Source organism: Anolis carolinensis, chromosome 2, assembly GCF_035594765.1.
Source record: "Anolis carolinensis isolate JA03-04 chromosome 2, rAnoCar3.1.pri, whole genome shotgun sequence".
Lineage (NCBI taxonomy): Eukaryota > Metazoa > Chordata > Lepidosauria > Squamata > Dactyloidae > Anolis > Anolis carolinensis.
In genome coordinates, this window is record NC_085842.1 from 207,865,178 (window position 1) to 208,009,356 (window position 144,179).

Consider the following 144,179-nt stretch of genomic DNA (forward strand, 5'->3'; position numbering starts at 1 on the left):
GGATCACATCCTGGGATAAAGGGCAGTGTGGAAGGGCCCCAAGTCCAGAAGTTGAATGCCAGGAGTCTTTGTATATCAAACTGAGAGACAGCTGAGCCAGGTTCCAAGACAAGAATAACAACATCTGCCACCCAAAGTACTAACACTTATTATCTTATGATCTCAGCTGGTGCTTGTTCAATCATCCTTTCTCAGCTAATTTCAGAGACCTATGACACTGTGCTTGTTCTTTCCAACACTCCAAAGGAGGAGATTTGGTTAACTCTTTGCTAGTTTGCTCAGATGGGCTTGTCTCAGCTTCCTCTAGAGCAGTAGTTCTCAAAGTGTGCTCACGAAGCCCTTGGGGCTCCATGAAGCATACTGAGGGCCTCCATGATTTTCTCCTCCTCCAAGCTTTCCCTCCTCTTTCCTGCTCCTCCCCCTCACCATGCCCTCCCTTGTCAAAGAAAGTATTTTTCCTCACTTTCCTCACCACCCAGATCCTTTCCCCCTCACCTTGCTTGCTTCCAAAACCTTATTTGCCTCCCACTGCTCAGGGGGTGATATGATTGTGTTTTTCCTGCATGGCAAAAGTGAGTTGGACCAGATGGCCCCTGAGATCTTCCACTGAAATACTGTTAAGTTTATGTTGATCAAAAGGTTTGCCTATGCTTGCTCCACAAGAAACACTTGCTTCAAAAAGGGTGGTGGAAGCATATTATAGAATTGCTTTTTTATTGGATGTGGGCAGGTGAAATCATAAGTTCCAATCCTCCAGGTATGGGGTTGTACTGTATCTCATAACTGATAATTAATTGTCCATGTGCTTTACCTAGGCCTTGGCAATTCCATGCGCTTTATTACCTTTAGTCGTTCCCATCCCTAGTCACTGAAGAATATGCACTTTCAGATTTCCATTCCCCTTAAAATGGCCCATGGCCTATGGTGCTTGACTACGGATTGGGATTAACTGTCTATGTTTTAAGTTATTATACTGTGATTTTATTGTGTTACTGTTTTTATTGATGTAATATTGTTTTGGGCTTGTCCTAATCAGAGCCGGCTCTAAGTATTTTTCAAGTGCAAAATTTTGCCCCCCCCCCCCCAAACCAATCACTGAAAAATAAAAGCGTTGGATAAGCGAAAATGTTTGATAATAAGGAGGGATTAAGGAAAAGCCTATTAAACATCAAATTACATTAAGATTTTACAAATTAAGCACTAAAACATCATGTTTTACAACAAATCAACAGAAAAAGCAGTTCAATACCTTGCAGAGGCAGGCCGCAGGAGACAGGAGTTGCCTCGATGGTGCCCCCAACAAGACGGCGCCACAGGCAACTGCCTAGTTAGCCTGGTGGTTGAACCGCCTCTGGTCCCAGTGTAATCTGCCCTGAGTCCTTTGGGAGATGGAGCAGGGTATAAATAAAGATGATAATGACGATGATGATGATTATTATACAAGCGAGGCCCATCTTCTATTCCAGAGCTATGTAAACTATGCAAGCATGTTAGTAACTAAGTGAAGCTGTTCACTCTGTTTCCAGCCTTGAACTACCAAGCTAAAGGAAAGTATCTGGTGAGGCTGCTATATACAAATTAACCCTTTTTATGCGACTGGATAGCTTGGGCATAATGTTGGCAAGTACTCAAAAATCCATTGGCTTGTGCACTGCAGAGACTGGATTCTCCCTCCAATTGACACTTCTTGGACTGTGGTGATAATACTAGTTATGCTATAATCCCGCCACCCCCTAAAATATCTTATGTGTTTTTCTGGGGCAGATTTTTGTTTGTTTAAAATGGAGTAATACTGTATTGAGTATCCAGTGGAGCAATATTGCATTACTCCTTCAAAGCATTCTCAGCTGCTATGTGCCTTTCTCCCCCATCCTTTCTGCATAAGGATGCGGCGGGCCACCGTGTCCTTATGCTGAGAGGACAGGGAAAATGAGCAGGGGCCGCATCCCACGGACCTTAGTTTGCGCATGCCTGATATAGACACTATACAGTTGGCTCTTCAGATTTGTGGGTTTAAAGAACTGGGCATGTTTAGCCTGCAGAAGAGAAGGGAAGAGAAGGAGACATGATAGTCATGTACAAATACGTGAAGGGAAGTCATAGGGAGGAGGGAGCAAGCTTGTTTTCTGCTGCCCTGGAGACTAGGATGCGGAACAATGGCTTCAAACTACAGGAAAGGAGATTCCACCTGAACATCAGGAAGAACTTCCTCACAGTGAGAGCTGTTAGGCAGTGGAACTCTCTCCCCTGGGCCGTGGTGGAGGCTCCTTCTTTGGAGACTTTTAAGCAGAGGCTGGATGGTCATATGTCGTGGGTGCTTTGAATGCGATTTCCTGCTTCTTGGCAGGAGGTTGGACTGGACGGCCCATGAGGTCTCTTCTAACTCTACTATTCTATGATTCTATAGGTTTCATTTTCCCGGATTTATTTATTCATGGATTTGATTAATATGGTCTCTCCAGTAAAAAAAAGGATGGTTTCTAATTTGTGGTTTCCCCATTTTCTCCTGGGATCGTGTTATCATAACCACAGAGAATGTGGATGGCCAATAGTACTCTTGTAGATGTAGAAGTGAACCTTGGGATCACTGGGGGAAAGATAGGCTATAAATGCAAATAATTAAGAAAAGCTAGTAAAAAACAGTGTTGATTAAACCACAGCCAAATGAAGAGCTGAATGACTTATTTTGCAATAGGGATTCTTGAGCTTCAGCAATCCTCATTATGTGACTAAACTATTTATTTATTTATTTGCTTCATTTATACCCTGCCGTCTCACCCCGTGGTGGCTTACAGCTCTGGCAAGATTCAATGCCATTAAAACATAACAATAAAACTTATCCCATCAATTAAAACAGATAAACAAATCAGACATATAGAACAATAAAAGGTTAAAAATATAAAGTGTATAATCCCATTCATCCATAATCCTTATTCAGACTGTAACAGATTTACTCTTGTGTAAAGTGGTATCAAGTACTTTCTTGTGCAATTGTTTCTTTCTAGCTGCACAGAGTTAGTTATTGGATGCAGTCACAGCTTGAGCCAACAATTAGTTTCAGGAGGACTGAGAAGGTTTCCTTTGTGCCTGTCCTGCCAGCCAGACATCCACCATCTTCCCATATAGACTTCCAATGTATATATGCTCATGGAGCTTTAGTCTGCTGGCATTCAGGAAGGGCCATAGACATATTGCCACACAGCCCTAATTCAGTTAAGTTCTGCTTTTCTCATGTCAGGAGCAACCTGAGTTGCTTCTGGTGTGAGAGAATTGGCCGTCTGCAAGGACGTTGCCCAGGGGACGCCCAGATGTTTTTGATGTTTTTTTTACCATCCTTGTGGGAGGCTTCTCTCATGTCCCCGCATGGAGCTGGAGCTGATAGAGGGAGCTCATCCGCACTCTCCCCGGGTGGGATTCGAACCTGGCAGCCTTCAGGTCAGTAACCCAACCTTCAAGTCACAAGGCTTTAAGTCTGCTTGCACTGTGTTAGATTAGAAATAGAAGCTGTATAGTGAAACACCCACAGTCACAACTCTAGGAGCAACAACAGGATAATGTTTTCAAGTTGCTGGTATTGGTTTGACTATATTTGCTATTACTGGTGCATGTTATTGTCTGTTGATGTATTGTATATTGTAATTGTTTTTGTATCTGATATTTATGTGAGCTGCCGCAAGTCCCCTTTGGGGTGATGGAGGCGGGATACAAATACACTTATTATTATTATTATTATTATTATTATTATTATTATTATTATTATTATTATTATTATTATTATTATTATTATATTGGTTTCAAAGGCGACTTCTTCTGGCACTTAGGTTGGGCAGTGCCTTCTACATGATGATTTTCCCCCAGTTTGCTACCATATAAAGCTGTATCCTTGGATACAAGAGAGAAATGAAATAGTCCTGTCTTTGTAAGGAGGGAAATACCTTTTTGTCCATACCATCTCTATTAGAAGGAAAGCTGCTGTGGAAACTTGCACTGTGGAAGGTAGGTCATCTCTTGTCATGGACCACGTAGGGATGTCATGCTGACTTGTGTTTTCAAACATCCTGTTCTCTGCAGTCAGTGGGGAGTGGCAGAGCAGGAAAGATGGGAAACTGTCCTGCAAGGAGTGTAGGACAGTATGCCGTTTCCCTCAAAATAAGACCTACCCCAAAAATAAGACCTATCATGATTTTTCAGCATTTCTGAGGATACTCGAAATATAAGCCCTGTTTAAAAAATAAACCCTAGATATAGTTCATTTAAAAAGTCAATTTGGAAAAATAAGACTGCCCCTGAAAACAAGCCCTAAACAAGCAAAAATTAATATAAGACCCTGTCTTATTTGTGAGGAGAGCCCCCGGTGGCGGAGAGGGTTAAAGCCTTGTGACTTGAAGGTTGGGTTGCTGACCTGAAGGCTGCCTGGTTCGAATACAACCCGGGGAGAGCACGGATGAGCTCCCTCTATCAGCTCCAGCTCCATGCAGGGGCATGAGAGAAGCCTCCCACAAGGATGGTAAAAACATCAAACATCTGGGCATCCCCTGGGCAACATCTTTGCAGACAGCCAATTCTCAGGTTGCTCCTGACACAAAAAAAAAAAAAATTGTGAGGAAACAGGGTATCTAGTATTTATTTGCTTTTCAGAGCACGGTTGCTTGTGCTCTGGCAGAATTGAATAAAATGGATGTTGATGAACAAGACAAGCCATGCAAAGCTTTGACTTTGCTCATGGGCAGATCTGAAAGAATAAATCAAACTGAGATGCCCCTCATTTTTTGCATCCACTTCTTCCTTACCCATTTGTTCCCACTCTCCACTGCGGAGCAGCAATAAGCCAATGCCACCAACCCTCTTCAAAGCCTCCTTCACAGCTCAACACCTGGCTTCTTTTTAAGCAGACAGTTTCCTTCCATTCCTCCCCCCCCCCCTCCAGTTCTGCCGTGTTTCCATCTTATTCATCCTGGATAATTGCAGCAGCCGTGAGTCAGGTTGTATTAATGATCTATAGATCCCAGGTCACCCATCACGCTTAAGACTTGGATTGCAACACTCCATTACTATTGGCTATACAAGGGCAAAGCCTCCATCCGTACAGCAGTAAATCCGGCCTCGTTGGGCCATCACTCAGTACCACTCCGCCTGTCCATCTTCACCTGCCTGCGGGTCTTTTGTATTTTACATTTCTAATTAAATAAAATTACACACACAGACACCCGAGACATACACACACTGGGAGAGAAAGGGAGAAGGGGGGGTATAATGAATTCCTCAATGATTTGCTGTTATATTTTAAAGGGTCCATAAAAGCCAAGGGTGATAAAAATTGATTTTGTCGTTATCTGCTCTAGTGCTGGAACAGGGAGAGCAGATTCCTTCTTCCCAAGCCTGGACTGCTTTTTTCTTGCTTGGGTTTAGGGTTGGTGAGAATGTTGATGGTGTGACCAAGGCCAGCTTTGAAGAGCTTTACTTGGCAGGGCAGTAAATTCAGATGCCCAAGTTGTTTGGACCTCATCACACCAGAGCATGGATCCACTTTAAATCCTGCTTCTGCCTCCTGCAGAATTTTGTGGCATGTAGATTAGGGGAGGGGCCTTTAAACTGCTCAGTCAGGCAGGTCCTGGGCCTCATTAAACTACAAACCCCAGAATTCTGCAGGAGGCAGAAACCAGATTTAAATTATGCCAGAGACCACCTCCTTTGGCCCATTGAAACCCCCAGGGCTTTTCTGCTCAGCCTGGAGGGGATCCCCGGCCACGTCATTGCTGCCTCCTCCAATCAGCGGACACACCGGTTAAGGCCCGCCTTTCAACCAATCAGAGGCCTGGGGAATGCTGACCGACTTCTTAGCACTGGCCAATCAGGGAGGGGGGAAGGAATTTTGAAACATAGTAAGTAAAAGTAAGTAAAGGTTTACTTGTATACCGCCCTCTCTCCCGAAAGGGACTCAGGGCGGTTTCCAAAATAAAATCAGCATAAAACATTGTACAATAAAACACTGGAAACACTATAAAACACTATAAGAATTAAAAACAAAAACAAAACATAACAATTGACTAAAACAATCACATAAGCAGAAGGAATATAATCACTCAAATAACATAGGAATCTGCAAAGAAAAAAGAAAAAAGACCACTGGGATGGAGGAGAGGATGGCCTGGAGGGACCACTAGAACTAAAATACAGTGTTATATTCTAAGATGCTTTTGGGCAGAGGAATATAGTGCAATGTTTCAAGTCAAAGAGATGGCCTGTGCAACTACTATAGCTATGGGCTTGGTTATCCAAAGGCGCAGCCGAAGAGCCAGGTTTTAAGCAGCTTTTTGAAGGAAGCCAGGGTGGGTGCTTGCCGGATCTCCTCCGGAAGGGAATTCCAGATCCGGGGAGCAACAATAGAAAAGGCCTGCTCCCTCGTCCCCGCCAACCGAGCCTGGGATGGTGGCGGGAGCGAAAGGAATGCCCTACCGGATGAACAAAGAGGACGAGTGGGCTCATAGTGGGAGATGCGGTCAAAAAGGTAGGCGGGTCCCAAACCGTTTAGGGTTTTATAGGTAAGAACCTGCACCTTGAATTGGGACTGGAAAATAATCGGTAGCCAGTGGAGCTCCTTAAACAGGGGAGTAGATCTCTCCCTGTAGCAATGTTAGTAGCATGACAACTCCTATGTATAAAGATGCCTGCTTTTTTGCTTATGCTTTGTTCTTGTACCCTTTGAGCACCCGTTGCTGTACAAGTGTTCTTTCTGCACAAACTGAATAAACACTTCTGTCATTTGCCTTCAACCTGATGAGATTCCAGATTCCTGACTTGAAACATTTGCGGTTAGCGAAGCCTACCACGCATCCCTTGGTATGTGTGGGTCCTTGAAAAACTTCAAGTTTCCGGTATCAGTAGCTTCCCCCTAATTATAGTCAGCCCTCCACATTTGCAGATTTGACTTTTGTGACTTTATTCACAGTTAATTAAAATGTTTTCTCTGGCAATATCGAGGTCCTCCAGAGTGACTGTATGGTCGATTTTTGCTGGAGGACCTAGAGATTCTAGACAAAACATCTCTCTAGGAATCTCTGGATCCGCCTATGCAAGTAGTGTTGGAGAACCTAGAGATTCCCAGAGAGGATTTTCAGATAAAATAAAATAGCATTTGGTAATTTTGCCATTTTTCACTTCCATGGGGGTCCTGTGCTCCTAATATAAGTGACTAGCTGTGCCCGGCCACGCGTTGCTGTGGCGAAGTCTGGTGGTATGGGAAATAAAAGTATTGAGGAATTGGTGGTAGTTAAGGTAAAGGGTCAAGGTTTTCCCCTGACATTAAGTCCAGTCGTGTCCAACTCTTGGGGTTGCTGCTCATCTCCATTTCTAAGCCAAAGAGCCGGCGTTGTCCGTAGACTCCTCCAAGGTCATGTGGGATGACTGCATGGAGCGGCGTTACCTTCCCGCCGGAGCAGTACCTATTGATGCACTCACATTTGCATGTTTTCGAACTTCTGGGTTGGCAGAAGCTGGGGCTAACAGTGGGGGCTCTCTCCGCTCCCTCCAATTCAAACCTGTGGCCTTTCGGTCCAGAAGTTCAGCAGCTCAGCGCTTTAACACGCTGCGCCATCAGGGGATATTATTTCCTAAAGGTTGTGAATATACAATATTTCTGATTGGTTTTTTTTGTTTGTTGGAGGCAAGTATGAATGCTGCAATTAGGAAAAATGATTAGGATGTAATGGCCTTGCAGCTTTAAAGCCTGGCTGTTTCCTCCCTGAGTGAATTTTTTGTTGGGAGGTGTTAGCTGGCCCTGATTCTTTCCTGTCTGGAATTCCCTTGTTTTCAGAGTGGTGTTGTTTGCGATATTTTATGTGCTTCTACTGTCTGTGGCCCTGAGAAAACAGAGGATTTTCCAGACTTTGATGATGGGAATACTTTGTTGGGAGGTGTTAGCTGGCCCCGATTGTTTCCTGTGTGGAATTCCCCTGTTTATTTACTGTCCTGGTTTTAGAGATTATATTGTTCTGCATTATTCTATCCCAGTAATTATTTCATATTAAAGAAGAATCTCACTTATCCAACATTCGCTTATACAATGTTCTGGATTATCCAATGCAGTCTGGCTTTTCATAATCAATGTTTTTGTAGTCAGTGTTTTAAATTCATTGTGATATTTTAGTGGTAAATTTGTAAATACAGTACAGTAGAGTCTCACTTATCCAACATAAACGGGCCGGCAGAACGTTGGATAAGCGAATATGTTGGATAATAAGGAATTAAGGATAACCCTATTAAACATCAAATTAAGTTATGATTTTACAAATTAAGCACCAAAACATCATGTTATACAACACATTTGACAGAAAAAGTAGTTCAGTACACAGTAATGCTATATAGTAATTACTGTATTTATGAATTTAGCACCAAAATATCACGATATATTGAAAGCATTGACTACAAAAATGCGTTGGATAATCCAGAACGTTGGATAAGCGAGGCTTGGATAAGTGAGACTCTACTGTAAATACTACATAGCATTACTGCGCATGGAACTACTTTTTCTGTCAAATTTGTTGTATAATATGATGTTTTGGTGCTTAATTTGTATAACGATTACCTAATTTGATGTTTAATTGGCTTTTCCTGAATCCCTTCTTATTATCCAACATATTCACTTATCCTGCCGGCCTGTTTACGTTGGATAAGTGAGACTCTATATTGATAATCTTATATTATCTGCTCAGAACTGGATTATATGAGGCCCCTTCTTCACAGCTGTATAAGATGCACACTGAAGTGGATTATATGGTAGTGTGGAGTCAAGATAATCCAGTGCAAAGCAGATAATATAAGATTATAAATGGGTTATATAGCTGTGTTGAAGGGCCTTGAGTCTACACTGCCATATAATCCAGTGCAAATTATATGATCTGTGGAAGAAGCCTAAGTGAGGCCTAAATTTGCCTGTCCCCTAACTGAAACCTGGCTGTCCCTTGGTTGCTAGGCAACCAAGTGGGAAGAGATTAGCCCTCTAAACTGGTAGCAATTGGATAAAAGCAATTATTCCTCTCTCTCTAATTAGGACTTTTTTTCCTTTGTTCTATCAACCTTGGGGCGTGGATGATGGGTTGTGTTGTCAAATTTTGAGGTTGGGGGGCCTATACTTTTGTTGTTTTGTGAATTGCCGTGATGCCATCACTCTTTTATATATATAGATTATAGAAGGCTGACTGTAGAATGGTCTTCCAGTGCAGAAATGTTTGCTTCCAGTTGTCTGTTGCTAATGACCTTTTATCCCCAATGTGGACTTTTTGAAACTGACTGATGAGAGACATGGGAGTTGCATTTTCTACACTCCCCCCCCCCCCCCCCCGCCTTTTCTTTGATGGACCTTGATTTGCTTTAAAACTATTTTGATTTTGCTGTTTTTTAAATATGATAATGCATTTCATTGTGCTTTGTAACTGTAGAATTTTTAGTTGTATCTGAGCTTTCTTTTTTTATTGGAGCCCATGTATTGTGAACAGGATGGGGTACAACTAGGACAAAGAGAGCTTTATAAACAACTCTGAACCTCCTATCAGAAAGGCAGTAATTACTAAAATGTGATTTAAGCATTTTAAACTATAAAATGTTTGCCATTATAAAAAATATTATAAAGTCATTTAAGTAGGTTTCTGGGACTCAGGACATGAGGCTAATCCTGTTTTCCTCTGTGAAATGTTGGAGGGTGTGAAAGAGTAGAGGTCCTTAAATTTAAATACCGTGCCAGATTTAAATCTGGTTAGACCCTAAACTATGTCAAGTCTATGAAGGAGGTCAAAATGTGCATTATTGACCTAGAACTCTAATAATATTTTTTGTTTAAAGACTCCTCATAGTTTAAGGCTCTAAACTGTAGTTGTACTTACCTTCTGCAAGAACCCATCACTGTAGAAGATCAGTAACAATTACTGCCATTTAACATTCCCCAAGGAGTCGGTTGTCCCTTATTACTTCAGTTGCTACACCTGTTATTGCATAGTGGCTGTGCTGTTGTTATTGGGAAAAGAAAACTAGTTCAATAATGTTACAGTAGGCTCTCCACTTTACTGGGAATTCAGGAGCATGGAAATAAACGGAAAATGAAAAAGTCTGGAAAAAAAAACAGTTATAGGAATCTGTAAGTCCTCCAGTAGAGCCAATAGTATGTGTTAGCAGATACTCTGTATTGAAATCACATTTGACTGTCCATACAGCCAGCTTCTGTAGATAAAATGGGTAATGAGGACACTCTTTTGTCATTTTCTCCAGTCATTAAAATGTCTTAGGCTGGCCCTGGTGCATGAAAGCAGCTCCTAACTTTGGTGAAGGACCGTCTAGAGTTCTGGTGAAACAAATGGCTTCTTCTCCTCACTGTGGGGCAACAAGGCTCCTACTCTGTAGACATTATCCTAGACATTACGCCTGACTGAGATCTGGAGTGTAACCCCATTTGTCTTTGCTGTGGCATGTTTGCTTTACCCACTCAGCAAAACCTGTGACCTGCTGGCATGTCATCTCCATGTGATGTCAGGGCAACCACAGAATGTGGAACAAAGGGGAGCTTTATGCCTTCACACATACACCTAGATAGCAACCACAGTATTCAACAGATACACAGGCAGACTGTAGCAGAAAGACTGCGTTTTATTAGAATTGCTGCAACATGTCATATAAATATAAATATAAATATACATATATGTACACCCTATACATAGACTTGGGGGCATGTCAGAATTGAGTGAGAGAGAAGTTTATTGCTTTGAGCTTTTGAGCCACGGACTATTATATTAAAGTAAAAAAAAAAAAAGCTGGAGAAGGAAAGGTGGTCTAAAAACAGAGGAGAACTCACATCCACAAATGCGGCACAGGATGAAAAGGTTTTCCCTACGCAAGTGAGCAGAGGCATGACAGCCTCTCCAAAAAGGCACAGTCTCTAGGGAGCCGCCTCACTCTTTCTCATTCTCTCTCTCTCTCATTCTCTCAGCTCTTCCCCTTCTCTCTGGTTAAAGCAGAACATAGGCCTTGCATTCGTCTCTCAGGGCCTGTCAGAGATGCCAAGGGGCAGAATAAAGCAGAAAAACTGCAACCAAAAGAATTAGTAGAAAGCAAGCAGGAGGCTCAGTAAACAGGAGGAAGTCAAAGGGTGGGATGGGGAACAAATTGGGGGCAAGATAATAAACCAAACACAATGGGAGCCCAGTGTGAGGTGTAATGCTGCGGCAGAGCGATGCATGCATGCAGCAGTCATCAGACAGCAAGCAAAAGAGATGTCAGGACAGCACTGAGAAAGGACTATTAAAAACTAACTAACAAACCAAAAGAAGATCGGGAGAAAAACCAAGTCTACTTAAGGAATTATTTCCTGCTCAAGGAGGAATCCCTCCCCTTCTGTCTTTGTTGCTGTCACTAAACCATTTCAGTGTCTACATTTTATCATCATCAATTGCCGTCTGAGAAATCATCCCATGGGTCTTTCATCCTATTCAACTGTTCAGTCTGGATAGTGTAATCTCATAGGGATGGAGGTGGTGTTAATATACTAGCCCCATATGCTCCTTGCACCCCACGCAGCAGCAGGTGATTGTAAGGAGAGATGAGTTTATTCATTGAGGACATCCATGCAAATCAGGGGACATTCATACATGACTTTCCACCCAAGTACAATGAATATACTCAGATGGGTTGTCTCTATGCTTGCATATTTAGGGGAGAGCCTCAAGAACATCTGAATGAGTACACATACAATGTGGTACATGCGAACACCTCTTCCATGCCCTAGCTTATGTGGAAAGCCTTTATAGCAGTGGTTCTCAACCTATGGGCCCCAGATGTTTTGGCCTTCAACTCCCAGAAATCCTAACAGCTGGTAAACTGGCTGGGATTTCTGGGAGTAGTATGACAAAATACCTGGGGACACACAGGTTGAGAATTGCTGTTCTATAGGCACAGGAGTTACTCTCTTAAAAGAAAAAATGTTCCTATAGCATGAGTCGGGAAATTGGTCTGTTTCCCCACATCTCAGGTTTAGAGTATCCAGAACAAGAACAGGTGAATATGGTTTTGCTTCTTGCAAATCTCACTATTGATCTACCCAGGCAGCAAAATCATGTCATACAGGAATATACCACTTCAAACAGAACATGGAATGTAACAGGCAGGCTCAAATACTTCCAGCACAGAAAGTACATTAGAGGGGAGGCTAGCACAAAATGCTTTCTCCTGCCATGTCACTTCCTGTTTGTCTGTACAGGGAGTTGTGGACACAGGGAAGCAGTCCAACATAGATCACTCCCCTCATACTGAAATGGTAAAGGCCAGCTACACAAAGGTGAGGTCAATTTGCCCATGTAAGTTGACTGCTGGACAACTACACAACAGTGGGAGCCAGGCTGGGAAATGACAGGGTCATCAGGGGCAGGTTGCCCTCTCTTATCAAGTGTTGTCTGTCAGTGCCATGTGCAAACACACCCCAAGGTTTGCGTCAAGTGATCAAGTAGCTGTTAAGCTCCATTTCACCAGTCCAGTGAAATAATGGAAAAACCCCACAGATTTAACTTGAAATGCACCAAAAGCACATGTGACCTTGATAGCTGTCAAGGTATATGCAAACTGATTTTGTAGCACCTCTGAGACTAAGTGGGAGAAAGTAGCTTGTAGCATCAATTTTTAGAGACTTGGTCTATTTCATCAGATGCCAATCTAGTGCTGCAGGACACACATACTCTCTTGTAGCATTATTCTAAGCTGGCTTTTCTCCAGATATGGATACACGTTGCTATCCATTGCTGGAAACAGAAAGGATATCTCTCATGCCCTGAATTAACCGATTTATGCAGATTAGCTAGCAAACAAATATGTGTGCCATTTGTGTTGGTGTAGAGACCCAGAGATGTTAACTGAGTAAACTAACTTTCCCATGTATTACAACTGAAACTGTTCTGTGCAAATCAAAACAGCAGAGTATCCTTGGGTGCTCTGCATATCAAAAACAAAGCAATTCCCACCTCAGAATTATGTATTCTTAGGACTTGAGAATCGTTTCACAATAGTAACAGAATACCAAGTTCATCATGTCTAGTATGTCTGTCTACTCTCCACTCTTTTCCACTTCAGACATTGGACACTTCTCATCCTTTTCAAAGAATACTATGATGCAAGAGTTTGAAACCTGTGGTTCTCCAGATGTTATTACTTCACAGATCCCATCCTTCTGCACCAAAAACCATACGTGCTGGAATTTATTGGTTTGCAAGTCCAACCAAATGGTGTAATCTGGAGAATGAAGGAGCAGCACACATAACCCCTTGAGTAAGGGCACTACAGGGGGACTGGGAATCTCAGATTTTAAAAAGAGAAATATCTGTGGATATTTTACTCATGCATGGTTCCCTGCTCAAAATTCCACACCTACAAATGGAAGCTTTCTTCTTAACATAATAATAAAGTGTATTTCAGAAGAAAGGAACTAGGAAAACTGCCTCTTGAGTACTCCTTGCCTAAGAAAATCCTATGAAATCATGGGATTGCCACGATCAACAGATGACCTGAAGGTCTTCATCATGACTATTGGACTCCTTTCTCTGCAGTTAACCCAATCTGGTTATTTCTTATTATTGCTCTACATTTTGTGATTCTCTTATCTCAGAAGCAGGATTTTTTTCATTTGTTATGCTAATTTATGGAACTTATCTAATTTGTTCCCAAATGGAAAGGGATATAATATCATTTTGTTTAACACCACATGGATTCTAAACATTTTTATGAATGGCTTTTTGTTCCTTGCTACAAAAAGAATAACTGTTTTGTACAGCAGTGCTCTGAATCTCTTGGTTTTTCCCAATTTTAAAATATCATCACTAAACATTTGGGGTTGTGAATTATTACAAAATAACTTTGGCTTTTTGCTATTTATATAAAAGTAGCAGCTACATTTAGGAAAGATATTGATCCTATTCAAAGGGGATGAGTGCAAAGAAGCCTGCCTGCAAATGTGTACAATTTTGTTCCCTGATGGAAGTTGAGACAGGCAGAAAGAGGTTTTATTGGAATCTTTTCTCTGCCTTATTTTAATTTATGCGTCTGATAGCCTGGTTGTTTCAGTTGTTATTAAAAAGAACAACAACACAGTGCTATATAATGTATAAATGTGTGCCATAAAATCTTTGGGGTTTGGCTGGCATAAGGGCCTATAGCTAAAAACAATAAATACCCAAATCCATTCATTTGAATCCATCTGTTTGCTTTCTGAGCACATACTCAGAGTTAAAAGGGAGATGAAGAGAAACCCCACTAGAAGCAGCCATAGTTGAGCTGCACTATTTCAATCAGTATGTTATGTATGGGGAGAGGTGGGAAATACTCCATACACTTGAAAAAATAAAGGTTACCCCAAATTTCTGCCCTCCTCTCCAAACACACTGAGGCTAAACTCTAAAATCATTCACCTCCTTTCTTACCCCACTGATTCTAGCTGCCCGACCTTAGCAATGGTTATGTCATTACAGAGCTTAGAAAACTTAGGTTTTTAGACTATATCTCCCAAGATCCCCCAGCCAGCATGATGGGGACATATATAAAGACAACTTTCCTCAAGGTCTCAGTTGCAGCTTTGCCATCTCACATTGCTAAGATGTATGTGATCTTAGTCTCGATATTGACATCCAGGTGTGGCAAACCCAAGGACACTTTTGTATACATGGTGCGTATCTGCATGCCAAGGGTTGTGTATCTGACCAGGCCTTGCTGATCACATTTTGTATCTTTTGGTTAACCATTCACAACAGCTCACTGCCCGTTTTGTTTCCAATATTGATGGCGTGAGATATAAGGATGGTAATATTCAAAAAGCCATTTGTGCTAAGTCTTACCAACAAAATGACAAAGAGTCTAGGACAGTGGTTCTCAACCTGTGGTTCCCAGGTGTTTTGGCCTACAACTCCCGGAAATCCCAGCCAGTTTACCAGCTACTAGGATTTCTGGGAATTGAAGGCCAAAACATCTGGGGACCCACAGGTTGAAAACCACTGGACACTACTAACACTAACATACTTACTTAAGCTTGAGCTTTTGTGGATTAGTCACCTTCAAATGTACAGAGTATCACTGCAACCGTCAACATTGGTACTGTGTATATACAGTAGAGTCTCACTTATCCAACATAAATGGGCTGGCAGAACGTTAGATAAGCGAATATGTTGGATAATAAGGAGAGATTAAGAAAAAGCCTATTAAACATCAAAATAGGTTATGATTTTACAAATTAAGCACCAAAACATGTTATACAACAAATTTGACAGAAAAAGTAGTTCAATATGCAGTAATGTTTTGTTGAAATTACTGTATTTACAAAATTACCACCAAAATATCACGTTATATTGAAAACATTGACTACAAAAATGCGTTGGATAATCCAGAACGTTGGATAAGCGAGTGTTGGATAAGTGAGACTCTACTGTATATATACCTAAAGAGAGTAGTTTTGGACTAAGACTGCAGGAGACCAAATCCTGTAAGAGACCAAATCCACCCTTGGCCATAGAAATCAATTGATTTGCTTCATAGGATAGCAATGGCAAACCACCCTTGAACAAATCTTGTTGAGAAAACTCCATGATAGATTTGCCCTAGGCTCCCCATAAGTAAAAAGTCACTTGGAGCCACACAACAACAGCAGTATATACCTGAAACTTAAAGAATGTGTGCACCTGAGGAAGTAAATTGGAAAGCCCAAAGGCTCATGTTTAAATAAGTCTGTCTTTCAAGTGGTACAAGAAACAAGGACAGATGTGCTGTCCAGAAAGGTGAGGGCACATTTTTAAAAGAAGCTACTATCCTGTGATAAACTAATCAAAACCAAAACACACCTAAACAAACAAAGACTTACAGGATATTTCACCGAGGTACCTCTATTAAGGCCCTGTCATTTCTCCTTTCACCTTCAAGAAATACCTGTCAAAAATAAGCACTGTTTTCATGCCTGCTAGGTCCATATGATTGCTTACCTTTGATAAGCAAGAAGAGAGTGACATGCAGTCAAAATCAGCCAGGCACTACTGACACTCTTCCTCCTCACCTGACTTCATAAAGTAGCCAGTCATGTGCAAATAGGTCCTCTCCCCACAAGAGCTTAAAATTAATCCTTGCCTAATTCAGATCTCTCACCTAAGCTTGAGTGATGAACTTGGGGCTCTCTCAAGTGTTGATGGTCTCAAGCCCCTATTAACAGAAGCCAATAGAGTCAAAAATTAAGAATAATGGGAGCTGTAGTCCAACAACACCTGGAGGGCCACAGCTGTCCAACTCTGCTTAATGTGTATGCATATATGGAGATATATTTATATCCAGGGTATATGTAAATATGTGTGAGAATGAGTGAGTGTGTATACAGTAGCTCTCCGCTTTCATAGGGGTGAGGGCACAGAACCTTCCACAAAAATGGAAAAACTGATTTTACCTGAGAGAACACCTCTCTAAGAACCTCTGGGGCTTTTAGGGTAAATCCATGGTCAGCTTCCCCTGGATGACCACAAAATCACCCAGGAAGGAATAGAGATTCCTAGAGAGATGTTCCATTTGAGGAATCTCTAGGTCCTCTAGCTTGACTCTAGCCAACTTTCAACAGCTGAGCTTAGAATTGACCTGGAGGACATATTAATCAAATTCGTGATCAATCACATCTGCAAAAGTTAAACATGCAAATGTGGAGGGCTGACATGTATGCAAAATGTCCATTTTTCCTCCCAGTTCAAGTTAGTTCTGACTGTTCTGCCCTACTTTGGAAAGTGATTTTGGGAAGACAGTGACCCCCTTGTTGCCACCTACTGGTTAAGCCACTCTGGAAGGGCAGTGAATTCATCTTAGCAAACTCTCTATGGGAAAAGGGAAAGAAGGTAACCAGCCTGGATCCTACTGAAGGAGGAGAGGGGGCACTGAGAGGGTATGGTTGAAGGAAGTGGGGAGAGGGATTGGGATCAAAGGAAGAGGGTCACTCAAAAGTGAAAGGATCATGGGTGCTGAAAAAGAAGTGTGCATCCACATGTGTATCCATCGTTTCTTTATCGCTCTCCGGAGGGAAGCGCTCATGGCAGATGGGGCATTCCTTCCAAAAAGCTGGTGAAGGCAGGTCCAAGGGAGATGCGCCCATCCCACAGGTCCCTGGTTCTGACAACTGTCGTCCGGTCAGCCCACTGCTGAGAGAGAAAGTGGGAAGGAAGCAAAAGAAAAAGAGTAAGACAGGCTGCTCAGACCTCAAGTCCTGGGATTGATTGGAAATGGATGTTAATCATCTTTTGGCCAAGGGTTCATGATGCAAAGAGGAGAGGAGTCAAGAGACTTGTGTTTTGACTCAAAAGGAAACAGGGCACAACATTCCTAGGGATGGCTCAAAAGCAAGGAAAGCTTGTACTATGTAAGACAGGGATGTCAAACTTGTTTTCACTGAGGGCCACATCAGATTTATGGTTGCCATAATAATAATAATCATCATCATCTTTATTTATAGACCGCTCTATTTCCCCAAAGGGACTCAGGGCGGTTTCCAACATATGGAAACCATTCAATGCCTAAAGAAAAACCATACAAACAGAATACATTAAGACAAGGGACATTAGACAATATAAACAACTTAAATGTAACTTAATAAACAAAATGATGACAAATAAAATGACTAAAATGGAAAATAAATAATAAAAATAAAATGAAGGCATCATAAAATATAAACACTCTGATAAAACACATTAAAAATAAATAGTATATATAAAACCGAGTACATCAAAACTCCAACAGGCGAGGTTCAAGAGTCCAGTGGTCAGGAGTTCTAAAAAAGAAATAATCAACTATAAAAGGACTGGGCAAGGGGTAATACAAATAGCATATCACAGGGCCAGAGAAGTGGGTCAGGTGCAGAACAGATTACTATCTGGCGACTAGGGACTGGGCCTTGCAGTTAATCCTTCTTGAAGGCTTGTTGGAACATTCAGGTTTTCAATACCTTCAAAAGGCCATTGAATTCATGGATAAAGAGGGTCAAGTATATATCTTTTTACATAGTGGTTGGTGCTCTTTAATTTTTACCCAATGATGTTATTGAAAACTGCCATCACTTTTAATTATCTGCCATGTGGACTGGGGATAATGAGAACTGCAACCCAATAGCACTTATGGGTCTGAGATTGGGGAAAGGTTAAAGAACATTTTAAAACCAGACAAGCCATGTCTCAAAATTCAAACCCCACTCCTGACTGAACAGAACAAACTGCAGATTTCCAGATGTTACTGTATCACAACTCCCATCAGCTCTAGTCATGATATCTAATGATGAGGAATACAGGAGTTCTAGTCCAGCATCTGGAGGCCCACATAAAATGATGTGCAATTGGCTCGTGGGCCCCTGAGTTTGACACATGTGACATAAAGTCACATACTGTTTCACAAACAGTAGGGGTTGGACCAGAGTGTGGCAATGTGGCTATGAAGGATTTGTCGGAAGTGCAGCCTCACAACAGAACCAGTTTGCTAAAAACGGGTCTGGGGAGATTTTCCTTTACAAAACAATGCAGAATATGCTCAGAATAATTATTTGCTCAACTGAGGCTGTAGAGACACTAGAGAAGAACTGCTTGAAAACCCACTTGCAGGAATTTTAAAGAAGCTTATCTCAAAATTATTGTGTATTCAACTATTCAAGAACCCCTCAAGTAGGCCACAGTATCTGGGATGGCATGCACTTGCCATATACTTTTCATGCCTTCCAGGGGAAACATAATGAATAATGGGACCTGACATATCTCATCCCATTTTCATCTCACCTGGCCACCTCATAGAAGCCACTGCCCAGTTCTGGAAGGAGCAGATTGGTTTCTTCACCACCACTCTGTGCAGCAGCCATCAGCACGGCCTTCTCATCCTCTGCCTCCTAAATACAAAAAAGGGGAAAAAAATTCTATACAGGCTTGACCTTTGCCACCCTACCTGTGACTCACCTTCACAAACCAGGCTTATCCTCCCCACCTTTATATGTTTTTAAGTATACGGTATGGCCAACGTATTTGCGGGATTGGTGCCCGTAGTTTCATTTACCCCCACCCAAAAAAAATTTTTCTTGGCATTTTCTAGGTCCTCCAATTTGGTTTGTTTGTTTCTGCAGGACATTGTCCATTGAGTCATGCTGGGAAAAGCTAGGGAGTTTAATTGTTTTTTATATTTGCTTTGTTTTAAATTGATCAACCTATGTGATTGTTAGCTGCTTTGAGTCCCTTCAGGGAGAAAGGCTGGGTCTAAATATAATGCTCTCCCTGGAACCAAGTGGAGCAACCTTAAGATGCACAAATACTTTGATTTGGTGAAAGGTTACTCCCTGTGTTTTCAAGAACATGAGTTACAAAGGGTAGCAGGAGCACAGCCTCAGACGTACAAGAAAGGTGGAATGATCTAGGACAGGCTTACACAACCTGCAATCCTCCTGGTGTTTTGGACTTCTGCTCCCAGAATTCCCAGCCTTTAGATAAGCTGGCTAGGGCTTTTGGGAGTTAGGGGCCCAAACACCTGAAGGGCCACAGGCTGTGCAGGCCTAGCCTAGGATGATCGAAACCCAATTCTTCCTCAAGCAACTTGTAATCAGCTGTAGGGGTACGGAACCCCTACTCCTCCAAGTGTTATAGGTATCCAACTCCTTTCACTGCCCATGTGGAATGGGGTTGATACGAGTTGCAGTCTAACAACTCTCAGGAGCCCCTGGTGGCGCAATGGATTAAACCCTTGTGTCGGTTGAACTGCTGACTGAAAGGTTGGTTGTTTGAATCCAGGAAGAACGGGGTAAGCTCCCATCTGTCAGCTCGTAACTTCCCATGTGGGGATATGAGAGAAGCCTCCCACAGGATGGTTAAAACATCAAAACATCCAGGTGTCCCATGGGCAACGTCCTTGAAGATGGCCAATTCTCTCACACCAAAAGCGACTTGCAGTTTCTCAAGTCACCCTGATACGAAAAAAAAAAAAAATCTCTCAGGAGGCTACAAATTCCCCCTCCCTGAACTAAGAGATGTTATTACAGCAACATGTGGTTGTGTGGACTTAATATTTTTAAAGCTGCCTGATGATAGATAGAAAATATATCTACAAATGGAGCTTCTGAATTTTCTGAGAGAGATATCTGGGCACTTTGTTAACCGAAGTTGGACAAAAAAGGCCAGCACAGACAGCTTTGATGAGCATGGTTCCATGGTTCATAGTGCTGAGCCAGACTTACTATTCTACCCATCAGGTGGAGCAGCACAGTTCCCTGCCTCCTGGATCTTACCGAGTCAGAGCTGGAGTCCTCAGGAGGCTGTTTGATCTGGCTGGCAATGGGTGCGGGCTGACTGATCACCACAGTGCGAGCAGGTCCACGGGCACAAGGTGGTGTGGTGGTAGCAGCCCGGTTGTCACACAGACTGTAGGAACCGATCTGAGCAGGGAGGCGCATGTCCTCGGGGCATTCATCCTCGGAGTCTGACAGTGGGGAATCCAGAGCATCTCGAATAAACATTTCTGAGGCTTTGTGAGGAGAACATATGTTCAGGAAACCAAGCAGTTCCACAGAGGTGTGTGTGGGAGGAAGGAAGGGAAAAAGGAGGGAAGGAGAAGGTGTGAATCTTCCCAGACAATGATGATGCAAATAATTTTAGGTTTTGACCTCAGATGTGAATTTAGGCATCTTGAAAAACACATCTCAGGAAATAAATTCATATCTCATCCTTTCATTAACAGAGCCGCGGTGATGCTAAACTTGTGCCAGCTGAACTGCTGACTTGAAGGTTGGCAGTTCTAATCTGCAAGATGGGGCGAGCTCCTGTCTGTCAGCTGTAGCTTCCCATACGGGGACATGAGAGAAGCTTCCTGCAGGACGATAACACATCCGGGTGTCCCATGGGCAACATCTTTGAAGATGGCCAATTCTCTCACACCAGAAGCGACTTGCCTCAATTTGCTTCTGACATGAAAAAAAATTCATAATACAATCCCAGGCATCCAGCTTCTTCCCAGGTTCCATAAAAATAAATCAGGGCTGAGCCATGAGAGGATATCCTTTAGACATTGTTTGGCAAGCCCTAACAGCCTCATCTACATAGCCTGGCTAATCATGAGCGATGTTAATATGTGGAAAGCTACTGTGGTTTTCCCTCCATATCCATGGATTCTAAAGCCCTTGATTCAACAATCAGTGGCTTGATTTAAAAAATCCAAAAAGGCCAACCATGATTTTGCCATTTTATCTGAGGGACATCTTTTACTATGCCATTGTATATGAGGGATTTGAGCATCCACAGAATTTGGTACCCATAGGATATCCTGGAACCAAATCTCAGCTCTAGCTCCTTAATATCTGAGCTAGATTTTCCCTGATATTGTGAGAATCAGTCTGACATCTGTCTGCTTTGCTTTCCTTTCCCCCTTCTTTCTCTCTCTCAAATGAGTTGAATAGGAAAATGTATGGCAGGGTTGCTGTAATCCCCCCTCTATTCTCACTCATCAGAAAAACTGGAGATAAGAAGGAGGGAAATCCATGAGACTGAGACGAAGGCTGTTTGCCGTCAGTCTCCAGAGGACAAAATGTTCAGCCTCACATAATACAAACATTGCAAAGTTCAACTTTGGCAATATGATCAAGGATCCCAAAGAGTTGGTAGAGATGGAAATGTTTATACATTACATTAGTTGTTTAAAAAGGGGATGTAAAAGGTCAGGTGCTCCAAATGCTGTTGGATTGTAATTTCCATCATCTCCGTTAGCTAGGGCCAATGGGAGATGCAGTTAAACAATATCTGGAAGATCACACTCTTCCCACACCAGCTTATTACAGAAGTTTGTGCATAACTTACTCCCTACCCGCACTTAATGCAGATGCTTATTTTGGAAGACAAATTGGAGATAGGAATTAAGAGCTTAGTTGCCTCAAAACTCTGGGGAACTTTCTCCCTTCCCTCCCAAGCTGTATTTAATTTAAGAAACACTGAATTTTTAAGTTTCCTAGGCTGATTTCAGAGATCTGCCAAGTGTTAGCACTCTAAAGTAAACAGACACATATTTTGGTTGTTGCCACTGTAACCAAGGGAAGGAGGGGGATGAGGACTGAAGTATACTTGGATGTAAAGCCAAGGTGGGTGGGACTCACCAGGAGCCTCCAATGCTGTCTCTTCTTTATCCACCAGAACTGATTCACTCCATTTATCATCAGCGACCTTCTCCAGTCGCTCTTCAAGGCGTCGTATGTATATCAGCAGCTCCTGGGGATACAGGATAGGTTAAATGGTCAGAAGAAATGGCCAGCTAGGAGGCTCCTGTGGCCATTTTAATTTAATCCAAACTTTGAATGAGCTATCCAAAATACAAAAATTCAGCATCCTGGATAATTCCTTAGAAGTTCAGTCAAAAGTTGGAGTGGATTCAGCATCACACTGATGTTGGAGCCGCTAGTCAACATGGGCTGGCCTGTGCCAGACTTTGCAGAGCGTGTGATACAGTTGGCAGTTCCACCCTTATTCCATTAAAAACCCCACCATCTGTCACCCATACACGTCTCCACCTTTCTGTCTTTGGGTTCTGCTCATAAAGTGAGGAATATGTGGCTGCCAGGATGCTGCGGTGTTACTATTCCCATCATCTCCTATTGCCAGCCAGTCTGGGTGGTGCCTACTGGAACTGGACTTCAATAAAATTTAGACAGCAACAGGTTTCCTGGCCCTGCTAGGAAGTGTTTTGTCCCCTTCTGAAATGTATACTATTTGGACATCTGTACCCTCTCTCTTTCCCAGAAACAACCCACCCTCTCAACCCTATACCAACCTGTTTTTCAGCCTGCAGCTGCTCCTTTTCCTTTTGGGCAACCTGCAGTGCAGCCCTTAGCTCACGCAACTCCCGGCGGCTCTCAGAGACCTGCACCTGTTGAGCCAAAAGATGTACAGAGTGGAAACTTAACAGAATGTGTACAGAGATGGAGGAGAGGGGTTTAAAGACTCTGCAAGGAGTCCAATATTCAAGACTCTTAAGAAGCAAAGTGAATTAATCCAGTTTTACCCACGGGGGAAATAATTCACATCCCTAAGGGATTGGTGAACATCTGCCTTCTAGGTGATTTGGTCTACAATGCCCATCAGCCACACTCAGCAAGTTCAAGGGTAGGGAATGCTTGTAGTCCAAAAACATCTGGAGCATTGGAAGGTTTTCTGAAATGATTTATGGGGTAAAAAAAATCCTCACCACCTTCTTTTACTGTCCCTTAGGTTCCTTCTTTTGTAGGGACTGCTACTCATTGTCACCTCAACTGGGTCAGAAGAAATAGGCAAAACTGGAGGTGGATAGAAGGTCAGTATCAGAGTGTGAGAATTGTCATGCAGAGAACTACAACAAAGATGAGCAACTTGTAGATACAGTAGAGTTCCAGTTATCCGACTTCTGGTTATCTGACCTACCATATTATCCAACGTGCTTACCAGAGGGACAAGACTCTTCCATTCGGCAAGTACCTGAGGCCCACACTTTGGGGAAGCCGGGTGCACGTTGCCTAGCAACACGCATCCCTAGCAACACGCACCGGGCTTCCTTAAACCAGGCAGGTGCTGACCAGAGGGGCGAAACTCGTCCCTCAGGCCAGCGCCCGCACTTTGGGGAAGCCGGGTGCACATTGCCTAGCAACATGCACCCGGCTTCCCTAATCCGGCGGGCGCTGGCTGGAGTGACAAGGCTAGTCCCTCCAACAACTGCCCACACTTACCGGGAGGGGATAATAGGGCCTCCCTATTATCCGAAAATTCTGGTTACCTGACATTCCGCCCACCGTTGGATAACCGGAACTCTACTTTACTGTTAACAGTAACTCCCATTGTCCCGCACCATGAGCTATGTTAGGCCTAGACTGCTAGGATTTGTAGGAGGATCTACAAGGTACATAGCTTGACCTTGAAGGAGCTGGGGATGGTGACGGCTGACAGGGAGCTCTGGCGTGGACTGGTCCATGAGGTCACAAAGAGTCGGAAACGACAGTGATAGAAGAAGAAGAAGGAGCCTACAAGGTACATGTGAACTACAGCTCAAGTCAATCTTGTGTCCAGTTTAACAGAGGCAAAACAATTTCCCCTAATTAGCTTAACAGTAGGATGCTAATGACTCTTCAGGCTGTGAGTGCTGTTCTGTATGTAATGAAGATGGCCCCACATAAGTAGAAGGGAACCTGGTAGGTTTGGGTGGACCATGATGTTTGTAGACATTTACATTTTTTTAAATGGGATAGGAAATCTTCAGAACAGGGGTGGGAGTTATGTAGATTATACTAAACTGCATGTTCCAGCAATCTAGCAAGTGTAGCTAATAGTGATAAATGCTAAAAGATGCAACCCAAAACTTCCCACACTTACTCCAACTTATCCCCTCTATGAGGACTACTTTGACTGTTTCCTGATTGGGATTGGTGGAATGGAATGGAGTGACTGGAATACTGAACTGGGAGCACTTCACCCTGCAACATTTATCTTTAGTTACTATTGTGAATAGATACTGGCAGACTCTCTGCCTTGTATGAATCCTTTCCAAAACCCGGTGCACATTGCAATAGAAGAAAATAAGAATAAAGTGTAACATGAAACATAAAAAACACCACAAGAGTAGCTTGGTGAGAGAGATAAACATGGAAGTCATTGTGGGTTCAATAAGAAAGCCACGGCCCAATGGGGTTATTTTTCTTCTGCCCAAAGCAGTGGGATCTCCTTCCCATTCACAGACTCATGCTTACCAGACTGGAATCACGCTCTTGTGCCAGCTCAACACGTAACACTTGGCGCTGGGACCTCTCTTCTTGAAGGCTCTTTTCTAGGCGCAACACTTCAGCACTCAGCTTCAGGATCTTGTCCTTCTCTGCCTATTAACACCATAGGATTGAATCTGTATTATCCAGGCAAGGCTTGATGTTACTCCTCTCCCTCTATCCATACTCCATAGCGTAACATGGCACAAAGTAGACATGGAAGGAGGTGGCAGCTAGTAACCTTCATGTCAGAAGGATTCAGTGTGGAATCAATTCCAGGTTTTATTTGACTATTAAAAGAGCTCTTCAAGCTCTATTTCTTTAACAGCTCATTAGATATTATTTAAAATTTGGGCTAAACCATTGAACGGATTCACTATTTCAGTGATATGAAAGTCATTAGCACAGTGGGAAACGCTGCATTAGCAGCTACAGTGGCAGAAACTCTAGGAAGGTCAGTTAAAACTGAAAAATATGAAAACATGCTTAAGTTGAAAGCATCCAGCTGAATTCAAATCTGAAGCAAAATTCATACAGGCAGACTTTGGACTAACAAAATTTCCCTTCCTTCCATTTGTAAATATTTGTAAAACTGAACTTTAGTCTGTGTCGGGTGAGTGGAGGACATGAGAAAATCTGTTTATGTCTGTGTACTTGTCACAAGGGGCTCAAAAATATGACCCAGAATCTATATCTGGGAGAATATTTGGTGCTTGAAAACACAGATTGATGAGTTTCAAAAATTAAATCAATGAGGCCTTTTAAAAAAAAGAAAAGAAACAACCACCCTCAAACATTCAGTCTTGTCATCAAAATCCAAATATTCTTGTGCAGACAAGAAGAGCTGACATCCATCATATAAATGGGAAAAGGACTCTTTCTGCATGCAAAATCGATTTAACACCTTGCTCTTGCTTTAATTTCTCTCTGCAGAAAGAATCAATGATTGCTCCAATATATGCACGGCATTTTGCTAGACCACCACTTTTCTGACAGAGGCCTGAGGACCAAAACACATCACAGAGACTGTGCGTGTGAACAGGCAGGAGGCCTGTGTATCTGGGCATTGCTGATGTGTCACAAACCTCCATGTTCTGGAGCAGGGTGGTCTTCTCCTTCCACCACTGGCCTTTGCCCTCCTTCCATTTGAGAGTCATGTCAGCCAGTTTGATGTTGGTCTCAGCTGCCTCCAGGCGGCTCTTGTGCAGATCAGAGATGGTGCGATCCCGGATGGAGGCCACGCTGGCCAGCTCTTCCCCCAAGAGGGCCACCTTTTGCTGGCTGGCAGCCAGGACATCCTGTGTGGAGCGCAGCTGTTCACACAAGGCCTCCATCTGAGCCTGAAGGGGAAGGAGGGTAAGAAGGAGGAACAGCAGAGGGGTGAATGGGCACAAGAGATACATTTTCCATTCTTGCTTTCTGGTTTTCCATTTCTTATTTTATTTATTTATTTATTTACTGTATTTATACCCTACCCTTCTCACCCCAGAGGGGACTCAGAGTGGCCTTACAATAGGCAACAATTCAATGCCACCTAAAGCAGACATATAATAAAATATATGTGTTCCATTGACTGTGGAATGGTGGCCTAACACTGGTCAAAATTCCATAGTCAATGCCTATGCCACAGAAAATTTTCCTCATTAAGTTGTCCCTTACATTTTTTTGTTATTTTATTTATGGTATGAAAATGATAAGGCTAACAAAGACTTTAACAGGCATCCCATAAGACATAGCTTTCTAGCAATGTGGAAAAGATATAAGGAAGGGATGGAGCAAAAAACCCTTTATGGCTGCATCCTCTGGAAGAATTGCTAAAACTAACATATAATGAGGAATTGAGAACATACCTAATGGAAGAAAAAGGGCAATGGAAATTAAAAGAGAGAAGAGTTAAGGATAAATGATGGGTTTTGGTATTACAGTAGAGTCTCACTTATCCAACATTCATTTATCCAACTTTCTGGATTATCCAACACATTTCTGTAGTCAATGTTTTCAATACATCGTGATATTTTGGTGCTAAATTTGTAAATACAGTAATTACTACATAGCATTACTGCGTATTGAACTAATTTCTGTCAAATTTGTTGCATAACATGTTTTGGTGCTTAATTTGTAAAATCATAAACTAATTTGATGTTTAATAGACTTTTCCTTGATTCCTCATTATCCAACATATTTGCTTATCCAACGTTCTGCCGGCCCGTTTATGTTGGATAAGTGAGACTCCATTGTATCAATTACATGATAGGGAAGACATTAAAACTGGGTTCAACAAAAGGAAATTGGGAGCTGGAGAATATTTTGGAGAAAGAAAATAAAGGATTGAACTCCAGGTTATACAAATATATTCTAGATCAGTGGTTCTCAACCTGTGGGACCCCAAGTATTTTGGCTAACAACTCCCAGAAATCCCAGCCAGTTTACCCACTGTTAGAATTTCTGAGAGTTGAAGGCCAAAACATCTGGGGACCCACAGGTTGAGAACCACTGATCTAGAGTATAACCAAATAAAAACAGAAATGATTTCCTGGGCCAGAGACTTAGGGAAAAATATAGATTTTGATAACTGGAAATACTTATGGAAAAAAGCATTTAAACTTCCAATAGCCAGGTCCATTAGGGTAAATATGTATGAAATGTTCTATAGAAGTTATATACCTCCGGAATTAATAATTAAAACTGATAAAACCCAGTTTTTTTTGGAGGGGGGGATGTTGGAGAACCTATAACAAGCTCTCTCACTTTAAGGCTATGTTGGGGCCATAGCCTTAAAGTGAGAGAGCTTGTTATAGGTTCTGATCTGCTGTGCATGCGCTGTAATTACTACCATATGTGCGATTTCACAGACACCACGAAGGAGATAATAAAGAAACAAATAAAATGATTTCTAAAAAGGTTAAGAAAAACCCAGAAATATGCCTAGTGGGCTTGTTTCAAGAGAGAATCAGTAAAGAAGATGTAGAAATTTGCGAATATAGATTTGTGGTGTGAGAATTACAATAGCAAAGTCTTGGAAGGGGCAAAAAGAACAACTCATTAAGAATTGGAGAAGAAAATTAGTTGAGTATATTCAAATGGCCAACCTCTCCAATGGCTTAAGGGGAGGAAACAATTAAGGGTTTGTTAGAAAAGGGAAACTTGCCTTTGGGTATTTAAAAAAGAAGACAAAAATAGATTTTGAAATAGCCGAACAGGGGACTTATTAGTGTAATGACAAGGATAAGAGTTTTGTTAAAGACTAGTTCCATATGGTATGGTGTTGAAAGTCTTGGGTTTACAAGTGTGAATGGAGGGTGGTGAGATTGGAGGAAATAATATTTGTATTTTGATTGTTGAATTTCATAGATAGTATGCTTTTTTCACATAACACAATAAAATTTATTATATAAAAAAGAATTTTTGTTTTGGTATTTCAGTGAACTTTGAGGGAACTGAATAACTTTTATGCTTCAGTTCCCTCAAGCCAGTTAAAACCTTCTTTAGGGGAAATAATAATAATAAATAATAATAAACTTTATTTATATCCCACCACCATCTCCCATAGGGACTCGGGGCGGCTTACAAAATAACACACAGTGGTGCCATAGAACACATAAAATGAAATGCAACAACATCTAATATCAATAACACATTCCATAAAACCAAACATATACAATTAACAAAAGCAACCTCTATTAAATAGTCAGTAAAATATGGCTATAGTCATGATTAAAAGATCCATACAACGATTTAGCATCCTGACTGTATTCCCTTTAAAAATAGTTATAAGTTGCAAAAGTAATTGGCAGTCAGTCTGGCAACTATCTTAAACATTGTCAAAGGCCTGCTGAAAAAAACAAGTTTTTAGCTCTTTATGAAAGTGCTGTAGTGTGGGAGCTTGTCTACGTTCCCTTGGGAGGGCATTCCAGAGCCGGGTGAGAAGGCCCTCTCTGGACCGGTTCATAGAGGGAGATGTGGGCATGAAGATGGGCACATTGCTGCTACAGAGCATGGAATTGGCAGTCTCGTGACTTGGTGTTTCAGATTACATTTCCCATCAGCTCTATCCATTATGGCAAATGATACGGGATTGGGGGATCTGCAGTGTAACTGACTGGAAAGTACCAGGTTCATCTGTTGGACTAAAACAGAATCTCTGAAGGGATTACCATAATTTGATGCTAAGGATAAAGATCTGGGATTTGACCTTCACTAAAAATTCAAAAAACCTTGTTCAAATCTAGGGCAAAGCAATACCTACAAAATCATTTTTAAATTATATTGGACACAGAACTACTCAGTCTGGTGGAGAACCTGTGGCACTCCAGTCTCAATTAGGCTATGACTACTGTTAATCCATCCACTGGTTATGCATGCTGGGAGCTGCTGACCCAACAATATCTGGGGGTTCAAAGTCCCCCCCCCCCCCCCCCCCGGAAGGTGCTTACAGCCAAATGCACTTACAGTGCGTCGATTTGCGGTGGCCAATTTCTGCTGCAACTTGTTGACGTCCTCCTGGAGCACCAGAGTCTGCGAGATCTTCTCACCATGAAGGTTTTTGGCTTCCTGCAGATCAGAGGCCAGGCTGCGGCTCTCCTCCACTGAGGCTTGCAGCTTCACCTGTGGAGGGGAAAAGAGGAAGTCGCAATGTATGGGGCCACTATATCACCTCCCCTATTCATTGCCTATTCTTTGGATGTGTTTTTCCCATTTTACCTCCTTCTCCAGCCACCCTTCCCCCGCTCACCTGGTATTGCTCTTTCTCAGCATATTCCTCCTTGAGCTGATTATGAATCTGTTCCTGCTCCCGTAGCAAAGACTTGACTGTATCCTTCACTCTGGAGGTAAAAGGGGGGAAATGGAATTTATACGTATGAGAGGGGGCGGGTGGGAAGAAACACTGGGATACAGTAATGCATTCGCTTTTCAGCTTAGTGGTCCCACAAGTAATTAGCCCAGAAGAATGGTCTTCATTTCAGCCACCCTGACTTCCCTAGTAGAAGAGAAGGCAAAACAACTGGACCCACTCCTACGATAATAACTGGGACTCCAGGGTGGAAAATATTGGCCAGGACACATTAAAGCCATAAGGTTTCTTCTAATCGCAATATTGGGGGGCTTTCTTAGTTGCATCTCTCACCTGTCCAGCTCTGTCTCTCGCAGTAGCATCTTTTCACCCATGGCCTGAATATCTCCCTCCAGTTCCCGGATTCGGGCCAAGTGCTCAGCTTCCTGAAGGCTCAGTGTGTCTTTCTGTTTGGACACTTCTGCGGACGAATCTGACAGTTCCTGGGGCCGGAGGGAAGTGTTAACAATATCTTTATGGTCAAAAATTTGTTTTTAACCACAGTGCTTAGGTGGAATCTTTTTTTTCTTATAATTTGAATCCATTGGCTCATACAGTAGAGTCTCACTTATCCAAGCCTCTGGATTATCCAAGCCATTTTTGTAGTCAATGTTTTCAATATGTGATATTTTGGTGCTAAATTCATAAATACAGTAATTACAACATAACATTACTGTGTATTGAACTACTTTTTCTGTCAAATTTGTTGTATAACATGATGTTTTGGTGCTTTATTTGTAAAATCATAACCTAATTTGATCTTTAATAGGCTTTTCCTTAATCTCTCCTTATTATCCAAGATATTCACTTATCCAAGCTTCTGCCGGCCCATTTAGCTTGGATAAGTGAGACTCTACTGTATTTTAGTTTCTGGAGCAGCAGAAAACAAGCTTGCTCCAACTCCTACATTGTATTTTTTAGGTGTTTAAATGAGATCTCTCTTTCCCATTCCATGTGCATGAGTTGACTACTCCTATAGTTGAATCTTTTAAGACATTTAAGGGAACAGTATCCCCCACTGAAGATAGTGTGCCATCTTAGGGAAAACTGCGTGTCACAAAATATTTTCCTCCAATATCTTGGTAATACCAAACTCTATTGCTTGACACCAACTGCTGCTACACACTGCTTATAAGTTAGGGAAATCTATCCGCCCTGAGTCCCCTTTGGGGTGAGAAGGGCGGAATATAAATGCCGTAAATAAATAAATAAGATGCTTGTTTTGAAATGAGACTCCCTTGCCACATGCTACCGATTAGATAAATGCTCAGTTTCTTCCTCCTAAGCATCAAAAAAGATGGGGTCTCAAAGGACTGAGAGTTCCCAGATCCCCTCCACCCACCCACTCTGTCTTTCTTGCCTTGTACTGTGCAGCCAGCTTGGTGTGGTCATCGCGTAGGGAGCCAAGAGCTGCCTCCAGCTCAGCCATGTGGCTTCGCAGTTCTTTAACCTCATCTTTCAGACGGCATGATTCCTGCAAGAGGACTCCTTGCTGCTGACGACTCTCTTCCAGCTGAGTCTGTAGGGGTGGGGAGACAGAGAAGACAATAATAATAATAATAATAATAATAATAATAATAATAATAATAACTTATAACCTGCCCTCTCTCCCCGAAGGGACTCAGGGTGGTAAACAAACAAACAAACAAACAATAGCTTTGAGCAAGGGCACCAATGATGACATTCACCAGACAGGCACAGGTATTCTTCACCATTAACTTTTTGTTCTTCTAGATTAGATTTTAAAATCATGAATTTCAGGTTGTTTATTGACATAGTATTTTTATTTATACAAATTTATATACTGCTGAACATAAATTGTTGTTGTTATGTGACCCAATATTGGGATTATTCCGCATTGTGGTTATGACTTATGGCAACACAAATATGAACTATCACAAGGGGGGGAGGGGTGCCAAGGTTATCCTAGAAGTGGCTTGCCATTGCCTTCCCCTAATGACAAGAAGGTGTGACCTGCCTAAGATCACCCAGGAGTTTTTTTCACAGCTGAGCAAGGATTCAAACTCTGGCCTTCAGAGTCGTAGTCCAAATGCTTAAACTACTACAGCACATTGTACATAAACAGTGTAACCTAAACTCAGTTTAAATCCCAACTAGAACAGACTATTTGAGTTGATTGCCTGATGGGAGGGAGTCAACATTTGTGTACATTCAAAGATTAAATCAGCTAATTTTATCACAGTAACAATACATCATCATGAGCTATCCATGTTAAATGATCAATGAAGACACCTACAATAACAATAACAACAATAACAATAAAACATTATTTATAACCAGGACAATTGATTTGGACAAGAGCTTGGAAGAGTTCCTTTTTTTCTAACCACATCTCCCAGAATCCCCCCATGGAGATACTGGCTGAGATATTATGGGAGTTTAAACAAATCCCACTTTCAGACATGGAATATATTACCTCTAGCAGAGTGGCCTTGGGAACCACTAAGAGCATATCTGTGCCTGCACCATCATCGCTTGCCTCCTCCAGGGTGACCAGCTCATCCATGGGCCGTGGCTCGTTGAACTGGAAAGAAGAGCTTTGGCCACGCACTTCCCCACGGCGATCCACATAGCGGAACTGGTACTGCTGGGGACCTGGCTTAGGCAGATAGCTTGCTGCAAAGAGGACACAGAGGTTTGTGGTATTATTGTTCTGGTTTTTGAATAAACCAATGGTACCTATCAACGTTCAAAATGGGGTTCCTAATTTCAGTTGTCTGTGTCTCTTCTTCTCTAAAAGAAAAGCAGGATATATATTAAAATAAATAATTGATTAAAAATAATCTAAACAACTTAGAGGCGCCAGATCCCATCTACTTCTTTGAAGCTAAGCAGGATCAGCTCTGGTTGGTACTTAGAAAAAAAATACCAGGTGCTGTGAGCTACAGGGAAAAATACCAGGTGCTGAAGAAAGATGTGGACAAGCTGGAATGTGTCCAGAGAAGGGCAACTAAAATGATCAAGGGTTTGGAGAAAAAGCCCTTAAAGAGCTGGACATGTTTAGACTGCAGAAGAGAAGGCTGAGAGGAAACATGATGGCCATGTATAAATATGTGAGGGGAAGTCGTAGGGAGCGAACTTGTTTTCTCCTGCTTCAAGCTACAGGAAAGGAGATTCCACCTGAATATGAGGAAAAACTTCCTAATGTTGAGAGCTGTTCAGCAGTGGAACTCTCTGCCCCAGAGTGTGGTGGAGGCTTCTTCTTTGGAGGCTTTTAAGCAGAGACTAGATGGCCATCTGTCGGGGGTGCTCTGAATGCGATTTTCCTGCTTCTTGGAAGGGGGTTGGACTGAATGGCCCATGAGGTCTCTTTCAACTCTATGATTGTATATTTCAAAGGAAAGAACTAGAAAAACCACCTCTGAGTATTCCTTGCCTAAGAAAACTTTATAAAATCTACTAGCTGTGCCCAGCCACGCGTTGCTGTGGCGAAGTATGGTGGTCTGGGAAATAAAGTATTGAGGAATTGGTGGTAGTTAAGGTCAAGGGTAAAGGTTTTCCCCAGACATTAAGTCCAGTCGTGTCTTACTCTGGAGGTTGGTGCTCATCTCCATTTCTAAGCCGAAGAGCCGGCGTTGTCCGTAGACTCCTCCAAGGTCATGTGGGATGACTACATGGAGCGGCGTTACCTTCCCGCCGGAGCAGTACCTATTGATGCACTCACATTTGCATGTTTTCGAACTTCTGGGTTTGCAGAAGCTGGAGCTAACAGTGGGGGCTCTCTCCGCTCCCCCAATTCAAACCTGTGGCCTTTCAGTCCAGAAGTTCAGCAGCTCAGCGCTTTAACACGCTGCGCCATCAGGGGATATTATTTCCTAAAGGTTGTGAATATACAATATTTCTGATTGGTTTTTTTTGTTTGTTGGAGGCAAGTATGAATGCTGCAATTAGGAAAAATGATTAGGATGTAATGGCCTTGCAGCTTTAAAGCCTGGCTGTTTCCTCCGAGTGAATTTTTTGTTGGGAGGTGTTAGCTGGCCCTGATTGTTTCCTGTCTGGAATTCCCTTGTTTTCAGAGTGGTGTTGTTTGCGATATTTTATGTGCTTCTACTGTCTGTGGCCCTGAGAAAACAGAGGATTTTCCAGACTGTGATGATGGGAATACTTTGTTGGGAGGTGTTAGCTGGCCCTGATTGTTTCCTGTCTGGAATACCCTTGTTTTCAGAGTGATGTTGTTTGCGATATTTTATGTGCTTCTACTGTCTGTGGCCCTGAGAAAACAGGATTTGCCAGACTTTGATGATGGGAATACTTTGTTGGGAGGTGTTAGCTGGCCCTGATTGTTTCCTGTGTGGAATTTCCCTGTTTATTTACTGTCCTGGTTTTAGAGATTATATTTTTCTGCATTATTCTATCCCAGTAATTATTTCATATTAAAGAAGAATCTCACTTATCCAACATTCGCTTATACAATGTTCTGGATTATCCAACGCAGTCTGCCTTTTCATAATCAATGCTTTTGTAGTCAGTGTTTTAAATTCATTGTGATATTTTAGTGGTAAATTTGTAAATACAGTAGAGTCTCACTTATCCAACATAAACGGGCCGGCAGAACGTTCGATAAGCGAATATGTTGGATAAGCGAATATGTTGGATAATGAGGAATTAAGGATAACCCTATTAAACATCAAATTAAGTTATGATTTTAAAAATTAAGCACCAAAACATCATGTTATATAACAAATTTGACAGAAAAAGTAGTTCAGTACACAGTAATGCTATATAGTAATTACTGTATTTATGAATTTAGCACCAAAATATCACGATATATTGAAAGCATTGACTACAAAAATGCGTTGGATAATCCAGAACGTTGGATAAGCGAGTGTTGGATAAGTGAGACTCTACTGTAAATACTACATAGCATTACTGCGCATGGAACTACTTTTTCTGTCAAATTTGTTGTATATGATGTTTTGGTGCTTAATTTGTATAACGATTACCTAATTTGATGTTTAATTGGCTTTTCCTGAATCCCTTCTTATTATCCAACATATTCACTTATCCTGCCGGCCTGTTTACGTTGGATAAGTGAGACTCTACTGTATATTTCTAATCTTATATTATCTGCTCAGAACTGGATTATATGAGGCCCCTTCTTCACAGCTGTATAAAATGCACACTGAAGTGGATTATATGGTAGTGTGGAGTCAAGATAATCCAGTGCAAAGCAGATAATATAAGATTATAAATGGGTTATATAGCTGTGTGGAAGGGCCTTGGGTCTACACTGCCATATAATCCAGTGCAAATTAGATAATCTGTGGAAGAAGCCTAAGTGAGGCCTAAATCTGCCTGTCCCCTAACTGAAACCTGGCTGTCCCTTGGTTGCTAGGCAACCAAGTGGGCAGAAATTAGCCCTCTAAACTGGCAGCAATTGGATCAAAAAAATTATTGCTCTCCCTCTAATTAGGACTTTATTTTTCTTTTCTTTTTGTTGTATCAACCTTGAGGCGTGGATGATGGGTTGTGTTGTCAAATTTTGAGGTTGGGGGGCCTGTACTTTTGTTGTTTTGTGAATTGCCGTGATGCCATCACTCTTTTATATATATAGATGGGTTTGCCACATGTTGATAGGCAGCTTTAATACATATACAGATAATAAATACAGGATAAACAATTAAATAGAACTAGCCTTCTCCCAATGGATGGAATAACCATGAACATTTTGTAATAAGTGCACAGCTCATGACAGTGGCTTTGTAGTGAATTTTTTTCAGAAAGGAGAACAACCAAAATTCACTTATTGCTAGTATTACATAAGAAACTAGTGTATATAGCTGGCATTGCCTGGGTGTTGGAAGGGCTACTGCCCCCTTGCTTTCATCCCTTCTTTATCTTTCCCTCCCCTCGATTATTTCCCTCCCCTCCTTCCTTTTTCCCTCTCCTCCTTTCCTCCCTTCCTTCCCCCCTTCCCGTTCCTTCTTCTCCAGTGATCACAATGTCTCCATGATCAGACTTCTTCCTTCCTCCCTTCCTTTCACACACATTATCTTTCTCTCTCAGTGACATCACAGAGGGTTACTTCACCTAGAAACAGCCAATCCTTCACCTAGCAACAGCCAATCCAGTGACATCCCAAAGGGCTATTTCACCTAGCAACAGCTTTTGCCGTACAGACAGACACAGACATACTTTGACTTCTACATATATGAGAGATCGCTGCACATACTTGTGTTGAGGTACAGAACCTGAAGGATAAGCAAGACCAACTGGAGCAAAATCTAGCGTTTTCCTCAATCATTTCCCCACCTATTTTAAAGTATCTAACTACCTGTCTGCTGAGTCAAACAGCAGTCATCTATCTGAATTAAAGCACTTACCCTGGAACTGGACGCTACAGTGAAGAAGAGCCCCTGCTGGCGTTCCACCATCTGGGACTGTACACCACACAAAGGTATAATAATCACGCACAGAAGAGGCCTCTGCCTAAAAAAGAGAATATAAAAAGAATTTAGAGTATCCCACATGTCTATAGCTCCGCTTTTGCATGTTCCTGGGGTCATCCCACACTCATGTTGAACATGGGACATTGAGAACAGGAAGACAAGATGCTCACCTATCTTTGCCTTGGCTCCTCTTTACCCTCCCTCTTTTAAATATGAAAAGAAGCAGGGCAAGAGACAAGCAGATAGCAACAAACACAACCCAATTTTCTAATATTTGTCCATGGTTTCTACGTTTTTTTAAAAAAAAAATAGAAGTGATGTCTACATAAAAAAACACAGGGTAACAGCATGAATAGTATTATTTTAGACGAGAAGTGTCAAACTTGTGGGCCTCCAGGTGTTTGGACCTCCAACTCCCAGAAGCCCTAGCCAGCTTGTCCAATGGCCAGGAATTCTGGGAGCTGAAGTTCATAACTCTGGAAGGTCACAAGTTTGACCCTACTGTTTTAAACCATACAGTTGACAATGACCGTCTCCCATGTAAAAAATCCCTGCAGCTAGAAAACATGAGGGGGGAAGCTCTTCTGAGCTCACTCCTGGTCGCACACATTTTGTACTAGAAGGTTTTTATTATTTGAGGAGGATTCCACAATGGGATCTCTCCAGATGCAGTCTGAAACCATTAACAGTAAATCCTACCAAATCAGAACCTGCTCAGTTCTAGACTGGATATTTAAAGGGCACTGACAAACTGGAATGTATCTAGGCCAGTGCTTTTCAGCTTGTGGGTCTCCAGATGTTTTGGCCTTCAACTCCCAGAAATCCTAACAGCTGGTAAAGTGGCTGGGGTTTCTGGGAGTTGTAGGACAAAACACCTGGGGACCCACAAGTTGAGAACCACTGATCTAGAGGAATTGTGAGGAGTTAGAAAACAAAATCTTATAAAGAATAGAATCACAGAGTTGGAATCACAGACCCCAATGGCCATCCAGTCCAACCCCATTCTACCCTGCACACAATAAAAACACCTCCAACAGATAGCCATCCAGCCTCTGTTTAAAAACCTCCAGAGATGACTTCACCATGCCCCAAACCAGCATATTTAGAAGGCTCTTGTTCACTACAAGGATTTAAGCAGGTGATGGGATAGAAGGAGTTATCAGAATGGTTGTAGTTGTGACATTTCTACGAAGTGTGGGAAAGGGTTGATGTTCCCCTGCTCTAAAGATCTCTTCTCAATTGTTCTATTGCCTCATTCCGCTATACTTGAAGATCTTAACTATTGACTATTTTAGTTACATTTAATATTAATCACAGAATTAACCAAAGCTTGGGAAAACTTGCTTTTGTGTAGTCATGTGTAGTCTCAAAAGTAACGTTTCAAAGCTCTGGGACTAAATGAACAATTGCTCAGGTTCTGGGGCACAAAGGAAATGCAAAGTTTTCATGCCACCCAATTTGAAGGATTTAACCTAGTTGGAGGGAAGGAGACACTGAATTAGATCTTGCAATTTTCCATTCAGAGTGTGGCACAGAGGATATAAACAGCCCAGATTATTCCTACACATACTAGTTTGTACAACCTCTGCCATTGTAGAAAGCTTTCTTCATGCTTCCTCCTTTAGTTCCTTTCCTCAATGATTACACTGGAGAAATTTTGCTGGCTCCTTCACACCTTTCGTGGAATTCAAAGGTAGAAGGAACTACAGCATTACTAGTATCATTCCTCTCATCTACAACCTGAATTCGTATTCTCCATTCTCCCCACCCTAGGAATCTCCCATCTCATCCTACTATACAAGTGTAGGTACTTTGATCTTCCAGATTTTTGGCTTACAACCTATCAGCCTCACTTATATGGCTAATGGTAAGGGCTTATGGGATTTGTAGTCCAAAACATATTTGGGGGGAGCGGGCTAAAAGTTCCTCACCCAGTCTATTAAAGAGAAAGGAATAAAGATTCTTCTGAAAAGGAGAGCAAAAAACATAAGAAGGAAAAAAAAGAAGGCAGAAGCCAATGGACCAACAGAGGAAGACATGCTGTGCAATGAATCTATCCTGGGATTCTAACTGAGCTTCTTCCAATCATATTTGTATTTATTTGTGGTCTAAAACATTGTGCACTTTTATGTTTCATCACTGTTTGTATTTATGGCCCTTTGGCAATAATGACGTATCGGGTATGACATTCTTAACAAAGTGCTTGGTAAGAATTTGCACTGAAATTTTGTAACATACCTAACGTGTAATTAACTTCTTCTTGTAGAATGACATTTTACACAAGATAGTATTAAACTATTCTTCCACCAGCAAAAAAAATGATAAAAAGAACAAAAAACATAGACCAATGTTATATCTTCCTTAGGAGGCTTTTCTTTGTAGCAAAATAATATGGTTGCATTATTTACAAGAACAAGGTTTCCGTAACACAAATAAAGTTTGCACATGCCTGCCTTCCCTTGTAATTTCTTAATAGCCCCACCATTTAGTTCTGATGCTTGCTGATGTATTTTATGAATGTTATTTTATTGTTATTGTTTCAATTATATATGCTGTTGTCATATTGTTTTATCTGTTGCTTGGGCTTGGTCCCCATGTGAACCGCTCTGAGTCCCCTAGGGGAGACGGAAGCAGATTATAAATAAAGCATTATTATTATTATTATTATTATTATTATTATTATTATTATTATTATTATAGTCATTTATTCTTACTTCTTTGCTCCCATGCTGGGCTTCTTTCTCATGCAGATAAACAGCTTCACTCTCACAGAGCCTCCTCTCATAATGAACTTACACAGGAGCTTCACACAGTAGCATCACACATAGCAGCCTTCACACTGGAGCTTCACACATGAGGCCTTCAACCTGGGGCCTCTGACACCGAGGCCTCTCTCATACTGAGGCCTTCTCTCACAGAGACTTCCTGACACTGAGACCTACTAAGCTACAGGCACACATACTTATATTGAACTGCAGCTTTTGCTGTCATTGCTTGATGCACATTTTTGTAATTAAAAATATCTGGTTAATTTTTAATATTTCTGCCATAGACCTGATAGATAAAAGTAATACAAATAGGACCTTTTTGCTATTGAGCACTGTCAGAATTTCAAGGCATTAAAATAGTTGGGAGGAATTTTTTTTTAAAAAAAACAAACAAACCGCATGCAGCAATATAAAGCAACTCCAGAAATCCTGTATGCCAATGGCTCTGGAAATTCTCTATAATCATTGCTTCCCCCCAGGAGCAATACCTTGAAGATCCCAATCCAATCTCTGGCTGATGGCTTCATGCCCGGTGGGAGATTGTAATGACACTCCACTTTGGTGTGGGGCACATAGCTGGGGGCCACGTTCAGGAAAGTCACTCCAGGATTGGCCTGTACTTCTTCCATTTCTTTAGCTGGGTGGCTGTAACACAAATGAGGGTAGTTAGCAGAGCAAAGGAAGATGGTGAGCCTTGGGAGAAACTTGCTTAAAGACAGTAGCGCTGAGATGCTGCAGATACAAATTTCTCAGAGTTATTTGGCTTGTCTACAAATGAAGAATGAGAGGCTGTGTAATGTATCAGTATTAGTAGGATTTATCTCCCGCTTCTTCTCTCCCAAAGGAGACCCATAGTGGCTAACCCTAAAAATAATACAATAGCAATTTCCTTGTTGAAAAAGGAGTCTGAGACCAGGGTGTGAATCCTTATTTAGCCATGGGAACCTATTGGGTGACTTTGGGCAAATCCCACTATCTTAGCCCCAGAGCAAGGAATTCCTCCACACTAATCTTTGCAAGGCAACCCTACGATAGGTTCATCTTAGGGTTACCATAAGTCAGAAACAACTTGAAGGCACACAATACACAATGCAAAACAAACCCAGTATTGGGGCCTGATGCTAAACGTCAAGAAAATCTAGTTATTATATCAGTGTTCATAGAGGCAGATGGCACCAATGTTAGTAGGTCAACCCATTTGTTCCAGGTTTTAGTCTGAAGTTTAAAATGAGTTATCAAGGGGGTTGATCCATTTTAGAGATGGGGTTCAGCACCTTAGATAGACCCCCTAGTGGAGCCCTCCTTCCACAAAGATTGGAGGTAATCATCTTCTGTCTGCACAATCCTCATACATGACTTTGTTCCTCTACATTTGTTGCTTTGACTTTTGCCGATTTGATTTTTTCATGCCTTTTATTTTAAAAATGTTTTCGTTAGGAATCTCCACCAGTGTGACTCTTCTTCCAGTAATGCTGGAGGAACTTGAGATTTCTAGAGAGATAGGCATTAGCAATGGGCAGGGATGCTGTTTGCACAGAGGGACACAGATGGAGGTCATGAAGAAAGGATACAGGGACACAGAAGTAGCACCTTGCCTAGTCTTCCATAGATTCTATTTCCTTGGCCATGAGAACCAGTTAATTATTAATTGGAACAATTATTTATTTATGCCATACCAACAGCTTGCATGGTATATTGTGGGATATCTATTTTAATTTTTTTTAAAAAAACCAACCCTCTATCCCAAGACAGAGCTTGGAAATAATTTATTAGAAATAATTTGATGCATTTTAATTTGTTTTCATATATATGAAAAGGTTGGCTTAATAGGGCAAAAGTCTATAATACAACAATAAAGGTCCAGCCGGGGGGGGGGGGGGGGGGGGTCTGCCCAGGGGGCCTCATGCTCAGCAACCTTCCCTGTATAGTAGAGGTATATTGGTATGCTAATTTCTGTTGAAAATGTAAAACAGGACTGAAAGGATATTTGAACCATTTCTTTTCCAGCTATTGGTCTGTCATGTTTTTTTAAAGTTCATTGCCATGTTTAGAAATAACTGCATCTTGTCTTTCGGGCCTCCCCAGTGTATGGTGTTATTAAATAGTATTTTTCAAAGTATGAAAAACTCCTGCATCTGCTTACTATAAAATAAAATGCTGTTCTTTACATAATACTTTGAGATATATATATATATATATATATATATATATATATGTGTGTGTGTGTGTGTGTGTGTGTGTGTGTGTGTATGAGAGAGAGAGAGAGAGAGAGAGAGAGAGAGAGAGAGAGAGAGAGAGAGAGGGAGAGAGGGAGAATGATACTGGAAGAAAAGGACATGAGGAATACCTTACTCTTGTCTTAGAAGAATATTTTTGACTTAAAAGAATATTTTTGCAAGGGTAGCACACCTGTGGATATGCTGACTCATAAGTAAGTCCTACTGAAGTCAGTGAGATTTTCTTCTAGATAAGTGGGTTCCAGCTTTTTATTTTCATTGTGATCATTTTCCCTGATCATCCAGTAGAGCAATTTTCAGGTTTCTAAAGTATCCCTTTCTTTTGCATACTCTTTGATTTTTTAGGGCCATGGCATAGTACAGCGGGTTAACCGCCAACTACAAAAAGATCTTGTTGATGGGAAGGTTAGCAGTTCAAGCCGCAGGCAGAGTGAGCTCCCACCATCAGTCTAGCTTCTGCTACCTTGCACTTTGAAAACAGCAATTGTGCGTAGATAAATAGGTACCGCTTTTTAGCTGGAAGGAAAAGGCACCACTGAAAAAAATGCCGATGGCCCAATCAGTCAGTAGTTTATGAACGACAAAGCTCCTTGGCTTGGAAGAATGGAGCAACAGCACCTCCCCGTGGCCGAGTCGAGCACAGCCTCCAGATGCCAGAGATGGAAAAAAAGAGGGAAGACTGCCTCTCTGTATGTACTGTTATTTTTGTCAATTGAATAACGGCATTGAATGTTTGCCATATATGTACCTAGAATCCACTGAGTCCCCTCGGGGAGATAGAGCAGAATATAAATAAAGTATATTATCAGAAGCAGGAAATAGACCAAACTCATCAGGGAAGATCAATGTGAATGATAAGGAATGTGAAGAGGTAGCCCTATTCGTTTGTTTTAGCATGAAAAGCATAAAGGAATCTAGTAGCACCTTTGTGGCCAACTGGTTTATTCTAGCATAAGTTGTATGGACTCCCATCCACTTCATCAAATGCATGAAGCAAAGCTGTTTTGACAGTCAAATATACAAGTGTATGTGTGTGAGATAGAAGGAGGAAGGAAGGAAGAAAGAACTGTAAAGGAAAAACAAAACAAAGTGGTATATTAATAATCTTAATCATAAAAAGTACTGAAAAGGACAAAAGTGGAAGAGAGGTTTGTGGTACAAAAACAGACAGACAGTAGCATGAATATAAAGAAAATGGGGCAGCGACTACCGATCTGCTACATTAATACCTGACCCCTTAAAATGGAGGTGGCAAGGACCTATGTGTGGAGATATGTGCCCTGCCACTGATCATGGCAGGCCATGCCTCTTAAGTCAAACTGAATAGAGGCAGCGGATGTAATTATTTAGCACTGCAGCAAAATATTTGTCATATGATCACTCAAAACATTTCCGATTAAGAATTCCTCACCCATGATTCACCATCTGATCTTTATATTCATTTGCTGGAGCACATCACTATTTGCTCTAGATCAGTGTTTTCTATGCAGAATAAAGACATCACTTCTTATTCACCTTTTCTAATGCAAACAAATTAGGGCATTTGAAGGGTAAATGAACAGCATTTATGTTGATGTGTGTGGAAAGAAAAAAAAAGAAGTTTCAGATTGATGGACCACTGGATCTGATAATTATTAGAGTCTATGCATTACATAACTTGAGCTGGACGACAATTCCTATTATCCCTAGCTATCTATGATATTTGTAGCCAAGTAACGATCTACATAACTAATCAATTCAAACATGATGAGCTGAATTCTGTTCCTCCCTACTTTAATGACAATAAATTAATATTCCAGTTTCTCACAATCAATGTTAATTACACAGAACAATCTAGACCAGAGTTTGTCAAACTGTGTTCCTCCAGATGCTTTTGACTTCAGCTCTCACAATTCCTAACACCTGGTAAGCTGGTTGGGATTTGACGGGCTGAAGTCCAAAACACCTGGAGGAGCATAGTGTGAGACACACTGCTCTAGACTCTGGCCCAATACAGAACAGGGATGAAGACATACAACCCTCCAGACTGCAATTCCCATTGACTCTAGACAGCATAGACAACAATGAAGACAACTGGAACTTCAGTCCAACAACATTCCATTCCCTATCCCTGTTCTATAGGTTTAACAGTAAGAAGACACAATAAAGGAAGGACATCAGAGGCAATGACAGATCTTGAGATATATTTGATTCACAGGGAATGCTTCATTTCAGTAGGAAAGGGGGGCGGGGGTTTAGGTAAGGTAATGGTAAAATATCTAACAGGAGGAAATTTGGAAGGAATTAAATGTATGATTATCAATTCACTATTGCTTATATTGCTTAGGAGTAATTGGATTTGGAAGTTAAAAAATTGGGGCGAGGAGTCACACTTACAATGAGTCCTTGGTACCTGCTTGCGTTTGGTTCTAAGACCCTCCATGGATACCAAAACCCATAGATGCTCAAGTCCCTTTATATATAATGGCATATAAACAAAATATTTTTAGGCTGCAGATGGTTGAATCTGTGTATACCGAATCCATGGATATGAAGGCCTGACTGTATATAGTTACGTACAGTTATGCATTCCTAACAAAGGTTATACAGAAGGTGAAATCCTCTGGAACCTACTTTTTTGTATTACATTCTGGACTCTGCATCATTTATCTTCTACAAGTCACAGAGGTAGGCCAGCCCTTGGTAGAGGGAAGGGCACAATAAACTCTTGCTCCTTTTGTTCCAGAGCTAATAGCAGTACCATCTGCAATGCAGTGCAAGCATGCAAGAGAAAAATGAGGTCAGCCCCACCTAGACAGGTTTGCCATCTGACCAGTAATAAAAAGGCACCATGATCATCACTTGCCAGCATTTATTTCCCCAGATCCTTCAGCCCCGCAGGGCAATTTACCATCACCGGGTTTTTCACTTGAAGCAGCAACTCAGAGAAGGGAGAGAAGAGCTAGAGACTGCCTCCCCTCAAGGCCACAGAACAGGTTTCATGATTAAACATGCAGAGAATCAAGTGAGCATCTCTCATATGACTCTACCACTATTTCAGCTTTATAGCAGCAGATGATCCATCTCTCTGTCTCGCCTTGTATGTACTTAAAAACAGGATAGTCCAGGCATCAGCTAGAGCCTTCATTACACAGCATCAGCACACATTACTAAAATAGTGTGTATGAGTATTAGCTTACATAAGACCAAGTTCTCTAGTATCTATACAGTCAGCTTTCCACATTTGCTGGAACTAGAGGAAAAAGGACCCTTACGGAAGTGAAAAAACATAATTTTAAAAATTGTTATTTCAATAGTGTTTCTTATGTATTGGTATTATACACATCTCTATAAACCAGTGTTTCTCAACCTGTGGATCCCCAGATGTTTTGGCCTTCAACTCCCAGAAATCCTAATGACTGGTAAACTAGCTGGGACTTCTGGGAGTTGTAGGCCAAAACACCTGGGGACCCACAGGTTAAGAACCACTGATCTAGAGGAATTGTACCCCAACAATATTTGAAAGTCTACTGGTCCCCACTTCTGTTTCTGCAGCTCAGCTGATTTTTTCAACATCTCTTAGTTTGAAATGGGCCTGGTGCTTTTGAAACTGTGTGGGTTTTTTTTTTGGGGGGGGGGGGGGGAGGTCTTGCGGCTTATCCAAAATGCATAGTGGTCAATGTAGCCTCATATAATACAGTTCAATGCAGTTGTGTGGTAGAGTAGATGGGGCCAAAGTTTTTTTTAATTTACTGTATTTGTTTTACTGAAACGTTTTACACATTGCATTGAAGGCTGATGTATAGATGAATAAAATAAAACATTTCAGTGGAAAAGTACTTGAGTGGAGGTCCAAGCTCCACAAAATTAAAAAAGCAGAATGATTAGGGATTATTTGTCATCAAAGTAAGGTTTCAGTTGTTCACACCTGGTTACCTGCACTCTTACTCCTGCCTTTGGCCAAACAGAGCAAAGGATTTCTAGCAAGTATAACAAGTTTGGCTTGAGACTCTGAAAATAATTAGCAGGCTCGAAATAAAACAATTGTGTCTTTGATAGTGTTTTCCTCCTACACAGAAGAGCTAAAACTCAACATTTCCTGTTTTCAAGTTTGCTGCTGTATTTTGGCAGTTGTGGTAGATCTTAGGAAAATGATTGTCCCATGGGTCTGCCAAAGGTTCAGACCTCTACAGCACAAGATTGGTTCAGAGCCAGGTGGCTCCCCTAGAATCCTAGATGACATTTGTTATCTTCTGTGAGATCCACTTGGTGGAATTTGCTTCCACAGAGCAGGGAGAGAGCCACTACTTCAGGAGAACTTGGACATACACTTGTACTGCAAGTCTATCCACAGCTCACAACCATTAGAGTCATCTGATTTTTTGTGAAAAGAAAGTATGTTTCTGAATACCAGAATTTGCAGAGAAAAAACAAAATAATGGCTACTGCCTTTATGCCCAGCTTGAAGGATTCCAGAAACAAGCTGCTGAAGGAAATGGTCTGATCCAGCACAGACCTTCCTACATTTTTATGTGGGTGAAGGATCACATAACTGAGTGGCATGCTGTTGTTAGAAGTAGAGCAGGAAGTGGGAGTATATAGTACAATGCATCTTGACTCTGTGCATGTGTAATAAATACTTTACCATTGTGCTGCTCATCCAATATTCAAGTACCTAAGAAGAGCCCTGCTGAATCCAACCAAAGGTCTAGTATCTAGCCCAAAATCTGATTCTACATAATGGGCAATGAGATGCCCACTGGAAGCCCACAAATAGGATAGGAGTGCAAAAGCTACTACAGTCAGCCCTTCATAATTGTTTGGATCAAGGGTGGAGGAACCCAAAATAGAAAAAGTAAATAAATAAAACCTCACCTTTTTTTCAATCTGAGAGAATGTTTAACTTCTAAGAATTTCTAGGTCTTCTATTGCAATCCTGTAATCAACCTCTGACTGAAGGTGATCATAGAATCATGCAGGATAATCTGCAAATGCCTACGGAAATTTTATCTAAGAATATCTAGGTCATTCAGTGCAACTTCCACTCTGTGGTGGAAGTTAACCACAGAATTATGCTGGAGGGCCCAGAGACTCCTAAAGAGAACATATTACTGTAATCAAATCCACAAATATGAATGAGAGTGAACTCCGCAAATGTGGAGAGCTGGCTGTATTTCTTTTCTAGCCAATGGCATTCACCTGATGACTCAATCCAGTGGTAGAATATTATGCCCAGTAGCCTTGACTTCCATGTTTATTTGCTATTTTCACATTTGTAATCAGCATCTCTTTCTACAGATGAAGCCAGCATACAAGACCCTCCTCTTTTTCACTGTATCTTCGCAACAAACCCTGTGAGGTAAGTCAGAAAGAATGCCTACCCTAAGGTCACTTTGTGGGTTTCACCACTACACTGGTCACCACTGCACTAGTGACTGGATCTCTGAGATCCCTTGTCCAAGAACCTAACTGATAATCCATACTGGCTCTTAAATGAATTTCTCTGATTTCCTTTTCAAGCTGCCATCCCAAAATCCAGAGGCAAAAATGTTGACAGTTCAGTTTGGTTCAGTGTTTAGAAGGGTTTTTCTCAAGACAGAAGAGCGACCCCCTTTTTCCCAAACAAGAAGGAGATTTCAAAACCACCCCTACAGTTCGTAATCCACATTTTCAGGTTTCCCTTTTGTGATTATTTACAGATTTAATTGAAATGTTCTAAGAACATGTCATCCAGTGCATTCATACAGTCAACTAGCATATATACCTGGCGTTGCCTGGGTTTCGGAGGGGCCACTGCTCCTGTTTTCATTCTTTCTTTCTCTTTCTTTCCTTTCTTCCCCTTATACTTTTTTCCTTTTTCTTTCTTCTCTCTCCCTATCTCCTTTTTTACTCTATTCCCATCTTTCCCTTCTTTTTTCCCTTCCTTCCTTCCAACCTTCCTTCCTTCCCCTCCCCTTTCTCCCTTCTTCATCTCTGAGAGGGCTTAACTCCTAATGTCTACATGGGAACATTGCTCTCTTTAGGCCAGTGGTTCTCAACCAGGGGGTCCCCAGATGTTTTTGGCCTTCAACTCCCAGAAATCCTAACAGCTGGTAAACTGTCTGGGATTTCTGAGAGTTGCAGGCCAAAAACATCTGGGGACCCCAGGTTGAGAACCACTGCTTTAGGCCCTTCCACACAGCAATAAAACCCAGAACATCAAAGCAGAAAATCCCACAATATCTGCTTTCAACCGTTATCTGAGTCCACACTGCCATATATTCCAGTTCAAAGCAGATAATGTGGAATTTTATTCAACTGCATGGAACGGGCCGTTTGCGGCTCTTTCCTTCCTTCCTCTCTTCCCCTCATACACATCACCTCACCTTTCTTTCCCACTGACATCACAGTAAGCCACTTCACCTAGCAAACAGCCAATCCTTCAACTAGTAACAGCCAATTTAACCTAGCATTTAACCATTTAACCTAGCAACAACCTTTGAGGTACAGACAGACAGGCAGGCAATCAGACAGACAGACATACTTTGACATATATATATATATATATATATATATATATATATATACACACACACACACACACACACACACACACACACACACACATACACATACACACACACATATATATACACACACATTTCCAGAAGTTGACTATAGAGTTTGCAGGGGAACCTAGATAGATTCCTAGAAATTCCCATCTGATTCCTAGATAGAAATGTATGTCCTCGCTGCAAAAGACCATGAGGATCCAGAATAGGTCTCTACAGTCATTTTTGGACCACCGCCAAAAATCTACACTTGGAAGACAACCGTACTCAGCCTCAAGAAACAGCCTATGGTGCTGTGTCCTTTAGTGCAAAAAATGTGGAAGGTTGATTGTACTTTCTTTGGACATAACCTGAACTTCTTCCATTCAATAATAGCAATTAATCATACCTAAATTCTGACCTGAAGAGGCAGGAGAAAATAAGTGCCCAACTCTATTCTTCACAGTAGGCACAACTGCAGAAGTCCCATTCACTCTTCACCTATTTCCTAAACTAAAAAAATAAATAAATAAAATCCCCAAATGCTGTAAACATTCCTTACAGGAAAAACTCTATTGTGAAACCATGAGGCCTGCACCAGACGCCTATATAACTGGCAGAACAAGCCAAGGCAATGCGAGAGCTTATCCTAAAATGCCCCAGGGGCGGCCAAGCCAGAAGGTAAACGAAACCTTGGCAGCTCCAGCAGGACACATTCCCTGCAAGGACAGGATGGGAATGGAAAGGCGATGGGTGGGACTTTCCCAAGGGTCCCACCAATCAGGGCCCTAGAAAGAGTCCTGGCATGTCTTGTGCTGGGGTGCAGCAAAAACAAAAACACAGGCGCAATCAGAGTTCTCTATCTAAATCAGGCAAAGTGAAGCGTGGGAAGCACCCGGGCAAAAACTGGAGTATCTCCTTGGCCCAGCATGAAGCTTACGCAAGAAACCCTGGTTTATAAGGGAAGGATCCGTGTTGTAATTTAGGTGAAAGGGGAGCCTTTGAAATCCCCTCCTTGTTTGGGAAAAAGGGCCATCACTCCTCTGTCTTGGAAAAAACCGTTCCTATCCTAAGTTAGCAGCCGAGGTTTGACTTGAGCAGCTTCAAAGCCAAACAAAGGAGACTGGTGTTCCAAGAAAGCACAAGCATCAGGACACTCTCCCTTTCTTTAACACAACAAGTAAACTCTGGCACAGATTTCACATTTCATATTTGCATTTACGTGTGTAGTTGAGTGTGCAGGCTGCCGCTCAGACACAATAGGATAGACATAAGAGTGGTTATGCTGGCCATGCAGAGCTATGGGGTGCATCTACACTGTAGAATTAATGCAGTTTGAAATTGAGGCCACTTCTACATTGCCATATAAAGTCCAGATTATCTGCTTTGAACTGGATTATATGGCAGTGTAGACTCATATAATCCAGTTCAAAGCAGACATTGTGGATTATCTGCTTTGATAATCTGGATTGTATGGCAGTGAAGAAGAGGCCTGAGTCTCTTTTAAGAGAGAATAAGTGGGGTATGAATAATAACAGTAATAACTGGCCAACACACATTTTGGTGCCTCAAATGATAGCCCTAACTCTGGGTATATTTCATCTGCTGAATCCAAAAATGGCACCAGTATTCCCTCATCAGTTCCTGTTTTGAGATACAGAACATGAGCCATATACAAGTCATCCTCTGCTCACCCATAGACAATCATGATAATTGTATCTAAGAAACTCAGGCCCCATCTACACTGCTATATAAAATCCACATTATCTGCTTTGAACTGGATAACATGGCAATGTGGAATCATATAATCCAGTTCAAAGCAGATAATGTGGATTATCTGCTTTGATAATTGGATTATATGGCAATGTAGAAGGGGTGTAGAGATGATGTGGTCTATCTAATGCAATCTTCTGCATCAGCGCAACAGGAACAGGACTAAAAATCAAGACACCAAGATTTCATTTTTTTTTAGTTCAGATGTATTATAATTGCTAAGGCCTGATGCTATGGAACCCTGAGAGTTGTAGTCTTAGGGTCCTTCCACACAGTCATATAACCCAGAATATCGGCAGATAATCCACAATATCTGTTTTTAACTAGATTATCTGAGTCCACACTGCCATATAATCCAGTTCAATGTGGATTGTTATACAGCTGCACGGGAGGGGCCCTATAAAGTATTCATCCTTCTCTTTAAGGCCCTTTCGACACTGCCATACAATCCAAATTATCAAAATTGATAATCCAGATTATCTGCTTTGAACTGGATTATATGAGTCTACAGTTCAAAGTTTATAATTTGGATTTTATATGACAGTGTAGATGGAGCATAAGAGAGTTCTGCTGCCTAACTAAATTACAACTCCTATTACCGTATTTATTTTTATTTCCAGTATTTATTTACTTTGTTTTGTATCCTACCCTCTCTCCCTCATAGAAAGACTCAGAGTGACTAACAGTTGGCAACAATTGGATGCCGTTCAAACATATGACAATATCAACTCAAATTACAAACTATCACATATACAAAAATTTAAAATATGATTCCATTTCTTTGAGCCAGGGTAGTTCAAGTAGAGTCAAACTGCATCAATTTTACCATGCAGGACCTAAATTGCAGGCACACAAAAGAGATCAGAAAGAAAAAGAAAGAGGAGCAGAAAAGAAGTTTGGGGTTGTCTCAGGGTTTTTCCACAAAGCTATGTAACCGAGAATACCAAGGCAGAAAATTCCACAATATCTGCTTTGAATTGGGTTATCTGAGTCCACACTGCCATATATCCCAGGTCAAAGCAGATAATGTGGGATTTTATTCAGCTGTGTAGAAGGGGCCTCGGGGCCCTTCCAGACAGGCCCTGTATCCCAAGATCGGAGTTCAGGTTTTCTGCTTTAAACTGGATTATATGAGTCTGGGCAGTGGCGCAGGCGGAAGACCAAGCCAGCTGCAACCAGCCACTCTGATCAGGAGGTCATGAGTTCGAGGCCTGCTCGGAACCTATGTTTGTCTTGTCTTTGTTCTATGTTAAAAGGCATTGAATGTTTGCCTATATGTGTAATGTGATCCGCCCTGAGTCCCCTTCAGTGTGAGAAGGGCGGAATATAAATGCTGTAAATAAATAAATAAATAATCTGGGATAAATAGAAAACCTGGGATCGGATCCTGGGATATAGGACCTGTCTCTGATAAGGGGCCCTTCTCCACAACCCTATACCCCTGAATATCAAGGCAGAAAATCCCACAATATCTGCTTTGAACTGGGTTATCTGCCTTGATATTCTGGGATATAGGGCTGCGTGAAGGCCCCTTCTATACTGCCATATAAAACTCAGATTACCTGCTTTGAACTGGGTGATATGTCACCGTAGCCTCATAATATAATAATAACATGGAAGATCTGTTTTGATAATCTGGATTATATGGCAGTGTGGAAGGGGTCTCAGGAGCGGCCCACTCTGGAGGGTTGTGTATGTGCAGCAGGCCAGAAGGGAGAAAGAAGCGAAAGCAGAGAGGGGAGAGCACCATTTTGCCTTTGCAGGCCTTCCTGCGATGGCTTTCCTCCACCTCGGCCTCGTAGCGATGCATTTCCAGAGAGGAAGGCCTGCAAAAGCCTTTGGCGCTGGCTTTATCACCGGCTCTCCCCCCACTTTTCCTACAGCGATGAAACGAGGACGTGGACAACCAGGGCAAACGCTCCCCCTTCTTTTCCTGATTCTTCTTTGTGCCCAATGTGTACGTGATTATAAAACACATCTGAACTAAAGAGTGTGGGGTGCATGGGGAGATGGATGGGTGGGGGTACCTCCCCCAAAGGACCCCGAAATCCTTCCACCCGGTTCCTGAGAAAGGCGGCCAAGGCAGGCGAAGGGAGGAGAGAAAGCAGAGCCACGGCGTCCCCCTTCCTTCCCCAAGAGCGAAGACGTCTCTTACCCAGGGAGCAACCAGCTGGTCCGCTCACTAACCTTGCAGCAACAACAACAACAAGCAGAGCCTTCGAGCCAGCTGGGGGAGGCGGGGGAAAGGCCGGCCGCGAGGGATGCTGGGAGGTGTAGTGCCCGCCTCCCGCTCGCAAAGGGCGGCCGCCGAGCGCAGGGACTCCAACTCCCAGGGAGCCGCGCGGCGCCAGAGATTGTGGGTGGAGTGGTTTCCGAAGGAGGGGAAGGAATGGAGGCTGGGAGAAAGTAAGTGGGAGATGTTCCCTGGGAAGGAAAGTAACGCGCCCAGGAGGAGGATCAGAAGGAAGAGGGATTTAAGGGGATCTTTGAGGCCTGGCCAAAGATCCTCTTGCACGGGAAGCACCATATTTGGGCGTATTTGGCAAGGCCATCCATGTCTTTAAGGCTCCTTGCCCAGGTAGAGAAAAACATCAGCTTTCCCAACACGTGGGAGCAACAGAGGCCCCATCTACACTGCCATATATCCCCTATACGAAGAGAACCTGTGGGTGTCGTGAGGTAGATGCAGAAGTGGAGGACTCAGAACATTTTTTCTTAAAATGCCCCTACTACATCAGGGTTCGATCTCTCTATTTAGACCCTCTGCTGGAGAATCATACTCACTTAGAGAATACTAGCTGTGCCCAGCCACGCGTTTCTGTGGCAAAATATGAGACCCCTTCTACACAGTTGTATAAAATGCACACTGAAGTGGATTATATGGCAGTGTGGAGTCAAGATAATCCAGTTCATAGCAGATAATATAAGATTATAAATGGGTTCTATAGCTGTGTGGAAGGGCCTTGAGTCTACACTGCCATATAATCCAGTTAAAATCAGATAATCTGTATTTTATAGGCAGTATGGAAGAGGCCTAAGTGAGGCCTAACTCTGCCTGACCCCTGGGCTGAGTGGGTTGCTAGGAGACCAAGTGGGCGGAGCTTAGCCTTCTAACTGGCAGCAATTGAATAAAAAACAATTATTCATCTCCCTGTAATTAGGACTTTAGTTTTCTTTTCTTTTTGTTGTATGAACGTAGAGGCATGGATGAGGGGTTGTGTTGCCAAGTTTAGTGTTTCTAGGATGTGTAATTTTGTTGTTTTGTCCTAGGCCGAAATTTCATTACTCTTTTATATATATAGAAGGAGCAATGGCATATCCTTCTATAATAATAATAATAACTTTATTCTTATACCCCGCCCCATCTCCCCGGAGGGACTCAAGGCGGCTTACATGGGGCCAAGCCCAGACGTAACAATATAAAAGCGAACAATGCAATAAAACAAACAATCAATGATAAACAACAATATTGATAAAAACAGTCATAAAAATCAGCATACAAAATAGATATTAAAAAACATGAATTGAATTTACGAATCTGGGCCAAGGTGCAAAATATGTTGAGGTCATCAGGGAGCTGGCGTAGTCATTAAAGTGATAAGTGTAATGCTGAGAAGGCATTCCTATGGATCTATACTCAACGGGCAAATAGGTCGGACTTACAAAGGTTAATCAGCAAAGGCTTTCTGGAAGAGCCAGGTTTTCAGGCTCCTCCGAAAAGGAGGGTAGGGGCCTGCCTGATCTCCCTGGGGAGTGAGTTCCAAAGCCGGGGGGCCACGACGGAGAAGGCCCTCTCCTTCGTCCCCACCAACTGCGACTGCGAAGGTGGTGGAAGCGAGAGGAAGGGCCTCCCCCGACGAGCGAAGAGATCGTGCGGGTTCATAGGGGGAGATGCGGTTTCTAAGGTAGGTGAGTCCCGAACCGTTTAGGGCTTTGTAGGTGATAACCTGCACCTTGAATTGGGCTCAGAAAATAAACGGCAGACAGTGGAGCTCCTTAAACAGAGGCGTTGAACGTGCCCTTTAGTTTGCTCCAGTTAGGAACCTGGCTGCCAAACGTTGTACTAATTGTAATTTCCGGGCCATCTTCAAAGGCAGCCCCACGTAGAGCGCATTGCAATAATCCAGTCTAGAGGTAACTACAGGGTTCAGATAAAAACTCTATTTTAAAACTGGCCCTTTTTATGCAAAAAGCACTGGCCATTCGTGAGAAGATGGAAGCTGAGAGCTGAGACATTATTGCAAAATCCAAACTTAAAATTTACTATGGACAAGACACTTGTTTTACTTACCCCCATCCTTGTTCAAACCTTACCTTAGGAAATTACTAATTTTAACCTTTTTACTCTGTATTTGTACACTTATCTAGGAGCGGGTTATTAGGCCGCAGGTCAGGATGTTTTGTATCTTTACATGGTTTTATTGTATGTATGCATAAGTGTGTACGTATTGTATGTTTTACATGTTTTGATATGGTCAAAAGTGACTAATCAATAAAGAATTGTTGTTGTTGAATGGCACTGCCATATAAACTCTACCACAGTGGTTCTCAACCTGTGGATCCCCAGATGTTTTTGGCCTACAACTTCCAGAAATCCCAGCCTTTACCAGTTGTTAGGATTTCTGGGAGTTGAAGACCAAAACATCTGGGGACCCACAGATTGAGAACTACTGCGCTACATGATCAGCTTTGAACTGGATTCTGTGGATTCTACATGATCAGCTTTGAACTCAGGTCCTTTCCACACAGCCCTATATCCCAGAATATCAAGGCAGAAAATCCCACATTATCTGAGTGTGGGTTCAGATAACCCAGTTCAAAGCAGGTATTGTGGGATTTTCTGCCTCAATATTTGGGATATAGGGCTGTGTGGATGTTTCATCCACATCTATGGAAGGCATCCTCAGATGTTGTGTTGTATTGGTTGAGGGCCCTTTCACAGGAATATAACCCAGAATGTCAAGGCAGAAAATCCCACAATATCTGCTTTGAAAAGGGTTATCCGAGTTCACACTGCCATATATTCCAGTTCAAAGCAGATAATGTTGGATTTTATTCAGCTGTGTTGAAGGGGCCTCCTACAATCCAGTTCAAATCAGATCATGTGGCCCACAATGCCCTGCCTCATGCATGGAGGAGGAGTTGTTTAAAACTACGGACAATGCTATTGCTGTTGTCCGCTTTTGGTCCAAAACTATTTAGCTGTTTGTGATTCCTTTATTTTATCATTTTTAACTTACTTATTATGCAATGCTTTTGACACAAAATAAATGTGGTTTTGATAATCTGGATTATATGGCAGTGTAGAAGGGGGCAGAATGTCAGTCCGTAAAGTTAGGACCCTTCCACAAAGCCAAATAACACAGAATATCAAGGCAGATAATCCACAATACCTGCTTTGAACTGGGTTGAGTCCACACTGCCATATATTTGAGTTCAAATGAGAAAATGTGGGTTTTTATTCAGATGTGCAGAAGGGGCCTGAGTCCACACTGCCATATAATCCAGTTCAATGTGGATTTTATACAGTATGGAAGGGGCCACAATTTCTAAGACCTCTTCTCCATTGCCATATAATCCAGGTTGTCAAAGCAGATAATCCACAATTTGCTTCTGACACAATAAAGAAATAAATCCACATTAGCTTCTTTGAAGTAGTTTATATGAAGCCCCTTCCACACAGCTGAATAAAATCCCACATTATCTGCTTTGAACTGGGATATATGGCACTGTGGATTCAGATAACCTAGTTCAAAGCAGATATTCAGGGGTTTTCTGCCTTGATATTCTGGGTTATATGCCTTTGTGGAAGGGCCCTGAGTCTACACTGCCATATAATCCAGTTCATAGTAGATAATGTGGATTTTATATAGAAGTGCAGAAGAGGCCTGAGTTTCTAAAGTGTTACAGGATCCCTTTGCATGCTGATATTGCAGACAAACCAAGTCTATGAATTGTACTTCCATGGCCGGATGGAGTGGGAAGATTATCAAGGCGCTTCTAAGACGCTTGGTCACTTACAGACATACATCCTTTTTCCTAACTAGTGCAAGCAACAGGATGTCATTCTATATTAGTTTCAAAGCTGTGACAAGATTCCTTTGCATACTGATATTTCAGATTCACAGGTCTATGAGTTCTGCCTCCCTGACCAGATGGAGTGGAAATCCACTTGCTTCTTTAAAACCCTTGCCCAGGAGCTACACTGCAGGAGGAATGCAGTTTGACACCACTTGAACTGTCATGATGCAATGCTATGGAATTCTGGGAGTTGTAGATTCACAAGGTCTTTAGCCTTCTCTGCCAAAGAGCTCTGGGGCCTCACCAAGTTATAATTCCTAGCATTCCATCGCCTTGAGCTAGGGCCGTTAAAGTGGTGTCAAACTAAATTATTTCTACAGTGTAGGCATACACAGACAGACACCATACTTCTCAACAAGTGCAAACAAAAGGATGTCATTCCATTCTGCTTTAGTCTCTAAACTGAGGCTCTTTCTACACTGCCATATAATCCAGATTATCAAATAAGATAATCCACATTAACTTCTTATTTGATTTTACACTGCCATATAATCCAGTTCAAAGCAGATAATCTGGATTTTATATGGCAGTGTAGAAAGTGTCTGAATATTGATATTCCAGGTGAGCATAGCTATGAATTCTGCCCCCATGTGGGATGGAAAGTTCTGCCCAGTTACAGACAGCATTATATTTCTCAACAAGTGCAAGGAACAGGATGCCACCCAATAAACTCAGTTTCAAAGCTGCTACAAGATCCCTTTGCATATTGATATTTCAGACTCAGGGGCCTTCGAGACAGGCCCTATATCCCAGGATCTGATCCCAGGTTTTCAATTTATCCCAGAATATCTGGCAGTGCGGACTCATATAATCCAATTTAAAGCAGAAAACCTGGGATCAGAGCCTGAGATTTAGGGCCTGTGTGGAAGGGCCCTAACAGAGCTATGAATTTTTCCCTAATAGAAAGCATCAAATTCAGCTGGATGCAGTGGAAAAGTCCCATCAGCTTCTTTGAGACACTTTATATACAGACATCTTTCTCAAGAAGTACAAGCAACAAACTGTCATTCCATGGGGTTAGTCCCAAATTACTACAATATCCCTTTCCATACTGATATTCTAGATTAACACAGCCACAGATTCTTCCCCAATGGAAATAACAGCAACAACAATAACACATTATTTATTTATTTATTTATTTTTTTAAAAAATAATAATTTTATCATTATTTTTAAAAAGGAAAGGCAGTGATATACATTTACCAACAGAGCATGCAACATACAGTAACAAACACAGTAGACAATACATACATTCCCTCCATCCCCACACTCGTGAAGCCATGGCACCATGGAGTTTCATCCCTGCTCACTATGGTCCCTTCCACACAGCTGTATAAAATCCACATTGAACTGGATTATATGTCAGTGTGGACTCAGATAATCCAGGTCAAATCAGATATTGTGGATTATGTGCCTTAATGTTATGGGTTAAATGGCTGTGTGAAAGGGCCTTAAGATATCTATACCCTTTAATACCTACCCATATAAGTTCCTTAAATAGTTCCCCTTGCAGCATTCTTAAAGTCAACGTCTGCCTTCTTTCCAAAATATGTGAAGGCCAGCTGTCATTTATTTACAAATTCTTCATTATTTTTTACATCTTGGCCTTTTTGTATGTAATCTATTAATTCTCTTTTTCCCTTCCGTGATTTCGCTATAACCATTCTTGCTGCAACAAAGCTGTATTGGCAGATTTCTTTTCTCTTCCTGGCTAATACCCTCTCTGAATAGACCTAGAAGGCATATTCCAGGGCTTTTCCTGACATTATTGTGAGCATGTTTCCACCCCTTTCCAAAATTGTAATACTATCAGACATGACCACCAGACATGTTTTTTACATCTACAGCAATCCCCTCTGTGGGTTTTATTCATCTTAGCTGATAACTCTTGAGTTACGGTATATAGCTTCTGTAAAACATTTTGTATAAGTTCTCTCTAATGGACCCTGCTATTGAGAATTTGATTTTTTCCAAAGGTCGTCTCATTTCCCTATTTCTATTTTTTCCCCCCCAAGTCTCTGGCCCAAGAAATCATGGCATGTTTTATTATATTGCCTTCTAGATTCTAGAATGTATTTATATTTCCCATATTGAAAATACACAAGCCATCATTCCATAGAGTTAGTCCCAAATTGCTACAATATCCGTTTCCATACCGATATTCCAGATTAACATAGCTGATTAACATAACTACGAATTATGCCCCAATGGAAATAACAGCAACAAAAATAACAATTATTTATGAACCGCATCTTCTTGTGGCTCAAGGCAGGGTATAACATGCAAAGCACCTAATATAGCTGAATGGAGTAGAAAGTCCATTAGCTTCTTTAAGGCACTTGTCCAGGTAAAAACCGACACCATCTTCTTCAACAAGTGTTAGCAACAAGCTGTCGTTCCATTCTCAGTCTCAAAGGTGCTACAAGATCCCTTTGCATGTTGATATTCCAGACTAACACAGTGATGTCTTTGAATTCAGAGGAGGGCTCAAATTGCAGTGACAAGGAATCCAATACCTGGAGCCATCCCTATGGAGCAAGAGCCTTTTGCTTTGGCTCTGCCTTGGAGGTCCTTTTATATTATATTTCAAGCAATTTGAAGGTTCACTGAAATGCGTCCACAACCATGTCCAAATGCGCAGGTGGCAGAAGACATGCAAAGAGCATACTATAGAATCCGAGCATGAAAAAACATTAAGTGCTACTGTCAGAAAACACACACAAGATTGTACCCTGAATAACAGAAAAGTAAAAATTACATGGAGCTCCCGGTGGCACAATGCGTTAAAGCACTGAGCTGCTGAACTGAAAGGTCGTAGGTTCGAATCCAGGGAGCAGAGTGAGCACCCGCTGCTAGCTCCAGCTTCTGCCAACCTAACAGTTCGAAAACATGCAAATATGAGTAGATCAATAGGTACCGCTCCGGCGGGAAGGTAACGGCGCTCCATGCAGTCATGCTGGCCACATGACCTTGGAGGTGTCTACAGACAACGCCGGCTCTTCGTCTTAGAAATGGAGATGAGCACCAACCCCCAGAGTTGGACACGACTGGACTTAACGTCAGGGGAAACCTTTACTTTACCTTAAAAATTACACACACACCATCCACATATAGAAAATACATGCTGCTATCCAATAGGCAGTATAGTAACTTGCTGATTTAAACTTTATCCAAAAATAAGTAGAAACCTTCAAAAGACGTTGTGAGAAAAACATGTCTCCATTACAAAGTCTGAACTCTACTTATTTTGGTGTAAATCGTAGAGTATAAAATCCACATAGCACTGGATTATATGGCAGTGTGGACTCAGATAATCCCGTTCAAAGCAGATATTGTGGATTATCTGCCTTGATGTTCTGGGTTATATGGTTGTGTGGAAGGGCCCTTAGAGTCCAACTCCATTCTGGCATGCAGGAACACACGATCAAAGCATTCCTGACACATGGCCATCCAGCTTCTGCTTAAAACCTCAAAGTGGTTCCTAATGTTTTTTGTTGTTGTTGTTTTTACTAGGGCTCACTTGAACAAGGCACACTTTGACCAGGGCCCACTTTGACCAGGAACATTAGTACCAAAAAGGCGGGGGGGGGGGGGGGAGGAGGCTGGTCAGCTCTGTGGAAAGGAGCAGAAATAAAATAAATATAATAAAACAAATAAATAAAGGAGAAGGAGGTTCGTGGATTTTTGTTATTGCGGGCCGCAGCTCACAGGTTAGAAACCACTGCTAGAGAATATGTAGCATGCAAAATGAAATTTTGTGTACACACAAAAATCATGTGTGACATATATACAACTTTGCTCCTTTCACTAAACTATTTCTGTCATACAGATTGTTCTCTCCCTGCTCCCATCTTCCTGTTTTTCTCTTCAGAGTTGCCTTTTGCAGGGAGCAGTGACATGGGCTGCTACTGCTGTTGTTGAGTGCCTTCAAGTAGTTTCAAGCAAGCTTTAGTTCAGAGAGTGTTTGCCATTGTCTGCCTCTGAGGCTTAGAGAGACAGATTTGCCTAGTAGATTTCCACAGCAGAGCAGGGAATTGAACTATTGTTGTGTTAACATTTGTAGCTCACTGTCCTTTTGCTAACCTCAAGGCAGCATTCATAGTTTTCCTGGCCAGACATCCTCACAACAATCCTGTAAGCAAATCAGATTGTCCTTCACAGGTCAGAAGGGATTTGAATCTGGATCTCCAAGGTTCTGTTAAGTAATTTCAGCTTCCGCAAGAACTGCGGGTTCGGAGCCACAAAAATCGAATGAGATACAGACAGGTTGAAGGAAAAAAAGAACAGGGTCATTTATTCACCTTGGCCTAAGGTGGATGCCAGCAGAGTCTGTGCTTTAAAGACTGACATGAGGCAGTCTTTAGAGCGCAGATTCTAAAAATACAAAAACATTTATAGAGGTTTGACAACAGTTAAAACAAAGCTGAATCCACACGCTGGTTGGCTGACGTGTGCTATCTGCCGCTGTCATTGATTGGTTTCTAGGTTTGGCAGGAACTTCAATGAATGATCATTGCTTAATTTGAAGTTTTGTGGCTGTTGCTTGATCTGAATTTGATGGGTGCAGGAAAGGAAAGAATATGGGTAGGGTTTTGGCTGATGGGTGCTGATGGCCCCTATCTCACCTGTCCTGAATGGAGCAATGGGTGTTGTCCAGCTTAACAGTAGATGACAGGAGTATTGGCAATCTAACATGAGTGTTGGGTTCCTAGGGAGAAGATCTGGCCCAGTGTTGGGAAATCCCTGTGTTTTGTTCCATTATGAGACTCACAAGGTTATTGTAAAGGGATTAGACCCCTTCCTTGATGAGATGATGAGATTTGCCCCGAGGCATGTAAACATGCTTGGTGTAATTCAGCGAGTTCATGTTGGAAGTCGCCTGGAACTGGGTTTCAGGGGTAAAGTCATTGGTGGGCTCTATGTCTGGGTGTCCTAAGAGTCTGGGTTTGGGGGTCTGCTTTGGGGTTTCAATAATCATTCCATTCCACATTCCTTCACCATTATACTTCACTAGCTCTCTAGAACACATGCTTGGTTTTTAAACATAATTGCATATTCCTTTTAACAGTATTCACCCATGTAACAGTGAACCTTTAATAACTGCTGTTATCCCTCCAGGGATACCAACATCCATGGATGTTCAAGTTGCATTGTATACAAAGGCATAGCAAAATGGTGCTCCTGTATATAAAAGGCAAAATCAAGTTTTCATTTTTAAAATTTTTGTTTGGAATATTTTCAAGCTGTGGATGGTTGCATCTTTGGGTACAGAATCAATGGATATGGCAGGGTGGCTATGCACAGATAGGTCTAGAGAAGCTTGTTGAAACCATTTATTATCTTTAGGAAATAAGAGTGAAAATCTGTACAGTTTGCAGCTGGGTCCATATAAATGAAGCAAATGAAAGAACGTTGTACTTCTCCCTATTCATCAACCTATTCCCAATACAAGTCATTTGATGCTCTGTGCACCAAGATAGGATACAGTGACACTTGTTCTTCTCTGACCCAGTTTTGCCTTGGCTGTTGTTTCCCCCACTTTTGGGAGATTTAGACTATATGGTTGCTTTCAACTTTATGGTACTATGAAATTCTAGCTCTACCAAACAAAGAATCTCGATCGGCTATCCCATTTCCCCCTCTTTAATGGATAGAAAGAGAAAAGATGTGAGGAGCATGAAGAAAAACACAGGAAGGTTGCAAATAGAAGAGGATGACCTGCTCTATACTACTAGAAAATGGTCAATGCATAATAAAAGCAATTATTTCCCTCTCTCTGAATATTCCTGAAATGAGATTCAGCTATGGCAGAACAGAGAAACCATGAGGTTCTTCTGAATTTGTTTTGGTTGTACTTCCTGTCACTCTTCTTCAGTGCAGCCAGTGGGGAGGTAAGATAGAAACTGCAGTTCCAGCAACATCTGGAGGACTGTCTGCCAGAGTGGTGAGTGGCAGCTATCTGTCTGTATGGTGGCAGTGACTGATGTATTATATGAGCTGAAACCCATCAGCATTTGACAGATGCCTCCTCCCGCCCACCCTACTTTTACTCCCTTTTACTCTAGCTGTTGTGAAGGTCAGGTATCATTATTATCCATCAACCTCTGGACAGTCAGTCCACTTCACTTCATTCTAGGGTGAAGTGTTTGGCTTTCTAGATATTTTGGACATCAAATCCTGGAAGCCACAGCCATTAGCAAAAGATGTAGTCCAAAACTATGCATGCCTCTAGTTTTATTCAATATTGAATAAAGTAAATTTGGAAAAACAACTTTATGGATTGCAAACCTCAGAATCCTTCAAAATAGAAATGCTATCCCAGGAATGCTGAAAGTTGGATGCCCAAAATATGACTTTTACAAGTATTGCTCTGCTTAAGCAATGTCTAGTCAAGTTTCAGGATGTGACTCTTCCCCCCCCCCCCCAAATATTTAAGGACCTCCATGAGTAAATGCATGTTTTATAATTTTCTCTAGAATGTTTGGAAGAGGGCAACAGCCATCTGAGTTTGAGGAAGGTGATGTTGACTGAAATCCTAGAGTAGACCTACTGAATCAGTTGTTGAATGGTAAACAACACTGAGATACTGTACATCCATTTACTTCAATGAGTCTATTCTAGTTAGGAATATGAACATGATTTAGGTTGTAGCCCTTACCCTGGAGCCAATGAGAGAAGCATATACATGTGAGTGTGTTTGAATATGTGTTGCAGCCTCCTGTAACTGATGCACTTCAAATGTGCTGCATAGACTGCTCAAGACACATATCTACAATTAGCTGCACTGCATGATGGGAGTCAAAGTAGAACACATTTGGAGGACACCGGGTTGGAGAAAACTGTAGTGGCAGGTGCAGACTTTGAAAAACAGAGCTGGAGAGATAGATGCCAAACCTGGAAGCGGTAAAATGTGTTTGTCTCGACCTGTTGAACAGAAATATGCAACCTGCCTGATCGCCTAGCATAGATTTGCATTATGGAAGACAAAGCCTATCAAGAAATAGCTGCTGTGAGGAGCCTTTGTTTTTTACAGCTACTTGGGGCTCATTTTTGTGAAAAGCGACAAGAGCATTGTTTCTTCTTTAAGCAGGAACTGGAGTACCTTAAGAGAGTACTTTTAAGACCCCACAAAGCCCCATGTCTGCAGCATGCTCACTCATGGGTTTGTGATAAGAGTGCACAGACACATTTGCGTACATGTCAGCGGGTGAGCTAGGGCTGAGAGCATTGTTACTCAGGCATAAAAATGCTTTCTGTAGACCAGTGTGCCATAGATTTGGAGGACAGTGACACGTAACAGTGCTAAAATGCAAGAGAACTACTGCTCAAAGCAGGACCTAATTAAAGCCTGTGTTCAGGCTGACTCGTCTGCCTCTCATTAGTGCCTCCTATGCCAGGCCTGGCACTAAAATGAACAGACGGGGCTGTTGGCTCGGCATTGTGTAGCTGGCCCCCGCACTGCGTGCCAGCCCGCCTCGTCGCGCCAGCCTGCCCCTCGTCTCCTCCTGCCTGCCAATCACTGAGTTTAAAGTGAACCTGCACATCAGAAAAAACATTTGGCCATGAATCTGGGTATGTATAAATCCTTCAGTCTGTGAGGCAAAATGATTTGTTACTTCCTCTCCTCCTTTTAAGTCATAAGGAGTGCAGATGCCATACAAATAGTTTTCTCTCTCTCCAGGGCTATGTCTACTACCACCATTGCCACTACCAGAATTAGTCTGAAATCCTGTACCTATTTAACAGGGAGTAAATCCAGTTGAATCCAATAGGGTGTAATACTGAGAAGACACATGTGGGCACATGCTGGTAGTTATTTGCACATAGGGAGGTTTGGATAGTGTTCTGCTTCATCTCATTTCCCTTGCCCGGCTGTTATTTTTCTGCCTGAGGCTGTGGTAGCAAGTGCGACCCTCAGCATGAGAAAACTTGACTGGCAGTTAAATTATAGTAATCTAGTGACAAGACAGATTTTTAGCCTATATAACTTAAATCCAAAGTATTGGACAGTCCATATCTCCATGTATGGGCTAGCCCAGACTCTGAGATTCTTAAAAAAGGCCTTTCTTTTGGTTCACAGCAGGCCAGAACCTGAGATACAGCTTTCTAACAATCACTCCTCCACATAGCCTCACTTCCTATACATGTTTACCCTATCCAGCATACTATTTTTTCTGTTTCTCCACAATTGTGCAATCACACAATTTTGACATTCTCACAAGACCACCTGCTTCACAATATTGAGACTACAGCAAAAGGAAATTATTGCATAAAATTTGTGACAGAACAACAGTGATGTTGGATGATATATTCAAAGTGCTACAGCCTCGGTCAAATCATCTTGGCTTCTAGTGAGAGTTCATAGTATAGTTCCAGGATCGCTTCATTTATTTCATCAAGCAGTTTCATGGTATTCATAGAGCCCTCCTTCAGCAGCACGTTTCAATGCATTGATTCTTTTCCTGTTTGCATTCCTCATTGATCATTTTTCAGGACTATACACAGAAATAAAAAATACTATGGTGTGAATTATTCTTATTTTGGTATTCAATAATATGCCTTTAGACTTGAGGACCTTGCCTAACTTCCTCATAGCTTCCTTTTGAAGTTTTAGTCTTCCGATGTCAAGCCAAAGTGTAGAATAATTTTGCCTGTGTTGATGTCTTTGTTTTCCACTAAGTCATCTGTCTTCATTATTTTTGTTTTCTTAATATTTAGCTATAACCCTGCTTTCTTCCATAGATTTCATCAATAGGCATACTAACACTTCCCTATTTTCAGAAAATAATACAATAGCTTCATGACCTAAATCATTTATGTTTCTTCCTCAGGTACTACTTCGAAGGACAATTTCACTATAGGAATCTAGAGCCTTGTGGGAGCTTGTGAGACTAGGACTAAGTATTATGAAGGAAAGAGATGTTACTACTTTCCAATGCCTAGTTCATAATAATGTGCCACAAGACAGCCTTCTGCTTATTCTTTGCCCTGCCCATTGCAGATCCTTGGCTTAGTTAAAAGTAATAGGATCCAAGGCTATGAGATAATGCACCAATTGCACTCTTTCAGCTATCTCACAGAATTGTTCCGAAGATTAAATGTGTGTGGGGAAATAACCATTCATGCTGCTTTTTCCCCTCTAAAAATTGATATATATTACATCAGACATTGAATTAAATGATTCTATGTGGGACAAAGAGGTACATTTTAGTCTACATCACCTTGCACCCTAAAACCACCAGGAATCAATATCTCTTTGCTCTTTTACTTGTGCCCACCTACCTTTTTCCATGAATTTCTATATACCAATTTTTACCCTCTTTGTCTATAAAATTTCCATGACAGAGAGAAGTCTCCAGCCAAGCAAAGGAAGCAGAAACAAGCCATGTTTTGACCATCACAATGCCAAAGTGAACACGAGAAAGCAAGGAAATACATAGCTCATGGGTCACAACTGAGGCTTGTGTCGTTCAACCTTTTGTTGCAGCAATGGATAGCTAAGAGCCAAAGCAGGAATAAAATGTTGTCTCTCCCTCCCCTGCTTTTGTCTGTCCTCTACACTTGGGAAGCAATGTTTACTCCCCTTGTAAGGGTGAAACTTCACCCCCTTCAGGCCTGGTACCTGGGAATGTTTGACCCTCTTCGCAACAGCCTACACACTCTTCTCTTCATTCAACCTGCCATCTGCCACTTGCTTCTTTGGTGGACAAAGTGATTCATTGTGTTCACCAGAGTTCTGTTTTATTCTCCGACTTCATCCAGGACACTGACCATGGACTCTTCCCTCCAGGGTTGTGGAGCTCACTCGGACAACCTCACAATCCAAAATCCAGGATGGAAGCTTGCCATCACATCTCCTTCCTTGAATTACTAGCAGTTGAGAAGGTCTTCCGGGCATTTGAACGTTCTTTAAGAGGACACATGGTCAAAATCCTCACGGACAATACGACAATGAAATTCTATATCAACAAACAATGGGGAATATACTCCCTTTCACTTCTGGTTCTCACGCGCTACATCTGGAACTAGTGTACCCCAGGGGTACACCAGTTCCCGTTGCCTTTCACCTCCCGGGAGAGGTGAACATTCTGGCCTACTATCTGAGTAGAACTCACACCAATCACAAGTGGTGCTTCAACCCTGACAAGGTCCTCTCTGTTTTCCAGCTCTGGGGCATTCTTGAAGTGGACCTTTTTGCTCCACCGGACAATGCTCACTGCCATCACTTCTGTGCATGGTTATCCCAGGGACAGGTGCACAGCTACCTCGGGAATGTGTTTCTTTTTACATGGCACCCCGCCTTCCTATACGCATTTCCACTGATTACTCTTTTGACACAAAGTGTGTCCAAAATTTGGACAAATGACCCAAACTGCATCCTGATCACCCCTTGGTGGCCTCGACAGGCCAAGTTCATCCACTTTCTTGAAGCATCACACAGCGAGTTCATCTACCTTCAAAGTCAATTGGACCTCCTGACCTCCCAAGGGGTCAGGTCCATGATCTGGACGTACAGTGCCTGCGTCTTACAATCTGGTGGATATGTTCCAACATCTCTTTCAGCCCATAAAGGCCATCATTGACTTGGCCCAGAGGGCTTGCACCAAGCGTTCTTATGTTTATAAATGGAATCATTTCATCACCTTTCTAAATGGGAAAAGGACTGAGTCGCTAATTGCCACCACTCCAGTGATTTTGGACTTCCTGGTTTCCCTGTTGGACACTGGGCTCTCTTTCTCCTCCCTAAAATGTTACTTGGTAGCAATTTTATGGTACAGGAGAAAGGCCAGTCACCCTTCCTGCTTCTCTGACCCTCTGGTTCAACTCTTCCTTAAGGTTTACAAGAACGCACAACCTCCCACGCCAGCCTGGAGTCTGGAAGTTGTACTCTCACATTTGTCCAACCTGCCATTCAAACCCCAATCCTTGGCGGACATATTTTGGAAGACAGCCTTTCTCATTGCTATCACCTCCGCATCATGGGTGAGCGAGCTGTGTGCCCTTCACATGGATGAACCATAGCTATGTTTCCACAAAGATAAGGTTGTGCTTCGTACTGATATTGTAGTTCTACCCAAAGTTGCTTCAAAGTTCCACATATCACAGGACATGGTATTACTGGCTTTTTTCCAGAATCCATCCTCTCCTCTGGAACAATCCCTTCAACCTTCTAGATGTCCAAAGAGCCTTGGCTTTTTATATATGTCTGGGCACAGAAAGTCCCCCAAACCTTTTCTCAAATATCAGAAGGATGCCAATGGTCTTCTGGTGTTCCCCCAACAGCTGTCCTCATGGATTGTGTCCACTATCTCTTTGACTTACCAACTGACAGATCGTGACTTACTTCCACAAATCAAGAGCCATTCCACAATGGCCGTGGCCACCTCCCAATCTTCTCTGAGGGGTGTTCTGAGGGGACGTCTGATGGGAGGTTGCCTGGTCTACCCCACTCTCCTTTGTTACCCATAAAAAGGTGGATACTCTTTCTAAGAAAGATGCAGCCTTCCACAGAGTGGTTCTCTTCTCTTCGGTGTCATGAGGCCCACCATCCAAGGTTAGTAGTTTGCTAGTCTCCCATATATGTGACACCACGAAGAAGGAAGGCTTGCTTACCTGTAACCATTTTTCTTTGAGTGGTTATCTGTGAAATTCACACATCCCTTCCCATCCTCTCCACTACTTCATATGCCTCGGTCCCTAGTTGCTATTCTGCTGCGGAGGAACTGAGGCGGTAGCCCCTCCCACTGGTTATATACATCCATGGGGAGTGTGGGCAGGGCTACTACCAAAATGTATCCTAGAGAGCTTCTAGAAGATTCCAAACTGACTGCGCAGGCACAGAAAATTCCATATGTGTGAATTTCACAGATGACCAGTTGAAGAAACATGGTTACTGGTAAGCAACCCTTCTTTCTTGATTCAACCATTTAATAATGCAAATGTAAAGCTTATACCACCCAGAAACCTTGTATGTATTACATATCCCTCTGTCCCACATAATGGAGACAGTAATTCCATGATATAGCTTCTGTAATCAGAAATTAATAACAGCGCCAGAGAGGTTCAATATCAATTTAAGATTCATTGGTGAAAATAATTAAGACCAAAATGGTATAATGTAAAATTTAGAAACAATACCAATTTATAACAGACAAATGGGACCGTCGGACTTCTCAGGTAAAATAACACTCACACCCTGAATGATTGAATACCTTTGTGTAGAGAAAAGATACTTGCTCTTGATTTTGTGTATTGCAGTTTACTACTATTGCTATTACATTTTTTTTTAGTTTATGTTGTTAACTGTTGCTTACATTGACTGTTTCTCTTGCTGTATTGATTATGGATTTTATATCCTTTCATGTAAGTTACCGTACTTAAAAACTCCTTATGTGCTGGGAACTGACATATAAATCTAATAAATGGAATTAGAGAGTTGAAGGAAAGGGGCAAAATGTTCACAGGGCAAACAGGAACACAGATTTAGTAGGTGACTATATGCAGCAGCTACTGCAGCCTGGCATTTTGTGTTTTTATGAGAAGCCCAGCAGAAATTCAGACTGGACCCTTAGGTTAGTTGCTTCAGATTTCGAGCCCACTCAGGTCCCTTCTACACTGCCATATAATCCAGATTTTCAAAGCAGATAATTCACATTATCTCCTTTGAACTGGATTCTATGAGTCTACACTGCCAGGTAATCCAGTTCAAAGCAGGTAATCTAGATTTTATATGGCAGTGTAGAAGGGGCCACAGAGGCTTGCGTTGGACAACAGAATGGCTCAAAATAAACCTGGAAGGAAAGTTACCGATGTGCCTTCAGGGGAGTCACATAATACAGTTGGTCCTTTACATTTGCATTTAAAACATTCGATTATTCGTGGATTTTATTCTAGGAATCTCTAGGTCCTCTGTTATAACTGTATGGTCAACTTCTATAACCACTGAAGTACGCTGAAGGATATAGAGTTTCCTAAAGAGAACACTTCTCTTGGCATTTTATATGATTCTGTGATTAACTTCCTGTGGAAGTAAAAACTAGGTAAAATAGCTAAAATTGGTTTAAAATTAGAGTTTTTATTCACAGTTTTTCTCAGTTTCATAAGAGTCTTGCATACCTAACTTCAGTGAAAATTTGCTGGATGCAGTGACTCCTTGCAGGAATATCAGGAACAAGAATTCTGTTCTGGCTTTCTAATGATGCTCATCCTCATATGCAACTCCACCTTTCCACCAAAGTTGTCCAGCATAAAAAACATTTTGACTCTCTGATCTTCTGTCTCTTCTGGTCCTGGATGTTTATTTGCTCTGGAAGGCTGTAGCCAATGCCTGTATGGTAGCTTTGCCTTAACAGAGACTCCCCATTCTCATTGTCCTATCTGTCAGAGCTAAGAAAAGTTATCTTTTTAGATTACAACCCCTAAAATTTCCCAGCCAGTGTGGCCACTAGACAGGAGATTCTGGTAGTTGTAGTACAAAAGGTTATCCCCCTTCACCCCCACCCCAGCCCCCACTTTCCACACTCAGCTTGACTGGTTTCACTGAAGGTGTCTGTGCAAAGCATCAGAGAGCTCCATCCACATACTGGCAAATTGTTGTTCAGACCAGCTGGTGTGAGCAGACGGCTCTGTAGCAGCATCCAGGTTTGGCTGAGCTGTGCAAGCGTGGCAAATGCCAGATGCGCCAGGCATGGCTGCATTAGGAGAGCTTGTCAGTGTGATGGCTGTGATATCACATTGCTCAGCATCCTCATATCACCAGATACACCAGTCTTTTTCCATGAAACCACAGATTTCACCAAACTACGGAGCAAATCTCATGATCAAACACATTGAAATATGGAACAATGTATATTCTCCCAAGTAATGAATGGCCATTTGACTTCTTTGCCTTACACACGCAGATCTGGCGATGAAATCATATGGTTGTGGGGAGTGTCTTCTAAAAGAATCAAATGCCAGTGCTGCAGAAATAATCAGTAGAATACAGTAGAATATTAAGAGGATAGATATTGGTTAATAATCTTTTATCAACTGGAGATAAGAAGGAGCAAATACAGACAGTCCCGAAGTTACAAACAGGATAGGTTCTGTAAGTTGAATGTGTATGTAAGTTGAAACAGGTATTTTATTAAGTATAACTCCAGTCAAAGGAGCCCCGGTGGTGAAGTGTGTTAAAGCACTGAGCTGCTGAACTTGCAGACCGAAAAGTCCCAGGTTCAAATCCCGGAAGCGGAGTGAGCACCCGCTGTTGCTCCAGCTTCTGCCAACCTAGCAGTTCGAAAACATGCCAATTTGAGTAGATCAATAGGTACCGCTCCGGCAGGAAGGTAACAGCGCTCCATGCAGTCATGCCGGCTACTTGACCTTGGAGGTGTCTACGGACAACGCCGGATCTTCGGCTTAGAGATGGAGATGAGCACCAACCCCCAGAGTCAGACATGACTGGACTTAATGTCAGGGGAAACCTTTACCTTAACTCCAGTCAAAATATATGTGGTGTTTATTTTGCTGTCTGTTTCCCCTGTTCATCTCACTTTCTGTCCCTGTGATAATTGGATTTTTTAAAATTTAGCTTGTTATGGAAATAAGGATTGGTGATAAAGCTTCAGTTGAGATATCTTTTCCCCATGATAACCCTTTCAGGAGTTAATTTCTCTCACTTCCTGTTGTCTCATCCCTGTTTGTGAATTTGTAAGTTAGATATTTGTAACTTGAGAACTGTCTGTATTCCTCACAACAAATCCCAATGTGTTCAGCTCATACTTTGTAAGATGGTTTCGGGTTATGGCCTTCCAGATATTGTTGGACTAAGGCCCCTTCTACACAGCTATATAAAATCTACATTGAACTGGATTATATGGTAGTGTGGACTCAGATAACTCAGTTCAAAGCAGATATTGTGGATTATCTGCCTTGATATTCTGCGTTAAATGGCTGCATGGAAGGGCTCAAAAACTGTGTGTCAGGAAGAGCTGATGGTACTTGCAGTGAAACTAAAGGCTGTCCACCTCTATTGGAACATGATTAGCGCCATGCTTCTCAAAGCTCTGTTAAGCTTCAAATTGTACTTCTCATAGATTGCTTATTTATTCATGGGAATTTCTGGCACAAAATATATCTTGTAAACCATGGGCTCTTCCACACTGCTCCTTTATCCCAGGATCTGATCCCAGATTATCTGTTTATCTCAGGTTATCTAGCAGTGGGGACTATTCCAGTTTAAAACAGATAATCTAGGATCAGATCCTGGGATAAAGGGCAGTGTGGAAACACCCTGAGATAAACCAAAATAAGCTTTTCAAGAGCCGGGCTGCTGTATCAAAGCAGAACTTTCAAGTTCCAGGATTTATGCTATTCGATAAAGCTGTAGCTAAGGATGCTAGAGACTTTTATTAGGATTTAAAATAATGGGAAAATCTCCTTTCCTAACTTTTGGAAGGAGATGATTTTGTCTGTTGAGACCACCATGCTTAAATTCTGCTTTCTTTACTCTCGTCCCCCCTCTGCCCCCACTGCATGTAGCTATCTGGTTTATTTTATTGTATTTTTCTATTGCGAGCCCTTTAAGGGATGTGGACACTTATGTGCAATTCAAATCTGCTGCTCTGAGTGGGAGATAAATCAGAATAAACAAACCACTAAATAAAATATGACAACATGAGAGTGCTTTTGCTTATAATCGTTCTTGAATTGTGTGGTATGAATGAGCCAGATTATTTGACACAGATGTATTGACTCTGCCTGTTGAGAGCAGGGGTGAAAGAAGGAGCTAGTGAATATTCTCAAAGTACCTACTGCAATTCTTAAAGCAGATCTGGCTCTGAGGCTGAGAAACTACTAATACACAGATCTTACTGCGGTATGCCCCACTCAATTCAGTTAGGCTTCCTCCCAGGTAGTTTGCTGTGGGACTGAACCCTAAATTTGTTTATGGCTGCAACCCTACTCAGTTTCCCTGGATGGGTGTATTCCAAATGACAATGATAGCTAGGGATGATGAAAATTGTAGTCTGACACGCCCGGAGGATCTGAGATTAAGGGAGGCAGCCTAGAAAGGTTTTGTTCTAAGCCCACTTTGGATACTCATAGGGTGCCATCTGTCTTGAACAATGGTAATATACCCTTGTTCTGCTGTTCTTTGTCTCTAAGGTGCCAATGGAGATGGAGTAGAATGTGAGCTATCCCAACTGTCCGCAGCCACACACCCTGTTCCTCTCTTCAACTCACATTTTCAGTGTTTCTAGGCTACGCTTGAGGAGTTTCCTCTTTCTTGTTAGGAGCCACAGTTCTGGAACAGTGGAGTCTTTCTACGCTCTCCATATAGTCTGGGCAGCCGGTGATTAAGCAAGCCACTGACTGGATAATTGCTGAAACACTTGTGGTGACGACTGCTGTCACCGGGACATGGTGTGTTATTGCAGAATCGCTGTGGCGGGTAATGACTCTCTACTGCAGCTGAGAGAGCACACTAATTATCTGGAGGCATAATGCTTCCACTCAGCATCCCCTGGAAGGACAGGATGGATGAGATGCTGAATCTAGCTTATGATCAAGCTCTCATGGGTCAGATGATAGTATGCCTTTTCTGCCTTTGAGTACTCTATGACACCCATTTCCAGTTGGCATGAAGCATGTCCCAAAGTCAAGGATTTCATGCTTGAACAGGAAAAACACAGTCTTGTGTCATCTTAAAGCTACCCTATGAATTTCACAGAGGCTTCTTAGGCAAGGTGTACTCACAGGTGATTCCACCAGCATTGCCTGCAAATCTCTTGGGAAGACAGGTGGACAAATGTCAGTGTGCTGGAAGAAGCAAAGACCACTAGCACTGTAGTGATGCTCCTATGCCATCAACTCCACTGGACTGTCCATGTTGTCCGAATGCCTGATCACCATCTCCCAAAGCAGTGACTGTACTCCCAACTCGAGAACAAGAAACGTAATATTGGTGGGCAGGAAAAGAGATTTAAAGATAGGCTCAAAGCCAACCTTAAAAACTGTGGCATAGACACTGAGAACTGGGAAACCCTGGCCCTTGAGCGCTCTAACTGGAGGTCAGCTGTGACCAGCAGTGCTGCAGAGTTCGAAGAGGCACAAATGGAGGGCTTAAGGGAGAAACGTGCCAAGAAGAAGGTGCATCAAGTCAACTCTGACCGGGACCACCTTCTGTCTGGAAATGGATGCCTTCACTGCGGAAGAACATGCAGGTCAAGAATAGGTCTCCACAGCCACCTACGCATCCACCGCCAAGACACTACACTTGGAGGTCCATCATCCTCAAGCTACGAGGGATTGCTTAAGTAAGTAAGTATACTCAGAGGTGGTTTTGCCTGCTCCTTCCTCTAAAAAATAACCCACAGCACCTGATATTGGTTGTCTGTCTCCCAGCCAAGTACTAACTTACCTTCAAAGATCAGATAAGATCCAGTGCCTTTAGAGGAGTGATTCTCAACATTTTTGATGCCATGACTCCTTACTACAGTTCCTCATGTTATGGTGAACCCCAACCATAAAATTATTTTCGTTGCTACTTCATAGCTATAATTTTGCAACTGTTATGAATCATAATGTACATATCTGATATGTAGGATGTATTTTCATTCACTGGACCAAATTTGGCATACCCGATACGGCCAAATTTGAATACTGGTGGGGTTGGGGGGGATTGGTTTTGTCATTTGGGATTTGCAGTTGCTGGGATTTATCATTCACCTACAATCAAAGAGCATTCAGCACTCCTCCAACGATGGAACTAAACTGATCTTGGCACACAGAACTCCCATGACCAGAAAAAATAAGGGGTTTGCTATGCATTCACCTTGAGTTTTGGAGATATAGTTCACCTATATCCCGAGAGCACTGTGGACTCAAACAATGATGGATCTGCACCAAATTCAATGATGGATCTGCACCAGACTTGGGCACAAATACTCAATATGCCCAAATTTGAACACTAATGGAGTTTGGGAATAACAGACCTTGACATTTGGGAGTTGTAGTTGCTGGGATTTATAATTCACCTACAAAGGGGTTCCTAAGACCATCAGAAATATGTGTTTTCTGATGGTCTTCAGTGACCCCTCTGACATCCCCCCAGGGATCCCAACCCCCAGGTTGAGAAATGCTGCTTTAGAGTATTTAGGCTAGTAAGTAACCTCCAATTTGGGCCACTGTAGATAAGAATATGTGTATTGGAGTATACTGTTTGTTAGAATTAAAGCACTTGCCATTTTGAAGTGTGTGTGTGAGAGAGAGAGGCAACATTTTCAGATGAAGAATAAAGTAACTATTGGTTGGACCTTTTTGAGATATTGAGAGGTCCTGGGCAGAGTCTTAATTTGAACCTCCTTCCTAATAACACAAAATTTGAAATAAAAATGTTCCTGGTTTGAAAGTGTTATTTCCTGTTTAATTGTGCAGTACTTACTTTGAAAGTCATTGTTATACTCCACAATAGTTTGGCTGCCACAAACTATTTTGAATTGGGTTGCTGTCAGTTTTTCGAGCTGTATGGCCATGTGCCTAAAGCATTCTCTCATGATGTTTCATCCACATCTATGGCAGGCATCCTCAGAGGTTGTGTTGTATTGGTTGAGAGCCCTTTCACACAGGTATACAACCCATAATGTAAAGGCAGAAAATCTCATAATATCTGCTTTGAGCTGGAATATCCAAGTCCACACTGCCATGTATTCCAGTTCAAAGCAGAAAATGTGGGATTTTATCCAGCTGTGTGGAAGGGGCCTGAGACACAAAGAGGCATTGAAAAACTACAGCAAAATGTGCTACAAGATGTCCCACAAAAAGTTTTTGAAGTTAAATAAACATTTCCCATGTTTTTATGATAGAATCAATTAGAAAATGACATTTATAACCCAGGAACAACAACAAAAAAGAGGAGAAGGGAAAAAATTGAAGCATTTTTAAAGTAGCTGAAAATTTGGATAAGAGAGGATTAGTCAGTACTGTCTCTACCAAAATAGGACATTAAAATATAAAAAAATACTGTTATTGAAGGAAGATCAAAATGCTTTTCTATGTGACTTTTGGAAATGGAATTTCCTAAGCAGCAAAATGTCCTGGACTTGGCTTGGATATATAAATATTATAGTGCACACTCATTGCATTGTTTCATATACTAAATTTGTCCTGTGGCACACTTTCCAAAATGGCTGTCTGCCTGTGTCCAGAGGAAAGATGGTATGGCAGATAACTCAGGGAAAAATATTTGTGTGATTTTGTGACCTACTATATATCTTGAAGTTTGGGTCCTACATGTCAAAGAATGCATGGGAGTCTGGGAATTGTAGCATCCTAAAGTAACTTTTCCAGACTCTACCCTTAGTCAGCCTTCATGTGGTAGTGAGTCCACCAATTTCCTATGATCCAGTTGAGAAGAGATCACACCTCACTCTTCCAGCAAACTCACTATGAGCTTCCATTCCTCATTAAGAAATTTTGGTATCATTTCAGGATTTGTAAGATTTTTATTAAATTTCTGGCATGCACTCAAATAAAATGATGCCCTTTTCAAACAAGGCCATTCCATCTGTCTTGGGAAAGCAAAGGGCAAAGTACCAGATCTTGGCAGCTCAGTTTTGGGGGGCAACAGAGGCTGGAAGAGTCTTGCCCCAAAAGTGATAAATTTGACAAAAGGTTGCTGGTCTTCCCCAGCTGGTAGCTCTCTGCCATCTGGAGAAATGAAAATCTTGGTACTTTCTCAGGGTTAATGGTTTTCAGATTCTGGCAAGCAGTGTGCCAATCTTAGAAAAGTCTCTGCCATCTGTCAAAGGAAGTCAAGGGGCAAAGTACTGAAACTTGGCCACTTGGCTTATGTAGATCCCACCTTGGCTCCCGCCAAAGAAGAAAGGTTGTCGGCCCTGCCCATCTGGCACTACTTTGCCAGCTGGAGAAATTAAATCTATGGCATGGAGACCAGAGGGCACAGCTCCAGCCATTGACCTGGAATTGTTTTCCTGGAATAGGCTCCATCAATCTGTGAACTGCATAAAGTTCTTCCATCCATCACCAGTCTTGTAAGAGAAAACTAGCAGAAGTTTCCTTGGGAGAAAATTCTTATTCCCCCCACAAATTTCTACAAGTTCTGGCCCCTCAAATTGACCAATCATAGCACTCTATGGGAATTTACTGTAAAAGGTAAAGGTTTTTCTCTGACGTTAGGTCTAGTAGTGTCCAACTCTAGGGGTTGGTGCTCATCTCCATTTCTAAGCCAAAGAGCCGGCATTGTCCATAGACACCTCCAAGGTCATGTGGCCAGTATGACTGCATGGAGCATTGTTACCTTCCCACCAGAGTAGTACCTATTGGTCTACTGACATTTGCATGTGTTTGAACTGCTAGGTTGGCAGAAGCTGGGGCAAACAATGGGTGTTCACCCAGCTCCCTGGATTCGAACCACCAACCTTTAGTCAGCGGGTTCAACAGTTCAGCGGTTTAACACACTGCGTCACCAGGGACTATTCATTATATAGAATATACTGTACTATATAACTATACACAAACACGACTGGGTCTGGATTTAAGAGTGGGTGGCCTTAAAAAACATTGGGTTTGGAGATTGCATGCACATATCCTGCTTACTTAATCTGCTGTCTGCTTAATAGGGTTACAGATAGTTTGTCTTCTCTTGCAAGGCTGGCAACGTGCTCTGTGTGGGCAGCATTGCGTTAACTTAAATCTTTTATTCACAAGGTCAGTGCCCAGCCAGCAAATGGAGTGCATCTGAGAGCAATTGTGTTCACATCTATGCATGCAGATTTATTTCTATATAATAGAAATAAATCATGCATGCAAATTATGCATCATCAGTGTACTGAAACAAGCTAAAAATGAAAATTTAAAAACCCTGTTCCTGTCTGTTATTTTCAGAAGAGTTTAACAATGTTTTAACAGTAAGTAGCAACAATTAGGAGCCCCAAAGTACTTTGCTACTCTAGGCAGCTAAACCAGACAATCCCAACTGGATGCCCCCCCTACAGCGTCTGGCTCCAAGAATGGGCAACTTGGAAGTCCCTGAACAGACTCAGAAGCGGAATGGGCAGATCAAAAGACAACTTGGCAAAATGGCACTGTGACTGTGTAACAGAACAAACAACTCAGCATCTGTATGCTTGCCCACAATGCTGTGCCTCATGTACAGAGGAAAAGTTGTTTACAGACAATGCAGTTGCTGTTGCCCGCTTTTGATCTAAAACTATTTAGCTACTTGTGATTTCCTTTATTTTATCAATTTTAAATTTATTTACAGTAGAGTCTCACTTATCCAACACTCACTTATCCAACGTTCTGGATTATCCAACGCATTTTTGTAGTCAATGTTTTCAATATATCATGATATTTTGGTGCTAATTTAATAAATACAGTAATTACTACATAGCATTACTGCATATTGAACTATTTTTTCTGTCAAATTTGTTGTATAACATGATGTTTTGGTGCTTAATTTGTAAAATCATAACCTATTTTGATGTTTAATAGGCTTTTTCTTAATCTCTCCTTATTATCCAACATATTCACTTAGCCAACGTTTTGCCGACCCGTTTATGTTGGATAAGTGAGACTCTACTGTATTATGCAATGCTTTTGACACAAAATAAATAAATAACTTTGTTACCATTATTTAGTTACTGCTTGTTACAGTACTTTGGAAATAACAAAATAACTACATTAGACACTGTTTGGCAGTGATTACTAAAAAAAAACTCCACCAAAAGTGTGTTACATTCTGATGTCCTATGACACAAATGAGACCATGTGCTCCTATATCTATAAAAGTAACTGAAACAGTTGTAGTAGTACCACAAAAGGAATGAAAGAATATTCCTGGCTTATAATTGTAACAAAACATTTATGCCATAATGAAAATGAAACCAACTACCCCGTTTCCCCTAAAATAAGACATCCCCAGAAAATAAGACCTAGTAGAGGTTTTGCTGAATTGCTAAATATAAGGCCTCCCCCGAAAGTAAGACCTATAAAAGTTTTTGTTTGGAAGCATGCCCAACGAACAGAACACCAGAGCATGCAGGATCGGTAAATGTACATACCATAGAGTGTTGTACATGGAAATATTGGTAGTAATAAGAAATTCTTGATAGGATTCACAGTTTGCCTGGTTATGCTGGTTTGTGATGACAACTACTGTATTGTATACAATAAATGTTCATTTTTTTGTTCAACAATAAATGTGAATTCTTCTTCATGGAAAAATAAGACATCCCCTGAAAGTAAGACACAGCGCAACTTTGGGAGAAAAAATTAATATAAGACACTGTCTTATTTTCGGGGAAACACGTTAGAAGTAACTTGCTGCTTATAGCTGCTTGTTTCTAAGCCTTTGTCCAGGTGTGGGCAACTATGGAACTCTAGGGAGCCGGATTAGTTTTCCTCTGGTCCCTTCTACACTGCCATATAATCCATATTATCAAAGCAGATAATCTACATTATCTGCTTTGAACTGGATTATGTAAGTCTACACTGCCATATAATCCAGTTCATAGCAGATAACCTGGAGTTTATATGGCAGTGTAGATCTGGACGTAGCCCTCTGAAGGGAATTTAATGGCAAATTGCAATACTTTCGTAGAATCATAAAGCTGGAAAAGACCTCGTGGGCCAAGCTTCAAACATGATAGAAATATTCTCCCCACATTGTAGATGTTGTTTTGCAGTAGTCCAGAACCAAAAAAAGAGAGAGATTGCTTTCAATCCTGCCTGTGCCATCAGGCCAGAAAATAACTGCTAGTGCCTGTTAAAATAGCCCTTAGGGCTACCTGTGGGTTGTATCTTGCCCCACTTGCATTTCCCCCCTACAGTTTAGTTGCAATATTGGCTTATCATAGCAGACCCATCTTCCCACCCTTCTATTTCCAAGCCATATTTCAGAACAAGCAAAAAAGATCACCTTAAATTAAAATCCAGGTAGAGAGTTTTTAAAATCTGCTCAAAACCAGATAGCTGAAATCCAACTGCTGGTCCCAATTGGAGAAGACCAGATAAATCAGTTACTGAATGGTAAATCAACAGTAATGTATAACTTGCTGTTTTAATCAGTCTGTTTTAATCAGGAATAACAATTGTCTCCATAAGGGTATTCCAGAAGGCCACCACATCTCTCTAGGGCAGTGGTTCTCAACCTGTGAGTTCTCAGATATTTTGGCTTTCAACTCTCAGAAATCCTAACAGCTGGTAAACTGGCTGGGATTTCTGGGAGTTGTAGGCCAAAAGACCAGGGGATCCATAGGTTGAGAACCACTGCTCTAGGGCTCATCAGCTTGATGGGTTGAGCAATGAGTAGCACTTTTGAAGGTGACTGTAAAACAAAGTCGGACTCATAACAGCAGTACACAGACCTTCATATCCACCCAGGCTTCCTCACTATGGGGCATTGAAGGTCATTTTGACTTATGTCCAGAATTGCACTGGCAACTAGTACAGGTGTTATAAGCTTGGTGTAATATGATCTGAATGTCTAATTCAAGATGTCACAACTTGCAGTTTCCTCTGAGACCATTATTGCCAGTTGGTCCCCACCTGCTTGCTTTTACAGCTGGACTGTGGGGCAAAATGATGAATCACTATTGTCCCTGGCTCCTAAAATCACTGGGGTTTGGAGAAAATGAAAACCTATTCCTATCCCTCCTTCATGTTAGAAGGAATGGACGGGGGAGTGATTATTATTGAAATGAAATCCTTCCTTGATCCTTTACTCCATCTCAGTGGATGGTGAGTTTGAAAGAACCAAATTGCAGGCAGGAAAAGAAGTTTAGAATCCTCAGCAAGAGGACAATTTATTAAGGAAATACACTCTGCTGGTTCTTTTTTTTTTCTTGAACAATTGAGGGCAGTCCCACAGCTGGATACACACCGAGGGCAGCGACATTGCAGAAAAGATTGTGAAGAGTGAAAAGTTCCAAATTAGTTCATTAAATGTATCAAGGCCTATGGCATAGGTTACAGCAGGATTTAGGATATAATCATTGTGTGCATAGGAAAAGATGAAAAAAAATCAAAATGAAGCATGTTGAACAAGAAAGGAGCAGATAACAGCAGAGGAGGAAAAGCAGCAGTTTATTTCAGAGAGGATAGTACTCTAAAAGTGTGTATATGATTCCCCACCTTTTTTTGACCAGGGACCACTTTGACCAGGGACTACTCTCCAACATTAGTACCAAAAGGGTTACAAATCGGTTTTTGGTCAACTTTAGATTTGGTTTGCTTATTTGGAGTGCTGACTCAGAAAATTGCATCGGATAGACCATATCAGCTCTAGTTTCTGATACAGGACATATGCCATCCAGTAGTCACCATCTGCTTGCCCACAGAAAACCATATTTAATAATCTAGACCTGATTCTCCCCACATGTCTCGCGGATCTTATTTTAGGTCTCACAGCCCACCAGTGGGCCATGGCTCCCAGGTTGGGAACCACTGCTTGCCTGTCGACTTATGGTGGTCTCATGAATTTTATAGGATTTTCTTGGGCAAGGAATATTCAAAGGTGATTTGTCATTGCCTTCATCTGATATGCCTACAGCACCTCATATTCCTTGATGGTCTCCCATCCAAGTGCTGACCAGGTTAACCCTGTTTAAGAAGGGATCTGGTACCTTTAGGGTATGTAGTCTGCATAAAAATCAGCACATATTGATTTTATACAAACAAATGCCATATTTTGCTCTTTTTATATCAGGAGTGATGCCTTCCCTTCTCCCTTGGCCATGCATAAGTGGCTAGGCTAATCTCAGTGCACTAGCTTGGGTCAAATATTCCCTATCTCCAAAAAGGTAGATAGGACTACTCCGTTTTATGAGATGCTTGTCCACTTCCTTCAGAATACTAGCAGACAGTGCTTTTCAGCAGTCGACAGCTATAGATGAACCATTCTTCCTTTAAATATACTTTGGTGATTGTCTCATTACAGCATTCACATTAATTGCTGGAAAACTCTCACACAGACGGATGCTGCAAAAGCGACATTACTGAATGACCTTGCCACGTCTTTTTCCCAGCATTTCTTGCTTCGACGTTTACTCAAAATAAAACTGGAATTCAACCACATAGCAAATGTAGCAGTAAAGACCAAGGGCACTTCTAGAACGATGCCTATTGCAGCAGCAATCAAAGGACACAGTGCTGTTATTCTTCCACCTTACTACACTTTGTTTGCTATACGTGGAGCAAGAAACTAAGATGGATGAAGATGGGGGAAATAAAGGAAGGTTAAAAATGAAAGAAGTACTGGCTGCCCCTGTTAAATTTCACGAGAGTGGCAGGGCAAATTGCACAATAAAATCTCATTGGGAAGGATCTCAGGTTTTGCTGAAGGAAAGAAAGAAAGAAAGCACGTTTCTCTTGCAATGAACCCTCGGGGGCAGGGAAAAGACACAAGGGGAACGCTGTTCTCCCAACATGAGCAAATGCAGCTCATCACATAGGGCTTTATCATGATGTCAGGGTCAAACTGGACAAGAGCTGCTCTTTGCAGTTTCCTAATGCTTCATTTCTCCATTGAAAACTGAAATTTCAGCTCATGGATGGAGGGGCTTAGGGGCAGCACTGTGAATTGGTCACAGGACTGACAACAATCGGTTGACTAGGCAGGCAATTGAGTTGGTGTGCTTCCTACATGAAACCATCTTTCACAGCCTTATTTTGGTAACAAAATATGTGGGAGAGTTTTTTCATGTCTTTTTGGGTTTGATCAGGGTTCCTGAACAAAATATTTAGAAAGGACACTGTTTAGCCCCAGAAATTTTCAGACATAATAGTTGGTGGCCATACTGACCAATGAATTCTGGTAATTGTAGTCCAAAAAGGTAACAGATTTCCATCTGGGCAGTATTAAACTCAAGCATCAATCTAAATGGCTCATAAATGGGGCATTCTGGGACAAAATACATTTCACCTGCCACAGTATCAGTGATATGAGTCCATCCTAAAATTGTGTGTCCAAATGCCAAATCCTTCCAGATTTGGGCTGAAATGTCAACCAACTATTATTCAGCTCTTTGTGATTCCCAGAAAGAATGGGATAAGAGAGCACTAATTACTTTTAACTAGTCCAGCGACTACACATTTGGCAGCTGGAGACCTATCGAAAGATCACAAAAGGACAGGAATGCTGTATATTCTTCCCACCGTGAACTGGTATTGAAAGGCATGCTTCCTCTAATCTTGGAGAGAATATATAGACATCAGACCTAGTACTCATTTACAGTCTCATTCTTCATGAATTTGTCCGGAAGCTCTTTAAGGTTGTCCAGGTAACAACATCTTGTACCGTAGTAGTGAATTCTGCAGCTTAACTATCCACTGCCTGAGGAAGTACTTTGTCTTGTCTGTCCTGACTCTGCCACCATTCAGTTTCACAGGATGACCCTGGTTTCTGGCATTATGAAAGAATTATTAGAATTATTCACTTTTTCTGCAATATACATCATTTTATACACCCAGTGGTGGTGAGAAATAGAGGGTGACAGAGAGCTATAGCGCAGCTCAGTCAACGGCTGGCATTAACATTTTCTGTTGTCCCAGGCAGAGATGTGTGAAAGAGAAACTTTATTAGCTGTCATACCTTCCTTTTTCACCCTTTCCATTGATATTCCTCAGAGGTTTCACTGAAGCAGAACTCTCTAAATGCATACTAAAACCTCATCTAGAATGATTGTGAATTCATCTTGCCAAATTCACAAGCCTGATAACAGCATGAAAGAAACCATGTAGGATATTGTAGCAGGGGTATCATACAGAATTATGGCCCCCAAATCTCAGCATCTGGTCCTTTCTTCTCTGGTCCTCATGGTGAAGGGAAGGAATTTCAGGGTGACAGCATTGCCCTTAAACACACACACTCTCTCTCACACACACTTTTGCATGAATCCTGCTGGTAGACTCCAACTCATTGAACCAACCATTGAAGTGTTGATTCACTGCTCAGCAATTTATTCAGTGGGCCGACTGGTTAGAGCAAATCAGTAAGATTCAGACTATTATTCATGTATTGAGCATTATGGTCACAGATTCATAGAGCTGGAAGACACATAAGGGTCATCTTGCAAGAACACACAATCATGCTAGACTGTCCCCTCTCCCCAAGGCAGATCTCACAAAAGCATAAGGCTGAATTACAATGTCCATGTGTACTTAAAATTCATTTTTTTAAAGGTACTTAAAATAGAGCTGGAGGAACTGTATGGATATGTATGTTTTGTTCCCCTTCCTGATCCCACTCTGCTACCTCAATTTGTTGTAGAGTTTAGAAAACTGAATTTTCATCCAGAGAAATATTTTCTCATTTGTGTTAGACATGCTGTTGTTTGAATGGGAGGATCTCCACTAATGACACTAGCAAGGTCAACACTTTTGACACAGCTAGGGGATGACCACCAGTTTTTGGTTTTGGTCCTGAAATCTCATATCCTGGAATGCTCTTGATCTGGGAACCCTTTGCATGAACTGTTCCCGTTGAGTAATCTCCATTTACACCCAACACCAAAATTTGAAGCATGGAAAGTTCTTTTTTGGACTTCAGCTCCAAAATCCTCCTGGGAATTCTGAAACTAGTCTAAAATTTTACTTTCTCAACATGTCAGAAGCATTTCAAATGTTCTAGCTCAGTGGTGTCAAACTTGTGGCCCTCCACATGTTTTGTATTTCAATCCGCATAATTCCATTGGACAAACTGGCTAGGGCTTTTGGGAGTTGGAGACCCAAACAGTGAAAGAGGGCCACAAGTCTGACACCTCTGCTCTTATTGGAAATTCCATAACCAACTGGAAATAACTGCACCCAGTCTCTGGGCACATATCCTTTTGGAAATAAATGGCAATCATATCTTAAAACTATGAAGGATAAAGATATATTTGGTTAGCTGAGTATGGTTGTTTCTTTAGAGTTGAAATTGCAGTTGCCCAAAACATATGCAACCATTGAAACCTCTTAATTTAAAATATGCACTAAGAGATATAAAAGTCTTCTTTGAAAAATAACATATCTTGTTTACTCACAAACATCTTGTATTAATTTACCATACATGTGACACCCCTGGCTGCGAGAGCACTGGAAACCAATACACCGAGGCCAATAAACAATCTAATATCTTTATTAAGGAATTAAGAAATTAAAGCGAAAACAAGCAGAAGATATAGTTCATCGATAGACCTTTCAGGAAAGGTCAAATATAGTCCAGTAATATATTGTCCAATGTCTAATATTAGAGTTTAAAGTTTGTAATCCAAAAACCGAAACACACTCAAACTTCCAAGCAGTTTGAATGGGGAAACGTCCAAGTCTTTTGCTAGAGTTCAATGTAAGTCCAAGGCAAGGTATTGAAGACAAGGCTGGAATCACGGCGAGGCGAGGCAAGGAAACACGGCTAGGCAAGGCACGGAAACACGGCTAGGCAAGGCATGGCTAGACTGGAAGGTAGTGGATCTAAACGCGGTCCACACTTGGCTGGAAGTGAAGTTAATCCTCCAACTGACACGTTGACTCCGCGCTGGCTAACCAGCGCACAGAACTTTTAAGGAACTTCAAATCTTTTCACAGAGCAGGTGTCCAAATGCTCTTTTCCCAAGGGAAAAGAGCTAAAACAACATCTTCAACCAGATGCGATCCTCCCTGAGAATTCTCAGGGGAAAACAGGTTAATCAGCAGATTCTCTAGCTGCTAATCGCGCGCTCCTTCTCCTGCCAGCCTTCTCAAACCTACTAGTTTCCCAAAACATTCGTCTATCAAAGGGAGGGGAACTGGTGGGAGAAGGCTCCGTTTCAAGGGCCTTTTTAATGAGCTGTGGACTAGAATTGTCAATAGGGAGCATCTGGAAAGAGGCAGAGTCTTGCTGAATCGGCACAAACCCCATGTCCTCGTCACTGTGGTCCATAATGGAGGCAGGATCACGGTCCAAGGGTTCAGGGGACATCACAATACAGGCACATTTCCTATTAAAGTTCAGTTGTAGATAGGATGTAGTTCTCTCTGTGTTGAGTACACAGGGTATCATTGTTAATCAGTAGTCCATAGTCTTTAGGTATGATTCTGAACTGAAGTTCAAATGTTATACTTCTCTACTGAAATCCAAAGAGCAACATACATGCATCCACCTCCACTGAGGTCTGATGCAAACTTGTAACACTGAAATCCAAAATCACACACATCAACCTCCACTGAGGTGGGAAGCACACTGAAAACAAAATGGAGTCCTGAGTCTGAACATGCTCAGTACAATCACATGTCTATAAACCCTCCCACACCAAAGACGTACAATCATACTGGCAAATCAAAACACATAAAGTACAGGTTAGCAAACATATATATAAATAAACAAATAAACAGTGAAAGGCTTGGAATGTTGCTATTTCCAACAGCTATAGCTATAGCAAAATGTGATGGCCAAATTCCTATGTTTAGCTGATGGTTGGGAAAGCAGCACCAAAGAAGGTCCACTGAATCTCACCTGTTTTTCCTTTTTTCAGTGGTTGGTTCATGTCTTGTAAAGATCTTAGGTCCTCTTTTACTCTGATGGCCACTCAGGCTGGATCTACATAGCTATATAAAATCCAGATTATCTGCTTTGAACTGGATGGCAATGTAGACTCTTACTGGAATCTGGAATCAGATCCTGGGATACAGGGCAGTATAGATCCAACTTGAGTCTACATTGCCATATAATCCAGCTCAAAGCAGATAATCTGGATTTTATATGGCAGTTTAGAAGGGGCCTTATATAGTCAAGTTCAAAGTAGATAATGTGAATTATATGGCAGTGTAGATCCAGCCTTATGAAAGCTTCTGGTGGCTTTATTTCAATTGTGGGTATGGAAAAATGAGGACCCTTGCTCCATCCAGTTTAAAGCCCTTATCTCCAGTAACTCTGGCTTGATCTACACTGCCATATAATACAGTTTGGAACTGTACTACATGGTCGGTGTAGACCAATATGATTCAGTTCAGTGCATTTAAATTGCATCATATGGACTACATTTCCCAGAATCCAGCAACAATTTCAGCCAGAGGTTTTTTATATACTTAATTCAGAGACTCCCCTACAGCTCCCTTGCCACTAGATGTTGCAGCAGGGGTATTTTGGGAGCTATTGTCCAAAATAAAACAAAACAAAATAAGACAAAACAAAAACTTGAAGTCACCCATTAGCAGCATTTAAAAACTGTATAGAAAGAAGCATAGGTAAAAAACTCATCTGTTCACAGTCTTCCCCACTGTCACGAGATTTATCGTCTTTCCACTTAAATGACCATAATTATTTCTAAATTGGCACTGGAGATATAAATTGACATCGGCAGATTTTATGCATATCCTATGCTCTTTTATCTTCTTCTTTTTTTTCAATGATCTAGTTCGTGAGTACTTTCAGCCTTTTAAAAACAGTTACTCTTTTGTTATTTCAAGCTATCATGGGATTTTTTTGGACAGGATTTGCTCAGAAAGATTTGCTAGGCTTTTATCCAAAGCTGAGAGAAGGAGTGTGACTTGCCCAGAGGATTTCCATGACCAATTAGAATTTGAACTCAAGGATCTTAGAGCTCTGGTCCAACACACAAACTACTACACCATACTCACCCTCTAAATTTCTAAATTGGTAGTTCTCAACCTGTAGGTCCCTAGGTGTTTTGGCCTACAGCTCCCAGAAATCCCAGCCAGTTTACCAGATATTAGGATTTCTGGGAGTTGAAGTCCAAAACATCTGGAGCCTTACAGCTTGAGAACCACTGTTCTAAAGGATTAGTATGATAGAGTTTGTAGGGTACAGCTGCTGCTAGGTCCGTTCCGGAACCTCTAGCGCAGTGGTTCTCAACCTGGGGTCTCCAGATGTTTTTGGCCCACAACTTCCAGAAATCCCAGCCAGTTTACCAGCTTTTAAAGTTGAAGGCTAAAAACATCTGGGGACCCCAGGTTGAGAACCACTACATGATCTGCTTTGAACTGGATTCTATAGCAGTGTAGACTCATATAATCCAGTTCAAATTGAATCATCTGGGTCTGTGGAACTTTTTTTTACTAAGAAAGAAAAATCAAATTATTTGCTTGAAGTCTCTTGGTTTACTATAAATCTTTTTGTGGGGGGAGGGGGAGGTGTGGGTCATCAATCGACAACACTGGGAAGAGGGAAAGGATTTGCCAAATGTTATTTCTTCATCAATCTCTTGAGGTAAAAAAAACACACACACTCACACCCTTTGTTCTTGCAAAACAACCAAATTCAAAAGGTTATTGGTTTGTGGTTGGGGTTGGATTTCTATTTTTAATCTTTATATTTTGGTAAACGAAAGAAGAGGTGGAAAAAAGAGCCTTCACCTGAATCCGCCTTCCCTTAGTAAGAAAGAAAACAATTAAAATTTCGTAAAAGAGGCTTGATGGCTCCCAGAGCTCCATTCAAAGTCATCGGGTCTCTGCTGCCGAAAGCCTGTGATGCGCAGAGACTTATATATAGCAGGTAATTTACGTAAAGCAAGTCAGCAGATGGTTCAGCAATTTAGCAATTACCGGGTGTTAGAACATGTAGATCTCGGCTTTATGTAGAATTTTATTATTCCTAATTGTCTCACCTTTTTTAACTTAAAAAAAAAACCCGTAAAACAATCTCTCTGCTTTTCTTTTTCTTCTTTGCATCCTTGATTCTGGGGTTGTCCAAAGGAGACTCCATCGCATCCCCTGCTTCTGGGAGTCCCCAGGGGAAATCCTTGTTTGTCTGGGTGGATAAGAAGGGGCATTTAGTTACAAGGTTGTTTTTTTTCAATTTGTCCTTAAGGATAAGTCACGTTAAAGGTGTAATCGTAAAAAATAATTGCCACGCATAAAGCTTTCGTGAAAATGTTGTGCCCATTACAAATTGTCGTTGCCTTCTTATTGGGCTCTGGTGGCACCGCGCGCTAATGCACTTCGCTATCTGCCTCGGGAGAGGCTGGGTTCAAATCCTGGGTAAGGTCACTTGTGAAATGAGCCCACAGGGCCTCGGCATGGCTGCCATAGAGGGCATTTGGCTGCCTCCTTTAACAGCCTGGTTCCCTAGTAATTGGAAGGAGGATGGGCTATTTAGTTACAGCAAAGAAGACCAGAGTTGGGGAGGGACCCAAGAGGGCTTTAACAAAAGATGCTGTGAACCTGTTGTGTCTCTCTGCCAACACAGCTAGAAATTCAAGAAGAGGGAGGGAAGTGGGGGGAGGAAGTGGGGGGAGAGTAGGAAGTTTGTATGACAACTTTGTACATTTCTGCTGCCCTGTATTAAGATATGCTCTATCCTTCCCAAAATAGGTTGCTGTGAGTTTTCCGGGTTGTATGGCCATGTTCTAGAAGCATTCTCTCCTGTCATTTCATCCACATCTATGGCAGGCATCCTCAGAGGTTGTGAGGTATGTTGGAAACTAGGCAAGTGGGGTTTATATTTCTGTGGAGGTCCATTGTCGGAGGAAGAACTCTTGTCTACCTAAGGCAAGTGTGAATGTGGCAACTGGCCACCTTGATTAGCATCGAATAGTCTTTCAGCTTCAAAGCCTGGCTACTTCCTGCCTGGGGGAATCCTTTGTTGGGAGGTGTTAACTGGCCCTGATTGTTTCTTGTCTGGAATGCCCATTTTTTGAGTGTTGTTCTTTGTTTACTGTCCTGATTTTAGAGGTTTTTTTAATACTGGTAGCCAGATTGTGTTCATTTTTATGGTTTCCTCATTTCTGTTGAAATTGTCCACAGGCTTGTGGATTTCAATGGCTTCTCTGCGTAGTCTGACATAGTGGTTGTTAGAGTGGTACAGCATTTCTGTGTTCTCAAATAGTATTCTGTGTCCAGGTTGGTTCATCACGTGCTCTGCTATGGCTGACTTCTCTGGTTGAGTTAGTCTGCAGTGCCTTTCCTGTTCCTTGATTCATGTTTGGGCAATAATGCTGCGTTTGGTGGTGCCTATGTAGGCTTGTCCACAGCTGCATGGTATACAGTAGACTCCTGCAGAGGTGAGAGGATCCCAAAATAGTTTGTTTTCCAGGTCACACTCAAGAGAGCAGACTTTGCTATTAATATATTCCATCTTGGAAGCTAAGCAGAGTCAAACCTGGTTAGTACTTGGATGGGAGACCACCAATACATACCAAGTGTTGCATTTCAGAGGAAGGAACTAGAAAAACCAACTCTGAGTATTCATTGCCTAAGAAAACCCAGTGAAATTAATGAAGTCATTATAAGCTGGTATGAAACTTGAAAATATATATTACACACACAGAGCTCAGAAGGAACGGTGGCAAACTGCACAACTGTCACATTAATACTTCAGGAACAACAATACTTTCCAACAAGGGTGGAGAATCTCCTTTGGCCCTATGGATAAATTCCCTTTCAGCGATGTTCTCATTCTTGGGCTGACGGGGGGCCAAAGTCAAAAAGACAGGATGTAAAATGCCAGCATGTTTTAGTTACAATGTCTTCACCAGCAATAGTGCCCTAGCAAAGGCTTTACAATTTTTTAAAATAGGAGAAATGCTTGTGGAAAACTAGCAAAAAAATACGTAAAGGTACCAAGGAGAAGGGTGTGTGATTCCCCGGAGAGTCCCAAAGGGGTGGATGGGGAACCTAAAAAGCCCCAAAGTACCCTCAGGGCATGAAGTTCCCTTTACATGCAAAATACTTGGGTTTATTTTCTGTTGATAGATCCAAGTAGAGGAGATCCAGTGAATCAATAGAACTTACTTACGTGTTGATTTGCCATTCCACAACTGATTTATTGGTTTTACTCTAGTTAACACTAACAAACAGGATTCTATATTTCATCCAGATATAGATTCACTTACTTTATATCCCAAACTTACACAAAAAATGGGCCTCTGTTTCATTTTCCAGCATTTCCAGGTTGGGTTTGATGAGATGTGTTTCCGAAACCTGGAAGAACTGTTGCCAAACATTGTTAATCTTGGTGATTTGACTGGCTATAGGGCAGCCTCCTGTGTAGCTGCCATTCAGTAAGTTATACATGGAAGATATGTTAGTGAGTCCTTTTGCATGAGTCCTGTGCCCCTAACCCCAGTGATTGTGGAGGGCTGACAGTACATCACTGGGGATCCATGTTACCTGCTTTACAGGAGACAGTCTCCTGTTTGAAGGATTGCCAAAGATACGGCTTTCTTTAAAACTATCCACCTTTGAAAGGCCATCCAATCTAAATCAACCTTAAAGGAAAAGAATAATGAAGAGGGAGCACACGGGCAAGTGATTGAGGAAGCACACAGGCAACCTAGTTGGGGTTTCCTCCATTACAGTGAAATAAATTCCGTTCCCATTTAAATTATAGCAGTTTAATGCTATAATGTCTTACAGTCTTTTATGCATTTTTATAACGTTCCATGTTATAATGTTTCTACACATACATATCAGCAGATGTACATTTTGTGCACCATCTGCGTCACAAATTCCATCTTTTTGTTGACCATGTATTAAGTGATCTTGAAAAAGCACTTGGGTGCCCAGATTTCAGAGCCTGGCTGCTATTCTCTTATTCTCATTGGCAATGAAGAGGAATGTCAAATGGTTGCCTTGAAAAGGATGTGTATCATCTGTAATTTTTCTTATTTGTTACACTTTATAAAATAAATGCCACCATGCAACTGTGGTTAATGTTTAATGTGTCATATTTTGTAAATTCAACAGAGATTATGGATTGTAATACAGGCCGTTCCACAAGTTACGAGCAAGATAGGTTATGTAGGTTTGAATTTGTACATGAGTCAAAATAGGTACATTTTTAAAGTGTAACTCAGGCAAATATATGTATATATTAGCCTTGGATAGCATAGGGAAGGGAGATTGTTTTGCTGCCTGTGCCCCTGTTCAGAAAATTTCACCTCACTTTCTTTCTCTGTGACAACTGGATTTTGAAAAATGTGGCTTGCTGTGGAAACAAGCTTCTGTGGAGACACCTTTTCTCCGTGATAACTCTTCCAGGTGTGAATTTCCCTACTGAGGGGAAGATTTCTCTCACTTTCTGTTATCTTACCAATAATAATAATAATAATAATAATAATAATAATAATAATACACTTTATTTGTATCCTGCCTCATCTCACAACAATCTCATTATACAAATCATCTTGACAATTACACACATAAATATATCCAATTTAAATTAAATCAAGTTAATAACAAGGCAAACAATATAAAAATAAGGAAGCATTTTAAAATTACATAAAACATTCATTATGAGTTATTTGTAAATTGGATGTTTGTAACTTGGGGACTTCCTGTATAACCCTTTTGACATCCCAAGGGATTATCTCTAGGGTAAATTTACACTGTAGAATTAAATAGGTCTCATACCACTTTCACTTCCTTCGCTCAATGTTATGAAATCCTGGAAGTTATAGTTTTACAAGGTTTTTCATCTTCTCTGTCATTGAGTACTGGTGCCTTACCAAAGTACAAACATCAGGGCCCCATAGCACTGAGCCATGGTGCAGCATATCCTACATCTGGAAAAGACTGCTCATGTACATACAAAACAGTCATGCAAATCAGCCCTTGCTTTCTTTTCAAGCAAGTGGAGACATATTGAATTAATTCTGCAGGGTAGATGCACCCTAGGTCTGAGATTTTGACCCTGAAGTATAAGGGCCTGGGATAGTCCTGTTTTGGACATCCTTGGAGGTACCATCAGACCCTTCCCTTTTCTTATCCATGCCAGTCAAACTTCTCCTAGCAAAGAATTTGTATGTGTACTATTTCCTCTGATGAGTACATTGAAGATGAGGCTTAATGAAGCAACTTCAGGTCTGACTTTGAAAAGAAAGCAAGGGCTGATTTGCATGACTGTTTTGTATGTACATGAGCAGTCTGTTCCAGATGTGGGTTATGCTGCACATGTGGTGAATGGGCAGGGTGGTTGATTATACTTTAACAAAAAAGAGGGCAAAAAAGGACACAGATTTATGCACGGATGCAAATTTAGAAGTAATTATTGTAAGTTAAATCAAAACATAATAGATTTTATCATAGTGGAGAAAGCTGGGCAGGTGCCTAGGTGTGCATTGTGGATAAGCAATTCCAAAACTTCCATGACAACCTACCTTCACACTGGACTTAGATTTGGAACAGGACATCCCTTTTAGTACAATATTGTCCTCTGACAGCCCTTCAAAATAGAGGACTCTGTTCTGTCAAGCAGGGCCTATGGCCATCTAACAATAACAAAATTATACCTGCATGGCTGTGGTTGGATGAATCTTCACTTTTACTAGATGCATTTTTAGTGCACTTCTGCATTTGGGATTGGTGCCAACTGCAATGCAGCAGCTCTAAAATGCATAGCCTCCAACATTTCACATATGTGGTGTCTGTGGTCAAGCATAATCAGAATGGGAACAAGATGGCAAAAGTTATGAAGGGGGAAGAAGGGTGATGCTGCAGCAGTTTGCTTTTGACTGAGAGTACAGTAGACATGTGCAAAAAATTCGGAAGTGTCGGAGATCATAAGAAAATTTGAAGTTTTGTAAGCTGAAAGCCATATCCGAAGCATTTGCGTGGCCCACACCAAATAGTTTAGAATAGAAATGTACCCCATACTTTTTCGTTTTAGTTTTGTAAATCTCAGAAGGCTTCCAAAGTCAGTTTCATATTCCGTGCAAAAAAGCAAAGCCATTAAGCCAGAAAGGCTACCTGCTTGCCTGGAATTAATGTAGTTTTGGCATCAGGAGCCGTGAAAATAGGGAGCAGTGCATTCTGGGAGCAGCATAGAACTCTGGGAAATTGAGAAGGGGGGGGAGCCCTATGCCAAAGAATTCAAAAGGCTCTACCCTAAACTACGTTTCCCAGTATGCATCAGCATCAGAAAGCCCCAATTAGGAGAGGAGATCAGTCTGTAGCCAGTTCCAATACATTTGTTAATATTCTACACTGTGATTTCTGTTCCTGGGTTATAAATGGCAGTTCCTAATTGGTTCTGTAATAAAAAAGATGATTAAAGTTTGTTACATTGCAAAAACTTTGTCTTTGTGGAAGGGACATTGCCCTAAAGCAAATTTTTTTGTTTCGTTTCCACCAATTTAATGAAGTTTCTGCCACAGAAACAGTTTCTGGAGTAGAACAACTACTTTCAAAGTAAAGACTACTCAGTTAAGTAGAAAATAACACCTTCAAAGTAGGAACAGATTTTTAATTATTAAAAATGTTGTTTATAAAAAAAATTGAAAATTTGCCAAAATCAGTGAATAAGTGAAATGTTTTGAAATTTGGTGGGCTGTGATAAACGGGTTCTACCATTGTAGCAAGTTTCATCCTAATAGCTTTAAAAATAAGGGCAATAGAAGCCCCTGAAGTTTCCCCGTTTATAGTAATTTAATTATGCACAATTTCTGTAACAAAATAGTAATGAAATTTCATTACTCTAGTTATAGTAATGAAATTTTCACTAAGTTTACTATAGAAACACTTTTAAAATGAAACACCCCCCTCCCAGTTTTGTAATGACTTTTGAACCTTTTTTTATGGATCACACATCCCTAGTGGGCAGGGAAGCACAGGATTCCATGCCAATCTCTCCACTTTTTCCTGCTCTGAATCCAGATTTAAGAAACATTACTCTACACTTCCCTCTTTTGTTGAGTTAACTGAGTACAAGCTACTTTTGTACTTTGAACCATTTGACGCCTCTGAAGGAAGCCGAGGGGGGGGGGGGGAGGAAAAGTGGGAAGATGAAAGAGAAATTGAGACATTTTAACCACTTCCTGAAAAGTGGGATGACAAAGGATTCATTAGGACTCTCCCTGCCACACTGGGAAAGTAGGAAAATGAAACATGAATATAAGATCATGTCTTAACCAGTTATTTAATGAATGAGTTTGGAAGTTCAGCCCCAACCATTACTAAAGTCTGTGTTTCCTAACACCATCCCCAAAACTAAATTTAAGAACCCAAAAGCCTTTCCTTTGCTTTAACACAGATAAATAGTGACTTCACAACAAAACACAAATCTTGCACACAAAAAATCCCAGTCACTGAAAGTAGAAAGCTGTAGAGGAATTTTTGTACCTGTAGACAGGGTTGCTTAACAATTAATACTTGATTGAAAAATAATAATAAAATAACCAGTAAATTACATGTGTAGAATAAATTATTTCAACATGTGCAAATTTAAAAGAGATTATTTCCCAGATATCAGGAAGAATTTTGAAGAGTGTCAATCAAATAAGTTAAAAACAAATTAAAAATGGACTGTTCTGTTGCAGAGATAGCTCTGTTAGAATGCAGGATCTAAAACTCCTTTCCCTTCCCTATGAAAAAGTGTATTTGTTTCATCCAAATTCATTTGGCTTCTCTGAAGATGTTTTGGATGCTTTGCCCAAGCAGGGATTCCCAAATTGCCTATTAATGTATTGCTATACAAGAACATTCAGTAGTGACTGTACTGCAAAGTTGGCATGGCTTGAGGTGGGAGGGATAGTATCTTCACTTGAGTGAATTATGCCCCCTGAAATTTCCCCATTGAGACTCCTCCATAGACATGCCCAATTTTCTTTCAGTCCCTAGAAGTGCAACGCACACACACACATGCACACGTTCATGGCTTTGGCTCCAGGTTTTGTTGAGCCCTTGGGCAAGTACAAAAGGTTTGGAAAAGTTATTTACTATTTGGAAGGAAACTCCATTGCCACGTTGGCTGGGGTATCCTGGAAATGGTACCCCCTCGAATCTCAGTCTTCCACAGCTCCTGCCTCTTTGGGTCTTTCCACACAGCCATATAACCCAGAATATCAAGGCAGATAATCCACAATATCTGCTTTGAACTGGGTTATTTGAGTCCACACAATGTCCACCCATATAATCCAGTTCAGTATGGATTTCATACTTTTGTCTTTTTGGCTGCTAGACATTCAACTTCCCTCTTATTTTTTTACCATTGCAATGGAAATAGAGTGACTATTCCTTACAACAGAGGATGCCTTCAAACATGCACAATGAAGTTTGTCATGGCACCCCAACTCTCTTTCTTGCCTCCTGGTGTATCCCAGTGTCCATTGAATTGAAACAGGAGGAACACCTTTTCACTTGATGTCAATTTCAGTGTTTGGTGGCAAGAAGGGCACATTATAATGGCATGTGATACCAAAGAATATTTCAGGATAAAGCACATTCAGTCTGTTAGAATGAAGAAAAATATTGTATCACAGATAAGGGTCACAGATAAGGGTTATGGCTAATGGAATGAAAACATGAACTCCTTTATCTTTGGCTGGATATAAAAAAGGTAAAGGTTTTCCCCTGACGTTAAGTCCAGTCATGACCGACTCTGGGGGTTGGTGCTCATCTCCATTTCTAAGCCGAAGAGCCAGCATTGTCTGTAGATACCTCCAAGGTCATGTGGCCGGCATGACTGCATGGAGCGACGTTACCTTCCCGCCGGAGCGGTACCTATTGATCTACTCACATTTGCATGTTTTCGAACTGCTAGGTAGGCAGGAGCTGGGGCTAACAGCGAGCGCTCATTCCGCTCCCGGGATTAGAACCTGGCACCTTTTGGTTCGCAAGTTTAACAGCTCAGCGCATTAACGCACTGTGCCACCAGGGGCTGGATCTACACTGTCCTATATCCCACAATCTGATGCCAGATTATCTGCTTTGAACTGGATTATATGAGTCTACACTGCCAGATGATGTGGGATAAATAGATAATTTGGCTTCTGATCCTGGGATATAGGGCAGTATAGATCCAGCCTTTGATGGCTGTGTTTCTTGTGCACCTTCAAGTCCTTTCCAACCAATGGTGACACTGAGGCAAACACATCACGGGTTTCTTGGCAAGGTTTGTCCAGAAGTGGTTTGCCATTGTCTTCGTCTGAGGCTGAAAGTGTATCCAGTGGATTTCATGACAAAGCAGGGGTTCAAAGTTATAATCCTTCACTCAAACCACAACACTAGTTTTCCTAGTTGTTGTGCAGTTGTTGTTTTCCTAGTTGTTGTTTTCCTAGTTGTTTCCTAGTGGTTGTGCAGAACACAGCATTACAAACTCCCTCTTCTACACCACTATTAAAGGTACAGAAACCCTCTCCAGTATTTAATCTGGTGCCGTAGAAAGGGAGGTGGAGATTCTACCTGAACATTAGGAAGAAGGAGACTCTACCTGAACATTAGGAAGAAGGAGACTCCACCTGAACATTAGGAAGAAGGAGATTCTACCTGAACATTAGGAAGAAGGAGACTCCACTTGAACATTAGGAAGAAGGAGACTTCAGCTGAACATTAGGAAGAACTTCCTCACTGTGAGAGCTGTTCAGCAGTGGAACTCTCTGCCCCGGAGTGTGGTGGAGGCTCCTTCTTTGGAGGCTTTTAAGCAGAGGCTGGATGGCCATCTGTTGGGGGTGCTTTGAATGTGATTTTTCTGCTCCCTGGCAGGGGGTTGGACTGGATGGCCCATGAGGTCTCTTCCAACTCTATGATTCTATGAGGCATATCAGGGAATGCCAGGGAAGGTTAGGGACTGATTCAGAGAGGGTTTCCGTGCTCTCAAAAACCTTTGGTGGAGAACTTCACTATTTTCCCATTTGAGGCTTTTTCTTCCTCAACATCATTGTTCGCTTGTCATCTTTTTTTGGTGCACAAGTTGGCCAAGTTTTCCAAAAAGACAACATCTTCAATGGGGCCCAGAGAGAATGAGTTAGAAGACAAGCCTTGTGGAGAACAAGCCTGCAATTTCAGGGAAAGGAGGGAGAGAAGTGAGACGGACACATCCCAGGGCGACTACGGCAATTTTTCTGACCTGTTTACAACTAGTTTGGCAGGTTTTGTTTTCTCGTGTGGGTGGTTTACTTTTTTTTTTTTTTTTTTACCGTGATGCCTGTTTTCTTCCTATTTTTTTTTTTTTGCTGTGGATACTTTTAAAACATTAATCTACATTTGGGTGACTAAACATATTCAAATGACTCGTATTTATTTCCAGATAAAAGGAAAGCAGACAAAATGGACACCTTCCACCCCAGCATGTCTCCCGAAATGTGGTAGGGATGGCCAGATCGGAAAGCAGCAAGCCGACTTCTGGAGCAATGCCCCCTTCTTCACATCACACTCCCCTGCCCTCTCTTTTCTCTCCCCCCCCCCTCCATTTTGGCAGAGAGACACGTGGTCGGCCATTTTCCTGTCTGGCAGTAAAGCAGGCAGTAATGTAGGCTCTCCAGAGCAGTCATTTAGTATTCATAGAATAGCAGAAAAGCAGGCACATCTGCTTAGCACAGCAAGTCCTGTCATATAACTGTCTCCCTCACTATCTGTCCATAAAGAATGTCCCGGAATTGGTGTAATTCAGAGAAATTAATGATAGCTTTATGTGGGAGTGCACCCCCGAGGCAGCTTAACACTTCATAGTCCATCTGATCAGTTACACGCACGGCACCATAGCAACAATTTGGACCCCAGCCAGCTGCATTAAAGGTTATTACTGAAAACATGACCTGAAAACCGGATTCGCATTACGGTGCCCGACGAAAGGAGAAGGGGCGAGGTGTGGGGGAGAAGGGGTGGCGGGAGGAGGAGGCAAAGAGCTGGGGAGAAACACAAGAGCAAAGCAGGGGTGCTGGGGAAGAGCGGTGGGAGGGGGATCAGGAAATAAAATTTTAGCAGATACAGCATGTCTCCAGCCAAAGATGGAGGCAACACACAATTGCAAGTGTATGAAGGCACAGTACGAAGGTATTACCCACTTTACCCTCTCAGCATTTCAGATGAGAAAGACAGATGGGCTGAGGGAGAGGGATGCTGGGGTAAGAAGATGGACAAAAGCAGCTCACATATTTATAGGCTCTACAAATGAGGGGGCAAGAGGATTGTTGTTTTGTCACGCTATTGGGAAATGTTAAATATTTAAAGATAAGAAAACAGGGCCTTACCTCTTCTTGAAGGTGTGGTGTAGGACGAGAAGGAGAATGAAGCATAAACAGTGGCAGAATACCACCCAGAAGAAGCAAACAAAACAACATGGGGAGGCTCATTGATTTTATAAAGTGGAAATTTAACACAAACCAATGTACTTGTACCTTTAATGACTGGATAAAAGACAGTAACTAACGTGGCATGTTCAAAGGAGATTACTAGGCTGCAGTGTGGTCAAAACTTTTCTTGTGAGGAAGGATGAGGAGGAGGATGCTAAACCTATCCTTACAATGGGTTGTTGTATGTCTTTCGGGCTGTGTGGCCATGTTCCAGAAGTATTCTCTCAGGAGAGAATACTTCTGGAACATGGCCACACAGCCCGAAAGACATACAACAACCCTGTGATCCCAGCCATGAAAGCCTTCGACAACACATTATCTTTACAATTCTTGTATCCTGCCATCCTGTATTTGGCCATTACCCTGTTTCCCAAAAAATAAGACATCCCCTGAAAATAAGACCTAGTAGAGATTTTGCTTAATTGCTAAATATAAGGCCTCCCCCGAAAAGTAAGACCTCGAAAAGTTTTTGTTTGGAAGCATGCCCACCGAACAGAACACTAGAGCGTGCAGGATTGGTAAATGTACGTACCATAGATTGTACATGGAAATAATGGTAGTGACAAGAAATTCTTTATAGGATTCACAATTTGTCTGGTTAGGCTGGTTTGTGATGACAACTACTGTACAGTATATAATAAATGTTCTTTTTTTTTGTTCAACAATAAATGTGAATTCTTCTTCATGGAAAAATAAGACATCCCCTGAAAATAAGACCTAGTAGAGATTTTGCTTAATTGCTAAATATAAGGCCTCCCCCGAAAGTAAGACCTAGCAAAGTTTTTGTTTGGAAGCATGCCCGCCAAACAGAACACCAGAGCATGCAAGATAGGTAAATGTACATACCATAGATTATTGTACATGGAAATAATGGTAGTAACAAGAAATTCTTGATAGGATTCACCATTTGTCTGGTTAGGCTGGTTTGTGATGACAACTACTGTACAGTATATAATAAATGTTCATTTTTTTTGTTCAACAATAAATGTGAATTCTTCTTCATGGAAAAAATAAGACATCCCCTCAAAAAAAGACCTAGCGCATCTTTGGGAGCAAAAATTAATATAAGACACTGTCTTATTTTCGGGGAAACACGGTAATGTAGATCAACATGACAGTCTTGTGTTGTCTGGCAGGTGGGAGAGCAGGGTGGACTGTGGGATCCAAGGAAGGAAAGGGCAGAGAGATACTACAGCTGTATCATATTTTGTAGACATATGGGACCATGCAAGAGATATGTCTCAAGACTTCACATGGATACACAAAACTGCAGACAATAATGAATCCTATTGAAATCAAAGGCATCTGGCCCAAGAATACAATTGAATTGTTACAGAGGACCTTGGAAATGCCTAGCGAAGTCATATTTTGTCAGCCATGGCTAAATGAATCTGGGGCCCAAATTGTATTGAAAACTCAATTGTCCATTGCATCCAGGTACTTTTGTCTATCTACTGGGAAACTTTCTATCTTCTATGCTCAACAATCAAGATTTTGCCTATCTGGGTGGAGAATAGGCAATTTCTGTTAGATGTGAGGCAGTGGGAGATGAAGCAGAGATTGGTCAGAGAGACCATGCTTGAATTGTGCTCCTGAGTTGAAGTGGCAGGAGGAGTATGGAGGCATTACTGCAGTGGTTCTCAACCTGGGGTCCCCTGATGATGCTTTGGTCTTCAACTCCCATTAATCCTAATAGCTGTTAAATTGGCTGGGATTTCTTGGAGTTGTAGGCCAAAAACATCTGGGGATCCCAGGTTGAGAACTACTGCATTACTGAGAAGAGGTGAGGTTTAACCTAGAATCCCAGAATGTTTAGAATTGCTAACAGGCTAATGCTCTAGACGTGCAATTTGGAGCCAGCCAAATCTCTTCCTTGTCTTCTGGAGAGCTACTTACAGACATCATCAAGAAGAAGAAGTAGAGGACACAGATTTGCATACAATATGTATATGACTATTTATATAAGGAGACTCAAATGTGGACGACAATACATTTCAACATCATGGGAATGGCTGTGTTCCTGGGAGACCTGCTTGCTCTCTTTGCTTTTCCAGCTGCTCATAGTTGATGGGCAGGTTCAAGGCCTCATTCTGCTTGTGATTCCTCATCTGGCAATTAAATCTGGGCTAGAATGCTAAATGATCCTTGAAACATAGGATACCTTCAAACAGCTCACCTGGTCATCCTACTTGTGCCACAAATTAATATTATTTGCTGTTCACAGTGGTCTTCTATGGAATCAATCAGTACCTATGGGATACTTTCTGAAATTCATAATCCAGACTAAATAGCTACTGACAGCAGGACCTCAATTTTCGATTTGTCCATGAGGTCATTTTCCTCAAAGGGAACTCTGATTTGTGGATAGGTACTTTGGTGTCAGAATCACATTGCGAGCCATTACTTACAGCATAATTCCTGGAATCTGATTGAGAAGGCTGCAGTTTAAGCCAAAATAAATATATTGGTTTTTAAACCATGTTAAGACTCTGTTGTTTTTGTTGTCACTGATTAAAACAAGTTCCTGCTGGAAATATTTGCAGAGCCAGGTTGTTATTGTTTACTTCACTTTTGCATCATAATAAAATCTTTCACATCTTCACAGTGTGGTATATTTTGTGAGCAGCAAGTGGTAACAAAGTCTGTCCAATTTACTTTGGTTCCAGCACTGGACAAAATGTTGAAAAGTCAAAGGAGGGGAATATTTGCAGGAAATTTCATACTGTATCCTGGCAGCTACTTTTTGCATCAGCTGAAATTTCTGAGCACTTTTTAATTGTAGTCCTACATAAGACAACCTGAATGTGACCAAGAAATATTTAATTGAACTCTGGAAAAAGAACAGTTGATGCTCTGAGCAAAAACTGAAAAGACACTCCTTTAAAAAAAAAGGCAAACTTTTGGAAGGCAGATTCACCCTCATATTAATTCTGTTTTGATCGGGACAGGAATCTGAGGTGCATTTCCACCTCAGATTCCACTAAACTTGCTAGCCAGCTTGAGGGATGCAATCTGCTTCTTTCCCAAGTGAGAATATTTTGTGTGTGTGTTGCGTCCATTAATGTATTACGGCCTCATTCAGAATGAAAGAGGTTCCTTGCAGAACCACGTAAAGTATGATCTGTTTTTAAAGTGAGGAATAAGTATTGATGTGTGGCTTCTACATACTTGGATGTGAAGACCTTGCTTCTGAAATTCCTCCATCCAAGGGCATGTATATTCTGGTCTTGTCAAGAGGACAATGACCAATGTTTTATGTTAGGAATTCAATAGACCTTGGAATGACAACACCCAGAATGTTTGTTGGCTGTGAGACTCTGAAGTTGTTACCCCAAAGTAATTTTTCTTGAATTTGGACTCAAAACTAGCCACATGTCCTTTTTCTTCTGCATGTTAGCAATTGGCACCATTACAGTCCCTTTTCTTTTTGCATGGTGGGACACTACAATCACCCACAGACAACCTTTTTTTGCTGGATGAGCAAATCCAGATCTAGTAAGCCAATTCCAGATATTCAATGCCTATGAGATCAGCTGAAGTCTGGCAGTCAGGAAGGTTTGCTATTGGTCAGAGAAGGGCAAAAGGCTTGGCTTCTTGTATGTATATCACATCTGCCCAGTTCAGATGTTAGATGCTACTTGCCAACTGAAGATGCCAATTTTGCATATTCACATTCTCTTCTGTGCCCCTGAAGCCAGAGGTGTCAGGGAGTGTGCTATGCTACAACTTAGTCATAATGGATCTCGGCCAGAGCCCAAAGTCCATGAAAAGCAGATTGTGTTTGGTGGGGAAACGAACACCAGTTTCATTCTGTTTAGAATAGATTCCAAGGAACTGATTTCTTGGTACCACCATCTACCTTATCTTATGCCACCTGATAAAAAGCACAGCATAGATCAGGAACGAGAAACACATCATGCTACAGATGTCAGCCACAGCTGCCATTATCTCTCATTATTGGCTATGGTTTAGGGGTGCACCTACACTACAAAATGAATGCAGCTTGAAACCACATTAACTGTCATGGCTCAATGCTATGGAATTCTTTGATCTATAGTTTGGTGAGGCATCAGCTCACTTTATCAGAGAAAACTGAAGACCTTGTAAATCTCCAACTCCCAGGATTCATTGCAATTGGAGTCATTGACACAGACATCTGTGACGGTCTCATGCGGTCTCTGGGACATTGAGTCATTGCAATTGGAGTGGTGTCAACCTATATCAATTCTACAGTGTAGATAGGTCTGATGGAGAGTTGCAGCTAAACAAGCCAAGGTAAAACAAATACAACAATAACAGTGGTATCAATATCAACGTGAACCACATTTTGCTTTCCAGAACAATAACTTGCTTGTTATTGACTATGATCTCACCCTTTGGGTGAGAAGGGATAGAAATGAGGGAAATAAATAAATAAATAAATAAACTAAAAAAACCACCTTGTGAAGCAACCACTATGAGTATTGAAGACAAGATTGAATGAGATGTGAACCTTCTCCAAGTATCTTCATAATGATTCTTAAGCTTATTTGGGGGTCTGTATCATGAACCTCCTTGAGAATCAGATTGCTATGTGTCCCTTCTATGTAACCTGGTGATGATTGTACATTATATGACTATGTGTGATGGCATCTATAAACCTGGTAGAAAAAATATTATTTCCTTCCTCTCACTTTGAAAATTGTCTTTTTTGGGGAAAATAATTTAAAAATGTGTTATTAAGGTACTATTTCATAATTAATGAGTGTAAATAATATCTTAATAACATAATTTTACATTATTTTCCCCCAGAAAGACAATTTTCAAAGTGAGAGCAAGGAAACAGAAAGAAATAATAATAATACTTTTTTCTACCAGGTTCATGGACACTCTGAAGCCCATCCCTGGACTTAGGGATCATAGATCCCTAAAATTAATGTCCCTAAAGCAGTGTTTAAAGGAATGAGAGGAAAGGATGGATGCTATGGCTTTCTCGTTTCCTTTATTAAGATTTGTCTGCAAGTTTTTCAGTGGCAAAGCTGAAATTTTTGGCAATCTGCATTTTGTATTATTCAGCCTGTTACTTGACTACCAAAGTGAGTGGGGCCTGTCAACCCCACAGCATATAAATATAGAAATAACAAATTACAAAGAGTGAGTTCACAAACTGTAAATCAACGCATGATTTGACATCTGCTGAAGTCTGTGGAGGTTCTCAAAGGTTCCCAGCTTCAAAATGTGGGCATTCATCAAAGGAAATGAATTCTTGAATTTGATTCATGAATATAAAAAGCCTCATGCGTTTCAGTTCTACTCAGCAATTTGATTGCAGACTTCCTCTGGGAAGTGCTCCGCCTCGGAACTGAAGTTTTGAAAAGGATATCAGAAGGTCAGAGAGACCAGCAGGGAATGCTCTGCCGTTGCCATTGCAAGTTTTGCGAAGGTCACGTCCAGGTGGTTGTTTCCTGGGGCAACAAAAATGCAAAACAGAAATTAGGAGAGGAGCTCTGGGGAGAAGAGACAGGTGGCAATGTTTAAAAAAGGGGGGGGGCAGTTTGGAAGAACAGTCACCGCATACAGTATCTTTCTATATCCCAGAAATGAGCCCTGAAAACATAGCTTCCTTATTTTTCAGAATGGCTTAGAACAGTGGTGTCCAACCTTTGGTCCCCCAGGTATTTTAGACCTCACTCCCAGAATTCGTGAGCATTGGACAAGCTGTACAGGGCTTCTGGGAATTGGAGTCCCAAATATCTCAAGGACCAAAGGCACCTCTGGTTTAGAGCATGCTAACAGACCATTGCCTATGACACAGACATCTCATGCAGTCTCCGGGACATTCCATAATTGTAAGTTAGAGGTGTTGTTGTAATTCAGTAACATAGATGAACTCATGAATATATGCATCTTTCTCTCTTACACGCACACACATGCAGCCTGTGATGTTGGGTTAAAATCATACGTAAAAAAATGACTATCCTTAAATATTCAATTTGCCTTTTCCTTATGTCCAACAAAAATGATCATTAGTATGGAATGGTTTCATCCATTGCGATTAAAAACTGAGAAAATGGATAGGATCCATAGTGTAATTGAGTGGTTTGAATGGTAGACCATGTATCATGGAGACCAGAGTTTAAATCCCTGCTTGTCATGGAAACACACTGAGTGACCTCTGACAAGCTACACTCTCTCAACTTCAGAGGAAGGCAAAGTCATACCTTTCCATAAAACTCGTCCTGAAAACCCAAGTCTAGGATCACCATATGTCGATGATGATTTGAATGCTTGTAACAAAAAATAGGAAAGATTTAGGGGAACACCTGCTACCTCTTGAGCAAAGGTATCCCCTTTTGTGCTACATATTTTAAAATGGTAAACTTGAGGGCAGAGTTCCCCTCTTTTATTTTTATTAATATACTAACTTAGGTACCTGTGATGCCCAGGTTAGGTCTTTGGTACTTTTAAATATTATAAGTAGTTGTTGTTTCTTTTGAATTTTATGAATTTGGGTGGACTACAACTCCCAACATCATGGGCCAATTCCCCTCAAACTCCAGTAGTATTTAAAATTAATCATGGTGGATTTGTGTGCCAAGTTTGATCCAGATCAACCAGTGGTTGAGTTCACAGTGCTCTTTGATTTTGGGCGAAGTACAACTCCCAATATTCAAGCTCAGTTTCCTCTCAACCCCTTTGGTATTTAAAGTTGGTCATGTTGGGTATGTGTGGCAAGTGTGGTCCAAATCCATACTTGGTTGGGTTTACAGTGCTCTCTGGATGTGGATGAACTATAACTCCCAACCTCCAAGATAATTCCTTCCAAACTTCAACAGTACAAAAAGTTGGTCATTTTTGGTCTGTGTGCCATGTTTGCTCGAAGTCTGTGGTTTTTGGAAGCCAAAGGGCTCTCTGAATCTAGGGTGGACTATAACTCCCAAAATCCAGGTTCAATCCCTCCAAACCCCTCCACTATTTTTCATTAGTCATGGGGGATCTGGGTGCCAAGTTTGGTTCAGATCCATCATTGGCATTAATGGCAGGGATAACCCCTAGCATCTTGGGCCAATTCCCTCCATATCCTGCCAGTATTAAAAGTTGGCCATTATGAGTTGGCCATTATTATCATTGTTGGTAGAATTCACAGTGTTCTTTGATTGTGGATGAATTACAACTCCCATCATGCTGGGTCAGTCCCCCCCCCCCCCAACCCTGCCAGTACTTAAGGTGGGGCATGTTGGGTATGTGTGCAAAGTTTGGATGGGATTCACAATGCTCTTGACATGGGTGAACAACAGCTTCCATCATATTGGGACACCCACCCCCCAACTCTGTATTTTCTGTTATCATGGGGGTGGGGGTGGGCTAGGGTCTGGGTGCCAAGTTTCGTCCTGATCTGTTGTTGGTGGGAGTCACCGTGCTCTTTGGAAATGGGCTCCATCTTGGAAAATACATACATACTCCACGTGCTTTTACCACCAACATATCCTCTGAAAAGGCCAGCTACAGACGCAGGCGAAACATTAGGTGAAATGCTGCTAGAACACAGCCATAAGCCCGGATTGCACAAGATTTCAATATCTTTTCACACTTATTATACAGATAGATATGGCTGCTGTTTATTTTCCGGTCCCAATTCAAGGTGCAGACCATCACCTATAAAGCCCTAAACGGTTTGGGACCCACCTACCTTCGTGACCGTATCTCCTATCATAAACCTGCCCGATCCCTTCGATCGTCAGGGGAGGCTCTCCTGTCGCCACTCCCAATATCTCAGGCCCACCTTGTGGGAACAAGGGAGAGGGCCTTCTCTGCTGTGGCCCCCCGATTGTGGAACTCACTGCCCGGTGAGATTAGGCAAGCCCCTACATTAGCAGCCTTTAAGAAAGATTTGGAAACATGGCTCTTCCATTGTGCTTTTGGAGAGTAATTATTGCATACATCCCTTTTGTTACTCTCCTCCAATATCTGTCCTCCAGATTGCACCACTATTTTATGACCCTGTTTTCTGTGGTTTATTCCTATTCCCTTTCTCACCTCGAGTTTTTAACCTAGTGTTCATGTGGCCCGCCCGTGGTTTTATTGTTCTTTTGATTTTGCTTAATGTAGTGTATATTATCTTTTATTGTATTGTTTAATGTGTTATGATTTGTTGTTCTATTTATATTCTGTGATATTGTATTGTTCTGGGCATGGCCCCATGTAAGCCGCCCCGAGTCCCCGTTGGGGAGATGGTGGCGGGGTATAAATAAAGATTATTATTATTATTATTATTATTATTATTATTATTATTATTATAGATATAGATTAGCTGCTTGGTAAGTTTTCACATTTGTATAGTAAGCTACAAGTGCTAAAGATAAATAATAAATACCCTATTGGGGCATTCTTTTCACTTTACCCTGGACCTTGGTTCTTCTGATATTTGGGCGTTCCTCCTCAATTCTCTTCCCTGCAGCTTGCAGTATTCAGACTGTGAATCTTCCCTTCCCTCTCCCATACCGTCTTCACCTAGTATTAGCATTATGTGAAACACTCATGCCCTGGTGATCTGTGAAAGCCACAAAATGAGTACATAATATAGGCCTATTCATATTTCTGTCACACCTGGTTAAATCTGGTAGTATGTTCTCAGTCACTGGTAATGGGCAATGACTCTTTTTGAGTGTCCTATTAAGTGAATTTGGATGTAGGCAGATAATAGGTTTACCAGATGGTTTTATTTAATTGTTGCGACCAGGTTTCATGCATACTCTGCAGGCCAGTAACAGAAGGCCTGCACTGTTACTCAGACACATCCTTCAATAAGATGAAAACATGCAGTGTTATTATCACAGCCAACTGCTCTCACTTTGTCGTGTCAGTTTTATGCTGAAACTCTTCTGGCTTCTTCCATGATATTATTATTATTATTATTATTATTATTATTATTATTATTATTTCATTTCTATCCAGTTTTTCTCCCATGGGTGGGATTCAAAGCAGCGTACAACATATACAATTCATACAAATACATCCGACCACAGTACATAATCAGTTAAAATATCATATCGTCTTGACTATTACAGATGGCTTTGCTGCAGAACTGTGTTACATGTTTTAATGGTTCAAAACATTTCACAAATCTTATTTTAGTAATCTATACAACAATCATGTGAGGTAGGTCAATACTGCACACCCTACAGTTGTCCCAAGCTGGGAGAGTCGGTACAAATTAATCTTCCAGAAATCGTCTTTTCCAGGCATTTTAAATATGTCTCAGTTTCACTCTCCTCTTCCAACTTCCTCTTTGTCTTGAGGTTATGTTCCTTGCTGTAAACTGAGGGAGCTTCCACACAGTCCAAAAATCCATGCCAATGCATTTGGCTTTGGCTTGGATTTTTGTTCCCACTTCCACCAAAAGGTCTGGGCTTTCCTGGGGAAGAGGGACTACATGACATCCTGATTTCAAGGAGGAATGTTATGGTGGCCAGGTAAGTTTAATTTTATTTTTAGGGGTACATTCGGGGCTAAGGGGAGAGCCCAAAAGGTTTGGGATGACAAATGGGGACTCACTCCTGGGTAGTCCCAGGACTACCCGGAAGTGAGTACTCAAAAGCCCTATACCTGATTAGATCTGGGGCTTTCAGGAAGGCTAAGGTTATTCCAAATTAATTTGTTTTTATCGGACATGTTGCTTGGACACCTCGAATAAAAACCCAGACAGGTCCTGCATTTTGGGCCTGTCTGGATAAGCCCTGAGCTCAAAGGACAAGTACTTTTCATTAAAGATCATCTATATGGGCTGTGGACTTCACATTGAATGAGAGGTCTCTCCTTGGTGTCTACATTATGTCTGGGGACTTCCAATCATCCTTAGCTGAAACCAGTTTAGCCCCATGCTGAGGAAAGTCAGCAAATGCTCTGGAATTTGAGCCAACCTCTGGAGCAGCCACACATTTCAGACAAATTGTGGACAGTCTGAGTAGGTTTAATGCATACTAGTTCACTGTCTACATGGGCTTCCATCCCATTTCCACGGTGCTCATCAGTACAAGGAAAAGAGGCTGGACTTGGCCCATAATGCCGTTGCCACTGAAAACATTTGCAGAGCTCCAGGAGACATCAGCAGAAATGCCCATGCAGGAATGAGTGGGGTCTGCAATATAGAGTGTCCTCAATGGCCAAGAGCCCTGCTCTATGGGCCTTATCACATTAGACAAAGGATTCAACACACATCGTGGCAAACATATGGGGGTCCCAAGAAGGAGCGTGGAGAACTGGTTGTTCCATGTCTCACATTGCCCGCCTTATCTGGACTCCCGTCCCTTGGGGGAAAGCATTGTCATACGGTTTCCCCCATTGCTCCTAAGACAACACGGGAAGCCTTCTATGTTGTCATGGCAGTGGTGTGTACCACTTCCTCTCCTATTTCACCACAAAACCTGGCTGGAAGTTGATGTGCATCATGGGAAGAGCTCTGTGGTGCTAGAGGAGAAGAAGTAATGTACAATGGGTAAATCAGTCAGTCTGATGAGGTTGTGTGGCTGTCTGCAGCGACAACAGCAATGAATTGGTTTGGGCTTGGCTAGACATGTAGACTTTACATGGAGTGTGTAGAGACTCCAAGGCTTCAGGGGCCAAGTCGAAGCATTTCTGCTCCAATCTGGCTCCAAAATAATGGTCCAGTGAAGAGGAACCCTATGACTTCAATTAAGTTTCCTGAAGCAACATATATCAGCCTGACAAATTTTAAGATCTTCAAAGGAGCACATTCTCTCAGTCATGTCACCCTCATAGATCCATTTGGTGTCAGAGGTATTAAATAGAGCAATAAGAGTGGGAAAAAAACATTAATGGAGCAAACATATAGAGTCAAAATTATAAATTAAAAGCATCTGGAGATGACTTGGTGACATTTCTAGAAGACTCTTACTTTTTCTGTGTCAGGAGCGACTTGAGAAATTGCAAGTAGCTTCTGGATGTTTGATGTTTTACCATCCTTGTGGGAGCCTTCTCTCATATCCCTGCATGGGAAGCTGGAAATGACAGAGGGAGCTCACCTGCTCTTCTTGGATTCAAACTGGATTCTTGCTGGCACAAGGGTTTAACCCATTGCACCACTGGGGGCTTCGACCCTTACATATGAGTGGGAGTTTGAACTCCATCCTGAAGGAATATGGAAAATATCAAGATTTAATGCTAATAAGGGAAAACACAGATGATTTGATAAAGAATATGACTAAAGCCTGGAGTTTGGGTTGGGGGTGCGGACAAAATCTGGGTTAAAATAACTCAGTTCCTCCTGGGATTTAGGACAGTGTGGAAGGGTCATAAGATGTATGATGATAGCTCTAGTAAATATTAGAAATATGAGTACAATGTCGGGGCATTTTATCATATGTGGTGGCCTTGCAGAGAGGTCCATCAATACTGGACTTAAATACATTTGATATTGGAACAATTGTTAAGGCTAGATTCACAATGAAACTAGAGTTTTATTTGTTGGAAATGAGGGATGATCAGAAAGAAAATTTGGAAGACTACTACAGTATATGATAACTGCAGTGAGAATCGTTTATGCCTAGTGATGGAAGGAACCAGTTAAGCCAAAACAAGAAGATTGGCTGATGAAGATCTGTGAACTGACTATGTTGAAATATTTGATTATCTTCAAGAACAAATGGGATTTGTTTATCACTTTTTCACAGGCATATTGGGAGCAAATGTTAATAGTAGAATTTATGAATTAGATGAGTGCCAACCTAGCAGTTTGAAAACATGCAAATGTGAGTAGATCAATAGGTACCGCTCCGGCTGGAAGATAACGGCGCTCCATGCAGTCATGCCGGCCACATGACCTGGAGATGTCTATGGACAACGCCGGCTCCCCGGCCTAGAAATGGAGATGAGCACCAACCCCCAGAGTCAGTCACAACTGGACTTAACATCAGGGGAAACCTTTACCTTTACCTTTAACCAAAAGTAGAAACATGGTTTTATAGTACCTAAAGGAAGTAGAATAATAAGGGATAAAAATCAACAGTGAGTTTGAGGTTCTTAGAAATGTCTCTGTTTGTTGGTTGGTTAATATAGTTTGTGTTTATGTTTAGTCAGGCATGTTTTTTTATTTAGCCCAGTAGTATGCTATACTAATTAGTTAGCTGCCTAGTTTTAGCAGTATACATTATAAACAATTCTTCTTTTTGTATTATTATTGATCTTCTACTACGTTTTCTTTTTTTCTGAATTAAAAATGGTTAAAATACATTTGTTGAAGACACAAGGTAGAGTCTACCCAGTGGCTGCTTACAGATGGTTGAAATCAATTCCAAGGATGACTAGGGTGGCTGCTTATCTGTTCTGCTGCAGGCAAAGAACTTTTTGTTCAGGCAGGTCTTCTAGCATTGCCTGCTTGTTATAGTCAAAGGTTTTCAGTGCATGTGCTAGACTTTTTGACATTTTAATTTTTACTTATTATTAGGGCATATAAGCAATTCTTACATATTATTGTGTTTCAATAGTCTAATTATTTTAATCTATATTTTAATGGGTACAATTTATCATGTTTTTATTATAATACTTTAAAAAATGATTGCATTCTCTTGCATCCCAGCTGTGGGATAAAGATGGGAAATCTATCAAGCAAGCAGGCTAACAGGAAGCAGGCAATTCTCCAAGGTCTTTGACATTTATGCCTGCCAATTGTCCCAGTTTGACAAGCTCTTGTTGTTGTGAAAGCTCACAAGGTTTAGTCATGGAGCATTGGACTATAAGACTCTGGGAACAAGGGTTCAAGTCCCCACTTGGCCATGGAAACCTACTGGTTGATCTTAAGGTAAAAGTAAAGATTTTCCCCTGACATAAAGTCTAGTCGTGTCCAATTCTCAGGGTTGGTGCTCATCTCCATTTTTAAGCCAAAGAGCCGGCATTGTCCATAGACACCTCCCAAGTTTACGTGGCCAGCATGACTACATGGAGTGCTGTTACCTTCTCGCTGGAGCGGTATCAATTGATCTACTCACGTGCATGTTTTCGAACTGCTAGGTTGACAGAAGCTGCGACTAAGAGTGGGAGCTCACCCCACTCCCTGGATTTGAGCTTTCGGTCAGCAAGTTTAGCAGCTCAGTGGTTTAATCTGCTGTGCCATCAGGGGATCTTAGGGTCACTATAATGAGAAATTATGAGGAAGAAGGGAAGGAATTCAAGAGGGACAGTATTTGTTTGCAACACAATGGCTGCCATTATGGTATACATGCGTATGAATTGGGAGATATGGGTTCAAATTTCCATGAAGCCTTGAATGCAACCATTCTCTTTCAGTCTGATCTATCTGCTAGTGCTGTTATAAGCATAATAGCAATGGGGACAGCTATGCACTTCACCTTAAGATCAATGGAGGAAAGCAGGATATAAATGGGGTAGTAAATAGTTGAGAATAACTTCATTGTTTACCCCACCCCGAGTTCCTCATTAAATGCAGCACTTTATCTATCTACCTCATCCACGGGATTTTTAAAAATAATTTCCACTTTTTGCACTTTGGCCCAGTTCGCCCTCGTTTAATTCTTGTACTGTTTTTATACAATGTTTTAATATTTTATTGTTATTGTTTTATTGTTTTAGTATGTCACTGTGCAAGCATTTTTATTTGATTATGATGCGTGTCTTGTATGTATATTATTTTGTTTTATTGTAATTGCCTGGGCTTGGCCCCATGTTAGCCGCTCCAAGTCCCTTCAGGGAGATGGAGGCAGGGTGCAAAAATAAAGTTATTATATTATTATTATATGTCCTGTTTTGTCTATAGTGACACTTTTCTCCATAACCAGATATCTTTAGCTGTGATCTGCTGGATAAACAACCTAGCTAGGACAAATGTTGCATAATTAATTGCACCTAACATGAGACCCACCCATCCCAATGTGTCTCTGAAATCACAGCAGAGAAATGTCTTATTTTAACATGAATGTGCACATCATCTCCATGCTGAGACTGCAATAGTTATCCTTGAAGCAAGAAGGCCATTTGACAATAACAACCTGTCTTGATTAAAAAAAGAAAGAAAAGAAAAAAATTCAATCTTACTGCGAGACAACAGGCAACCATACATTTGCATATACTTAAGTAAATTAACTTATGGAAATGAGAAACATCTGTTTCTGCTCTCCCTCTCACACTCTTAGAGATTTGGGCTGTATTTCTGTAAGCCTTTACATATGAATAAGCCGCCTATCTTGAACACAGTCTTGTTCTAGAATTTAAATGTACAATTAGGAAATCAAAGGTCAAGGACTCCAAACTTCAGCAGCCAACTCAAAGTTTTCTGACTGCGAACAATAGAGTTTGTTTTGTTTTTTCACCCATCTGGGTATCCCCAAAGTACACCTTATTGAAAGGTGACTTTGGGAAGGAGGGGAGAATGGCATCTTTGTCTACTTTTGCTTGCTCTCTTGAGGGACATCTGTCCATTTGGGAGGCTTTAAAAGCCAAATGTCCAAGAATATCTATTAGAATAGGATCCACGTGCCCAAGACTATTACACCAGCAACATGAGACATGTAGTTTTGTTGTTGCATGCTGTTGTTTACTGTGGGAAGAAGTCAATAAGCAGAGAGAAAAAAAAAAGAGAGAGAGAGAGACATGGAGAGATCTCATACAATTTTCTAAACATGCTCTTTAGCCTCTCATGGTGTATGTGTGTGTGTGTGTGTGTGTATGTGCATCCATGAAAAGGGATAATTAATGTATAATGCACTTGTATCATGTTTTCCTACATTCTTGTGATTTCTTGGCACCTAAGTACGAATGCATTCAATCTGGAACATATTTTTAGTCTTCCATTCAACATTATTCCATGGAGTTATATACACTGAGGAATGACTTTTCCCCCCAATCATATGCAAATTTAACTTTTTCCTCCCTGAAGGTTTATCATCACTGCTAGCATTCCTCCTTTCCCCCCCATGATCAAGAACTTCCACATTGTTATGATTCTATCTGGCAAGTTTTTCCAACTTCCTCAAACAATATTTTTTTTGTCTCAGGGGAAAATGACAAGGGTCCTAGAAAACATTGTCACCTTCATTAGGATGCTGCAAACTCAGTGCAAGTGCATATAATAAAACATTCACATAATGTATATTTAAAGTCAGTGCAGGTGCATGTAGCAATACATATATTTTGCATAGATAAACATGCAAAACAGGGCAGGGCAGTAATAGTACATACATGCATTTTGTATGCAAACAGACATATGCAAAGCAGCACATACCGTGTTTCCCCGAAAATAAGACAGTGTCTTATATTAATTTTTGCTCCCAAAGATGTGCTAGGTCGTATTTTCAGGGGATGTCTTATTTTTCCATGAAGAAGAATTCACATTTATTGTTGAACAAAAAATGAACATTTATTATATACTGCACAGTAGTTGTCATCACAAACCAACATAACCAGACAAACTGAATCCTATCAAAAATTTCAAGAAACAGGGTAGTAAGTGCAATTGATGCAGGTATATGAAGTGACGTGAATCTAACAAGGATTTATTTATTCTTAACTAAACTACACACAGAAAAAGAAGATGTGCACTGTTGATCAATCAATATGAGTGTGGTAGTGGGTGGGGCTTTTATTCTGCTGTCAACTTGCCTTGTTCACAGGCTTTTTACATTGATGCAAATTATGCCATTTTCCATTTATAACCCTTCTATGTTTTCTCACTGCTTTCTCCATTTTTGTTATACCACCTAGGTAGTTTAAAAAAATCCTTCAGGAAGAGAATAAGGAACAATGAGACAATCCCCCTGGTGAGAAAACCCAACATGCAAACAGAGACAAGATGTAAAAACTCAAAAAGGGAGGGGAAATCTCCCAAAGGATCATTAAAGTTTTATTTAAATGTGTATTCGATTCAAGTGGCACAAATTGAACTTGCTTGGTGCAGCATCTGTTCTGAAAAAGTGACTCTGAGAATAGTTTTTTTCCCCAAGTTTATAGACATTGGACATTAGTCTCAGAGAAAGAATTAGCTAATACAGAAGCACAGGATCACATCTTTTCTCCTTTTTCTCTCCCACTCATGTATACTTACTTACTGACAGTCCACTGAATGGAAAGCCCTTGAGACCATTGATCCTTGAGCTGTTCATTAATGAGGTGGTCAAGTTTGCTGCTGATATCAAATTATTTTGGATCATTAGAACAAAAATGATGAAGAACAAAAGCCATGTTTTCATACTGCAGGAATAGGGCTTAACGTAGCAAATAGGAATCAGTATATTAGTGCAAGTCTAAAGTGATGCAAAATCCCAACTGAGACGGCCTGAATGGCAGACTGAAATAGATATGGAGGATCCTGTGGTTGTAGTAAACAAACATCTCAACAAAAATGTCAACCTTCTGTGCAGCTGCTGTGTTTTCCTAAAGGCAAATTTCTATTGAATATAATTAGAAAATATAATGTCCCCAGTTATTCAAGTCTGTTCTGCAACCATGCTTAGGCAACACACATGAAAAAGTAATGGCTAAGCTGGAAAAGGTGAAGAGAAGGGCAATAGTAATATAGGCCTATATCAAATGAATAGCTTCAAGTATTAAAAACAATGTCTGAGGCTGTGTTTAGCTAGAAAAAAGGGCGAGTAAGGGAACACAAGGTCCCACTGTATAAAAATTATTCATGATGTGAAGAAAATAGATGGTGAAAAGCTTCATGCCTTTTTTCATGAAACTAGAACCCAGGTTCATACAATAAATCCGAATAGAAGTGGATTTCAGTATAAATAAAAATAATAACCTTTTAGCTGTAGTTGAACTGTGGAATTCATTACTACAGGAAACAGTAATGACTGTCATCTTAATTGGCTTTACAAGGGGTTGAATTAATTAATGGAAGATGGGGAAGCCAGGGTGGAGCAATGGGTAAACTCTTGTGCTGGCTGAACTGCTGACCTGAAGGTTGGTTGCTGACCTGACGGTTGCCGGTTCGAATCTGTGAGATTAGGTGAATTCCTGTCTGTCAGCTGTAGCTTCGGGGACATGAGAGAAGCCTTCCAGCAGGATGATAACACATCTGGGCGTCCCCTGGGCAACGTCTCTGTAAATGGCCAATTCTCTCACACCAGAAATGACTTGCAGTATGTTCTCAAGTCACTTCTGACATGATTTTTTAAAAAAGGATGAGAAGAGCAGCGGCTACTGGTCAAGATGGCCATACAGTTGTCATATCAAATTCATGGGTTTTGTATCCATGGATTCAACTAACCATGGTTCAACATTAGGAAAAAAACACCCCAGCACTTGTTTGAGTTGTTCACTATTTTACAACAACATCATTAATAATAGTAACAATGGCAATACATTCATGTCTAACATACTTTTTCACTTACACTGGCTATGAATGTATCTGCCTTCAAGTCATCTGTCACCTTATGGGACTTTGAAATTCTTAAGGGTTTCTTAGACAAGGAATACTCAAAGGTGTTTTTGCCAGTTCCTTCCTCTGAAATAACCTACTACATCTGGTTTCTGTTGGCATTCTCTAATCTGATATAAAGTTTGGTAGAGTGTGAAAGTTATTTTTTTGCATACAAAAGGTGCTTGATATTTCTGAGACCATCATATATAATATAGAAAGAATGTAAATATCATTGGAACTTCACATGGATGTCAAAGTCTGTGGATGCTCAAGTCCCATTTAAAAATAGTGTAGTAAAATGGAGTCCCTTATCTAAAACAGCAAAACAAAGTTTGCTTTTTGAGATTTGTAAAAAATATTTTCAAGCTGTCGATGGCTGAATCTTTCAATATGGAGGGCTGAGAGTAACAGGATAGTTTCTAACACTCCATTCCTCGCTGTCCATTTAGGACAGTGGCTCCCAACCTTTGTGCCTCCAGGTGTTTTGGACTTCAGCTCCCACAGTTCCTAAGTAATCTGGCTGGGATTTCTGGGAGTTGAAGTCCAAAACATCTGGAGGCCCGAAGGTTGGAAACCACTGATCTAGGAAAAAGGAGACCAGGAATAAAACAAAGGAATCATGTATCAGAAACCTTGTGACAAAAAAGAAAAATATAGAGGTCCCATCTACACTGCCATATAATGCAGTTTCATAATGCAATTTAACTGCATTGAACTGCATTGTATGAATCTACACTGCCATATAAAGGAGTTCAATGCAGTTAAACAGAATTATGAAACTGCATTATATGGCAGTGAAGATGGGGCCAGAGAAAGCCATGCTATATACATCTGAAATGATATTCTGATTACAACCTGAACTTTTCTGTTCACTCTTCCAGGTTTGCTTTTTTAACATGTACTTTCTAGCGCTTTGTACTGCTGCTGTCTTCAGCTGTTGATTTCACTTTGTGCTTTATTCTATTACTGTTTTTAAATTTGTGTTTTGAGCTTTTACAGTTTTGACACTTACCCACAGAGTTGCACCTATCAGGCAGTACAAAAACAAAAATAAGCTTAAATGTGTCTGTGTCTGTGCCTTCAGGTCTCTTGTCTAACTTAGAGCAACTCTAGGAATTTCATAGGGTTTTCTTAGGCATTGAATAAAAATACTGTAGTAGAAAGATCCAGCAGAAGGATAGAGCAGAGTTCCACTGAGGAAAAAAAAAATCACAGATCTTATATTGCATCCTATTTTTTCCATAGCATTTTTCAATATTGTTGATGTCGTTTCCTTCCCCTCCAGTTTTCCTGTCATGATACAAGCAGTCACTTGTCTAGAAGTGAGCAGAAGAAGACGACATAATTCCTGCACTCCATCCCACCCGCTTCCCAAATCTTGTCCAGATAAAATAGGAAAAAGTCAGGAGGAGGAAGAAACCAGAACAATCTCCAAGAAAGCTGTGCCACTCTCTTTGAATATCACTAGGTGGCAGAGTCCAACAGGGCTACAAAGATACCAAAATTAGACTGGCAGAAATCCTTGCTATTTATGCTATTATGATTGCTTTGAGCAGATTGCTTTGTTTTGTCTGCCCACCCCCACAGCCAAAAGAAAGTCTTCAGTGATTTTTTAGAAAAAGATAAAGAGTTAAACTGAAATAAAAATCTGCATGTGGCAGATTGTGGTTGACTTTTGGCTAGAAAAATGCTGGGATGTGGATCATTAGATTACATTGGGTTGGTCAGAAGAAGAAAAATGGGCAAAACAAGAACAATAGCCAAGAACAGGCTGAAAACCCCTCTTCAGATTTTTTAAAAAGAAGTATTGCTGTTGCATGCCTTAAGTCAGTGGTAAGCCCCCTTTGAATAAATCCTGTATGGAAGGTTGCCTTCCATACATTGGAATCCTCTTAAGTCAGTGGTTCTCAACCTGTGGGTCCACAGATGTTTTGGCTTTCAACTCCCAGAAATCCTAACAGGTGGTAAACTGGCTGGGATTTCTGGGAGTTGTAGGCCAAAACACCTGGGGATCCACAAGTTGAGAACCACAGCCTTAAGAGGATTCCAATGTATGGAAGGCAACCTTCCATACAGGATTTATTCAAAGGGGGCTTACCACTGCCTCTCTCTGAGACTGAGGCTGGATCTACACTGTCCTATATACCAAGATCTGACCCCAGGTTATGTGCTTTGATCTGGATTATATGAGTCTCCACTGCCATATAATCCAGGATAAGAAGATAATCTCAGAGTAGATCCTGGGATATAGGGCAGTGTAGAAGAGGTCTGAGAGAATGTATGGCTTGGCTGAGCAAGGAACTCTGGCCTTCCAGCAGCCCAGGACATTATCATAGCATGCTGTCCAATCGCAATTGCAAAGTGATTGCAAGTGCTGGAGGAACTTCCCACATGACATCAGTGCTCTTCCATAGCATTGTTGTATCTCTATTATTGTAGTATCCATTGTGCATGTGGCAGAGCTCAGGCTGCATTGTAGTAAATGGTCTGTGGTTTGCTCTTCTCCACACTCGCATGTCATACACTCCACTTTGCAGCCCCTGATTTCCTGGCATCCATTGTCCTCCTTTCTTTTTTCTTTCCTTTTTATTCTATTTTTTCTTTTTATTTGTTTCCCTGGAAGCACCGGGAAGCCACCAAATACCATGGTCCTTTAGTATCTACTAGGGTTTCCATAGCTCAAACAACACCGCTGTACCACAACTGAACCCACGTGCAATTGATTCTCCTGATGCATTTGCTATATTCCAGGTAAACAGTGGGTGTGATTCTCCTCACCCTTTATATGCAGTTTTGACTAAGATTTTAAAAAATACACGCATTAGATAGGGCCATGCACAGAAAGAGAAATAGGGTCAGCCACGTTGTAAGGAACAACAGTAGTAGGAAAAATAGTAAACAAGGTAGCATAAAAGCATAATAAAGTAGTGTGAAAGTGGACAGTATTGTTATGGAGTAGGCTTCAAATCTCAGTTTGGCTGTGAAACTCACTGGGGCTCTATCTACACTGACTATTTAATTCAGTTCCAAAACAGTATTGGAAAAAAGCAGTTTTGTTGTGCAGAAGGTTGCGTAATCATGGAACCAGCTTGAGGCCCAGGATAGATTGGCCTTAGGGTGACCATAAGTTGGAAACAACTTGAAGGCACATAATAACTTGGCAAACGTACATTTTGATGCCTCAAATGTTAGCCCTGTCTCTGGGTATATTTGACCTGATTCTGAAAATGGCACTAGTTTCCCCCTATCAGCTCTAGTTTTTGAGATGCAGAACACATGCCATTCACCATTCTGACATCTAAATGAGTTGTCAGAATTTAAAACACATATCAAGATCGACAGGCCTACCCAATCAGTTTCAATCATGAATTTTAAACTCACGTCTTATATTCACTATATTTCAAACTTTGTCCTGTGTATATTAATATCTGTATATCTAGAAATATGGTTTAATGTGTGTATTTTATATAATGTTTTTGATAATTATGTGGTTTTTAGTGATGTTGTAAATTGCCTCGAGCCACAAAAAGAGGTGGGTAAGAAATAATAATAATAGAAATAATAATAATAATACCCCACCTATAGAAAATCATGATTACCATATCTCAGAAGCTGATGCAGTCTATCCAATGCATTTTTCTGAATCAGAGCCCCAAATAACCCTAGGAACAGTCCCAAAAACCAAGACACCATTTTTTTTGTAATAGAAGCAGGTGACATGCAGAACACTGGGAGCTATAGGATAAGAATGGGGGCTTCTGTCTACCAGTCAGAAGCTCCAAAAGCCCAGGGAGGGAATTACCTGGTGTGCAAAGCCTATTGCCCTCTATCTTTTCATTCCTATCTGGGTGAGTCTGGTAGCTACATGCCCCGCTACCCATCCTGCCAGCCCCCAGAGCCTTGGCCTCCTCCTTGTGCTGATTTAGGGGTGAGCGGGCGAAAGCAGACAGCGTGTTACAGCAGCGTGTAAAAACCCGGCTCAGTGCTCGATGATACAGGCAATCTAGGCCAATTAAGGACAGTGTTTCTTATCAGCCAAGCTGTATATCAGGGGCTGATCGGCCCCCACCGTGGCCTCCTGGTAACCCCGGCCTCTGGCAAACGTGGAGGGACTGCGGCATCCGGCAAAGTATGCTCAATGTGTTTCTATGGAGCTCATCACATGGGGCTTTTTGGCAAGAGGTAGCCAGGATGGAGTGCACTGGAGCCCATCACATGAAGCAGGGCTACTTCTGGCTCCGTCCCAGCTCCGTGCACACTATGTCTTGGCAGCATGCTAAGAGGCAGCCCTGAGAACATGGGTGACTACGTGTTCTCATTCTCCAGCAAGAATTGAGCAATGTGAGGGAAAAGTTGCAGGCCAAGCAGAGCCGGTCCTAGGTATTTTTCAAGTGTAGGCGAACAGAATTTTGGCGCCCCCCTGAATCACTGAAAAATAAAAGCATTGCATAAGTGAAAATGTTGGATAATAAGGAGGGATTAAGGGAAAGCTTATTAAACATCAAATTACATTAAGATTTTACAAACTAAGCACCAAAACATCATGTTTTACAACAAATCAACAGAAAAAGCAGTCTCGACTGCGCCCCCGTATGTTTTGCGCCACAGGTGACTGCCTAATTCACCTCATTGTTGGACCGCCTCTGAGGCCAAGTTCCTGGTAGCTTTACAGGACACATCATGGGATGTATAGTCCATAAAATTTAAACTTTGCTGTATTTATTCCAGGATCCTTACTGGGATTTCTGGCTGTTAACAGCTAGGTCATTTTCGGAAGGCCTATATTTCAGTAGCCAAAATAGTTCCCTCCATGCAGGAGAGACACCTAAATACTCGAAAAGGCCAAAATCCTGTCTGATCTATGATGTGGACACATGGAAGTTGGGGTGTTGTGTTGTTTCCGGGCTGTATGGCTGTGTTCTAGCAGCATTTCCTCCTGATGTTTTGCCCGCATCTTCAGAGGATATGAAAGTTGTAGTTTGATGAGGCACCAGCACTATTTGGTAGAGAAGGATAAAGACCATATAAAACTACAATTCCCATGATTCAATAGCATCAAGCCATTGCAGTTAAAGTGGTATCAAACTGCATTAATTCAACAGTGTAAATGCACCCCTGGAAATCGAAAGGACATCCAGAGACTTCCTGTCCTTATTGTAGGGTAAACCAGGGTAAAGTTGTTTAGCCTCATATTAGGCAAAGTTGGGTGATGCTTTGAGTTTAACTGAAACTCTAGTGTGCAGCCTTTCACTTTGGGTACATAGTCAACAGCAAAGTGAATTGGTCCACTGCCTACACAGCACATGCTGTCATCCTTTGCAGCAATGAAGAAAAAAGGAAATGTACCACTCCTATGAGGAGAGGCTTAAAGAACTGGGCATGTTTAGCCTGCAGAAGAGAAGGCTGAGAGGAGACATGATAGCTATGTACAAATAAGTGAGGGGAACTCATAGGGAGGAGGGAGCAAGCTTGTTTTCTGCTGCCCTGGAGACTAGGACACGGAACAATGGCTTCAAACTACAGGAAAGGAGATTCCACCTGAACATCAGGAAGAACTTCTTCACTGTGAGGGCTGTTCGGCAGTGGAACTCTCTCCCCCAGACTGTGATGGAGGCTCCTTCTTTGGAGGCTTTTAAACAGAGGCTGGATGGCCATCTGTCGGGGGTGCTTTGAATGCGATTTCCTGCTTCTTGGCAGGGGGTTGGACTGGATGGCCCATGAGGTCTCTTCCAACTCTACTATTCTATGATTCTATGATTCTATGATGGCCAAAAGTGAGGAAGAGCTGAGGAGCCTTATCACCAGAGTGAAAGAGGAAAGTGCAAAAGCTGGGTTGCAGTTAAACATCAAGAAAACCAAGATCATGGCAACTACACCTATTGATAACTGGCAAATAGAAGGAGAAAACGTGGAGGCAGTGACAGACTTTATATTTCTAGGTGCAAAGATCACTGCAGATGCAGGAAATCAGAAGACGTCTACTTCTTGGGAGGAGAGCAATGGCCAACCTTGATAAAATAGTGAAGAGCAGAGACATCACACTGGCAACGAAGGTCCGCATAGTCAAAGCAATGGTATTCCCCATAGTAACCTATGGTTGTGAGAGCTGGACCATAAGGAAGCCTGAGCGAAGGAAGATAGATGCTTTTGAACTTTGCTGCTGGAGGAAAATCCTGAGTGTGCCTTGGACCGCAAGAAGATCCAACCAGTCTATCCTCCAGGAAATAATGCCCGGCTGCTCACTGGAGGGAAGGATATTCGATGCAAAGATGAAGTATTTTGGCCACATCATGAGAAGACAGGAAAGTTTGGAAATGATCATGATGCTGGGGAAAATGGAAGGAGGAAGGAAGAGAAGCTGACCAAGGGAAAGATGGATGGACGGTATCCTTGAAGTGACTGGCTTGACCTTGAAGGAACTGGGGGCGGCGATGGCCGACAAGGAGCTCTGGCGTGGACTGGTCCATGAGGTCATGAGGAGTCGGAAATGACTATGTGATTGAGCAGCAGCAGCCCCCTCTCCCCCTTGCCATAGCAGACAGGCACAGAGCACTGGGAGAGCTCTAGACTGGCAGCAGGCACCATTGTTGATGTCAGCAAAGGTGCCTGGAAACAGCCAGGAGTAATTCTGGAACTTTGTGGCTGTCTTGAAATGGTGATAGTAGCAACAATAATAGTAAGACAATGGTCTGGTAGGGCTAAACATGTTTTATCTAGAGCCACACTGGTTTTGCCTGGCTGGACTGTGAGGACTCAGCCTTGCCATTGTGTGGCCATCTCTGAGGCCAGTCTGGAATATTGATATTTTGGAGTGGCCCTAGATTCTATGCCAGGCATAGATGAGCTTTTTGTACCCCAATGTACACATGGCAAAAGAGAGCATGATCTCATCCTGCATTTATATCTCTCCAAACAATAATGTGACAACAATAAGAACATGTTCCTGCTTCTTGGCAGGGGGTTGGACTGGATGGCCCATGAGGTCTCTTCCAACTCTACTGTTCTATGATTCTATGATTCTATGTTGTCAAAAGGTAGGGCTGTGATTCTAACATTATCATTTCCCCCCTTTCCTGTATGATTTTTAACATCCTCATTTGATGAAGAAGCCCGTGGCTTAATAGAATCTTAGGACTGAGAGAGACCAAGGGCCATCTAGTCCAGTCCCCTGCAATGCAGGAATACACAATCAAAAACAGATAAAAATGTACAGGTCCTACTTACCTATCTGAATGCATCTGCTCCTACCAACCTGCCTGAATGTAGCAAGGCCTTCTTCTCGTTGCAGCCACCATCGCAAATGTGGTTGGTGGTGATGAGAGAGAGGACCTTCTTGGTGGCTGCTCCAACTTTTTGGAACTCCCTCCCCAAGGAGGTTAAAACAGCCTCTTCTATGACATCTTTTAAAATGCATCTAAAGACCTTCCTGTTCACACAAACTTTTGATGAAGACACTTAGCTGTAATGACAGGAAGGTTAATTTTTATTGAATCGTGCTAAGATCACCATCTATTTTGATGAGTTGACTGCAATAACTGTATTAGACAAATGTTTTTAAATAGGTTTCTTTATTTCTTATTGCAAATTTGTTTGTTTTTTGGTTATTGGTTATTGTATATTGTTTTGTATTATCTTTTATATAATGTTGTATGCTGCTTTGAGTCCTGTTTAGGGAGAAAAGGAGATATTATTTATTATATGACACAGCAAACAAGATAGATATGCTGGATTCCGTATCACAAAATCACAAGTTGAACACTTCCCAAGTGTCTAGGACTGTGTGATGTATTTTTGGATGATGCGTGCAGATCCCAGTAGGGTGGCCTTTTGCAGTTGGCAGATCGTAATTTTGTCAATGTCTATTCTTTCCAAATGCCGGCTGAGATCTTTTTTTTTTTTTTTTTAAAATACTTTTTATTAAGATTTCTTTTATAATACAATAATACTATAATAGTAATAAAGAAGAAAAAGGAAAAGGAAAAAGGAAAAAAGAAAAGAGAAAAAGAAAGGTTAATATATAGATATGAAAAAGGGACATAAATAGAACAGATTTAAGACTGCAAGTTAGAGTATCTATTTTGCTATGTGTATTACCTACACTAAATTGTGTATATTCTGGAAAAAATTAATTAAAATTTTTGTTATTATTGTTATAGTTACTTAATTGCAGTATATAGAAGAATATATATATATATATATATATATATATATATATATATATATATATATAGCGCATAGGCAAAGAAGAAATGGAAATATAAACATAGGTTAAAATTATCAGGATAGAGAAACGATGTTACATAGAAAAATGATTGGTTGTTTTGACTTCCTGGTATCTTCCAGAGGTCTGTTCCTTTTCTATTTTTCTGTTCTATTCTTGTTCTTTTCTCCCTTTTTTCTTTCTTCCCCTTTGTTTTTGTACATAGTTTTGTTTTTACGATAGTTCTTATCATATCAATATTTTTTTATTCTTTAACATGAGATATTCATTTACTTGTTTCCAGTTGGTTTCCTTTATTTTCATTCCTTTATTCTTAGTCATGAGAAAGGTAAGCCTATCCATATTTCTAATTTCTAAGATTTTTGTAATCTAGGTTTCTTCATCAGGTATATCTTGATTTTTCCATAACTTAATATAACACAGTCTTGCGGCTGTGGTCAGTAAGAATAACAATTTGTCTGTATTTTTTCCATCTTTATTTCATGTATTCCTAGTAGAAATGTTTCTGGTTTCCATGGTATAGCATTTTTTAGAATATTCTGAAGCTCCTTATGTATTGTTTTCCAGAATTTTTTTGCCTTTTCACATGTCCACCATATGTGGAAATACGTTCCTTCTCTCTGCTTGCATTCCCAGCAGCTTGTGTTGGTATTCTTGTAACATTTTCCCAGTTTTTTTGGTGTCATATACCATCTGTATGCAGATTTAATCCAATTTTCTTTTAGATCTATTGAGTATGTATATTTTAGTTTCTTTTTCCAGATTTCTTCCCACTCTTCTTTCCTAATTGTTCTTCCTATATTTTCTCTCCATCTTTTCATGTATTTTTTTCTTCTTATTCTGCTATTTCCCATTCAAGTAGTTTCTTATACATTTTTGTTATCAGTTTCCTCTCTGATTTCATTATATCTTCCCACAGGTTTGCTTCTTCTGAAAATCCTTTCTCTTTGTCTTTTCTATATCTTTCCTTTATCTACCAATATTGATACCATGAAATTTTCTGATCTATTGTGTTTAGTTCTTGTTGTGATTTTAATCTCATCTCCCCTCCTTCTTTTTTTTAGTATTTCTTGATAAGTAGGCCAGCTCTGCCATCCTAGGCTCTGGCTGAGATCTTTTGGCACGGCACCCAGTGTGCCGATCAGCACCAGGACCACCTGCATTGGTTTCTGCCAGTCTTTGAAGTTCAATCTTGAGGTCCTGATAGCGGCTGAGTTTTTCCTGTTGTTTTTCGTCAATGCGACTGTCACCTGGGATGGTAACATTATTATTATTATTATTATTATTATTACTACAAAATGTATTTTGGATTGGACTAGTAAAAGTGTCGCTGTTTTGTGGATTTTGGATGTTTTTGTATTGGTCCCAGCTATAGAGGTAGAAGAGGAAGAAATTGAAGTATCAGGGTTCATCCAGAATGGCGGGAGTGTAGCCTGTGCCTTGCATGCTTCCCCTCTGCCACTTTTTGTGCAATCACCCCAAGTTTAAGTTTATTTTTTAAAATTGGCATTGTAGTTTGTTGGCGATAGACAGCATACTCATTTCTCCTGCATTTCTTTTCTGGTGTTGTCACTGTAAAGAGGATCTTCTAGGTATTAGTAGCCAAAGGCTCCCTTTTGCATCATATCTGCTGTGAATTCTGGAAGGAACTTCTTTGAAAGTCTTAATCAGAGCACTCCGCCAGCTCATTTGCATGGAAAACCCCAAGCAATGAGTCAGCCGCCTGCTTTTTTTCAAAATCACAACAAGATTGCAAATATGGTGTTCTCGCTTTAAAAAAAAAATTACATTCCACTACAGCCTTAATATTTCTCTACGGCTTGATGAAACAATCAGGTATTCTTATAGAAGGTCTGTGGGAAAAGTGGCACCCTCATTTTTTCTCGACAAATAGTGTAACGGAATGGTGTTAAAGAGCATGTTATGCCGCATCCTGTTCTCAGGAGCAGGAAAGAGACAATGTCAGTGGCAGCATCCAAATTTTTTTCTGAAGTGTCCCCCCACCCCACCCCAACACAAAAAATGCCACTGCTTACTGCCACCTAGTGGTCTCACCTAGGAACAACATACGCTGAAACTAGCCAAGATTTTATTTTCTGAAATCTCCCCTTTTGTTCAGAGCAGATAGGCTGTAGCTTAAGAACGGTGCCTCTTGTAGAGCAATATGGTTAGAAAATGATTACTATAAACCCTCCACATTTTCTGCAGTTAAAGAACGCCCCACGAAAGTGGGAAAAAGTGCATTAAAATAATTATTGCTCTAACCTGAGAGAACACCTCTCTAGAAATGTCTCCAGTGTGATTTTATAACCAACTTCTTCCGTAAAGTTTTGGTGGAGGACCTAGAGATCCTAGAGATACTATATTAATCAAATCTATGAAATTAAATCCTCAAATATGGAGGGTGATTGTATATACCAGTATTTCTTTTAATGAGCAGGGGATCAGATGGAGAGAACACTCACACGCTGCAACTGGGCACACATCATGAGTGGCATAACACAACAAAGGACATACATTCTAAATTCCCACACTTTTTAAAATTTCCCTTTTAAATCTATATTGAAAATTATTGTTGTTACTTGTGTCCTTTGGTGTGTTGTGCCACACATGTTGCAGTTTGTCTCCATCTGATACTTTGATACTGTGATGGCTTGAGCTACTGTTTGTCAGCTCTAGCTTGCGGGAACATGAGGGAAGTCTCCTAGCAGGATGGTAACACATCCGGGCATCCCTGGGCAACGTTTCTGATGGTCTCTTACACCAGAAGCAACTTGCAGTATGCTCTCAAATCACTTCTGACATGATTTTTTTTTTGTGTGTCAGGAGCAACTTGAGAAACTGTAAGTCGCTTCTGGTGTGAGAAACTTGCCCGTCTGCAAGGACGTTGCCCAGGGGATGCCCAGATGTTTTGATGTTTTTACCATCCTTGTGGGAGGCTTCTCTCATGTCCCAACATGGAGCTGGAGTTGATAGAGGGAGCTCATCCTTGCTCTCCCTGGGTTGGATTCGAACTGGCAAACTTCAGGTGAGCAACCCAACCTTCAAGTCATCAGTCCTGCTGGCACAAGGGTTCCCCACTGTGCCACCACGGGCTCCTTTCTGACATAATTCAAAATAAAAAAAACTTTTAAAAGATATCCCCAACATAACTTTCAATGGTTTCTTTGGTGCTCTCTAGAAGACCACTGTAGACATTCAAAGAGAGATAAATGTGTATACACTCATCCCATTTTTAAAAATCTGTAACAAATGAGTCTTTAACTATTTTTACTGACAACATACATTACTCTTTCTCCTTTTTGTTCAAAACAGGAATAATTATCACCAGCTTGAGCCAATGTGGCATTTATAGGTGAATGTGAAGGCTCCAGCTTCCCACTGGAGGGAACAGACTTCCAATTGTTGTGGGATAGGTTCGTGAAGTGAAGTTTTCCAATCATGACCTCCCTAGATCCGCTGCATACTGGGCCAGCAAGTCCCACAGAGGCAAGCAAAAACTAGGAAGAGTCCAGTCACTGCACAAACGTTTTTGTCAGTTAATCAGCTTGTCAACAAAGTGCAACTGCAATTTCTGACCTTCTATACACACTGTTTCGTAAACTCACATATTTATTTTTTCATCCAAAAATATCAGGAAGCTTTAATCTTCAGTGTTGCACAGATATTCAATCAGGATACATCAACCTACAATTAGATTTGTACTTACAAAGGATTCTCAGAGACAAAGAAATATTCATGATGAGATTCACACAAGAGGAAGATTGAGCATTTCATTTTCCTTTTATAATAACCTGCTGACTTGTCATCAGTAAGGAACAAATGAGTGATGTAACCCCTTGTCATAAACCTGACATGAATATGACTCAGCTATTTCTGCATGCTCCTCATTATGACTTTCTTGGTCATTCCCCAGGTTTTACCACATGTCCATCAGAAATGTATTTTCACATAGATTCAATGCTGAAAAATTTATATCTAACACCAATGAGAGGGTCATTGGTTTTTTTTTTTACAGTACAACCCCATAATTGTGAAATCCATATCTGTGGTTTCACTTCTCCACATCTGGGGGGCAGGGGGAGATGATCTCTCTAAGAATTTGCTTCCAGGTGATTCAATTGTATACTTTCCCCAGAATTTACCACTGAGTTGGATTCTCTAGGTCCTCCAGTGCTATTGAGTCCTCTTCGGGGTGAGAAGGGCGGGATATAAATGTAGTAAAAAAATAAATAATAAATATTCTGTGGTGTGCTGGGTCCAGAGGTGGAGCAATGCAATTACAATGGTTCCTCTTGGTTTGGCCAGGAATATCTTTCATATGGATATGGGGGTCTTGTGTTTTTATTGTTGTTGTGGTGATGGTGATAATGATGATGATGTTTTGCTGTAACCCACTCTTCCTTCCTTGTCAGTTGCTTGCTTGCTACTACCATTTCATCTCCAGTTTATGTCTGCTACTGCTTCACTGTTATTCATATAATTTTCTTCTAGGAAATCACATGGAAATCGCATGAGTGATCCCAGCCAACTGGAAGAGGCACACACTCCTGCTCCCTTTCCTTAATGCAACCCCCATTTCCCAACATGTTTAGCCTTTTGAAATCTTATTTTCTACCATTGTTAAAGATGTCAGTTCATGATAAAGGAGTTATGTCATTGACATGATACACAACCATACTGGTGACCTGCCATTTAAGAACACATTGCAAATTAGAACATGCGTAGTAGAAAATGCTGCACATAACAACAACTAATGCATCTGGAAATGTAGTGCATTGGGGCTGTTGCACAACAGCCATGCTTCTGGGTCTGTTTCTGCCATGGGCCCAATATTGTAACGATGGGTGTATCTACATTGTAGAATTAATGTAGTATGACACCACTTTAATAGTCATGGCTCAGTACTATGGAATCAGGAGTTGTAGTTTGTCAATGCTCTTTTTGTCTTATTTCCCTTCATGAGTATGCAAATATTGTTGGAAGGATGCAATTCAATTTTATGCGACTGCAAGTCTATTTATGATGGCGTAACTTCTCAACAGCATACCAGTCACCCTCTTTTTCCAGTTGATGACTTTTCTCTGAAGTTGCAACTAAAAGTCTGCCCCCTACCACCAGCCCAAAATTTTCACAAATGTGGCCCTTCCTTCCTGGCCTTTCCCTTTCAACCTGTGCTTTGCTATTCTCGGGCTTGCTGTTTGGGAATTTCTTTCCTGCACTAAAAAAAGTGCCATGACAAACGAACAGCCTCTCTCATTTATATACAATCCAGCAGGGCTTGAAATCTCTTCTGTGAAATTGACTAGGAGCAAAACTGAAACTGACAAGTCGATTGTCAAAGCAAAACACCATGTCTGAAGGGGAAAGTTTTTAAACTCCTTTCTGTTTTAATCATCCTCAGGTGCATAGATCTTTCTCGGTGTCTCTTCGCAGGCATTTATAAAGTGCTTATTACTGTAGCATCTTAACGCTGATTAGGTTCCAGCCAGGACAGGGGCATTTATTTTGTTTTCAATATGATTGTTAAACTGTCAACAGGGCTATAATAGCTCCTGGTGGAGGCAGAGCGCCAGGTCTGTGCTGCTGAGTTATGTTGGTGCTGATTCAGACACACTTCATTGATTTTGGTGAAGGCATTCCAGACTGACAATGATAACGGAGGAGCACAGAATCTCGGCTGCATGTCAGATGCATACCTTTCTCCAGTCTACATTTCTGCAGAGAACAATACAACGGAGGGAGAGAGAGAGAGGGAGAGAGGCCCCTTCTACACTACCATAGAATCCAGATTATCAAAGCAGAAATCCACATTATCTGCTCTGAACTGGATTATCTAAGTCTACACTGCCATATAATCCAGTTCAAAGCAGGTAATCTGGATTTTATCTGGCAGTGTAGAAGGGGCCAGAGACAGAGGAATGTCTGTTCAATTTCCCAGAACTAAGTCAATGGGCTGGGTTGAGACATGGGGAGAGGATGGGGAGGTCTGGTCCACACTGTTGAATTTCTCCTCGCAATGAACTTTTGTAGAGATACATAATTAAGGCAAGTACATTTCACTGGCCAAGGCAAGATTCCTCTCTTCTATGCCCAGATGCTTTGAGAAAGAACATTTAGAAAAGTAGGATATGGGGTTAAATTATGGTTTTGTCCTTTAAAGGTGCATCTGCACTGTAGAATGAATGCAGTTTGACATCACTTTAACTGCCACAGCTCAATGCTATTGTTATCTGATTTCAACTCCACTAAAACAATGGGTTCAGGGCCTGGAGCATCAAGCTTCCAAAAGGCAAGGTGAGACACAGATGAGTTCAAGACAAAATCAAAGGCATTATTCTCCTTGGCCAAAGAGGATGTCAGAAGATTGTGCTCCAAGGAACTGAGGTCCCATCCCAACAGGCCTTTAAAGCGAGTACTGTCTCGGTTTTACCAGAGGCGTCCAAATAATGCCTCCAGTAAAACCAAATTAATTAGATACCCTATTAGGTCTGGGTTTTCCTGAAAAGCTTGGGTCTAATCGGGTATTTTGTCTGTGCGGACTCACCTATGAGTAGTTCTAGGACCAACAGGAACTACCTAGGGGAGAGTTCCCACAGCCGTCTCACACCCATCCCTCCCCCCACCCCCTCACTCCATGCCCTTAAAAAAACCCTTAAAATTTAATAAAAAATTACCGTCCCACCATTAAGGTGGTCTTTGTGTTGCAAAAATGCAAAAATGACACGCCAGGAGATCGGGGGGAGGGGGATGAGTGATTTTACTCCTCGCCCCCCCCCCCCCAAGTGCACAATTTCTATGTGCCAGGAGTAGGCAAGAACTACCTTAATGGCAGCCCGGTAAAAAATTTTAAAAGTTTTAAGTGTTGCTTTGTAGGGCTTCGTGGTGGCTGGATGCCATCCCAGTAGTTACTGGGATGGCATGTAGCCACCCCACTGGGAAAGCCTGGGTTTTAGGTTGGGGGTGGGGAAAGAAATGCGTGCCTAAGTGGGTTTTAAAAACCCACTCTGGTGCGCATTTTTGTCATGCGTGGAAGTGCCCTGACATACATCAATGCAATCATACAGAAACAGCACTTTGACAGTTATTCAAGATTACCATGTTGGCTTCTGATGGGTCCAAAATGTGGCTGGTTATTATCTGCTCCTTGGTTGGTCTGGGGCTCTATCTGTCGTTATCACTGGTGTGGTAGAAAATTTAATAAACCGTCATTGAACTAGTATTTTGAAGACTTGTGTCCATTTATGGATCTGCCCAGGAGAGGGATGTGATTGGAAAGGAATGTGGTGGGGCAGGAAATCATGGGCTGATCTTTTTTTTTTTGATATTCTAGTTCTGGTTAACACAGTGGGTGCCAGGCAGCAGTTAAACAAAAAGGGTGCTCAAGGTGTTGGCCATTTCAGGGGAGCCCCAGGAGGGGATCTGATTTGGTGACACAGAGAAGAAAACGTTCCCAGGAATAAACAAGATCATATGAGGAAAAAACAGGAAAAGACCCATAGCCTCTTGCACAAACCCATTGTATGTCCCCTGAGTCTTCCTGGGGGATTATGATAATGATGAGACTACATCCTGAGGTCCAGGGTGTGGTGAGGCAAAATTCAAAGAAAAATTACTACAGTACAAAGGGAAAAGTCAATGAAGGCTTGCTATATATCTCAATGGAGCCACAGACCATAATTTATAATTTTGGGGTCTAATTTTAAATAATAATATGGAATCATGGGGGTTGGAGGGTAAGTCTTTAGATTCTTATGCCAAAGAGTGCTGGTGCCTCACCAAACTACAACTCCTAGGATTCCATAGCATTGAGTCATGCCCGTTAATGTGATGCCAAACTGCATTAATTTTATGGTGTAGATGAACCTACAGACAAAGGAGTTTCCAAAGAGCTCAGGAGTAATGGCTGCTGCCATGACCCTCGTAATAGAGTCAGGGTAGTACCTGACTATGAAGAGATTGATGAATTTGAACAAGGTGGCACCAGTTGTCTCTGTGGCTGTGTTCATGGTTATGAATTTATCTCATGTGAAATAATGTTGACTTTCTCCAGATGTTTGATTGCAACTTTCGTAGCCAGCAATCTACCAAGTAATGCTGGGAGTTGCAGTTCAGCAACATGTAGAGGTGTGGATGAAACCCAACATACTTTACCATATATATTGATTGGTTCATAATTTATTGGTCTTTCGGTGTGAAATTGCATGTCTTTAACTTACTCTCATACAGAGAAATTTTGGAGTGGTGACAGGTCATTATCAATTGGGATGGTATCTCCGAGCTATTTCTTTATTACACTTGTAGGCCACCTTTATCCCAAAGCAGCTTCCAAAATTATTAAAAATAACCACAATAAGACATTTCAAAACAATTAAAAATACAGAAAACAGTATAAAAGTATTTTTAAAGTACATGGCATTTCAAATTGCCACAAAAGAGCTGCCTTGTGGTTTAAACTGGTAGCCTATCGGTCAGTTCAAACTGGAAGCCCACCAGCCTTCTGGTTGGAGGGTTAGACCACAAGCCTGTGATTTTTCTGGTCTGAGAACCAAGGAGAGACTGGTTGACTTTTGACACGTTGGTACTCACCAGGCACCCAATGAATTTGGAAAAGATATTTCGGACTACGACTCCCATAGTAGTTCTTTTCAACACAATCACTTTGCCAAGCTCAGCACAGTTTGCCAACTTCACAGAGGTCAAGAATGCCTCTGCAGTGAACTTTAGCTGTGCCCTTATTAGTCAAGGCATACGTCAAATTCAGAGGGAGGGCTTTTTCCCCAAAATATCTCAGAGGCATTTAAAATTTTCGTATCTCTGCACTGCTGCCAAACCAGTTTTGTGACACTCCTTGTCTTGATGATCTTGCTGAAGAAGAGAACAAATCAAAGCATGTTCAACTTTGCTCTCAACACTGAGAGAGGGAAAGATGTGAGCTTAGCAGGCAGAATTTGGGTCAGAAAGAAAAGTAGCATCTTGGGGCAGAGCCATGGGTGGGTGAGTTCAAACAGGTGAAGTGCTGGACCATGGCATTTTTCTAGCTGAACTGGAATTTCATCTTCAGTAGGTCTATGACTTTAAAATAGTTGCAGGGAAAATGTAGCTGTCCAGTTTCAACCATCATAGTTAATGGCCAGGTTGAATGAAGATTGCACTTTGGAGCATGGGCAGGGTCCCCACACTGCCCATGCTTGCTTTAAGCAGTGTTGCTGGTAGCTGTAATCCATTGGATTCTTTGTGTTGTTAAAGGCTTTCATGGCCAGAATCGCTGGGTTGCTGTGCATTTTCTGGGCTGTATGGTCATGTTCCAGAAGCATTCTCTCCCGATGTTTTACCCACATCTATGGCAGGCATCCTCAGAGGTTGTGAGGTATATTGGAAAACTAAACAAGGGAGGTTTATATATATGTGGAAGGTCCAGGATGGAAGGCTAGTGTGACTGTTGTAATTAATCATCTTGATTAATAGCCTTGCAAGCTGAATTCCTGCAGGGGGAAATCCTTTGTTCTGAGGTGTTGGTTACCCCTGATAGATTAATCGCTGTAATTTCTCTGTTTTTTTTTGGGGGGGGGGCAGGATTCTTTTTATCATGCCAGGGATGCCAGTGGTGACAAAAGAGGCAACAACTAATCTTTTCAGATCCTGTATATGGAAAATTGGTTTGAGTGGATATGGTTGCGTGCATGTGCATCCCATGTTATCCCTCAGGAAACAAAATATCTTGGGTTAGACTTGGAGTGAATCCTCACTGCACATTTATACCAGTTTGATATTGTTCTAATTGCCACGTTTACATCCTACACAATCTTGCGCCTTGTAGATGGAGCCATGACAGCTAAAGCGGAATTGAAAAACAAAGCAAAACTGGGTGCATCAACACTGATAAAAAAGATGAAAAAGTCCCAGTTTTCAGTCAGTGTAAATGTGCCCACAATTCTACCTGTGTTATGTATGGGTTTTTGCTGTCTAGAATATTTCAAAAGTCTAGAGCCTGTCACAACAACAATTTTAGGGAGGAAGATGTCTTATGTTCTCAATTCTTCCGGCATGCTGCCCTGGATTGGTGTCACCCAATGTGATAACTCATGGTGTCACCCTTATGGTCCTCCTCCTATACCAGACAATACAGATTCCTTAATGATTATTTTTGTATTGGCGTTGCATATAAATCATTACTTGGAAATGTGACAATTCCGTTATCATAAGAAACTAGTGCATTCTCATGTGCAGGCAAAACCACATGATTCAAAGTGTTGTTGTAATTGAGTAAGAATGATAGTTCTGGAGTGCATACACATTAGAAGGTTCAAAATATAAATTAGCATAGATCTTTAGTCTTATAGGTACAGTATACTGCTGTAGTGCATATAAGCTAGGTAAACGAAAATGTTTGTTATGATTATAATTAATCACTGGTATGATTTTATTATTTTTCTTCTGAAACATTTTATAGAAGGTCATTTTGGTTTCACACCTCTGATTGGTGTCGCCTACTGCGGTTTGCACCCCCTGCCTTATACGCAATGTAAATAGGGCCTAAGTTTTCCAGAGCTGGGACCCATTGCTAATTGCAGCTCTACATCCCTGCCAAAATAGAAGTAAATGGGAGGACATTTCTGGCTTAATACTCCCAACCTGTTTGAAGTGGGGTGTGTGTACGTGTTTGTTCAACTTGTGCTTAGCTTGGGACTCTGCTGTCATTTCTGTTTTTTCTTTAAACTTTTTTGTTTAGTTCAACATCCCAGTTTTCTTCAATAAAACCAAAGTCAAGACAGCTAAGAAATAAAAACACAAATCAGAACACAATTAAGAACTATCTTGCTAATAAAGCAAAGTTAACAAATGGCCATTTTAATTGAATCAATAAAAAAAACACCAGCAGCAGACTGACACAGTTTTTAATCTGCTGTTGCTAGTTTGTTTTTGTTGTGTTTTTTTTTGCGGGGGGGGGGGGGGGATTAAGCAACTACCAAATGCTTGTCTAAATAAAAGTCACAACATTCTAACTGGACCAGTCCAGAGCAGCTAGTGTTTAGAAGGAGCTTCAAATGTTGACTACAAATCAGCATCTTTTAGTGGCTGGATGATGTCTTGAGAAAGACCAGGAACATAGGTAAATAAATAAACTATTGTTTGGATTCTCCAGCCAATGAGTGATAAAATGGTGCAAACACAGAAGAAAAAATCTGGTATGGAAGAACCTGCTTTGTTCACTTGTGGCCTTTTCAAACTACCAATAGTTTGTTGATTCCATTTAAGGTGCCGTGGTTGAATCTCGTGGAATCCTGGGATTTGTAATTTGGCTAATGCACTACACTGAGAAGCTTTCTGGCTCAGAATTCCAAAGACCCCTCCTTACACTCCCAAGCCCAAAGTCTCATTTGTCTTTCAGTTAGGAGAATTCCTACCCACACAGTCTCAGTGATATCAAGAAACCAGACCATCAAATTATAAAATGTATAATGAAATGTATAAATGTATGAAATAGAAGTTGCTGCTCCACCAGACCCAGTGAACATACTGTCACACCTCAGCACTGGTTCACCTTGCTACAACACACATACTCCACCACAGCAGGTTTGAGTTCTTCGGTTTATTGATAAAGAATAGCAAAACTTAATAAAAAGCAGTAAGAAAGCAATAATCCAATTGAGAGTGCAATCCATAAAACACAGTTCAGAGTGTTCGTAGATAAAAGTACAAAGTCCCAAGAATAGTAAGGCAGTTCCAAAGAAACCAGAAAAACACAAGCTTCAAAAGTATAATCCAAACACAGATTCCAAACATGAGACAAGGCATGAACCGAAACTAAGCAAGAGTTGAATTTCCAACAGTGATGTTGCTCTGACTGAAATCTTTCCAAATTACATCTCCTTTAAAACCTCCTTGCTAACTAGAAACACATTCCTCTTAGCTCTACCCCCCCAATGCTTTCTCAAGGAGTGTCTGGGGCCCGGTCTCAACTTCAACTTGGAATCCCTGTCTAACACAAATTCATCCCCTTCATTCCCACCTGGATTTGTTGATATTGACAATTCTCAGACTCCCGTGAAAGGTCAACCTTATCACAAACTTCAGCAGCATCTCTGCTAAACTCAGAGCTATCCACATTCCCCTGTTTTGTCTGTTTAATAAGCCATCAACACTTTCCGATTCCATCTGCATTTTAGAAACGTCAACATTCCCAGGGACAAACTGCTGTTCAAACTGCTGTTCCACATTTCCTGGAACAGACTGCTCAAACCCAAATCCCTCTTCATCATCAGACTGAACCACAACACATATGACCACGTCTCAGTGAAACCTTTGTTATGAACTGCCTTTGGAATGTTGTCAGTCTGAACACAAAATCCCTTCCCTTTAATTTCCATAATCCCCTCAATGGATATTACTCAATGAATGTACATTAGAGCTCCCCAGGTCCATTTCCTGCTCCCATTGATAAGACTGGGGCTTTGTGTGGCACCCATGCCTTAAGCCAGCTTCACTATTGAGATAGTCATCATCCCCATCATAGTGTACATTGGACTAACCTCATTATGGACTCATTACCTGATATCACACCACTTGACTTCCAGATCACTCCCCTCTCAGAGGTAGATTATTAAACAGACTGATGCTTCAAATACTCCAATGACAGTTTATTGAATTTCCCACAAAGAACCAACCAGTGATGATGTCTGAGGGAGTCTTGAGTCACTCAGGATGTGGATCCTAGCCGGGCAGTTTTTCAACCAATCAGGAGCTAGCACAGGTTTCTTGAATAGCTGTCAAATGAAATAAAAATGCTCTGTGTTCACAATTGTGGTATGTCAGTACTCTGGAGTGCTTTTTCTGCTAACATTCCTCTTTGGCAATTGAGGATAAACCTTTGGTTTTATCTTGTACTCAGTATGTGTCTGATTTGGCCTTCTGGATTTGCTAGACATGCCAGGCATCTGAACCTGCAGTTCTTGCAGTAGCTGAAATCACTCAACAACAGTACACCAGGGAAAGAAGAACTATAGGCTCAGAGTTAGAAACCATGCAGTCCTCCCAATATTGGTGGGCTGCATTCTTCAACAAGGTCAATAATGGGATTTCCAGTTTAATGTCATCATAGAAAACCACATGATTCATTCCCGCTGCTGTTGGCAATAGAGATTTCCCAACCAGTCCTGTGTGCTTTTTCGGTAGACCTCAATTCTTTCCCCTTCATAACTATGTATCTCTGTAACTGGAAATCAGACAGCTTACCTTCAGCAGGAGTAGAGCAGCTATGAATTCTAAATGTCATTCCAAGTGCAGCTCCTCAGGATACTATAGGATGGAACCATGGTAATTAAAGTGGTAACTTAGTGCTATAATTGTGTGGTGTAGATGTCCCCCAGGGTCACTAGGTTAACCATAGAATTGTGCTGGAGGATATAGAGCTTGGAGTTGTGCTGGAGGATATCAAACTTTTTCAGTCACAGAGCCCTTTTTGAAGCAAAATGTTTTTGATGGTGCAGAATCACTGGGTTGCTGTGAGTTTTCTGGGCTGTATGGCCATGTTCCATAAGCATTTTCTCCTGACATTTTGCTTGCATCTATGGCGGCCATTCTTAGAAATTGTGAGGTCTGTTGGAAACTATGCAAGTGGGGTTTATATATCTGTGGAATGTTCAGGGAAAGAAAGAACTTTGCAACAGTCTACTGTATACCATGCAGCTGTGGACAAGTCTACATAGGGACCACCACACTCAGCACCCAAACAAGAATCAAGGAACATGAAAGGCACTGCAGACTAATTCAGCTATAGCAGAACACTTGATGAGCCAACCTGGACACAGCATATTGTTTGAGAACACAGAAATACTGGACCACTCTAACAACCACTATGTCATACTACACAGAGAAGCCATTGAAACCCACAAGCATGTGGACAATTTCAACAGAAAGGAGGAAACCATGAAAATGAACAAAATATGGCTGCCAGTATTTAAAAGAACTCTAAAATTAGGACAGTAAATAAAGAAAAACTTTAAGAAAACAGAGGAATTCCAGATATGAATCTATTGGAGCCAGCTAACACCTCCCAACAAAGGATTCCCCCAGGAAGGAAGCAGCCAGGCTTTGAAACTGAAAGGCCATTCAATGCTAATCAAGTTGGTCAATTGCAATATTCAGACTTGCCTCCAACAGACAAGAGTTCTTTCTCCCACCCTGGACCTTCCACAGATATATAAATCTCCTTTGCTTAGTTTCCTTATGGAACATGGCTATATAGCCCAGAAAACTCACAGCAAACTATGCTTCAAGAATTACAATCTAGAAAATCAGCCCTGGGTCTTTTTGAGCTCCAAGCACCACTTGGATACCCATTAGTAGAAACACACAATTAGTCTGCCTTTGAAGTGGCCAATAAAGCAATATTTATGTTTTTCTGATTGCTCATATGTCTGAGATCATCACCAAGGAACAAGCGAGGAGCATCATATATCCCCCATATGCTCAGTTTTGGCGAGGGCAGTCCTGATTATCCCTCTGTCCTCAAGCTGTTTTGGACTACAGTTCCCACTGTCTCTTGCCTTTGGTGTTACTGGCAGAGGCTAATGGAAGTGGAAGTCCAAGATATCTGGAGGTCATTTAAAAGAAATGACCAGAGCAGTACCAGTTACAGAACATTCCAGAAACTCTGCGCAACATCCTTTCCTTTTGCCTCAAGTCTTGCTTTTTGTTTTTCATTTTGTTCTACCATACCTTGCCTCCTCTCCTCCTTTAGTCCCTCCCACCTTTTGTAATTTAAAACTCTGCTCCATTTGCTGCCACTGACCTTAACGGCTTAAATTAAAAAGCAATGTTCTGTGTATGTCTTGAAACCACGGCATTCAGTACCCTATGAAGCTTGACCGGGGGTAGCGGGAGGCAGGAGGATGTACAATTACCATCCTTTCCATTTCCCCCTCCATCTCTTTTGGAGTATATCTTTTTATTCCTGCCCGACTATTCCCCCCTTCTCTTCACTCTGCAACATTTATGTTTTTAATAATATCAGTAATAGCTTTGACCTTGTGGATTTGCATTGGGATCTGCAAAGAAGATGCAGTATTGAAGCACTTGGTTTGTCATTTGTCTAAATCTTCTTTCCAGGAATGGAAAAAGAGGGAGGAGAATTCTCTCTCTGTCATAGCATTTATCTAGACACTGAGACGTCGGTGTCAACTCAATTTGTGTGAGCAAAAGAGGGAAAGAGACAGGGAGAGATGAAAAGGGGAAAGTGTATGTGTGTGCATGTATGGGAGGTCTTGAATGCAGGAAGTGTGTGTGTGTGTGAGGGGGGGGGGGTATTTACATAAAAACAGATAGTAGCTCCAATCCACACAAAGTTAGTACTGTTGTGTATCCCTTATCTGAAAAGCTTGAGACCAGACATATTCTGAACTATGGATTTCCCCCCAGATCTTGGGATATCTCTGATTGCATACACATATATAATGAGATATCTTGGAGATGAGACTCAAGTCTAAACACAAAATGTATTTATGTTTCATATAAATTTATGTGCCAGCCGACCATCCAGGTACTTTCCAGCAGCCGCTGAGTGACCCTCCTACCATCTTTAACTGCCATTCCACTGGCCGCTGAGTGGGAGGGAGCCAGTCTACGAATCAAGAGAGCCTTTTGTATTTGGGTTGTGTTGTCGTTACCATCAAATTTTGCTGTTCTTACTATCAAATTGATTTACACCAGTGGTTCCCAAACTTATTTGGCCTGCCGCCCCCTTTCCAGAAAAATATGACTCAACGCCCCCTTGAAAGGGGGCGTGGCTTAGAGGGGTGGGCGTGGCTCCTGCTCCAGAGGGAGGGGCTGAGCCTCTCCCCTAGTCCAAGATACAGGGCTGGGAGGGGAGATTGGCGGGGCCACAAATGGGCGGCCAGGACTGGGATGGGCGGAGTTACGAGCTCTGAGGCAGGGCTGAGCTTCTATCCTCAGTTGCTCAGCCCTGTCTCCGGTATTTGGGAAGAGGCCCTGCCCCTCCTCTGGCCCCACCCCCGTGTCCTAATAGGTGCCATCACCGCCCCCCTGGATCACTCCATCGGGGGGCGGTAGCACCCACTTTGGGAATCACTGATTTACACTATCAATACTTGCCATCAGTTGGGGGCCCCTCCCCCCAGCAACAACATAGTACTATATAATATAATAATATTGTGCTATGGTAATAATATAATATATTCTATATACATATAATATTGATACTAATATTATAATGCAATGCAATATAATACTAATAATAATACAATACAATAATATTAATTATATATTATCTATTAAATGTAATATTACTAATAATATTACAGTATAGTGGTATAGTACAATATAGTAATATATAATGCTAATATTGTGCTATGCTAATGATATAATATATTGTATGTGTACATATAACTTGTAAGCCTCTCTGAGTCCCCTTCGGGGGTGAGAGAGGGAGGGGTGTAAATGTAGAAAATAAATAAATAAATAAATAATACATTTTACTACAATAACTTAAAGATAAAATACACAATATTTTTAATAACATTGTGCATAAACAGAGTGCCTGTACAGAGCCAACAAAAAGCAAAGGTGTCACTCTCAGCCACCCATATGGACAAGTTTGGATTTGGAAGTATTTCAGATGTCTGGAAAAGGGATGCTCAATCTGTAGTGATTACATTCCAAGGAGCAGAGTTGCCAGTTCATGATGGTCAAGGTTTCTGGGCCCAGACCTGAGACTTAAGGTTGCCTCCTGGTGATGTTACCACATGTTACACATTAAGTACTAGCCATAGGTTATCACAAGTTTTATCCAAGCCCCTATGCATTTAAGCTTTTTTTGCCCCTACATACAGATGCCTCACATTCTTCTTTTAAAAGTTAGTTTTTTGCCTCACCTTGGGGCGATTTACCTTTAAACTTTGAAGCGGTCAGATTGGTCACAGGAATACCCAGGAGTCATCATATTACATCTGTCCAAAAGTCATTCCACTGGGAATGTCTGGGAAGGGAAACTTTATGAGGTTTCTGCCTCAGGATCACTGGCATCTACATATGAAGGCCAGACTAGGGGCCCTTCCACACAGTCATATTGTTGGGAATGAACAAGCCGTTAAGCTCTAATCACCCTATTTATGAGGTAAATTCCCATTAAAATAGCGGAGTAAAAATTGCAGTGGTGAGACTTCTGCGGTGTAAGTTTTGGAAGGCCTCTTTGTGTCTTCAGGAAGGCAAAAGGATGCAAAGTTAGCTTTAAAGTTTAAAAGCATTTATTAAGGTAAAAAGAAATCCACTGATGGATAGAAAAGGTTTGGAGCTAACTATCTAATCTATCCTGTTCTAATACACATAGACGGATTAAAATAACAAAGCTCTAGATAGCTACATCTTGACTAATAGAGGACAGATGTGCGTCCTCTCTGGAACAAAGCAGGAAGCTGGAATGGCAACCAAGCCTCGTGGGTCGCTTCTTCTCTAGGGCCATAAACATTCCAAAGGCCAAATTGGGGAAATTACGTCAAAGCCCTAGGAGAGATCACATTTCTAGAAACATCAAAGGGTGGGCTGATCTAAATAGGATGGGAAGCAGGAAACAATGGTGAATCCTATCTAGGCATGCTTTGGAAACGGGGAAAGGATTCCCTCAATCTAACTCTATCATCTATCTGACTACACTTAGACTTTAGTAGTCCAGGGTGAATCCCAACACATATAACCCAGAATATCAAGGCAGAAAATCCTGGAGGGGAGGAGATGGAGGAGGACTGGCTCCAAGGAGGAGGTGGCTCTCTTGGGAGGAGGCAGGCCCAGGAAGTCCATGTCCATGTTTGGAGAGCTTAGGCGAGCTTAGCTTGGCTAGTATAATAGTCCACCTTTGTGTGACCAATTGTCTGGGTCCATGAAACAAAGGGTCCAGACTTGGATGTATATTGTGGGTTTCTTGTGAAGAGGGAATCTCATGGGAAAAGCCAAGGTATGAGCTTTCAGAACTAAAGGTGATGATCTTCTGTAATCGAGCTTTAGGTGTCAAATAAAGGAATTTAATGTGTCCACATACTTTGGGGTTTCTGTCTCATGGCCAGCCAACTCTCAGCTCAGTTGGGACCATCAGAGGATAAGTACCGGCCCAACTATATCAGATCTAGAGCAGTAACTTCCTGTTGAGCTGTGCACACACATACACAAAACAAGTCTTTGATGGTCGCCTTTGTTCAAAGATTTAGCCCAACCCAAGTATTAAGGAAATTCTTCAGTAGGGTCAACAGGGAGGTGACCTTCTCTGGCTATGTCTGGCAGAAATCTTATTTGAATACATTTTTCCATATACGTATATGGATAGTATAGAAAATAAAGGATAAAGGCATAATATTAGCAAAGGTTACAAGTAAAATGTAGGCAGAGGTTTGTGAAGAAGGATACATTCTATTTAAAGGTTGAGGAGCCACACTTCCTGAACCATTATCTAAACCACCACATGATCTGGAACTCTCATGATCTGTTTATGAATTAACGTACATGAGGAGATGCCCCAAGTTTGTGGGTGATGTATGCCTCTTCATGCTCCTGATTGTTATGAGGGATAAACTAGGATTATGGCCTATAAAATTTGTGCTCACTTATGTTACCTGGTAATTATATTTTTCTGGGGTTGCAAGTGGCACATGGAGTGAACAGACAAATGGAGAAAGAGCCCTTAAGTCTCATAGAAACACAGTTTATACATACATACATACATACATACATACATACATACACATGTATATATACACACACACACAACATTAGGCACCCTTGCCTAGTGTGGGAAAGACATGCTCACTGAAAATGATAGAAGTTATAGTTTAGCATGTACGTGCATGTGTTTAACCAGTTTAAAAATGGCTGCCAACTCCCATCATCACCCACAATTACTTATACTGGTTGACACTGAAGTGTGCTGCAATTTAATAGCTTCTGGAATGCTGCACCATTAAAAGAAAACCAGGAATGTGGTCTGTGGAATGGGGAACCCCAGGTAAGAAATACCACATTCATTGCCACCATATATTCTCCAGAAGAACATTTGTGGTATCCATCAGTGTTATAATAAACCTACTGCACCAAGATGAGGAGAAACACAACTCAAATAACTAATCAATCTACCCTTTTGTTGAAAGAGGCACACTGTTCTATTTAAATTGTAAACATTATTTCTATTTGCATTTATAACTTATATTAATCTATGCAACATGATATGCCACTACTTGTCTTGCTTTGTCCTCCTTGTCAGTGATGTGGCCACCCTAAAACAAGAACTTTATAGGACATGGAAGCATTTGACTCCCTTCTTGGTTCAATACTTCTTGGAAGAGGACCTAGGACCTGATCACACAAATGTCCTGAAGCTGGGCGACAGCGGGGGTAATCTCCAGGCAGCATGGCAAATTCATGGGTTAGTGGGGGAAACTGTTGTCCCACACCCTGCACTGCCTGCTGTGCCTCTTTCCCCATCACACAAGGGAAAGCATAACCGCCCATTCTATCGAATGAGAACACAGGGAGCCTCTTGTGTTCTCTGGGCAGCATCCTAGGATGGGCTCTGTTGGGGTCTGTTTAGAAAGCGTCCTAGGATGCTTCTCAAAGATAATGTAATGAGGTCCTTAGAATGCATTAAAAGTGTAATAAATGTGACTAGCATGTCAGCTGGATTTTGTGAGCTGTTTGCAGTTGGAAACTTATTAGAAATGAAAAAGCTTAGAAATGTTACTTTTTGGACTACAACTCCCATAATCCCCAGGCCAGCATAGGAACTGTAATCTGAAAAAAGTAATGTTTCCAAACTTTACTTCCTGGGTGCAAAATGGATGTAACTACCCTCAGATTTCCTAGTGAACCTCCTTGGCTTCTCTTCCCACTGGGCACTTTGTAGTCTTGCCATGTCTCTTCTGCTTAAAAATAAAATCCATTGGCATCGATCAGGGGGAGAAGCGAATAAATGAAGCAGGTAAGTGAGCCATGGAGAATTGCCTTGGACTTTATGGCTCAACCTCCTCTCCAGGACTATTAAAAGGATGCCCACTCCCTCCCTTGGAAGTCTTGTTTCCTCCTCCCAACTCCATTGCCACCAGCTATTCTCCTGCATTGCACCGTCCCCTTGTGAAGGGGAAATAACTGGATATCTATTCAGATGGAGCCATTTCCTAACTCAACACTGTGACTCAAATATGTCTGCACAGAATGATGCCTAATAGTTTTCATGTCAGCTGAAGGGTGAATCAGTTTGTCTTGAATCCAGACTTTAAGGGGACTGAGCTATCTTCAACAGGTTTAACACTTTGGAGAACTCCTTTACAATTCAGTCAATATCCCAGAATGAATTCAATTCCCTGGAGAGAAGCCACCAGTCACCATAGTTTGCATGAGTACCACCTTCTGGGTTCTGTGGGACCAGTTATAATTGATGCAAATGCAAATACAATTTAGGTCCCAATATATATTTTAACGGAGCCTCCGGTGAATTGGCCCAGAGGATGCCCAGATGTTTCTGTGAGAGGTTTCTCTCATGGCCTCGAATGGGAAGCTGGAGCTGACAGATGGGAGCTCAACCCACTCCCCGGATTCAAACCACCAACCTTTCGGTCAGCAGTCCTGCTGGCAGAAGGGTTTAACCCATTGCACCATCAGGGGCTCCTTCCACCAGAAGTGACTTGTGGTTTCTCAAGTCACTGCTGACACAAACAAAACAAGGTTTTCTTGGCAAGATTTGTTCAGAAGAGGTTTGCCATTGCCTTCTTCTGAGGCTGAGAGAGTGTGACTTGACTAAGGTGTATTTCATGGCCGAGTGAAGACTCAAACCCTGGTCTCCAGCATCATAGTTCAATGTACAAACCACGGCATTATGCTGGTTCCCTACATATACTAGCAAATGCAAATTTGGCAGAAACCACTCTTCCCTTTTGAATGCTTTTAAAAAAGAGGATACATTTCCTCTTCTTTGGCAGCCACATCTCTCAGAGGCACACTTTTCACAATTTGCTCCTCTGGTGTGGGTATTTGAGAGTCCATGTCTGATGTATGTGAGCACAGTAACTTTTGGCAACTGTCTATAATACTTATGGCACCTGATAATGTGGTCATTTGAAAACCAGGAACCAAAATCGGGTGATTGAGAATGCATCCAGAATGTTCCTGTTAAATTGGGACAGGTTGTGGAGAGTGCAGTATACTGTCCGCAAGTGTTATGGAGGCT

General features: G+C 41.4%; 1 protein-coding gene and 2 long non-coding RNA genes across 6 annotated transcripts; 1 reads left to right on the forward strand and 2 right to left on the reverse strand.

The window, feature by feature from the left end:
* Nucleotides 1-10,615: 10,615 nt before the first annotated feature.
* calcoco1 (calcium binding and coiled-coil domain 1) lies at nucleotides 10,616-51,614 on the reverse strand. 4 transcript variants are annotated; one of them, XM_008103646.2, is made up of 15 exons: nucleotides 51,482-51,614; nucleotides 39,264-39,420; nucleotides 35,942-36,047; nucleotides 32,035-32,234; nucleotides 30,958-31,116; nucleotides 29,892-30,040; nucleotides 29,499-29,589; nucleotides 29,216-29,371; nucleotides 25,852-26,106; nucleotides 24,755-24,880; nucleotides 22,813-22,908; nucleotides 22,142-22,253; nucleotides 20,288-20,523; nucleotides 18,798-18,904; nucleotides 10,616-17,180 (listed from the first exon to the last, which is right to left on the reverse strand). In XM_008103646.2, the coding sequence occupies exons 2-15, from the start codon at nucleotides 39,402-39,404 to the stop codon at nucleotides 16,976-16,978; spliced, it is 2,139 nt and encodes a 712-aa protein (XP_008101853.1). In that variant the 5' UTR covers nucleotides 39,405-39,420; nucleotides 51,482-51,614; the 3' UTR covers nucleotides 10,616-16,975. The 4 variants fall into 4 exon arrangements, with proteins under 4 accessions (XP_008101853.1, XP_008101855.1, XP_008101854.1 ...); XM_008103648.2 differs by having other exon boundaries at nucleotides 20,288-20,478; nucleotides 51,450-51,554; XM_008103647.2 differs by having other exon boundaries at nucleotides 10,616-17,177; nucleotides 51,450-51,553.
* LOC134296506 (uncharacterized) lies at nucleotides 43,742-71,396 on the forward strand. Its single transcript, XR_010003285.1, has 3 exons — nucleotides 43,742-44,016; nucleotides 46,290-46,350; nucleotides 64,720-71,396. It is a non-coding gene; the product is annotated as an uncharacterized LOC134296506 (long non-coding RNA).
* Nucleotides 63,668-64,795, reverse strand: LOC134296505 (uncharacterized). The gene is made up of 2 exons (XR_010003284.1): nucleotides 64,657-64,795; nucleotides 63,668-63,869 (listed from the first exon to the last, which is right to left on the reverse strand). It is a non-coding gene; the product is annotated as an uncharacterized LOC134296505 (long non-coding RNA).
* Nucleotides 71,397-144,179: the final 72,783 nt, after the last annotated feature.

Coding starts and splice junctions, on each gene's coding strand:
- calcoco1 (XM_008103646.2), bottom strand. CDS start 39,404: ATGGAAGAAGTACAGGCCAATCCTGGAGTGACTTTCCTGAACGTGGCC. Junction 36,048..39,263: donor ATTGGATTGGGATCTTCAAG/GTATTGCTCCTG, acceptor TCTCTTTTTTAG/GCAGAGGCCTCTTCTGTGCG. Junction 22,254..22,812: donor AGCTGCAGGCTGAAAAACAG/GTTGGTATAGGG, acceptor CTGTATCCCCAG/GAGCTGCTGATATACATACG.